Below are 120690 nucleotides of genomic sequence, written 5' to 3' on the forward strand. Positions count from 1 at the left end.
CAATTTACTTCTAGTTCATTGTAAAAACAAAACAAAAAAAAAACACGTATTACTGCTGTTGTTCTAGCTAATATTGAAAGAAAAAACTAACGTCCAAATAAACTTATTCCTGTTGGCAAAATATTTTCACTTATTTCTTTGGTGTTAAAAATAAAAAAAACATTATCTTTTTGGATCTAGCTTTCATATTAAATTGAAATGGATAAGAAAAAAGATTGAGGTCTTTTTTTTTAGTTGCCAAAAAACAATCCAAAAATTAAGGATAAGGTTCATAGATAAAATTTGGTCGGTTTAATATTTTCTTTTTTAATTGTTTATATCTAAAGTAATTATTGATTTTACTTTAAAGACATAAAAAAAAATATTAATTTCATAATAGTATCTACTTATTCAGCTACATAAACTACAATGTTGACTTTAAATAAATTGGTAACTTGCAAAAAGCAACATAGAAGCCTTATCTGTAAAAAAATACAAATAGTTTTTGCATTATCTTTGTTTTCTATAGTCATTTTTTGAAAATGTATGTATGCTTTGATTAAAGCTAAAAAAATTGTTCTGCCAAATAAGTTTAGTTATGAAGAGAAATCATAGGTTAAAATCTAAAATGGTACAGATTAAAATGCTGCATAAATGATCAACTTTTAATACCCAATGAGTCTGCTTCTGTACAACAGATGCTAACAGTGATGGTACTAAGGGAGTTGGGGCCTGTTTCAATAAGGAAGTTCAACCAACTCTGAGTTAAAACTTGAACTCTGAGTTGACTTATCCTGAGATTGGAAACTCTGAGTTTTGGGTTTCAGAACAGCTGAAATGAGTTAGTTCAATCAACTCTAAATTGACTGACTCTGAGTTAAGCGCGTGCGCCACAACTATAAAAAGCCATTATCAATGGAGCACAGATATTACGAGTCACCATGGCAACAGCGTCAGACAAAAAAAGGTGTGCATATTTCTCACCAGCAGAACTGGATGTGCTTATGCAAGCATATGCGGAATTTGAACATGTATTTAAAAAAAAAAGCAACACGGCTGCAGCGGCGAAGGAGAGAGAGTTAGCTTGGGTGAAAATAGCTGCTCGAGTCAATGCGTAAGTTTACATTTTAATTACTTTTATACAGTGTTGGGTGTAATGAATTAAGTTACTTAAGTCATATAAATACTGTAATTAAATTAAAGACTATAAAACAATAGTGGGTTTAATATAAAATTTTAAAAGGTATATTTTGATTTGAACTTTCTCCCTCTAGTTACACACTTTGGTCAATTTAAGATTAATTCATGCAATTGAATATTGTTTATTTGAAAGCATTAGAAGTGCAGTTTCTTGTCTCTCCTTGTATTGTTCAAGTGGTTGAGGTTGATTTGGGATTTAGAAAGTAATTAATAAGTAAGTACAACAAATTAGTAAGTAGACCAATACTTTCTAGAGACAGTAATTATTACATTAATCTAATTAGACTTGTTGAAGATAAAATTTGTAGTTAGTAATTAAGAACTATTTTAGAGTAACTTACCCAACTGTTATAATATCAGAGGTGAAACTGGAAGAACAGTATTTTATTAAACCTAATTTAGTTTTCATGGATAGGTGCAATCCTGCAGGCATAAAAAAAACATGGCAGCAGCTGAAAATGAAATATAAAAACATACTTCAAGCAGGTAAGCCTTGAGCACATCATGGGAGTAGAGTAGCTACCTGGCTTTACAAACAGGATCATCCATAAAAGGACATGCCATTTCATTCCCTTTGATGCGCTCTACGTGACTGAAATGTGTGCAATGAATACTGTATGTCCCCAAAGAATCAATGAGGTGTTTAAACACCACTTCCTCTTTAAAAAAGGGGAGGAGACCAAAATAAACTCTGGATTTTCTGAAGAAAACCTGCTCCCGACTATGTTAGGTTCACAGAGTAAATTGCCATGGTAACTGACTTTGAGTTTAAGTTACCTCTCTTTCAGAAACGGGCTTGACTTACTCTGCTTTCTCAGGTTTAACTTACCTCCCTTTCTGAAACAGAAAACCCAGAGTTTCCCTCATTTCAGGGTTAACAAACTCAGAGTTTTCCCTTAACCTCCTTTCTGAAACAGGCCCTTGGACAACACAAAGATCAATTACTTTTTGAAGTTAGTAATTCTATTAGTTCTAAATATTTATCCTGTGCTTCAGTCAATGAGACAGGAGGCCACTTGGACCTGTTTAAGAAGGATTTTGTTTGGGGTAATTTATGACATGTTTTGACATTATTTTAAAGCTTTGAACAACATGTGTAAGCTTTGCCATTTTTAAAGAAGTGCTGCTTTTTTCCTCTTTTGCACTTATTTTACGTTTAGGGAGCAAACCTTAAAATTGTCAGGGTTTGGTAGAGGTTTTGAGGACCCAAATGCAGAGACCAGGAAAAGAGGTGAGTTCTTGTAGCTTTAATAGATTTCTTACAGGCAACAGAGGCAGGAATCCAAAAATCCAACATAAAAATGCAAAACAAACCAGAACCAGGGAAACATCAGCGAAAACATGCATAAGTAGCCAGGGAAAGACAAGGAACCAGTATGGAGGAACTGCACAGGGAGAGTATTTATGAGAGACTGAACAAAGACAGAACTAATGAGCTGATTGGGAGCAGGTGTGAAGAGAGGCTTCTAGAAGGAGCTAGGAAAAAGGAGACAAACACGAGAGGGCAACAAATAAAAACCTAAGAACTTAAAAATATCCAGAAAACACCAATAACGCTAGAAAACAAAGAAAAATATGGATCAACGTGAAACTGAAAACTCACAGAAAACTTAACAGAACCAAGACTGTGACAAAAATTAGCACAGGTTTCAATTATTCTGTTGTTTTATATATAAAATGTAATTGTTTATATAATTGTTTTTTTAAACATTCTTATTCAGCCATTGGTTTGACTTTATTTGGATAATAAGGCCATTGTTACCTAATGGTAAAATGGAAGCTAGATCTTAATTTGAGTTACAGGTTGGTCTGTTGAGGTGTATTAGTATTGGTAATGGTATATTTCTGTAATGGTATATTTCTGTAATGGTATATTTCTGTATACCGAGAGCTTTGCCTTCTATCCAAGCAGTTATATTCAGTAGAAGGGTTCTAGATGCACTAAAGAATCTTTAAACTGAGTTTTTGGTCATTTTTATGTTAATGTGGTAAATATAGCCTACTGTGTTTTTTCAATGTTATACCAATCCTCTAGATACTGGTTGCCATTTTCTGGAGGGGCTTTAACATCTGCCCCAAACGACCTTTGCATGTATTCGGCTTCAGATGAACAGTTCAATTTGAAGCACAACTAAAGAAAGCAAAATATAATGAGTGAGGAATACTTCATTTGTTAATGTAATTTATTCAATTTATTTGCCTTGATTCGACCCTTTATTGTGAAACACTATGATTACCAGCGGAGTGCTTCAAATAAGTCAGTTCAAATAAACATTTTGATTAAATGCTAAACAAAAGATAATCAAATAGGAAATAAACAAATAGTCTTTAGTCATCGAATGATTATATCTAACCAGACTCAACCCTTACCGTGATTAACTCGACCAGTGGATTAGTTTAACAGACCAATGAGCTGCATGGCAACTCCTCAGCCTGATGGCTGGAGTGGGTGGTTGTCTGGTTCATTGCTGTTCTGGTGGAGGAACGCTGCTTCTTACTTAGATACAAACTATCACTTCTTGAAGAATCTTTGGCACAGATTGTTTCATGCCATAACTTAGACAGCCAGATTCAAGGAGCTAGTCTTATCTTCCAACAGTGTATAGCTAATTGACTATGCACATGAGGTTTTTCTCTCTTGATCAATGAAATGTATTGCTTTCTGGAAAAAAAATAAAAAATGTTCCACTTTCTGTTTTTTTGTTTTGAGTAAATGCAGTTTGGCATGGCATACTATATGCTTATATTAAAAATATTATAAAATGAAAGATTTTTCTTCACTAGGGTCCTAGGTTTCACTTCTGGTTTTGAATCTTTCTGTATGGAGTGTGTTTTTCCTTCACTATGCATGTGGAGGTATTCTGACTTAGTCTCAATCCAAAACAAAATAGCTGTTTGATCAATTTTGTTAGTCTATATTGACCTTACATATCAGTTAGTATGTGCATTGTCAGCTCTCCTTTGTGTTTCTGTGTTGTTCTGTAATGGACTGTGACATGTTCATAATCTGTCCCTCTTTCTGTCTGTTGACCGTTGGAAATGGGCACTAGGCCACTGCAGACCCCACATGGATAAGCAGATGATGGATAGAACAAAGGATTCCCTTTTTTACTTATTATTCAAGTCCAGTAGAGGGAGACAGAGAAGTTTTTATTACTTCACCATTTTAGCAAACACAGACAGATTCTTGCTTAAAAAAGGATAATCAGTATTTTCAATACTAGACTGAAGCAGTATTGGGTCATATGAAATGTATTGAAGATCTGTTTTTTTATGTTGTTATAGTAAGATAAACCGTTTGGTTTGAAAAGCTTTCAGCGCTTTGAAAAATTGTATAAAAACTTATTTATTATGACTAATTCCATTGCATAAAAGGTTCCAAGCACTCAGTCTGTGTCTGAAAGTATTTTTATGCGGTTTAATGTCTACAATAAAACCTTTTCCAATTCTAGCTGTACATGCAGCTTTTCTTGAGCAGAATGTAACGTAGAACAAAGTATTTTCTAAGTATCCAGTAATATTCTCTAAAATATTTCCTTTGCATATTCTTACAATACCATACGCTTGTTAAAGACTATTTCATGAAGAAAGAAAGCTGAAATCTAGGTGTCAAAGTAATCACTCAGTACAGTGTAGGATAATTTCAGCTCTTATTTTCCTAAACCCTGTTTGTGTACTTGGGTGCGTTCCATTTTACTATCACTCAGGATCTTCTTTTATGTCACCAGCTTGATCCTCTGGCTCTGCTTCTTGCTGTTAACAGGGAGGGCAAAGAATGAAAGATCCAGAGCAGCTGAGGGTATGGTACAGTTTGGATGCTTCGCGTGACGTTGATGTATTAGTGTCCTGGTGTGGTAAGCTTATACCTCTCAATCATGACTGAGGACATCACAGAAAAGGAGCAGTTCCAAAAAAGGGCCGTCTTTCTTTCTTTGAATAGATTTAAAAGGAACTCCTGCGTGCTTCTGTGTATTTTACAAGAAATTAACTCTTCATCTATTTTGATTCTTCAAAATCACAAAACTTTGGCAGGAACAAACTTTGGCAGAATTGGATTAATACTCTTTGTGCCATGTTTTTTTTTTTTTTTAATAAAAAAATCCCTGCAGGTGCAGAAATTGAGAACCTTCTTCTGAATTTATTTGAGCAGTTTGATCCCATAAGAAATTACCTTTCTATTTGAAGGCTGAAAATGCAAACTGCAATGGTCTTTATTAATTATTTATATACCTAGGATGTTTTTTTTTTTCTGTGATCTATAATTTGCTCTGTATATTGTCTTCCAGGGGAAGCTTAATCCTTTGTCTGGATAACGCATGTTGGGAAGGTTTAAGCAGAATAAAGAAAGATAAAAGCTGTTGTTACATCTCAGGAGATCTGCACTACATGTAGTGTCAGGGATCTTAAGTTTATAGTCTTGGATATTTCTTAATGGAGCACAACTTAATATTAATTGGTTACGCAAAAAATAAAGCTAGCAGCAAACGTGTGGAATTGAGGCACAGACTTGGAATTTAGTCAGACTCGAGTTAAAAACTGAGTTACTTGAAACTTGACTTAATAAAATCACAAAAGGTTCAGATCTTCATACAACAACATAGACTTTCACAATGACTCGTTCCTTTACTCAGACTTGAACCATTTAAATATTCTTGACAAAGCCAAGCCAATGCAGACGCATTAGAACAATAGCTAGAGAACAAACCAGTCCACTAAAAGTCTCTAGTAAACAAGAGTCTGTACTAAAATGCTTTTAATACAATTCTAAATACAGTCATGGGCAAACGTCTTAGAATTCAATTCTTATTTATTTACAAATATATTTAATCAGTTTTACAGTTTTACTCTTTCAGTAAAAATATGCTTTCATTAGGTTGAATTATTGCTTGCTGTGAGAAAATGCTGCAGTCCAGGCAGCAACTATAGACAATATTTGTTGCACCTTCATCCAGGAGAAGAAAATCTTGGAAAGTAAATGAGTGAATGCAATCAGCTGAGTTTCCTTAGATAGAAAATGTTTCACCCATCTGCCTATAGGATTTGATTTAATTGTCTATGTAAAGTGACTTGACATGACAGGTGTTTTTTATTTATTATTTTGGATATTTAAACTACCAGTGAAATAATGATTTAATGATCATTCATTTTTTTACATTAATTATCTTCCTTTAGTTTTTCTTATTGTGTATCACAGCATTTTTATTTTATACAAAAACAACTTTACATTTAGTTGAATTTTTTATTAAGAGAGCAAAGCTGAATTCGTGGTAATCGATCTGTCATCACCTCTTGCATAATACCCCCTGATGAGATATGAATTGGTTGAAATTAGAAACACACGCAGGCCCATCATCCCCAGTCCCCATGCTCTGCTTTACATTCAGAAATTCCTGCGGGGCTCCTACTAACCTCCTCTGAAACTGCAACATGTCTGGTATGTTCTGTTCAGTGTTTCTGCCGTGAGGCAATCAGAGCCTTAGTCAGTCACCTGCTCAGGCACGCAGGAACTTAAGAAGGACGGGGTACCCTTGACATGAGCTTGGGCTGAGTGCCAATCACAGTAAACACCTCCAACACTTGGCCTGTAAGGCAAAGCGAGGAATGGATTCACGAGCCGTCAGATGCTTTTTATTTTATCTCTCTTTGTATGATCTGAGATATGTGTTATGGCAAACTCTTGTCCAGGTGATGCAAAGCATAATTATAGTTACATACAGCACAGATAAATATTTATATATATACATATATAGTGGGAAACCATATTAAAGTGCCAGTTGTGCTATTTAGAGTTAACAATGCAGAGGAGTAAATGATCAAAGTAAAAACATTTGCTATATTTTTATAAATATCAAGCCACTTAAATTTCTTACAAACCCTTTTTTTTTTTTTTATAACATATACCAACGGAATAATCCAAAACATTCTCTAAATAATAATCACAATGTAAATAAACTGGAATGGTCTTGTATGCATGGAAATGTTTGTTTAAAGCGAGGTCTCTGATCTGGACTGTTTAAATGTATCTCTCCATTCAGGAGATAAAGAAGGGAGGAGCCTTTTTTGAAAAAAATATTGGATCCTTGGTTAAAAACCTTATATTAAGACAAAAGATTAAGACCTGACATGATCACACAAGCCTGTCATTTTTCTGCTGTCATGTGTTTTAAACATTGGGAAATAAAAAAAAAACATGTCCGACTTTTCTACCAGCTGGCATAGAAAACTCTCAAGTAGTGCTTTTAAATGACCTGTTAATTAGGACTCAAAGAAAGGAATGACTACAGAATTTAGTTTAACATTTTGGAATTAAAGTCAGAAAACTGTGATTTGCAATATCTTAAAATTACATGCATGTACTTATCTGTCTCAACTTCCCACAACTTATTAAGTGCATGCAGCCATATTAGATACCAAAGTTTGCATTTCTGTATGACCTTCAACATTCTCATAAAAAAAAAAAAAACAGACCAAAAAAAAAAAAACAATACTTTGGTAGTGTTTTGTACAGTATTTGTAACCCCAATAAGTTATCATGATTGCTTCTGAGTTTAAATAGGTATACTTCTTAAGCTCCCCTTGGACTTACTCATTTAAGAACATATTTGGTCTTTCAAATTATCATGGATTCTTCTTCAGTGGCCCATTGGTTAATATGCATGATCCACATACCAAGGCCTTAGTCTTCAACACAGCAGAGACGGATTTAAATCCGACCCGTGGTCCTTTGCTGCATGTCTCTCCCCGTCTCTCATACCCCCCTTCCTGTCAGTCTACTGTTGAAAAAACAAGTCACTAGTGCTGTAAAAAAAAAATAAAATAAATAAATACATATATATATATATATATATATATATATATATATATATATATATATATATATATATATATATATATATATATAAATATTTTGCTATAGCATTAATATTTTCATTTGAAGTTTAGCTAGGCTCACATGAAGTATTGTTTTTTTTAGAAAATGGCTTAATTTGGTTTTTCAGTTCACTACTATTAAACACCCAGCAGTTAAAGACGTTTTTGCTAAGTACATTTAAAGCACACATTTAATAAAATATACTTAGCCAAATTCGCAAAAATGACACAACAAATGAGTCTATTTCACCAAGTACTGATTGCTTAGTCAGCTGCTCAGTCAATCATTCCTCCCTGTTTTATGTCATGTACTCTCCCATATGCACTGACATAGCATCATCAATGTCCTCTGAACAACTGCTGAATATAATCCCTGCAGTATTCTAGCTGTCGTTCCCATCAATCCTTGTTTATTAGCAGAAAGCAATAACGCTACTATGCTTACTGGCTTACTGGTGTGTCCTCCTGCTAGACTGCCCCATCAAACTTTAGCAAATGTTTGGCTACTTTGTAACTAACCTTAGTTCTTATTCCTACATTTACGTTTTAAAAATGTATTTTTTTCTAAAGGTACATTGAGTGATACCAGGCTTTGAATCTTATGGTACACAGTGTTCTATTTATATTGATTAAGTTTAAGTGCCACTCACATTACCAAATACCTCCCAGTTGACACAACAGAGCAGTTGTGTCTGACTCCTCAGTATTTTAGTAAAAAATTGTACTACGAATAGGTAGGTTGGTTTGATAAGGAGGATAAAACTGAACACTTAGCCAAACACAAATATCAAGGATAAAGCAAGAGAGCAACCATAATAAATAGGCAAGAATTGACTTTCTCTATCCTTTTTGTGTTCTTTGCAAAAAAACCTGCCAATTCATCGCGGTAACATACAAGCACAACAATGGAAGAGGTTTTGTACATTTTCAAATGAAAATAATAATTTTTAAAATTTTAAGAAAAAGAGGCTTAAATGATTTCTATGTCTAATTAATATGTAATTTAGCTAAGTCTTACTTTCTAAAATAATTTTTTTTACTATATTAAATTTTGTTATGCCATTAGTTTGGTATGGCCTTACCTTGGAGCAAGGCCTGAGGTTTGGGTTCGTTGGCAAGCACCCTGTGGATAGGTTCTTCGTTGGGGAGTCCCTGATGGGATCAGAACCTGAGGGGGAAAAAAAATGAGAATTGGTGCACCACCCAGGGGGCATGGTGGATAGTGCCCCTCTCTATGATTCCATAATTTTTGAACTTTAATGTCCATGTGTGAAACGATGGTAACACCTGAATGGGGTCATCAGTAGAAACTGACCTCCAGCCCTGAACTTGAGAGGTGTTTCATTATTGGACTTATGTGCAAGTTAGGAATTGCTCATCATGAACACCATATTCAAGCATAAGGATGTCCATCGGTGCACTTGGCCCAGGACAACCTTGGCCAGAACTCAATGATTGACTTTGTAGTCCTATGTACTGACCAATGGCTGCACATTTTGGACACTCTAGTATAGAAAGGGACAGAGCTATGTACTGATCACCACCTGGTGGTGGGGAAATGCTGGAAGAGAAGAAAGCACAACAGACTAAGAAGGCCCAAATGAGTACTGACGGTCTGCTTGGAAAGTCTGGTGGAGCCATCTGTCAGCAACATATTTAACTCTTACCTCCAGGAGAGCTTCTCTCACATTCCAGTGGAAGGCTACGAGCATGGAGTCTGAGTGGACCATGTCCTCTCCCTCTACTGTAAATGCAGCCATATCTGTGGCTGTGCCTGTCATGGCTGCAACCCCCAAACTTGGTGGCAGACACCGCCAGTAAGGGAGGTCATCAACCTGAAGTAGTATTATCAAGCCTGGTTGGCTTTTGGGACTCCTAATGCAGCAACCAGGTACTGTGAGGCCATGCCTTGGACGGTTTCAGAGGCAAAAAGTTCTGTCTGTTAAAAATTTGGGGAGACCAAAAAATATATATATATATGTCTGCCTCAAAGCTATTCTGGTAAACCATACTGTGCCTCCACAAGGGAAAGAAATGCTTTGTTAACACCATTTTTAGTGGGTGTGGTGAGCTACTGACCTTGACTGAGGAGATTTTTGGATGGTGAAAGAACACAGCTGACACGCCTTCCAAAGCAGAAACAGGGACTAGGTGCTTGGGGTCTGACTTGTGCATTACCCTGGCTTAAGTCATAGACAAAAACTCCATGGTGGCAAGGCTCTGAGGTGGATGAGGTTCGCCCTGAGTACCTTAGATCTCTGGAGGTTGTTGGGCTGTTGGGGTTGACATGCCTGTTCATCATCCCATGGCATTGGTGGACAGTGCTTCTCAACTGCCTGACTGGGGTGATGATTTCCCACCATAAAATGGGGTGTGTATCAACCATTGGGAGATCACATTTTTTCGCCTCTGGTCACTGTACATGCAGAGCAGGAGATTGATCTGAATTGCCAGCATTGAGTCAGACCTGTTGCATGTTGGACTCTGGCAAGACTTCCCCTTGTCACTAGACCTGTTAATAAACTTTATAGACAGGGTGCAGCCAGGGACCAGAGGTGAACCTGGTTTTGGGACCAGTAGATTGTGTCCCTTCTTTTTGCGCATGATATGGTTCTGCTGGCTCCCTCCTGCAGACCTACAACAGGCACTGTGGAGGATGACATCTGAGTGCAAATTAGCTAGAATGAGGATCAGCTCCTCCAAGTCCGAGGCTATGGTTCTTGAGAAAGGTTGCTTTCCTCCTTCAGGTCGGAGGAGAATTCCTGCCTTAAAAGGAAAAGTTAAATTGTCTTTGGGTCCTATTCATGAGTGAGGGGAGAATGGGGTAAGACATCGACAGACGGATCAGTGCAGCTTCCACTATAATGTGGATACTATACCATTCTTATGACAAGAGAAAGTTGAGCCAAAAGGCAAAGCTTTCACTCTACCATTTGGTCTACCTTCATATCCTCACCTATGTTCAGGAAATCTGGATGATGGCCAAGAGGAAAAGATCGCAGATAGAGTGGATGAAATTAGTTCTCCCTCGGAGATAGAGTGAGGAGCTCGGCCATCAGGGAGAGGCTCTTAGTAGAGTTACATCTCCACCTCAGAGGCATCAGCTTACATAGCTAAGACATCTTTATCAGGTGCACCTTGTCACATCCCACCAGGACGAGACCCAGGAGATGGCCTTGAAGGAACTATCTTTCTAGTCTGGCCTGGGAACGTTTTAGGTTTCTCCCAGCGAAGTTGAAGAAGGTGTGTGGGAAGAGGGAAGTCTGGGCATGTCTGCTTAAACTCCGTGATAAGCAGATAAGTAGAAGACAACAAGTACAAGAATTAAATTTTAAGCTGTGCTTGCTGGTAACAGGTATACATATTATATACCAGGGGTCCGCAACCCAAACTGCTCAAAGAGCCATATTGGACCGAAAAAACAAAAACAAATCTGTCTGGAGCTGCAAAAATGTAAAGGCACGTATGGCAATACGGGCTCTAAGTGTATTAGCCCATTATAAAAAGGACTAAGATGGCTTAAATATTTAATAAGCATTCATGATTAAATGTTTATCCTTGAGCAAATGTCACATAGTAGCATGAGGTGAGGGAGGAGCAGTGAATGCCCTAAATGCATGGACTCTACCATTCGCCACTTCACTGCCCTTCACCACACGGTTTGAATGTATTAGTTTTTCTTGCATTGATGAAGTTATAGAAACATGATAAAGGAATGTTTCAGCTTTGGATATGTTTCTGTTGGGAGGAGTTGACTGAGTCATGAGAAATCAAGAAGGAACTGACATCCATCAGAGCAGAGCTCTCTATCCCCGAAATCCAAAATCCTCTGTCTCCAGCATTCCTTGGTGTTATTTTTACTATTTGGATAAACACATACCTACATGATAGTGCTACCTGTTCGATCTGCTGACAGTTTTCCATGCTTGCAACAAAACTAGCAGCAGTAGTGGAGTTTGGAGATGCAATCCACTTCCTAAATCGGTCTTTGCACTCCTGTAACTTATCCAGAAGTTCTCCACTCACGCTTTTTCTCTCACTCCCAACTACATTTTTATCCTGTCTTCCCTGGAAATGCCTTTCCAAATTACTCGGTTTACTTTTGACAACCTCTCATTACAAAGCAAAAATGCAGGATATACTTCCCCACTGAGATTAAAAGAAGATGATTCGGTCTAATCTTCTTCGAATCCTCTGTTTTCATCAGCGATCTTACTTTTTTTCCCTTTGGGATCAATGAAGCGAGACACACCTGCCGCTTTGTTTACCTTGCACCGCTCTGAAACGTGTGTTGCAGCCTATGGCCGCTGATCTCTTTGGCTATGGCGCTGATTTTCATTGAAAGGATTGTTTACATTTATTGTTTAAATTTATTATACACATTTTTACAGCATTGGAAAACATAATGAATGTTTGTTTGACCTACTAAACACCATATTGAAACAAAATTTTTTTATTATTTTCAAACATTTTTGAAAAAGCTCCAGGGAACCGCAAAGGGGGCATTAAAGAGCCGCGTGCGGCTCTGGAGCAGTGGGTTGCCGACCGCTGTTATTTACATATACATTTCAACACATAAAATGGTCGTACATTTTAAATGTCAAACTGAGGTTTGAAATTTATTTTGGCTTAAGTAAAATTTGCTTTTTTTTTTTTTTAATTTATATATAATACACCGCAGTATACAATGTCTATGTGATAGCAGATTTAGCTTAAGGTTTAAACCTTAAATCAAAACACTATCTGCTATATTTTATCACCATGTATGAGATTGTGAACAAAAATATATATTCACATCTTTTTTTTTTTTTTAAAAAAGGATTGATTCATATTTTAAAGTGTACATTTAATGTCACATGTTTAGTCACGTCTCACAGGTGACTAGCTTTTATAGTTTTCTAAACGTATGTCAATATAATATTACAATTAATTAAACTTCAAACCAAACATGCACTTTATAATACCCTTAATCACAAATAAATTTAAGTAATGAAGGATTTCTTTTTTACTTTAGTTAGTTAAAATGTTTAGAACTCACGTTGCTTCAAGTGTGACTCCAGGAATCCTCCTGTAAAAATATACATCATTGCGGTGACATAACAGAGCTTGCTTGAAAAAGTATCCATGTGTTTAGGAGTGTGTATAGACATGTAGTGTGTGTTTGAACAAACTGATGGCCCCAACCAACATCAATGCATCAATGTTGTCACTGTGCAATGTGACAAGGTCTTTGGCGGTACACAGTAGAGGGAAAGAGGCAGGGGTTACTTGGTAAAAAGGGTGTCTTATTGAAACTGAAGCCTCCATCTAACCATTTAAAGGTAAAAACTCCTTTAGTACACAGCTCTAATTACAAATCTCCACCCTTCCTTCTCCTATTGGTAAGATTAGGTATGCTTATGCCTATGTATTTATCAGCTTAACCTCAGCATTGTATTAGAGGTATATAGGGGCAGCAGTAAGCTGCTCTAAAGGCATCTCATCATCATCAGAGAAATAATTACATCTCAACCAAAGACAGGCTCCTGCAGAATCTTAAAGAAGTTTATCCTCTGTTTTAAGATGCCGACCACCAACAGAATTATCTCTGAAACCCGAAAGTCAGATAAAGGTGAGCTTTCTGTATATAAAAAAAGATACAAAAAACTATTTGTAGTATATTTCATTGCATCGTTTTACATAAATACTAAGCTAAGTTTTAGATAACTTTGCACCATTTAAATTAACTGCATCTATTACAGTATAATGTTTATTGGGGCAGTAGCATGTGTATTATGTCTGAAGCAGATCCTGAGTGAATGGGTCATTGGAGTTTATGTCTGCTTGGAAAGCATAGTAATTCAATTAGCGATTTCATGCCTGTCATTATGAGAGGGTGTTTAACAGTTTTATTGCCTGGCAGCAGTGGTCTACAAGTGGCAGCATCATCGCTATTAAAAAGATTTAACACCCTTTCTCTGTGATAATAATATTCTGTATAGAGTAGATTATGATGCAACTGTAAAAACAGTATAACAAAAGGATTAAACTGCGAGGCTTCAATAGAGGAGTCTTTGTGCTTATATTTTTTTTATTTATGTTCTATATACAATATCATTACAGTATGTAAATACACATGGGCCTTCCATTTTTTCTAAGATCGAACTGGGATTTAAATCACAACATCTCTTATTTAGCTTTATTTTCTAACAGTTTATTGTTGTTTTAATCTATTTAATTGTCATACTGACTTTAGATTTGGGAAAGTTTAGACTACTAGAGTGCCATGGAAAACACCTCTGCCTCATATTAGCACTTGTGGAAGCAGGGTATTGTAAAGTGGATTATAACATATTTCTTCATATACACAATCATGAGTGATTGTATCAGCTCTAGGAATAAAACACTCATAGATTAAAAAGTGCTACAAAAGTTGATACAGGGGCAACAATTAGTCTTAAGTATTTAGTTTGGTGTCAGTTTGTAATGAGGCCATGCAAAGCTGTTATTTTCATCACCTTTTGTTATATACAGGCAGGTGTCCTTTGATGGATAGATGTGACACACGCTGTGCCGTGTAATTAGACTCATCATGTGAACTTTTTTAGAAGTGTTGACAGGAAGAAATGTTTGCATGGACTGAATGAGTTTAATTCCACCTTGAGTTCACAATGATTTATTGTTGTGTGTTTAGTGTAAGCTTTTTTGCTCTCTTAATATTAATCCTAATATTTCATCTGGCTAGGATCCACTTAATATTCTGAGATTATTAAAGGTCATAATTTGTGATTTGGCTGATGAGAATAATTAATTACTTATTTAAGCCAGTTTTGACATCTTAATAGCAAGAGATTTGTGTGCTCTTTTAATATCTGTAAATTTCGAAGAAAATGCACGCGTAGAAGTACTAGTCCGAGATACTGATAATGACAGTAGCATCAGTATACTTTAATGGTAGTTAACTAAGGACCTACTTAAAGGAAAGATTTATTCTTTGCCTAGAATTACAACAGCTTCCACTTATTTAGGGTTTGAGGTTTTTGGAAAACCTCCAAGAGTTTCCAGCTGTCCTTTTTAAAATCACACACACACTCTATCAGGTTACCCAGCTTATCTGATTTGTACAAACAAATCATATCAGGCATCACTTCTGATAATCTGGGCTAAACATGGTGAGAATGAAATGACCCCCCCATTAAAACATGTGAGGTGTCTGAGAATTCTCTGCCACCTGACGCAAATCCACCCCCAGCTGAAGTGTTGATCCATAGGAAGCAGATAAGTTTTCTAAGTATACACTCTTTTAAATTACTCGCTGTAACATAGTATGTCTGACTCCTAATTTTGCATTTGAAGGATTGAAGAACTTGACCTCCGTTCAGGCTGACCCAAATGAATCAATCTTCTTGTTTGTACTTTTCAGTTTATGCAGGAAAGAAAAATAAAGCTGGAAACACGCTTGCAGGTGAGAACAACCATATACACAGCATTAGTGACAGCATTAAGTAAAAAAAAAAAATCTATTTCTATTTATCTCTGAATTTTTTTTTTTACTCTACAGTAAAAATCCCTGTCTATGAGCCAAATATTCCTGAACCAAAATGTCGGGCTGATCTCATCAAACGTAAGATAATCTTTTTATAAAATCTTAGTGAGCTATACACAAAGCAGTGAAATCTCCAAAACTATTAAGAAAGAGTGAAATGTACAGTTTGATATATTACTGTGCCAATTACATTTACAGATTAACATTTAATTCCAGTACAGCAGATAACTTGCTAAGATAAGAGAAACATATTTAGCCCATACTGCATCTTACAGGTTTTACTCCAAAATTTGAACCATGGTAAATTATGTATCCCTTTAACTGAATACATTTGATATAAAAGGATTCATTGAAAAATATGTTTTATATTCATACTTAAATATTAAATTGCACTTTACTGACAGAATAAAAAAAATACTCAGTTAACTACGACCATAAATTCAAATTGATAAAAAATATCTTTAGTTATATTAGACAACACTCATTAGATGATGGAATGGGTTTTACCATCTGTGAAACTTTAATCCAGCATAAAAGCACCTAATTTTTCCACTGATAATTTCTTGCACCAATATTTAAATATGGTTGCATTAGTTTATATGCATGAATCAAACAAGACACATTTTTGACAGATTAGTTTTTTTGCTTTAGCTAAACAACTAAATTAGAAACTCAAACTCAGGTTTACACATAATTAATTTTTGTTTTATTTTACAACACCACTTTTTAAGTTTTTGTTCAATCATGTTATTTCAGACTGGATTAATCTGTCTCTGGATGACAGAACATCCAATAAGGTGCTGTGGATCACAGAAGATGGGGCTAAAGTGACCCGTATGACTGATGACATCACTTGTCCTGTATTGGACAGACCAGAAAGATACGAGTACACACCACAGGTAAAATATATCATAAAACCTAATATTTAATTTATCATGAATTTAACTGGTAGGATAAAAGTATGATGGGTGCTGTTACTGGTTTGGTCTGTTAATGATATTTCCTGAAAAGTATCACCTATATCCTTGCTTGTTTTCTAACAGGTTCTTTGCAAAGAAGGCATCCTTGGTTTCCGAGGCTACTGGGAGGTACAATTCTCTGGATGGGTTGTGATCGGAGTAGCATTTGAAAGATCCGGAAGGAGAAACAGCGAGGGGCCCTGTGGTCTCGGAGAAAACGAGGAATCCTGGGGGCTGGAATGGAGCGGCTCCTGCTATCAAGTCTGGCACAATGGGCATGGAAAGGAGATAGGAGGGATTCCCCATTATACCACAATAGGTGTATATGCTGATCAGCCCGCTGGTTTACTCAGCTTCTATGCTGTTGAAGAGATAGAGGAGGGAGAGGGAGGTCCACTCAGAAAAGAGGTTAAACTTTTGCACCAGATCAGAAGCTCGTTTAAACAGAAACTGCTGCCTGGTTTCTGGGTGGGGACAAACTCTTACTGTTTAATCCTAAAAAAAGAGGAATAGAGAACCAGACTGACATCTGAACACCAGATCTTGCAGTGAATAAAACTAAATTCTGCAAATAAATGAGGGTTGCTGAAAGAATCCCTTTAAGATAAAACAAGTAGGTGGAGAGCTTTAAACAAATTTAACTGGAAAGACCAACAAAGGGATTTAATATGTTTGGTTCCCTTTTCACTTGTTGTCTACCTAGACTTCTGGTTCTAGATTAACACACCAGTAGCAAGCATAGCATATTATTTCCACTATATGTAAAGTAATTTTAAGGGACACTTCCAGTTAAAATCTTTTGCCATTCATCTTCTACATCAGCTTCTTCTGTAGAAATCAACGGCAACTGGTGCCATTTTCTAGTGGTCTATGGGTAAAAGTAGGATTCACTCTGGTCAAATTGGCGCTCCATCACAGGGCAACAGTACAAACAGCCATACACAAACTCAATTATACCTAAGATTAATTCAGAGACCTTGTTGACCTAACAGTCATCGTTATAGACTGTTGGAACAAACCCAGAGGAACCCTAAGAAGGGATTCAAACCAGGAACCTTCCTGCTGATAGGCACCAATGCAGCTAACTGTGCAAAATAAAACAGAGTAGCAATTTTGTGAAGAATTCTGGAGAAAAATGCATTGTTTTAACCAAGAATCTCTTAAGAAAGTTTTAAGGGGCAAAAAAATGGCTTTCTGTTGCTTGTATTGTGTCATCATGGAGCACACTCAGGAGCATTTATAACATGGCAGATATGTTGGTTGGATAAAGGGCTTTCAAACAAGACACCTGTGTCAGTAACTCAGAAACAGGCTAGACCTTTGCTTACTGGTTAAGTCTTTCTACTAAGTTACTTAAGGATCATGGGTACATCAGACAGCATAAAGAGAGCTGTACGATAACCAAGATAAGAGAATAAGAAATTTTCCAAATATATTTTTTACACAGCTCATGTTTTTACTCATATATTTGTGTTATAACAACTATGTGTTATTTTCCCCCAATCGTTTCAAAGAACGCCGTTGATTATGTTGAAAGTGTGGAACAGACAAGGGGTTGAATAAACTATATACCAGCAAAAAACTGTTCTATTTTATTTTTTGAGTTACTTATAACTTATTAATAGTCACAAGACAATATGCAGAGATCTACAAATAATAATACACATAAATACAATACATTAAAACACATTTAAAAGGTCTCATTTTGATTTTTGGTTAAATTATGAGATTTGCAATAAGTCTGCTAATTATCTAACAAAGATTTAAAAGTGTCTTATTTTTTCATAATACGACCAAAACATGTCAAAATTTGCAACACATTCCCACAATCAAATATACACAGTCAAATGCATTGATAGTTATTACTAGAAAAAGATATGCTAATGATCTGGAAATATCAAAGACAAAGGCTAAACTGGAGCACCTCAGGTACAAAAATTTTAAGAGCAAGTGTTTCCTCCGCCTTTCGTTTACTTTTCAACCTATGAAAATACCCAGTAAAGTTTACAAAAGTTAAAAACTGGTTAAGTGTTTAATTTGTTATAGCGAGGCCAACCCACGTTTTTTATTCAAAATATTCATACTTTCATTTAATTTGTCATTATTTTTTTTTCATGTTTCGATATTTAGCTGTATTATAAAAAAAAACATAAATACTGTACACCACATTCAGAGTTGCTTTACAAGTTAAAGTCCAATACTGGTTCACGCCACCAGAGAGAGATACCTTGTAGTAACGCATTTACCTAGCGTCTACCTACTCAGTTAACTGACTGTTCGGTCAGATGTTCACTATTTTTTGCTCCCCGCTGGTCATGTGACCCCGGCTTCCTGCACAGTGCCTGCGCCACCTTTGTTCTCTCTTGTTCCGAAAACAAATCCCATGATATTTTTTAAGGAGAGCTCTCGCAAAGAATTCTGGGATATATCTGCTCGTCTGGTGACCATGGTTGCATGCTACTTTTCAAGGTGCATTGTGGGAAATTTTGAGTCCAGTGCATAGGGGTAGGGTTTAGAGGCCAGTTTGGGATTGGGACAAAGATCCAAAGCACCGTGTTAGGTTCGTCTCTGACTGATTCAGTAGGGGAAGAAAAAAAAAACTTAAGAATTACAAAGTCATGGCGGGACTTATTATATGCCATCAACCTGCTGCTGTATTGACTGAAACATGCCATATACTGTGTTCTTGAAACCTCCCAATTTGTCTAAATTAAAACTATATTTAAAAGAAGATAGGATCAACACACAGTTGATTTAATCATGATTAATTGTAATGTATCTCAAGTCCTTAAAGGCTGTTACTGTAGTCAAATTCTGTGCCAACACTTAATTACTTTTATTTTTAGCTACTGTTTAGGGCCAAGCTAGTTTTGATGGCCTTTTTATTAAATAACTTAATCATCCGTTGTTAATTTTTTCAACAATTATTAAACTTTTCTTTGTCTGATATGAAATATGATAGATTATTGAATATTTAGCTGGAATAAAGCAAAAACAAAATAATCTGAAGGGGAGTTTATACTTTTTCATAAAACTTGAGGCACGTCACTGAGGTATTAGAGGTTAGTGAAACCAAAACTGCTTGTTTATGTTGTCATATCAATTTCCTGAAGTTTGTCTCTTTTCGTACCAAACCAGCCACAGATAAGAAAACTGATTAAACACATTTCTAAACCTTCCCTTCAGTTAAGTTATGAAATAACTCTTGTTCTTTCCAACAGACCTCTTACATTTCAGTGAGGTCAGACTTGAACATTAGTCTTCCTATGAATGTCAAGTGAGACACGTAACAACCCCTCTACCAGACGCCACCCATAGGCTCAGACCTCATTCCACTAACGTGACAGTTCTGTGAGACCCTCCTAAAGCCCCTACATCAGCTACTACGTGGATATAACTCAATCAGAAGACAATTTGTTCCATCTCTCTGGATGAACTAACTATTCTTGATGTGGATTATTGGCACATTAATTTTAAGATGCAGAGGAACCCTAAATCTACAACCAGCGTCCCAGAACACAGCAAATCAGGTATGTCCTTGTATCAATTACTCCAGTGCAAATGAGGATAGAATAGTCTATTTTGAGGTTTTAGTTGAAAGCTTTCATACTATCCTAGATAGTCAGGGAAAAGGTATTTAATATTGTTTATGTGACATATATTAGCTTTATTCTATGTAAATGTAAACATTTCACCTTGCAATCATATCTCTAGAACAGCTATAGTCTTCTTCAATTTTTCTGTTTGATGTTTGCAGGAAAATTAAGAAAATCAAAAAAGAATGAAAAAACAAATGCAGGTAAAACAGAGATGAATGCATTATCCTCATTGTGTTTTATGTATTAATAGTGTTATGTCAGCTTGTTCATTTTCTTTTTGTGCAGAGGGACCTCCTGTTTATTTGCCAGATATTCCAGAGCCTAAAAGTAGAGCTGAGCTGATGAAGTGTAAGAGCTTTTTAGATTCTGCATTGTTACAGTAGTTGCATATTTTTAAAAACTGATTTATAGCTTTATGTTCTTTCACTAGACTGGATAGATCTGACTTTGGATAAGAAAACAGCCAATAAGATGTTGTGGATTTCCGATGATTTTTCCAAGGTTAGTCGAAGAACAAAAGAGGTTTGTCCTGTGCTGGATGGACCCGACAGATATGAATATTCTCCACAGGTATGTTGAAAAAGTTTCAGAAGTGCACTTGAAACCTGACTTAAAAAGACACAGCTGTTTTAAATCCATTTTTTCCCTCATTTCCTTTAAGGTATTATGCAAAGAGAGCATTTGGAATCAAAGGGGTTACTGGGAAGTTGAGTACTCTGGTTGGGTAGCAGTTGGAGCCACCTTTGACGAAGCAGCAAGGAGAGCAAATTCTGAGCTGAGCGGTCTTGGAGAAAATGAACACTCCTGGGGTTTGTGCTGGTCGGGAAGTTGTTATCAGATATGGTTCAACTGCAACCATGAAGACATCACAGAAGTCCCGTTTTGCTCCACAATTGCCATGTACATCGACCAGCCAGCAGGGATCATAAACTTTTACATTGTACCTGGTGAGGGCACAGAGAAGGAGGTCAGGCTGTTGCATCAAGTCAAAACTGTGATTGACAAAAAGATTCTGCCTGGTTTCTGGTTAGGAGTTCAGTCCTCATGCACCTTACTGAAAAAAACAGATTAAGCCACATATATATTTATGATGACACAAAGATTTAATCTTCCACAAATCAAGTATGAATATTTGTGTGATTTATTTCAATATATGTGCTACACAATATCAAGGAAAACTGTGAGGTGTAGAAAAAGGAATCCATGGTTTTCCAGTGTTTTACGACTAAAAATGTGGAGGAATTTGGTCTAGATTTGCAGGAGGATGTCTGAAAATAAAAGGGAGTGGAACTGACAGCTGAGAATTGAGTTAATTTGTGTACAAGGGTTTTAATTCAATCTTAAAATAAACCCAGCTGTTCAGTGAAGGCCTCAGAAGCTTGCTAGAGAACTTCAGCGAACAATAATCCTTTAAAAACCAAATAACAAAGCAGACAAGTCAAGGAGAAAGTTGTAAAGATTTTGGAAATATATAGGGTTCTGAAATAATATCCCAAGCTTTGAAAATCTCCCAGAGCTTTGTTTAAACCATTGTCTGAACATGGAATGCTCCTGCAATCTATCAAGACTCAACTCTCTACCTAAACTGACAGATGGGTCAAAGAAAGCATTAACCTGAGACACAGCAAAGAGGCCCATGGTAACACATGAGGAGCTGCAGATATGCACAGCTCAGGTGGAAGAAATCAATGGCAGGAGAACTACTAGTTGTATAATCCACAAATATGTTTGTGTTAAAACAGTATGTATCTCTTCAAGACATGATCTATAGTCTAAAATGAAAATGTTGTTCCAACTTAAATGAATTGCTTCAATTGGGAAAAAGTAACTGAATCAAGTCGATCCAACTTTATTTATTTAAAGTCATAGTGGAGGGCTTTCGCGAATTTTTGAAAAGACCCGCCTTCTCCAGAAAATGCACGTGCACAACCCTGTACCCGCTCCCGAGAGGGAATGTCTATTAAACGTGTGCGAAAGCATGCATAAGCCCATTTCTCCTTGGGCACGCTCTGTTTAAAAGTTGCTGTTTGCATTGCTCATACAAGCTTACTTTCCAAAAGACGATTTGCACTTTTTTCACTCTGTCGGACTCAACACAGTGAAAATGAGGATGAGCACGTAGGAAAGGCAGTTGGAGCAGTATTTTCTTTATAGTGTGTAAACTATATACTGTCACCTTTTTCTCCATGCATGTTCTGTCTGTTCAATACAATGGAATTTGTTGGTGCAAATATAAATAATTAAATAGTTATATTGCTGTATTTAATAGTTTGAAACAAACTGGAAACATGCGTATTAAATCAATAAAGAAAATGTTTAAGTACTTGTATATTGCTAAGGTCTCTTTTTTATTTTACTTAATGTACTAAATTTAAGGGGCAATAAAGTTTAAATGTTTTTAAGATGACTTAAATGCAAGGCCATAAAGTGAAATTATTAAATAAACAATAAAAGTAACATTTAAAAATACATTTAAGATAGAGTTTGATTAATTAATTAGATTTGTGAATCTCAATTGCTATTTAAATTCTCTATGTAAAGATATTAATTTGAAAACTCACTGATTTATTAAATCAATAATTTGTGTGGTCTCTTTTGACTTTCCATACATACAGTATTCCACATTGATTCTATTTTATGTTAAAGAGATTTGAGGTCCAAAAATTGTGAGTCGAACCTTCCTTTAGGTCTTCTAGCAAAGATCTAGTATTCGCTTTTTAAATACTCTTTTAAAGGTATTTGCTGCAGTTACAATTGAATTTCCTGATAGTGGGACAATTATGATTTTTTTCTTTTCTATTCTATCATATTCTATTCTATTCAGCTGGCAGGTTATGTGAATAGATGTTGAGTGTGTTCCTCAGTGGTCAGTTGCAAAAAGTTTATTTAGAGGAGTGACTTAATTTGCATTTACAAATAGTTTTTTTTTTTTTTATCAAAATAGAGTTTTTTATTCTTCTTGCTCATAATTTGATTATTGGATGGCTTAGTTCTAACCCCACCTCCCCCTTCTTCTACCCACCCAGAACAATTTCCCCATTTCTCTGCATAAAAGGAGGGTCAATGTAAAGCTATCAGAAAAAGGATGATTAGTTTTCTTCAAGCGATGAAGGTGACAAAGAAAATATGGAAGAAAGTACTCTAGTAAGATAAGATCCAAATTAACTCTTTTAGCTAACAACCATAACAAAATGTGCAGAAGTAAACTAATAAACTATCATTGCCTATCATTCTTAACACACATTCACAAAGGTGAGGATAGTGTATGCAGCATTGCGATGTGGTGATACTTTCCTATATTAGGACCTCCTAAACATACAGCCAGAGCTACAATGGAGTGGTTTAGATCTGGGGTCTATAGCCTTGATCCTCGGCATCTAATGTCCTGCATTATGTTTTTCTCTGCCTCCACATACCTGACTTAAATAAACGAGTGATTACAGTAAAAGGCCTCTGCAGCCCTTGGTCGCTGTTAAAGAGGGATTTCAATATTTGATTTAGCTGTGTTGGAGAAGATACACATCTAAAACACTGGCAGTTTAAGACAACCTGGTTTGGATCCCATATTATTTTTGTCACAGAAGGGCCTAGTCAGAGTCCAAAACTTAGTGCAGCTGTGAAGCTGTGGAAAGAAGGAGAATAGAAGAGAGATACTTAAAATGCTTCCACTGTTATTTTTGCTAAAATACTGTCTGTGTTGCAGAAAAACAAACCAGAAACAAAACTTACAAATGAAATAGAAGGCAGGGAGGAACACAGAGCTGGAAAATGGTGCATGACAGAGAATCTCACAAGATACATTGTACAAAATTGGTGATGACACTTATACATGAGTTAATTAACCATAGGGACCTTCCAACTTTCCTATCCACTGCATGGGAGCTACACTGTTGTGCACAACCCCCACAGGAAATATAGGCACAGACTAGCTTGTGAATTTTAACAAATAAATACATAAACATGCAAATATATGTTTATGCATCTTCATATTTGGGTTTTATAATGAAGAACTTCAGCCATTCTATGTTTGCATTACTTTTATATTTTGAAAAGCATCATCTATGTGTCTTTTCATAGTGACATCTGTAAGGCTAAACCCCTGTCCAGATTCAGCACAGCAGTCAACTGCTACCCTGAGAAGTATTTTTATTGGTGACTCCATGAAAGTCAATGGGATAGCAGCTAGGAACAGGAGGCAGGGGTTACAATTTGAGGTATGAAGCAGCGAGGGAGAGAAGAGAAGAGAGAAAGCAGGTGAGACAATTAGAGACGTGAAAACAGCTGACGAAGATTAAAGTAATTAGCTGAGGAGGAAGGAGAACGCTGAGAAGAAAAGGGTTAACCAAAGGGGAAAGACACCTTACAAATAAAGATAAACATTTAACTACAGGTGCTGGTCATAAAATTAGAATATCATGAAAAAGTAGATTGATTTCAGTAATTCCATTTAAAAAGTGAAACTTGTATATTATATTCATACATTACATACAAACTCATATATTTCAGATGTTTATTTTGTTTAATTTTGATGATTACAAATGACAACAAATGAAAATCTCAAATTCATCATATCAGAAAATTAGAATATTGTGAAAAGGTTCAAAATTGATGGCCCCTGGTGCCACACTCTAATCAGCTAATTAACTCAAACCACCTGCAAAAGCCTTTAAATGGTCTTTCAGTCTAGTTCTATAGGCTACACAATCATGGGGAAGACTGCTGACTTGACAGTTGTCCAAAAGACGACCATCGACACCTTGCACAAGGAGGGCAAGACACAAAAGGTCATCGCTAAAGAGGCTGGCTGTTCACAGAGCTCAGTGTCCAAGCACATTAATAGAGAGGCGAAGGGAAGGAAAAGATGTGGTCGAAAAAAGTGTACAAGCAAGAGAGATAACCGCACCCTGGAGAGGATTGTGAAACAAAACCCATTCAAAAATGTGGGGGAGATTCACAAAGAGTGGACTGCAGCTGGAGTGAGTGCTTCAAGAACCACCACACACAGACGTATGAAAGACATGGGTTTCTGCTGTCGCATTCCTTGTGTCAAGCCACTCTTGAACCACAGACAGCGTCAGAAGCGTCTTGCCTGGGCTAAAGAGAAACAGGACTGGACTGCTGGTGAGTGGTCCAAAGTCATGTTCTCTGATGAAAGTAAATTTTGCATTTCCTTTGGAAATCAAGGTCCCAGAGTCTGGAGGAAAAGAAGAGAGGCACTTCATCCACGTTGCTTGAAGTCCAGTGTAAAGTTTCCACAGTCAGTGATGGTTTGGGGTGCCATGTCATCTGCTGGTGTTGGTCCATTGTGTTTTCTGAGGTCCAGGGTCAACGCAGCCACATACCAGGAAGTTTTAGAGCACTTCATGCTTCCTGCAGCTGACCAACTTTTTGGAGATGCAGATTTCATTTTCCAACAGGACTTGGCACCTGCACACAGTGCCAAAGCTACCAGTACCTGGTTGAAGGACCATGGTATCCCTGTTCTTAATTGGCCAGCAAACTCTCCTGACCTTAACCCCATAGAAAATCTATGGGGTATTGTGAAGAAGAAGATGCAATACACCAGACCCAACAATTCAGAAGAGCTAAAGGCCACTATTAGAGCAACCTGGGCTATCATAACACCTGAGCAGTGCCACAGACTGATCGACTCCATGCCACGCCGCATTGCTGCAGTAATACAGGCCAAAGGAGGCCCAACTAAATACTGAGTGCTGTACATGCTCATACTTTTCATGTTCATACTTTTCAGTTGGCCAACATTTCTATAAATCCTTTGTTTTTATTGGTCTTCAGTAATATTCTAATTTTCTGATATGATGAATTTGAGATTTTCATTTGTTGTCATTTGTAATCATCAAAATTAAACAAAATAAACATCTGAAATATATGAGTTTGTATGTAATGTATGAATATAATATACAAGTTTCACTTTTTAAATGGAATTACTGAAATCAATCTACTTTTTCATGATATTCTAATTTTATGACCAGCACCTGTAAATCTCAAACAAATGACGACTGATCACAACATGAGATTAAAAAAAAACATGATAAATCTTGAAATTACCACAAAAATCAAGTGCTTTGATATAGCAAACCTTAGAAATAAGAGAAAACAGCAACAACTAAAAGAATACGCTGGCAATAAAATAATGATTAACAGAAATACAAAAGGAGTGCATGACACCCCAAAAAGTATGATGAAATTCACAGAAACCGAGGCTTGAATAAATTTGCAAAGCACCATAACTATTCAGGATGGGACAGGATTTCTTAACTGTTTTAAATCTAAAGAACATTTTTCAAGCTGATTGTTTTTGTTGTTTTTCATGTTATAAACCAAAAGATTTCATAATAACGTCACATTTGGACAAAGAGACCCAGGGCAGAATTGCTTCCCTGAGGATGAAAAAGATCAATTTTTTGTAGGTACGCGAGTCTTGTCTTAGGATCAGTTTCTTTCTTAGAAAGGTAGATCTCATTGCTTGCCCCTTTCACACCTACTATAAACCAAGGAGTTACTGGGAATAAAGGTGGAGCACTGAGGGGGACTCAAACCATTAACACCCATACAGGCAGAGAACATCACGCAACCTCACTCAACAAGTATTGTGTAGATCCAAAGTAACAGAACACAAGTCATGCTAGTATGTCAAACACTTTAACTGCTGTCAGTTGTCTCTCAGCAGACTTTAAACAATGTAAAACATGTTTGGCAATGAAACATGTCCTGTCCTTTGATGTTTGAACAAGCGCTCAATTAATGTGTCAAAGCTGGGAAATAAGCAATAAACCAACCTTTTTATAATAAATACAATTCTTTATGTGTATATGTTTGTCTTTTCTTGATTCTACCCATATAAACAATATAAATACATTGCATTATTGGGTAAATGGCTGGACATAGTGTGAAGTGCTTTGGACTCCTCTTTAAGAGCTCTTTATAAGTACATGCCATAACAAACTTTATAATAAATAACACAAACTCTTTGATTTTTGTGTTTCTTTTTCAATGTAGACAATCTCTTACAAATCTATACATTTATTTAAAAAAAAACAGCACCAGGAGCAATGAACATGAAATATTGAAGCGAATTTGTTATTTCTAAAACTTAATCGAAAATTATATTAATTGTTTGAAAGCATGAGAGGAAACACTTGATGTGATTGGTCTTGATCTTTATGCCTGTAAACAGGACAAAAAATAAGGTTTGCTCTACTTTAACAAATTTACTCTCACAAGAAACTGATCAAAATAAATTTTATTGCAACACTATTATGTATAAATATGATCCATATACACAGGCTGATAAGGAAGGCTAGCTCTTTTATTGGATGCCATCTGGACTCAGTGCAGAAGGTGGAAAAAAGATTCCTAACTAAATTAACATATCTGTTAATTTTCAATCTGAAGCTGTTACTGAACTGGAAAGCTCCTTCAGTGACAGACTGCTGTATCCTAAATGCACAAGGGAGTGTTCTTACAGATCTTTCATCCCAGCAGCAGTAAGACTTCATAACTATCACTGTTTCCAACAATATCAATAAGTTTTCACATTCATGCTGATTTTTGCACAGTTTCTGTCTTAGTCAGTAAAAAAACATGCTGCTGTCCTTTTTTTTTGTACATCTCTTGTGTTGCTGCTATGTTTTACATATCCATTTGTAGAAATGTCCACAGCTCTTATTGATTGTATTTTTTCCCTCCAGATACAGTATTTTTATAGTAAAAACACTGTACAGTACAATACTTTATTTTTTTAAGTAGTTATGTGTTATTTTTATACACTTTTCTAAGGTCCAGATTGTGCGACCACTTCTACTATAACCTGTTCCTGCTGTAACACTACAATTTGGCCATTGTGGGACAGGGAAGGGATTTCCTGGGCTATCAATGGTGGATCCAATTTTAAGCAAGCTGATTAGGTTTGTTAAGATTTTGAAAATAAGCTGTTTTAAATGGAGCCTAAATATTTATATTAAAGACTTAATTCAGCCTCAGATCTCATCGAATTGTAGACTGATGCCCTCCTGTTGCAGGCCTATAAGTCCGGTGCCCCACCTCCGTGGTGGCCAATCATCATCCAGCATTCTGCCTTTAAAGCCTCTGCTTCTGTTTGCTTTCCATAAGCTTTAACCCCTCTCCGCTCAATCTTTACTATCATCCTTGGGGGCTCCTGCCATATTTCATCAGCACAAGCATTACATCATAATTCTCCATACCTATATTTTCCACCAGGGCCTCAGCACCAAAGTCTATATTTCTCATGCTAATAAACCTCCCTATTTCTTGCTTATCTTTTATGTGAGTCTCCCCAGGTTGAATTATCTGTCCATAACCCTTTGTTTTCAATGGTCAAAATAATGTGATACAGAGGGCCATTTCTAAAAGCTGTTGCTAAAAATGGGGAAAAAAAACAAGACAAAAAGCTATTTAAAGGAGCTAAATATGTCCTTGAAACAGGAAACAATGCAGATAACAACTCCTCTTTTATGTTTGTACTAATATAGTCAGAGCAATTTATTTTACCTAAAAGAAATGTCACTATGACAAACAAGCATAAATGTGGATTCATATTTTGCAGGCAGGCACACTGAGGATGATGGTAATGACCAGAAGATGAAGAGGGGATAAAGGTTGCTTCCATGGTAACCATTCATTTCAAGGCTTTTGAAACATCCTGTAATGGGCCAATAAATATCAAGGTACTGCAAATAAGTAAAGGTTAACTTTATTTACAGAAATGTAAGAGCTAAGTATATTTAGATGACAGTATGAATATGTGAACCCTGAAATGTACACCTGTGATTGAAGTCTTCTCTGTAATTTAGGATTTATAAAGCTGTTCCTGTGAGGAGTTCATCTACATTAAAGTTACTCCGACAGTTAAACTTGTGTAACTAAGAGCAGTCATTGATCATAACCAAGGGAAGCAAAACTGGAGACCGTGATCCAAGAATAATCCCTCCTCCCTCTGTGTGTTCAGTATGTGTGAGCTAATGCCAGGCATGTAAGTGATCTGTAATCTAAAGCTTGTAACTTAAAGAGTCACAAGCTACGCTTTTAGCTTGACATATAGGTTGCAGAGGAACGTGTCATGATACGGTGTTCATGTCATCCAGCTAATGCAGATTGAATTTGATGAATTAATATTTTAGCAACTTTTTTTTTATTTGCAGTAAACCGTTTTAGTGTTCCATTTATTCCAAAGAGGGAATTGCATATCAGTAGAATAAATTAAACTACATTGACGTAATCCTTGGTGTTTTTTTATTTGAAATAGCATTTCATTAAAGGTACAGTATGTAACAATTACAGGGATTTACTCACATAAATGTAATATATTATCTATATGTATGTTATTTATTATCACCTATGAACTTAAAGTCTCAATCTTTATGTTTGCCTTGCCTTAGATCAGGGGTCTCAAACTAGTTCCAGAAAGGGGCGTGTGGCTGCAGGTTTTCTTTCCAACCAAGCAATAGCACACCAGACTCCATTCATCTCATTAAGTCGTCATGTTAACACTGGACTCACTCGATCAGATGACATATAGGTTGGAGAGGAACGTGTCATACTACAATGTACATGTACAAGTCCTACAGGTCATGCAGAGGCAGACTGCAGCTGCCCAGAAGCTCATACATTGTCTGCTGCTGCCTACATGGTTATAGGCAGAGGTGCTGAGTTTTCAATAAGACTGAATGGCAGGAACAGGAAGAGTCACAAAACTTTCCGGGTCACATACAAGGTGATCGCTTAAGTTGAAACAAGCTGAACTTTCCTATGAAATTGTGACATGGCAACCAATCAACACTGGTTGTACAGTAGGCAAAGCTTTTTTCACTTAAAATTGAATACAGAGAAAATTATGTTAACAAAGGTAGAAATAAGGAATGCTATCAATAGGTTTTTCGGTGGCTTTAAAAAAGGGAAGTTTTAATTTGATTCTAGGACTGTTAGTCATCCTCACTTACCTCCAGCAGAGAGCCCGGTCTGTCACTGGCCACTGCCCAGCATTGGTACTTTCTGTGGGGGTAGATTTAGCAAAGCTGCATCTGGATGAACCAAAGTGGACTCTTTTGTTTAGCGCTTTTGGGGCTTTTCCAAAAAAATTATGGTCTCCCCAAGGCATTCAAAAGTTGTTCATTAGGAACAATTTAGCAATAGTCCATGATGTTAAGTTTTACCTGTGCTTTTTTTGTGAAATGCCGACAGACAGCGACACCTTGACAGGAAATGAAATAGGGTTGCCAGGGGTAACGCAGGCCAAAAGCAGCAGGTCTGGGTGGCTAGTGATTAACTAAATATTAAACAACCAGCCACTAAATAAGGTTAAAGTTCCCACTGTTATATTCATTACAGCACAGGAATCACATGTGATGTTATGCTATACCTTTGTATCAGGAATGAGCGCAGCACTACTGGGATGGCAACGTTATTGGCTGTAATTTAAAATATTTCTATGTTAAGTACCAAATCAGCACAAATCACAGTTTTACCTGCACAAACGAAGCAGCACTGAAAAAGTAGGCTAGATAATGTTGATTTTATCTGCGGGAATACCAGATTTGCCTATGTAAACTCTAAGTCATCTGAGTCATGGTATCCGCAAAACATCCTTAAATCGAAGGCAACTGGACTTTCACTCAGTCTTTTTTACAAAGTAGTTTTTTAACCTATCAAGTAGTCTTTGTCAATTTACACTTCAGCAATTGTCTTCATAGTTCCAGCTCTACACTTACACCCCAACAACAATGGACCTGCCTTTGATAACCTAAATATTCAGATCTTGTACGGAGAAGACGGATGGCTCGAAAGAGGGGTGAAGGAAGCCATCTTTGTCAAAAGGGAAAAGCCATCTCTGTGCAGAGGGGGAGAATTGAGATTTTAGCTTCCAAGATTTTACAATTTGGTCCTTGAACTCCTTCTAAAGAAGTTATATAAGCACACTCATCATGAGTCAAATGGAAAAAGCATATCTCATACACAACTAAAGTCTTAAGCAACCAGGAAGAATGACAAATAAGTCTTTGATTTGAATCTGACCTGGAGTGTGCTTTAGAGGATTACCTTGAATCTTGCTTAAAGCTACGGAGTGTAATTTTTAGCTACATCTAATGGGCTCCCACTACTGCTTCGCCACCTCCAACAATACAAAGGCCATCATGGTACAAACAGGTGTCGCCAATGTTTGCCTCACCAATCGTTGAAAGTGATGACAAGGTTTGTTTACATAGATAATTTTATAAATAGTATTTTTATAGTCTTTGTAGGATATAGATTCTATATAGGCCTACGGTAGCTTGAAGCAGTCACATTTGAGCATAATGGCTATCTCTAGTTTTTCAGCTGATTTCAAAAGTATAAGTTCAATTCAAATCAGTTTATTTGTATAGTACCAATTCACATTGCATGTCTTCCCAAAACACTTTACAGAGACAATACTGTCAGATTGGTTAGTAAAACCTGTTGATTGCATCGTCATTGACTTGCAAAACATGTTCCTCTTGGATGTGTTTGAGGTGATGATCTTTGCTTACATTTTGTTGTTGACTATTCAGCAAACCCTCACACCAAGCATGCTTGTAGTGACAGTGGAGAGGAAAACTACCTTTTAATAAGAGGAAACCTCCAGCAGAACCAGATTCATTATGAGCAGCCATCTGCCGAGGTCAACTTTAAGGAGGTAAAAGCAGACATACAAAAAGAAGCAGATATACAAAAGGTAACTGTTAACAAGCTCCACAGTTGGCCCCGTCCAGGAAAGACACAGCCAGGCAGATGAGCTCCAAACCAATTATTCTAGTCACAGTAAAAGAAACAGGACTAAACTGAAAACAGGCCAAGCTCCAACATCTATAAACAGAGATGTCAATAGAAGCAGCAAAGCTGATATTTCAACCAGGATGGAGTCACAGCCGAAGCTCCAGATGGAGCTCATGATGAGAAAAAGCAGAGAGAACATGAAATCATGAATGGAGTTCATGTAGTGGGAGAAAGTTTATTACAAAAACAAATGCAAATCTTAAATTTGTTTGTGTTATTGACTTACACTTACAAATTCAGATACTGTTGCATACATTTCATGTTGGGGAAAACGTTTATATTCTGTTGTTTTAACAAAATAGGACTGGATGACATATTGCATTACACATTTCTTCTCAGGTTGGATTCTGCTATAAATACTAGATGTTTTTATTTTGGTATTGTCACATAATTGGATTTATAGCTGGATTCTGTTGGATTAATAGCTGTTTGAATAAGATTTATTTTTTTAATCAGAATTAGGGCAGAGCATTTGTCATATCATTATCATTATCATAATAAAGTTCACATCATTATCGAAACTCCGATGCATTGTCTAATGGGAACATTTTAATTAATGATGATTGAATTGTCTTGGCAAATTGTTGAAATTTATTTCCACTTTCTTTTCTTTTTTCCCACTGGAACATTGACACATTAGAAGAATATGATTAAATGACATTACTGCTGGATGATTAGTTATATAAATCATCAAAACTATTTTATGTCACTGGTCTTTAGAAGAAGCCTATGTTAAATTAGTAATTTTTTTAAGAGCAGGTTTTCTATTGTGAGCCTATGATTGATCTGGCGTGTGGTTACAGCCATACTGTTACCTCAGAAAAACTGTAAAGAAGTAATGAAGAGTTTTTTTTTATTATTTGTACTTGTATTGTTATTGCAATAATTTCACAAAATATTGTAATAAGATTCTAAGTCTATACTGTCCAGCCCTAATAGGAAAACATCCATGATAGCCATGATCATCATGTAATATTTCTGTCAATGGCCTGTTGCATGTGAGTAGATATATTTTAAAACAGCAACACCTGGTGGATTCTGTCTGCCAACACAGTGCATAATACAGCACATGCAGCACACTACACTACATGCTGAAATGGATTGTACAAACACTAACTAATACGCTATTTCCTCTTCTTATGAACCTTGGACAAAACAATTACATCTTGTGCTGTAAAAACATAAAAAATGACTAAGCATATTTATTACTTGTAAGTATCAATCAGAACGGTTAACTATGAAATCCCATTTCATTCCCATTATTTACTCAGTTTACATTTCAGTAGTCTTCGACTAAGTGAATGTGAAGGTTTGATATAAACCAAAGAGAGTTTGATATAACGTGCTGCTCTTTAAACAGGGAGCTGTTTTGATTCTCATTATAATTTGGACTGATTATGCCTTTGTGGCTTAATTGATAAAGTATTGATTTTCTGAGATCCTGGTTCCTGAATTTTTTTGTTTGTTTCTTTTTTAATTCAGTTGACTTGATAATATTTATTTAACTTGAACTTTTTTGTTTTTAATTCAACTTTAATGTCATTAAATTGTCAAGTACAAAGCAAAGAAATTCACTATCCGCATTTAATCCACCTTCTTGCGGAGCAGTGGGCTGCTATTTGCAGCGCCGGGGGGGCTAGTGCAGGGTTAAGGGTCCTGCTCAGGAACCAAGAGGGCAGGCTGTGGAGATTGAAACGGGTACTTAGAGCACAAGCTCACATCTCTGGCCACAAAGCCAACACTCCCCCACAGCTCTATAACACTTATGTCTGTGTACAGGATAACTTAAAAGTTTTATGTATTTTTTATCAGACATCTCCCTCATGCCAAGGAACAATCTGTATAATTTTGGTGATGATCCACATCATAATCTGGATACAGGAATTATTTTTAAAAGATTATCAAACATTGTGAAATAGGGATATTTGGAAGAACAATCAGTTCCCCACTAAACCAGAGGGTGCAGCAGTGACTATTGACAGCCTCAGCATCAGACTCACAATCAGACAGAAACACAAGACAAGGGAACATTCTTGGTTTGTTAGCAAGATCAATTGAAAACTTATTAATAGAATTTATTGTCAGGGTCTTGGTCTGTTTGTTCCTGTTTTCCTTGGTTATCCATTTGTTGTCATCTGCTGCCCTCTTGTGTCCTCCCTTGCTCTGTTTCTCTGTCCTGCCAGCACCTGTTGTCAATTTCCTTGTCAGCTCTCTCTTTGTCTCTGTCCCCTTTAAAAGCCCTCCCTCTTCAGTTCCTGTTGGCTGGATCCTCGTCTTACTTCCCGTCTATCATCTGCCTGCCTTGTCTCGTCTCTCCCTGGCTTCTGGTTTAGGTTAATCCCTGATGTCTCCTTGGTTCTGGTACGTTTGTTATTTTCAGTTGGACTCTGATTCCTGCTTCTGGATCTGTGTACCAGAATAAACAGGCTTTAATTCACCTCTGCCTACTGGTCTCTGCGTTTGGGTCCTCCATACCATCACCGCTTCATGACATTTATAGAATTTTCTTTACAAGAGGCGTGCCTCAAACCAAGGAACAATTCATTAAAATCTAGTAATGATCCAGTTCACATGCAAGTTTTAGCTATACACTGTAGATCGCAATTTGGGGCAAATTTTGCTGCTCGGCAGAGGTCTTCACTATCTGAGTGCTAAGTCTTCTAGTGATGCTCATGTTATAGCCAGCTATCTATCAGCAGGAAAATGTATATCTCCTCAGCAACGTGATGGATTACTTTGCTACCATGCATATTTCTGTGACCACTCTGCTTATTGCAGTATATCTAATGGGAGGGTGGGGATAAATATCTGCACACTGAGTAATCCTCTAGAAGAGTTAGATATACTGTCCATCTGAGGTTAGAAACCAAATGGTTTAGACAAGTGATGTGCTAATTATAAGATGGTATGATTTCCATGTGAGCAATGTTTGGAGTTTTCCCTGCTGCTTTCTTAGAATTAGCAACAATTGCATCAGCTAATTTTATCATGCATTTAACATTGAGCTATCCACTAGGCTCCTATTCTCAAGGTAATTTTTAAACTGATATTTTCCCTGTGCTTCCTTGTTATTATCATCCCATTCCTTTAAATGTTGAATTTCTTCCTTTTGTAGTGTAAGGAAGCCTTTTCAGGCATCTATGTGTGGCCTGCTGAATATCAGCTTTCACCCTTCATCTGAAAAGCAATAAGGTTTATTAGAAGAACCAAAACCTAAAATGTTAGTAAGACATTAATATCTTTGTTCTTGCATCTGGAATAGCTGTGTAATTATTTTTGCTGTGTACTACAGGTATATTTAGCACACTCTATTAGTAGAATGTTAAGAATGCATAATGCTGACTCAGTGCAGCAGAAGAGCCAAATATAAAGTGCCCACTGGGAAAATGTTGTTTACTTAGGTCTAGACAAGCTAATTAGGATTCAGGGGGATGTCTGATATCCTGCCACAGCATAATGTGTCTTCCTAGTCTTTTATTTTATTTATATAATTTAAGATGAATGCCGTGGGTCTTTTTCCAGTTAGCATATCTATTTTAAATACTAAAAGGGTAAAACTCGCTTTTCAGCAGAAATTACATCAAAACCAATCTATCTATCCATCCATCCATCTGAATAGGAGGTGGTACCCTATCTTCAGCTGTCTCAGGGTGAAAAGCAAGGTAGACCCTGGACAGCGTGCCCTCTTATCACGGGGAACACAGATGTTCACACCAATTTAGAGATACAAATCAATCTAAAAGTCATGTTCCTGGACAGTGCGAGGAAACAAGAGTACCCAGAGAAAACATGCAAACACCATGCAGAAGGAACTCAAGTCTGTTTTCATAGAACAATATTTGTTTTCTTACCATATTTATCTTGTTTTATTAACCTTTTTTTTTTTTTGATTTAGCTTTTTTTATTTTTCCTCAACCGAGTTGATAACAAGACACAATGGTCTTGTTATCATCTTGCCCTAACCTTGTGCAACTTACCCTAAAGTCACAGGACACGATTAGAGGTGAATGATTAGGTGATTGAATGCAGGTGATGTTCGGTCGTCAGTTTGAATTTGCATCCAATCTTCATGTTGGTCTAGCTCTAATTGTACAGTAGCAGGAGGCTCACCATTCAATAAGTAGAAAATGTTTCTCCCTTTACAAAAATAGAAATAGGGATCAGCAAGGTACTTTTGAATTAATGTAAGATGGACCTTGGTGTTTCCTTCTGATGATGTTCATGCTTTGGAGGTCATTGTTTCCCAGTCTCGTACTAGTTGCATCATGGTCTCTGACTTTAACTGAGGCAAGTGAGGCATGTAGAAATTTACAAATGTAATTTATTTCTGAATTCTAAGATGAGCAGACAAAGTGCTCTTGGAGTAGGTTTGGTTGGCTGATCACTACTGGGCAGTTCAGTCTATGTTCCATATTTTCTTTGCTGTTAATAATAGTTCTTACTGTTGTTCACTGGAGTCCCAAAGTCTAAGAAATTGCTTTATAAAGCTTTGCAGATATATGACTGTGAATTCCTTCTGTATACATATGTTCCTGAATTTCTTAGATTAGGGCATTATGTGTTACATTATAAAATATTCAAACATGCTTCATGTTGTCAGACAGGTCCTACAGGGTGTTTTCATGATTGTACATGTTGACTAAACACCAGGCCTATGTGCAGCCTGCAAAACTAAGCAGATCTAATCAATTCAATTCAGTTCAATTAAATTAAATTTAATTTAGACAGGATCTTCTGACTACTGTTGTCCATAATGTTCTTGACTTTATGAAGAATTCCATACATCCATTTTCTGTCACCCCTTTCGGGGTCGCAAGGGGAGCTGGTGCCTACCTCCAGCTGTCAATGGGCGAGAGGCGGGGTACACCCTGAACAGTTCTTATGAAAAATTCTTCTTTGTGATATCATCTCCAGAGGTTCAAGAAGAGTTCCAAGAACAGAGCCGACCTTCTTTATCAGCTTAGTGAGCTTTTCTAAGTCATTTGCTCTGATGTTGTTACCTCAGCAGATGATGGAGGAAGAGATCACAATCTCCAGAACAGAAATAAATGAAATGCAGCATCTTGCAGCAAACACTGAAGGACCTATGCTTCCCTGTAGAGTCTGCTCTGTCCCTTCTTATAGAAAGCTTCACAGTTACATTTTTAATCAAGTCTGTCATACAGGTGAAGACTGAGGTATTTGTAATCCTCCACCAACTCCACTTGTACTGCAAGTCGGAGTTCCACAAAGTCAAAAGGAATAATGAGAGTACCATCCCATTTTGTTCCTATGACACTGACTGATTAATTACACTGTTGACTCTTCAGTCTCATAAACTATATTCTGTTTGCCAGGTAGTCTTTCTTCCAGGTGATGATAATATTAGTGTCTTAACCTGATTTTCCAGAGTTTATAACAAAATAAATAATTTTAAATTGGATTAAATCCACTGGAGAAATCAAAGAACATCCTCACAATGCTGTTTGCCCTATCAGTTTGTTTCAGCAAGTGTATGAAAACGATTCCACGACAATAAGCAAACTGCTTGTTTTCTTGCCCAGCTGAACTAACAGGAGTCTCTCTAGGACCTTCATGATGTGCAATATCATGCCAAAAGGTCTATAGCCTTTGAGGACTGTTGGCTAAGGTGGTGGTCAAACATAGTTATGCACAGTCCATTCAAGACTTACCAATAAGGAAAATATATAAATATATATTTTACCTAGGGGAAGGTTGACTTGAAAGGCTCTTGTTACTTTTATAAAAAAAAAAAAAAAAACAGATTAAAAAAAACAAAAACAAGAGTTTTTTTTTCCCTACTGAAGTTATCTTTCTCTAATATAAATGTGTTTAATGAAGTATGGCAATAAAGCAAAAACCAAAGAAATACATTTTCCCCATTGCTGTATGTCACCTATGATAGTTCTTCAATTGGAACGGTAAGTATTTTACTTTTGGAGGAATTTTATATTAGTTCAACAGACACAATAACTACATGACTACTGTTAATTTATAACAGATCATTTGGAATTTATTGAACACAAAATAAACTTAACATATGACTGAAGATTTCTTCTGAAATTTCAAGATACTTTTATAAAAATGAAATGGTAAATGTCAACCTCTTTCATAGTTGTAAAGTTCAGATGTTTGGTAAATAATTTACTAAGACAGAGAGAACAACCATTTCTTTGTAAATTCCTGAGTCACAAACCCACACTCGGCAAGAGACAGAGAGGCGGTCAATGTCATGGAGAGAGTAAGAGAGACTGAGGAAGAAGAGAAGGGGGAGGACGAAAGAAAGCGCTCACAAAGAGTTCACTGTTTCAATACAGTGGAGCGCACCAGCGTAGGTAGAGCATTTTAAACTAAGTCAAAATAAAGTGAAACATCTAGCAACAGAGACGATGCATCAGATGATGAAGAAAGCTAGATTTTATAGCAGACTGTAGAGGTAATGGGAGACAGCGGCCAAGCCTGAGGGGATGCTGTGAGGAAGAATTCCAAGTGATGGAGATTAAAGAAGGAGGCAGGCGATCACAGCTGATCAGGTAAGACAGTTATTGAGATACATATTTTTTCTTTCTCCAATGTAACTCCGCCAAACAGTCATTATAATCACCACAGATTTGAAGTATTCCAAAAAAAAATTTTTATTTTTAAAACCCTTTTTAAATCTTTTACAGTTAATATTACATTAAAATTAGACGCTTTAAGTTACACCATGCAGTTCATTGGATTAACTGAGCCTGCTATCAATCTTGTGTACTTGAGCAAGACACTTCACCCGTATCCTAATGGTGGTCAGAGGGCCCGCTGTCTCTGTGTACAGCAGCAATACTACAATGAAGGTTTCCAACATCAGTGTCTGTGTGTGTGTGAATTGGTGAATGACTGAATGAAGTGTACAGTGCTTTGGTCAAGTTTCTTGACTTGAAAAAGTGCTATATAAGTACAGGTTATTAACATTTTATCTGTGGCTGAGCATTTCTGGTCAGAGACATTATTCACATACACCATTTTTCTTTCTGATGATTTTAATGTTATCCATTATCTATCTATTATCTATTTTGGAAATAGGCTGCAAATTCCGTGTCCTTATCTTTGTCACTCACATCACTACTGGGGTTAACCCTGATTTTCCAGCTTTACTATCAAAGGTTAAATTTATTTTGTTTAGTTTTGACATTTGAAGCCTGAGAATAATGGAGAAATGCCAAAGTTTTGTCAAGAGAGAAAGCTTTATTTTCCAACAAAATATATTCAGCACACTTTCTTTGATGCTTCACATGATTCTCTTAAGTGTTTGGGGATCACAAAGCCCACTCTGTTTCATACACAGACTTCCCTTTCTCCTCCCATCCTTCCCTATTTAGCATTTTGTCCTCTCCTCTACATGTTAGAGACCTTGCCTGATTAAGGAGGAGATTTTCTGAATATTTCACAACTCCCACAACCCCTCACCCCCAATGGCTACAGTGAAAGTTATCTTCTTCTTGTATGTCTTACAAAGAGATGATTGTCCGGGCTCATTTCTCTGGTAGGGGACTGTGTTTTGTGGATTGTGGATGCTTCAAACCTTGTTGGAACCTTGTGGTCGCCCATGATAACTTGTAGAAGTTCATTGTTTGATGTTTCTCGTGATGCTTTTATCTTTAAGTTCATCTGTAAAGTTGTTCAATAAACAGAAAGGTCTAAATTAAGAAAGATTTTAACCATTTATTTGACAAACCAGCTTCAAGAAGTTATTTAGATCTAATTAAAATACCTGAGTATTGTTGCTCTAATGTCCTAATTACAAGGAAAAACAGCATACAGTTAATAATTCAGATTTAATGCAAAGGAACTACTTTATATAACATTGGTAGTGGAACCTGAGGCATTTTTTATTGGCATATGCAATCTAATAATAATGTACCTTTGGAAAGCATGTAAATAATCCAAAATAAATATAATTTCATCACACAGAAATATCTAATCTTTCATTTTTGCACAAATAAATACTGCAGAAAAGCCCTCCCCGTTTTGGATCTATACACACATATTATTTATATATATATCTATATATATATATATCTATATATATAGATATATATATAGATCTATATATATCTATATATATAGATCTATATATATAACATTTTCTGTGAGAGCAACTCAAACTTATTTCAAATAATAAAAAAAAGGTGTAGACTTAATTATGTCTGCTGACCTCTGCTGGTTTAACATAATTAGATATGCTAAGTTAAGCTTTATGACCACATATCTGTTAAAGAATATATCTGTAATATGTAAGACTTTAAATATTTTTCTTAACCGACTCACAGATGCACATCTTCATCTTTGGTGTTCAGCTCTTTTCCATTTCAAGGTGAGGTCCTTTAGTTTTGGGCACACTTTAGACTTCCCTTTTAATGCCACCCCCCTGCAGCCAGATTGGTTTTCACACGCTCCCAGCCCCTCCCTGTTACCACAGCGACGCAGCTGTCACCTGTCAGTTTCATGGCAGGGATGCACACTGGCCTGCTTATGGCCCAGAATAGAATTGTGGGAGCTTTTTGCTAGAAGTGGGAGAGCACAACACTGAACGCCTGAAAGAATGAACAGTTGACGGGAATATGGGAATGTGGCCTATGTGTGTCTGAAAGTCTTTGGTGGGGTGTTCATGGGTGTGACGGACTGCTGGTGCAGGCACACTGATTAAATATTAGTGGTAAGCCCGCAGGACATATGTCTATATGTTCCTACTGCTTCTTGTGATGCTATATTTTGATGATGAGCTGTTTCATTTTTTAGTAGCTTTATTTTGGCTTTAAATGTTTTGTTTAAGACTGTTATTTTATTTTATGCATTTCTCCAAATGTTTTTTTTTTTCTGTTCTTTATCAGAATGGACGACCAAGACAGAGTGAGCCAAGCGTCCAGTGTGGCTACAATTTCTTACTTTCCTGTCATGATGGTTTGTTTCCCTAATTATATTGCTCTTTGCATGCGTGGAAGAGAGTTAAGAGATCAATAAATATCTCTCTCTCCACTTTAAATAGGAAAGTGATGGAAAGGTGCAGACATTTGGGAAAAGGTGTCAGGCTGCTAAAAGAGACCCTAACTGCCCAGTGGTCATCAGGGGATGGCTCAACAAAAAAGTAAGTTTAATTATTTTGATGCAGAAATTACAGTTCAAGGTAACTATATTGATTATATGTTACCTTAGACCCTGACTTTATTGTATTTTGTTGAATTTAAATGTGATAAGTGATGTAAAAGTAATGGAAAATTGCAAAGGGTAAGGGACAGCATTGTGATTTTGAAAGTTTAACGAGCATCAGGAATTTTTATGAAGGATCTGGAATAATAAGTCCATAGTTCTGGTTAAAGGATATATCAACAAAACTACTTTTCATCATGCATTAAGTCATCTGTCCTTAATGAAGGATGAAAGTGGGGAGTGAGGGCCTAGTGGTTAGAGCAGTGTGCTTTTACTCTGAGAAGGTTCCAAGTACCTGGTTTGATCCTCATAGCCTCCACTCTGGGTCCATTAGCCCTAAATAAAAATTTACAAAATAATGTTAATGTTAAAAAAAAAAGCAAACATGTTAAAGAAGATGCTCTGATTACAGTAACCAAACTCAAACTGTTGGCCATCAAGCCAAAAGCTACTGTAGAAACACACCAATCCCAACATGAAACAGATTTGTGGCAGCATCATGTTGTGGGGATGCCTTTCTTCAGCAGAGATGGAGAAGCTGCTAATTTGATGGTTAAATGGATGGAAGTGAATACAGGACATTCCTGGAAGAAACTCTTTTAAATTGCTATAGGCTGGGCTAAAGGTTTAGCAAAAGCTGTTATAAAGTGATTTAAATCAAAGCATATTGATATTTCTGAGCAGTCTAGTCAAAGTTCTGGCCTAAATCCAATTCTAAATCTGTAGGAAAACTTGAAGGTGTGCTCTCAGTCTAATATGCCCAAGTTTGAGAATTTTGCAAAGAAAAATAAGCAAACAAAGTACAGTATCTACCAAATGGGCTGCATCCAAATCCGTCGCTGTGTAGTTTTTCCATTCTCAGCTTTTAAAAACATAAATACAAGGGTTCTGGTTATATAACATGACAAAATCTGAAGTGATTTAGTCGGTCTGAATGTTGAATCTGTTTTTGCATTGTATCTACAGGACAGCTCTGGTCTAAAGCTCTGGAAGAGAAGATGGTTTGTCCTCTCCAACTATTGTCTGTATTACTACAAAGGTAGGAATAATAACACCTGCTGATGAGTTCAGTTTTTCTGAGAGTTCTAAAGTTCTTCTTTATATAATATATTTTCTGTCCCTAGACAGTAGAGAAGAAACGGTACTGGGAAGCATCCCACTCCCCAGTTACAAAATCCTCTTCTGTACACCAAGAGAATGCAAAAACAGGAAGTTCACCTTCAAGGTAGTAAAGGTTTCTGTTTATAGTGGATGGTTTTGAATTGATCAAGTTGAAGTAATTAGAATTTCAGAATAACACTGAAACAATTCTTACTTTAACTATTGATAAAGTATATACTAACCTTGCTTATAAATGATTTAAATTATCTGACCGGTTTTCAGTTTGTCAAGCAGATTCAACAAAATATGACTGCGTTCAGATTCCTGATAAATTGTATATTATAGAGTCACTAATTATTACTGTATACACATTTATTTTCTCACATATGGTCACACTTATCTTTTTGACTTTTAACAGAGATATTTAAAAATATTTTTTGATAATATGGGTAAGCCCAACATTATTAGAACCTCTATCAGATTAAGGCCTGAAGGTATTATTTATATCATATATATTTTTATAAAAACATATTTCTTCCAACAGGAAGTAATGTTAGTATTTAGTGGCCCAGCCAGGCTCTCAACTTCAAACTGGTTAAAAATCTGGAGCAAAAGATCAGGCTGAGTAAAAATAGCTCTTTCAACCCTCAGGGACTTGAAAATCATCATTTGTTAAACTTTTCAGGGATACATGCAAAATATTATCAGAAATTATAAGAAGGAGTCATTATTGTAATATAAGTCAAGATTTTTTTACTACTAAATTGTAGATAAAGGCTAAAAATATATTTCCAAAATCTACAAACATTTCAAAATGATAACACTAGTGCCAATATCCATCGGTAGGATGACCAATAAAAAAGGCAGCACATTTGTCGTTATGTAGCCATACATTGAAGATTATATGACAGATAACATTAAGATCCCAATGCACTGTTTAAAAAATTCTAATTTTATGTACAATGCCTGTAAATCCAGGTGGTGCATCAGGGAATGCGACCATATTTCTTCAGCGCTGATACTCAAGAAGATATGCTGGGTTGGGTTCGAGCCCTGAGCCAATCAGCTACAATGGAGCCAGAAAATGGCATGAACAGGTATGACAGTCTTCAAGATTGCCATAAGGTTTTAGATGATGAGGTGAATGTACACAAAAAGCTTCTTGAATACCCACTCTGACCCATCTACTGCAGGCGCTGTTCCAGTTACCAAGATTTTACACAGATTGGTGGCAGTACTGAGTCTGTGGATTTCTCCAAATCACCCACGGAGGGGGAGAGTCCAGTTCAAAAACACAAGCATGTCAGCAGGACCATGAGTGAACCCAGTCAGCTCCTCAGCGGGAGGGCAGGCAGGTCACAGTCAGAGCCAAGGGGGAGACGGAGTATGCATCACAGAAACAGGAGGTTGATAATTCAGTTTGGTGTCGAAATCTTTTTTGTTTATCTAAGAAACCCCAAATTTGTTATTCTGTTCTTTTTTTGTGATATTTTCAAAGCCCTTCAAACAGAACACCAAGCCCTGCTGATTCAAGCAGAAGAAGAGTTACTCTATACAGGGAGGAGGACTCCAATGAAGAACATTTTCAGCAGGGAGCAATTGTGGGGTCAGGCTCTTTGGGTTCAAAGGGACAGCTGGGCTCTAGACCTCATACGCCGGTGGGAAGGGTCGACATTCGACCCTATGATGACCCTGTCACGGTGTATTATACACCTGGCTCCCCTAAACTAGAGTTCAAGTCTGCACCCACCACTCCAGTCACAGAAAGGTGGCAAAGCCTCAGCAAGGTGAGGATGTTTTTTGTTCATTTTCATGGTTATAAAAAGTTAAATTAATTGTAAAAGGAAACCTAAAACATCTGTTTCTGTTGCACCAAAAGCAGAAGAATCTTAAGTGATGAATTATCTCACACTGCCATAATTTTAAAATAATTAGTTATCAAGTAATACTCTGGTTTTTAATGAGGAGTAAATGTTTTACTTTTTGGAACAGAATGAAATACGCTTGATTTAATTTTCCCACATCCTTTTTGTTTTGTTTTTTGCTAAATTTTTGTACGCTTTTATTTATTTCATCTTTGCCCAGTCTTCCTCTGTTGATTTTGCTCTGATTGTGATCATTAACAGCATTTGCTTAAAAATAACCACAGGTTTCAGTTTAAAAAGAAGCCATACTTCTAACGTAGAAGAAATATATGCAGAATTTGTCTCTCTGTACTAACTATACACAGTTATTAACAGTAATTAAAAGTACCACTGTCTGCTTTGCTATTGGTGTCGTGTTTAAACGGCTCACCATCATGTTGAAATCTGGCTTGTGGTGTGATCAGACACTTCAGTATCAGGTGAGTTTAAGATGAATTTTTTGCACCATTACATATGCAAAGAGAAGTTCTAATCATCTAATAATTGCATAGGGGGCCTATCGGGTGTCAGTGATGGGACCCCTAAGAGGTTGTTTTTATGCCATTGCAAAGAAAGATAGGAAAATGTAAAAAAAAAAAAAGTTTTGTTTTCTTTTCAAATAAACAAGATAGACTACCTATTAGTCTGGGGGTACAAGTTGAAAGCTGAATGTTTTGATTTGTTTGTAAAAAAAAAAAAAAAAGAAAAAAAAAAAGAAGTGAAAGCCTGTAAGGAGACTCTTACTTATTTTATTCAACCATTAGCATCACATGCTGAAGCTTTTTGCAAGTAATCAGCAATCTCAAGTAGGCCTTACTGTATTTATGAAATGACTGCAAGCATTAATACAGCATTTCTTTTTTTTTATTTTGGAGCCTCTTGCTTCATACCCAGGATTTTAAGATTATATAAAGGAAAGCTCCAATTCCATATGGGTGGCACCAGGAACACAAGTCAGAATTAAGTTCGTTATACATCCATCCATCCATCCATCCATTTTCCATCACGTTTATCCCAAGCGGGGTCGCGAGGGCTGCTGGTGCCTATCTCCAGCTGTCTATGGGCGAGAGGCGGGGTACCCGCTATACAGGTCGCCAGTCCATCGCAGGGCGTTCCTTATGCACATATCAAATTAAATTCTTCCACATACCATAATGAAAGCCTCATTTAATTTTTTGTTCCAGCCTGCAGCCTTATATGGCTCTGTCCATCACACACCAAGTGGACGAAGACCCTTAGCAAAGGTGACCTTATATATTGTGTAAAATCTGTTTCGATATAAAGTAATATTTTGCAAATGTGTGTCTGTGTACGTGTGTGTTTAATGCATAGTTCCTGGGATAATAGAATGAATAAGAAAAAATATATTCTTTGTTTATTTTAAAGCCTCCCATTAAAACCAAAAGTTTAAATGCAAAATATAAGGTTTGTGTCTTATATGCTTGTTGTGTTTTCCTTCAGAGCCAGTCAACAAGGGCAGATTTATTGCCCCCTTTACCCCATTCATCAAGAGCAGCGCATGCCTCCAACCCCTCAAAACAGCAGCGCCAGCTTCACTGCAGCCATGTGCCTGTTTCTGTGCTTCCGCCAGCTATGGTACAGCTATGTCCGCCAGATAGCGCCATGCTTTTCTCTGCTTTGTTTATAGTGTTGTGTTGTTTTCTTAATGTGTTTTTATATCTCATACATAAAAAGATTTACACAGGAAATTGAATTTACATGATGATTCTACAGCAATTGCACTATCTATAATAAAGTATGCGCAAGTATGACAAAAAATACAAATCTAAAGAAAGAAATTAAGCAGATTTTATAATGGGCAACTAGCAAAATTAAACTCAATTGAACATACAGAAATTGAGGAAGATAATTCAAACAAAAAATAATAAAATAACAATGAAAAAGAAATTATTTAAAATAAAAATATAAAATACATCAAAATACAAGAAGATTTTCAGATACTTTTTGCAAATTTTTACAGTTAATTGATTTTAGCCCAAATTGTGCTGCTTTGATGTTTTAATAGAAGAAAAAGAAACTCTTGAAGCAGCATTAAGCAATCAGGAGCCTGATTTGGAGTTAATTTTTGAGCAAAATTTTAGGGCTTCCTCAGGAAATAATATCATTTAATTTTTTAAAGGTTTCTTTACAATTTGAAATAAAAAATCTTAAATTATGTTACATTTTCTAAAGCAATGCATATCTAATGTTGTTTGACAAGAAAAGAAAAAAAAATAGCATTAGCTCAACAAAAAAAGATCTCATTTCTTAAACCTATAATGAGAATAAGGAAGTCCCTCTTACAACCATTACCTAAAAAGGGAGTTTATGTTTTTCTGTGATTTAATTTCTCAGGCTCTACTTACACTTCCTCAAAATCTCAGATCTTTCTTTGCCAGCATCAACCATTAATTTAGACAGAAAAACTAATTTGACATATAGAGCCAGTAATATCAGACATCACTAAAGCAATTCCATCTAAATGCATCCAGCATATTTGTTTTATGTACAATCTGTAATAATAAACAGGTGCTTGCTTAATTATAGAAAGCAAAGCTCCTGTTGTCCAGGTTGTCTCTTTTATCATTTACTTTAGTTTTGAAAATAAAGAAGTAACAGTAAAAACACAAAATGAAGTATTGGTGTTAACATACTTGCTTTTAAAGAATGACATGAAAGCCATGACTTCAACTCTTCTCAGGCTTCTAAATCTGATCAGAGGGATCTGCAGACGATACGACCTCTTGAAAGTGATGCAGATGTGAGTTTTCCCATTTAAGCTGCTTTTAAAGATATTTAACCTTTTTCTTGGTAGACGAAAGGTTAACCGTTTTCTGTTTTAGGCTGTGTTAACGCGCCTCTGTGGGTGTGACAAGCTGCTGCAATCCCTGTCAGTGGAGCTCACTCAGCTCCAGATGGATAAGGTTAATAATCAATGTTTTTTTGTCTCTTGATGATATTCTATTGCAAATTAATATATATTCATCAATACATATTCATTAAGTAATATCAAATGTTAAAGACAGTTAAATCGTAAAAATTACATAGGAATTAGTTTAGGTTTATTTTCCTTTTTGGGGGAAAATGAAGAACAATTAATAGTAAAAAGCTTGATATTGTTGTGTACCTGTTGCAGGATAGCGTCCAGTGTGCACTGGAGGTATCCAGGCTCCAGGTGGAGGAATGGAGAAACCAGGGGCCACGGGCCCTTGAAGAAGCACTGACGCAGAAGGCTCTGTTACAAGATGAGCTGGTCACAATCCGGGCCAGAGTCTGTGATGTATCATTGGTGTGTAACAAAAGATATAAACTGTCATGTCAGTGACAGAGAGAAGACGTTTGCATGTGTCTATAGAAAGCCAATTATCTTATACTTGTTTTTCTACATAAAGGAAATGGAGCATGTGTGGAGTCAATATGAGAGGATGGAGAGCGAACTCTCTGTTATTCGTTCACACCTTCATCATATCTGTAACTTTGGAATTCCACAGGTACGTTTGAACTGATGTATTATCTTCTGTTAAAATGTGCATCTAGATCTTGAAGGATTGACATAATTTAAAATACAAAAAATATGCTTTTTGAGAGGCAAGTGGCAACATTATGAAGTCATAAAATTAAACACCACGTTTAAGTTTCCTGTGTGCCATGATGTATCATAAGGTTTAATTTTCTGATCAGGAGCAGTGTCAGGCTCAGAGAGAGCTGTGGATGATGGAGGACATCCTTGATGGGCTGAAGGTCAATAGGGATTATTTCTGCTTCCTGCTGGGACTACAGACACATCACAGTAAGGATTAGCTGCTGATCAAGAACACGTCTGCTATCTCTGTATGAAAACTCAGGGGCTTTTCTTGGAGCAGCTTATTAGCAGCATGAAAAACCTTCAGTATTTCCGTGTTTTGTTAAGTTCATGTGAAGAAATTCTAGGTTTAGTTTTATATTCACAAAAAGTGAGTACAGGAAGGGAATTGCAAAGTAAAATAATGATATTTGTTGATGATCTTCTGTCAAACTTTTACTCTCTCATTGGCCAGTATGTTGAAGCCACATTGAAATGAAGCCACCTTAAGCTTGGGGGAGTGCAAGCTGGGCAAAAGAAAAAACTCTAAAAAAAAAAAGTTCAACTTGAATCTGCAGCTGTGTGCATAAAAAAAAGTCAAATACCATCCAGGAAAAGTGCCAAGAAGCATTTTTCGAGGAATCATACTGGGGCTTTGAAACTTTCTAACACGCCATTGTCTGTCAAACAGTGTGATTTTACCACAGAGGTGAGAGTTTTGTTAGGTTTTCAGTGATTTTGGTCCAAGTGAATTGAATAATTAAAGGATGATTGCCTCCATTTTGTTTAATCAGTGTTGAATTTGGAGACAATGCAACAGAAATATGAACCCAATTGGAAAACACACATGTTAAATAAAGACATTTGAGATGTTAGAATGGCCTTTTAAAAGTCCCCACCTCATCCTAACCAAATTTAGATCAACTCTATCACTACTGCTGAGAGGCGTGGTAACTATGCAAAAAGCAATTTGTCACAAGCCTGTTGGATAAAAGTGGTTAAGATTTAAGATTTAGACTAAATGTAGATGTGTATTCATATAAATATAATTGAGGCAGAATGAGAGAGGCCAACAAAATAGAAGTAAACAAAAGCGTCCAACTTGTGCATTTAACTAACAGTAACCATAACCCTCCTAGAATGAGCCCAGAAAACTTACAAAATATTAATTTTCAGGATGGGTCCCTGCCAAGTCCAGACCACATCTGCTTTAAATGAATCTTAACATTAACTTAAACAGTTTAAATTAGAACTGCCATTAATTTAATTTAGACTGAGTGACATTCTCATTTTTTTCCTGAATTATGATGTTAAGCAATAGCAAGACTGGAGTTTGTTTCATTGCAGAGATTTGTTTTTTTTTTTATATAACATCAGAGATGCCACTATCTGTTCAATGCAGCTACTTAAGACTTGCAACATTAGTTTAGGTATGGATTCTATCATGCACCTGAAAACATAAACAAACCAAACTTGTTAAGGAAGACACTTTTTCTGTCTCCAGTGTTCCAGCTTTTGCCAACTGGATCCTCTGCTTCTCCCACAGAAGGGCTCCACATTGGACTGCCAATGGTAATGCTCCATAGTAACCTCTCTCCAACAGTAACCATTGATGTTTATGATGTTTTCTAAGCCCTTAACTCAAATTATGTATACAGTGTTCTAACAACAAAGGGCGATGTTAGTTTTATTATAACAACAGAATAATTGCGATAATTTGGTGGTTGATCTTCGCTTTTCTGAAGCTACGACCTGCTAATCAAGAATTGTTTGCATTCAGGTCTGATTTCAGTATAAGGGACTGGACATAAGATAGAAGTAATCAAGTACTAATAAAGTTTTTTTTATAGCCTTCCCGCCATAAAAAGTAAACAATTCTTTATATTCCAAGAAAAAGCTATATTTACCATGTTGACATGCTAAATGATTATCAAGTTATTTTGCTGTTACTGTCTTTTGTGGGAAAAAAAAATAAATTTTGTTTGGTCACCATTACTAAAATAGCTGTTTTTTTGTGAATATTTCTCAGAATATACGTAGTTTATAAAACAACTCATATCTAGCATTATCTAACGGATCTTAGAAGCTAAAACTTTTTCTCAGTTTTGTTCTTTGTTCAACCTTCCTGTTATCTTTTAAAAAACTTCCTCTCTCTAGTTTAGCATGTGTTTTCCCTTAATTATTGTCATACATCTCTTTGTATCTCTCTAATACATCTCTAATACATCTCTCTATGTATTAAAAATGCTCAAGTTCCTTCAACAACATCCGCAACAACATCCAGAACAATAAAACATGCAGAAAGTGGCATTCATGTTCCGTACTCATGTGTTTATACTGTGACTGTTACATCATACTTTGCCTCATTGAAACATAATGAATGTTTGCAGGAATTGGGACAAGAGCCACCAGTCCGCCCACCGTTACCCCTGGAGCTGCAAGAGAGCCACCAAAGTCAGGACATGAGCTATGTTTGGTCAGAGTCACCATATGAGGTGGAAGTGTTTTTACATTATTCAGTAAAATAGTTGCATAGCCAAATGTACCAGTGCCTTTAATGTTTTTTTTTTTTTTATGTTTTAGGGGATCTATGAGCATTCTGCTGATCCTGTTGACAGAAGAGGGAACTGTCAGCCTGACCTCCTCAATGTGAAAGGGCAGAGAGATGCAACTGGTTGGAACAAACACAGTCTGTGCTAACAGAGAACATGACACTTTTTAAAATGTGCTGCGTACTGATGTCTTTGATGTGTTTTTCATTGCAAAACCCTAAACTGTTCATTGTAGGGGTGGGGGTGCTCTGCTATCTATCCACATATTTTCAGTTTAGTTTTCTTGAGGCATCATACCCACCTTTTCATACTGTCCAATGTTTACTATTTCCAATTTATCCTCAGAATCACCATCTGGTTCAAAGTGGATATCATCAGACACGGTCAACCAACCAACAAAGGTTTGATTTTTCTTAATTTCTGCCATGCTACACTGTGAAGTGGTCTGTCACTGTGAAGTCTAAATATAGAAGCAGTAAAAGCAGTTTTTTTTTTTGTATTGCAATCACAGCCAAATTTCAATTCTTTGGTTCTCCCATATTTACTGCAATTAGGGCATGTTGCAATGTCTACTCTCAACAAAAGAGGGCAGCAGAGGCTCATGTCTCATTGCGATGTTGTTACAGTTCCGTTCCCCAGCACCCCACCCTTTACATATAGAAGGAATACACATTTCTTGCAGTCATACATTTTTTAAAGCGAGCAAGTAGCATTTCAATTTAAACATGTTTCTAATGGCATTTATAGATTCTGATCTCAAACAGCAATTGCATATTTCTGTTGTAAAGGGATTATAAATTACTTGCATTTTAAACATCTTCTGTTCTATATGCTAGAGGATGAAAATGAAGATGAGCGAGGCAGAGCAGATTGAAAGGATGAAGAGAAATCAAGAGAGACTGCCTAGTAAAAAGAAACCTCAGCTGGCTGCACAAGAACCTCAGAATCAAAGTTCAGAGATAAAAGAGGAGGTTAGACCCAAAATATGTGTTTTTACAATACTAAAGCTACATTGTATTTAATTTTATGTGGTATACATTTCTTTCTTTCTTTTTTTTTTTTTTTTTTATGTGGTATACATTTCATGATTCAGCTTTAATTTGTCAGGCCCCCTTTCCCTTGAGGGTGACCAGAGTTGTAACAGCTGTGCTGCCCTCCTCGCTTGTGGCCAGAAGAGTTTCTGTTGAGGATCCTCCTGCTGAGCTCAACACTCCACTGCCTGAACAAATTCAGCAAGAAACGCAGCAACAACCAGCTGAACCAGGCAAGAAATTACTCGGCAAACCTGCCAGGCGGCTGCTTATGGATATGACTGAATCAAACCAAACGATCACTGAGCAGCATCAGGGTCAATCTGGAAAAGGAATGAGCAGACAACATCAAGCAGCATCCAGGGGCCCAAAAATGGAGACACTTTTAGAAGTGAGCAATAGTGAAGGAACAGAGGCCTCAAGAGATGAGGTTCGGGAATCAACAGATTCAGGAAGTGGACATGAAGGCTCAAGTTATAGGGTAAGAAGAGGTGTAACTTTTTTTTGAAATTTGCCTAATTTTCACAGGATTCCAGGGGGCTAGTACCTATCTCAAGCTGTTTGTGGGCAAGACCCTTGAACATGGAAATCTACAGACACACAGGAGATGCATACACCTTAATGCAAAGGACCACATTTTAGCCCATTTAAAAATTTGTAACATTAAATAGCATCAAAGGTTACGGGTCTTTTTAAATTTAGGTGACCGAATCTTGCATTTTGTCAACATTTTGTACACTTGTGGTGTAAAAAGGTAAAACAACCCTTATATATCTTTAGGCCCTACCAGATAAAACTGAAGAATAACATTAGCAATTATCACATGAGGAAGGCTTACATAAAATAAGATAATAAGAATAAGAAATGAAACAATCTCCCAGAGGGGCATTTCAACTCTTCCTTAATAACATACATTTGGATAAATTACATTTTTTTTTAGAAATCAGTTATAATCCCCTTTCTCCAACAATTACAGCTTTATTGTACAGTAAATTGGAGTGCAAAATTATTTCTAAACATTAAAGTATCTGTGAGTCTTTTTGAAACTTGCTTGTTTCAGTATTTAAACAGAGGGTGCACAAGGAGAAATTGACTTGTGCATGCTCTTGCGCGTGCTTCATAGACGTTCCCTCCAGGGAGTGGGTACAGGAGTGTGCATGTGTTTGTGTTTTTAAAGTCGAGAGAGCAGGTCTTTTCAAAAATTCGTGAAAATCCTCCACTATACCTTTAACTCAAAAGCAAAGATTATTTTGCAATTTTTTTTTATGTAGATATAACTACTATTATATATTTCAAAAACTTTCCAAACAGGCTGTTGAAGAGTCTTCAGCCCCTGATGTGAATCCTAGTCAGAGCTCTGAGCAGCGAGAGGCTAAACTACGACGAGTGGAACGAATAAGAGAAAGAGTGCTGAGAAGGTGGGTTTGTTTCTCTGAGATAAAATTAGATATTTATAAACAGATCCTACAGAGAATCAACTGTCCACAAATTCTTTGTTGTTCATCTCTTAGCGCAGCCAGAGAAAGTGCTACAATCAACAACCAGCGTCCAGTCAAGGAAGAGAAGAAGAAAGTTCCCCAGGGTCACTGTGACACAGCTAAAGAACAAAGATTGAAACTAGGTACCTGCGCATATATAAGAAAAAAACTAAACAAGTAGAAAAACACTGGGTCACCAGCTAATTCTTCCCTCTTTCAAATCTCCAGGAAATGATGGCGGTCTGGATGACTTAAATAGATCAGCAGACCTTCACAATGCAATATCTCAGGGTTGCGATGAAGCATATGTTAACATATCAAAAAGTCAGGTCCAGGTGGAGAACAGATCATTGCACAGTGGGAGAGCAGGGGTTGCCAACATTAAAAACAAGAGATCACTTTCTCCATATCATATTTCATCCATGACAGTCTACCAACAAGATGGAGGAAAAGCATCTTTGGATTGCCACAATGAAGAGCAGGACAAGCCTGAAGATTGCACTGCGGAAGATAAAGATAAGAAATATAAACCCTCCTATTTGAGGAGTAAGTGGTTCCTGTCCACAAACCAGTGTCAAGGATTCATACCTTTACAGATCCCTGCATTAGAGCCTTTATCTATTGAGGAAAATGAGGATACTGCCAACCAGCCAGGTTGCACTGAGGACACTACTGACCTTAATGGGATGTCATCAACAGTGAGTAAAAGCTTGCAGAAAATGAAAGAGAACCATTCGCTCTTCTATAAGATTGCATGTGATATCAGCATTTCAGACTCAGACATAAAGAGTGATGACCAAACATTATCAAGGCAAGAAGAGGAAGAAGCATTGGTAATTGAAGAAGCAGTGCAACCTGGTAATGGTGTGACATCATCTAATCAAGAAAGCAAAGATCCCTGTAAGCATTTGATTTTGGACAAACGTGGTACAGTGGTTGAGAACAAATCCCTGGAGGTAATAAATAAAACGCAAGGCAAGGCAGTGGATAAAGCATGTTGTCTAAAAGAACAAGGCCAATCAGACAAGTCAGGGCAAGAAGGTGAAGTAAAGGCCTTAGAAACTGTGGCTGGAGTTTGTGTTCAGGAGAGGGATTTTGATCAGACAGTTCATGGCCAAAACAAGACAAAAGAGAAACACTGCGATATGAAAGCAAATCCAGAGAGATCTGAAGAAATAAAGGAATGTTTTGGTGGAAGTAAAGAGAACGAGACAGATGAGGAAGATCGAGCGAACAGACATGCCATCAGTGTTTCATGCACTATGTCTGAAGGTGGAAGAGTAACTCGGAGTGCATCCTTTGGAAAGCCGAGAGTGACAGTAATAAGGACAAGTTTGTAGATCAAAGAAAAAATGCAGTAAACTGGGTTTCAGAGGGACATGTGCTTGAGCTTTTTCTCATATTGCCCTAATCCAACCACACCCTTTGTTGTGTTTAAGTCAGATTTCATGTAAATGACCAATATAAAAGAGACCATAAATACAATTTTATTTAAACTCTGTAAGATATTACACCAATTTGTATTCAATCCCTTCCCTCTAATACCCCTGTTGAACCAACAACCTTGGCAGCTTGCTCCACATGTATGGGTCAGCCTTAGTGTAGAGAGAACGAACAAACAGCTTCATAAATACCAAGAAACAGTGCAGATAGGTCAGAGATGTAGTGTAAAACAATTGTAAAACAACATTGGATTTCTTTTGTTGGGGTTGATGTATGGAATAAATTAGATCAGGAGCTAAAAGATTGTACAACATTAACATTAAGGTCGAAAAACATATTTAAGAATAATGCAATAAAAATATGAAACATGTGAATGCAATTAAGAGCAGTAATATATTGGGTTTGTTAGGGAAAAAAAGTTATTATTGTAGAATAATAATAATCGAATAATAATTTTTCCCAAAATCATACATTGGTATGTATTATAAACGGTAGCCTTCTATTTCTATTTCTTTTTTTCTTTGCTTTCAAGTCCAATGTAAATTGGCTTTGGAGGGTGGGCATTTTAAGCTTCTTGCTTCTGCCAATACACCCTTTTTCAGACTGTTTTAATTTATGTTATATGGACATATACTGTCTTTATTATATACTTTTATGTCTGAAATAAACAAGCTTGAACCTGAGATAAGGTTCTGGGGGTTTTGAAGTAAAATATCAATGGTTTGAATTTTAAGTGTAAGAAATATCTTACCTCTAGGACACCTGAAGAGATCCACAGCTAAGACATAAAAATCTGTTTTGGTGGACAACTTCACAAACATCCAATCTATTTATTTATTTATTTTTTTAGTTTTATATGATAGGGTGTTGAAAATCGAGGCATTATTAAAAGATGCACATACAGTAAACAGTTTTACTTCCTCTTCATCACAAGCATTGAAGGCAGCAAATATGACAAGAATACGTTATGATCAAACTAAAAACTTCTTTGCCACTGCAAAACACTACGTGGCAGAACACCAACAATGTGCAAAACCCTGAACAGACCATCTACATGGAAAAATGTTGGTGGCAATATCATGCTGTGGGAATGCTTTAGTGGGGATGTAGAAATCCATTACAGGATTTGAAAGACTGGGATGGAGGCAAAGGAAAACTATGCTAAGTATGATGTCTTAGAATATTACAGTCAATTCCCCAAAGATATTTGGTAAAACATAAGAATTGTTCTTAGCTGATGCTTCTTATCCAGTCTGACAGGGTTTAAGCTATTTTGCTAAACTGGAAAAGGACACAAATTTCTCTGATAATCTGAAAACCATGCATCCCTTTCCTCTTTCACAGTGGTGGATCACTTTGTTTTGGTTTCCATCTAAAATAAGAATAAAACACTGTAGCTTGAAGTTGAGGGGCAAATAACAAGGAAAAGTTCAAGAGATGTGAGAATGTTTGCAAGGCACTGCAAATGTGCATTGGGCAATACCAGAGGAGTGTTTTTTTGACTGCAGCAGTTGGGCCTAACTGGTCAAGTGGGAACACATTGTATAACAGCAGAAGAATTTTAAGAAATAAAGTTGAATCTTTTCAATATAAAGAATATATAGCAGGACATTTGGTTTAAATCATTATTTATTCAAATGAAATTTTGTTCGTGCAACTATACAGATGCTGTCAAGTATTTAAGTGCTAACGCTTCCATTCCTAGTATCCCTCTAATATACATATATAAATATACATACAGTATGATATATATAATGTCTGCTTTTGTTGGCAACATAATCCTGTTTTTATCACTGTGAAATCATGTTCTGTTTTTGTATCTCAGATTTCCTGATCTAATAATAAAGAAGCTGTGTGTAAAATCATGCTCAAACATCTTTAAAGGTATACACAAACAAGTGCTGAATTTCTGTTTCAACCCCCCAACCTAGCAATGAGAAAGGGTCCCACATGTGCTCTAGGGTGCAGCTCTCTGAGGAGATCCGACACAGAATTACATGGAGCTTCTGAAAAAAAAAAGCCTTTGTCACTTTAAATCCTCACTGTGTCTCAGTCGATGACATCATTGTCTGAGAACACATTACATCACCCCTTCCCAGGCTCCATCTCTCCTCTCTCTCCCTCTCTCTCTTAAAGACCGCACCACCTTATGTTTACTGAACCACACACACAGACATGCAGACACACACACCCAGCAAGACCTACTGATCTAGGTGCAAATGTGATATCTATATCAGCATACATATTTATGACAGTATGAATAGACTTAATGTATGGGTTGGTGAATTCATTATGGTTGAAGTAAGGCTTTGCATTTTAAATATGGCTGTAACCACCCACATTTACATTCAGTAACATTCTTGCAACAATTGAATGTTTCTGGGATATATTCAGTATTAGAAAGTCATGCAACCCTGAGCAGAGTGTATATAAGCATTCATATCATGCAATAGAATGTGGGCAAGACCGAAGTAGTAGCTTTTGGTATAGGTCATATGGCTTATTGCCCAGGAGGGGTTTTAAAACACAACACAAAAGGGGTTTGATTCACAGCTTTCAATGTGACGCAAAACTGAAGGTCTGGATTAGTCTTTTATATTCCATTTTTAATAAACCTTAAGCGCATTTCGTCATATTCCTCAAAATAACATTTGGCAGATTAATGCATGGCATAGCTGTAGCACACATGCAAATGAGATTCTTTTTCTGCCACATGTTGTCATAAACACTGCAAATGTATCTGCTAATAGTTGAGGGTTTGTTTAATATTTCAAGGCATCAATATGAAATTTGCAAAAGCTGATTCTTTCAGACTTTTTTGTAAAAAAAAAAAAAATTATTAAAACAAATGGTAAAGTTGCATGCCATCTTTTTCTCATACTCTGGTTATGTATTATTATTTTTTAATCTTTTTATCTTTACAAAGATAAAAACAAAGTCATCATGGTCCAGATCAGACAATAGTAGTCGGCTGGATGCTCTGTCACAGAATATTGCAGCAATAAAATGTATTTAATCAAACAAAAGTATAAATGTTGATCATATCAAAATAGTTTTAGTTTTTGTAAATTTATCTTTTCTTTTTTTTTTTTATGATTAAGGACTTGTACAGTTGTGGAGCCATCCACTGCTAATATATACTGCGAGAGGGCTTCCACTGGAGTGGATTGGCCCTATTGCTGTTAATGTTGGAGTCCCCTTATGTTGTAGCTTGCATTTGTTTCCTGAAATTTATTGTTGGCTTATTCTTATTATAAAATTGAAAAGAAACATTTGGAGTTGTATTTTTTTATAGAAATAAAAAGAAACTACACACTCTGGAAATTAGAGCATAAAACAAAATTGTCAAGTCAATTGCATCATGGGTCAAGTGATAAATGTGCATCATCTACAATTAGCCAAGTGTTCAACAGGCCAATGAGTGAAGTAGTGTCAGTAGGTTTACAGGTCATTAATCACTGAGATGCAGAACATGTAAAATGAGCAGAGCATTTTCACACTGAGACATGGTGAAGGTAGTAGCCTGATGGGGCTGTGTGTTTATCTTTAGCAGAAACAAGCATATTAGATTTCATTAGAAGGTGAATTTACCAGAATATAGAGCAATTCTGAAAGGAAAATGTGCTGAAATTTTACCAAAGCCACAATTTTAAAGGGGTTCCCTTTTAGGTATATAACTTAATGTAATTAATATGATCCACATGTTAGAGTGGCAGTGGCCTAGTCAAAGTCCAGACAGTCTAGATCTCCATCCAAATGATAATTTGTGACAGGACCGTTTCGGAAAATCCCAACGGAACTTTGTCCAGACTAATACAGCATTCATTAAATAATAAGAAATAACGTCGGTTGATACTTTAATGTTTTGCTAATTAAAATATACTGTAGATCTTATTACATATTTTTACTTAATTTACCAAATTTTATCAAATGTCCTTAGTTTTTTTCCTTAAGTGCAGATTGAAAACAATTTATGCTATATCAGTTAATGAGAAATATACCCGCTGTATATTTAATCAGCTGGTTGATTGGCCAATGATCGCGCGCGAGCGGGGCGAGAGCGTGTCGCGCGCGCGTAAATCACAGAGATGCGGAGAATGCTGAGAGAATGTTTCTTTAAGACCCATTACCTTCCAATCCAGCTGAGGGGGAGTCTATGTGGTAAGGTGGCGGATCGTCTCTCCCTGCCTGCGCCCTCCACCCCCTCTTCCCTCCCTCTTTACATGTGGGGGGAAAGCAACATAAAGGGTACTTTCGGAAAGGGGGGCTAAAACCTAAATGGACGTATAAGGGATTTTTTTTATTCCAACAAACATGGACCGTCCAGGCTCCCCGCGATGACTGTGGTAAGGATGCAACTTCACACCGCCCCATCGCAACCCAGTTTCCGTTGACAGGGAAGAGAAGGGGGGGTGGGAGAAGCGAGGATACGCAGAAAAGGCGCAGAAGATAAATGTGCACGTACGGATGGATGCATGTGAGACTCCATGATATTTTTCTACCGCGGAAAGCCTTTAAATGTATGTATGTGTGTCTACTGGAGGGAGTCTAGGCTCACGTTAGACTAACTGAAAGGCTTAAAGCTTTTGTCCGCGATCGGGATTGACAGGTGTGTTGCCAACAAATAGACAACACGATTTATTTGGGCCACGCGCCCGTTTCCATACAGCTGATGAGGTGATGGGTTTTATTATAGGGAGGGTGGAGGGGGCTTCATCAGATCATCATAAGATGCCTCCATATAATGGCCTAGTAGAATGTGTTGCTTGTAATTAATCATGGCTGCAACTAAGCTCTTTGCCACTGGGAGCTTGGCAATTAGGCTACACCACCCAGTTTGTTTTGTCACTGCCTCTATGGGGGTTGTTGATAGCCTATTTGTGTCTTATGCAGGTTGACTAGTCAATGTCAACCAGTCAATCAGAATTCACGTTGAAATGAAACCATAATGCTCGTGTCGTTAAATTAACAAAAGGGTGGGCAGAAGATGCCTCAGTTATACATCCAACAAGATTCCCATAGGGATGTAGTGTTGCGCGTGCGCGCACGTGCGCTCCTCACCGAATGGTCTTTCCTCCTCACATCCAGACATGAAGCTGCAGCCACTGATCGGCCGACATGTCAGCTGCTGAGCGTCATACAGTTTTAATATTTGCAGGATCCGGGTGCTGATTAGTCCATCTTTCTTGTTTCCAGTGATGCTTTCCCCCCCGGGGGGTACAGCGTTTAATGGCAAGAGAGGAATGGGGGGATTATTAGTTCCTTTGCTTCTTGTAATTCATTTCAGTCGCATGCACTTTTTGATTTGTGATTTAACGTTACAGAGAGACCCACTCAGTTTGCTGCTTCCAGCTCTCTCCCCCGCCCCAGTAATTGGTGGAGAAGCGTGTTTTTCTCTCTCCCATTCTCTCACCCATCGACAAACACATGCACACACAGCAAACATCACAGGCACAGCGCGTGCTTTCCTTAGCCCCCCTTTTTCTGATTAACAAAGAGGAATTATAACATTTATTGCTCCTCTTGATTGCAGCATATGTGCTATAAAGCTCAACTGTCAACTTCTAGATAAGATACCCAATTGTATGGGATGATGGCGATGATGATGATGATGATGATGTGGGCAGTTGTGCACTCCAACAGTCGCAGAATGAATGCAATTTAGTTTCAGCGTGGAAACAGCTTTAAATAGACCCAAAAAGTATTCACACCCTTCAAACTTTCTGACTTTATGTCAGATTATTACCAGAAATTGATTTGTGAAAGACCAATAATGATCAGAGCACGTTTTTAGTTGGACTGGAAAGGAGAAGAAGAAATTTATTTCATTGTTTGTTTAAATAAAAATCTCCAGAATGTTGTGCAAATTTGTATGCAGTTGCTTTACTTAAATACCCTTAAATTCAAAAGGTGCAAAAATGCTTAAGGTGGTATAATCAAATTTATAATCACAGTGTGGTTAGCAGTAGGGCTGAAATTTGATTAATCATGGTTAATTGATTATTGAAATAATCATCATCTAATTTAGTAAAACATTAATTGTTAACTGGAGTATAGAGACTGTAAAATATGCCTTTAGCTGACAGAGCAACCCACTCAGAGTAGTAATTATACCTAGATTTAAAAAAAATAATGTTTGCATGTAAGATCAAAAAAACCTTTGTGTTTGTCACGATGTTCTATCCAGCCTCCTCAAGTTTAAAAGTTTTAGTTTAATCTGATTTGATTTTATAAAAAGTCTGCTTTAAGGAACCGTTTGCTATCTGGTTATTAATCGATTAATCAAAAAAAAATAATTGACAGATTATTCGATTTGCAAAATTATCTTTAATTGCAGTCTTAGTGAGCAGATAACAAGGTACAACATGCACAGAGTTTGCCAACTTTCTATAAAGTCAATAAACCTTGAAACTTTATGTGGACTTCAGATTAACTTCCGAACAGTGATGGAGATCTCCATGTAACTAAGATTCATTGCAGAGGAACTCCAACCAAGCCTTATACCACTAAATGCAAATTATTAGATACATCAGAGGTGTAACAGAAGCTGCCATTGAACTAGAATAATAAAGGTGTTGTCTCTTGGATAAGGAATCATGCTTCTCTGTCTGGTCCTCAAATAAATGAGCTTAGGTTTAGCATTTCCCAGGGGAATTGCATGTGCCTGACCAAACTGTCAAGCATATTGTTTGTTGCTGGGGGGATTAAAGTTTGGGGCTGTTCTTCAGGATTTCGGCTCAAACCCTTAGTTTCGGTGAAAGGAACTCCTTCCCAGAAAACAGAAACAATTTGAAAGATCTAAAACCCTTTGTAGGAGCACTTTATGATGACCCCTTCCTTTCATCAATCCACAAAGATGTGGGTCATTGAGTTTACCGTGTGAGAGCTTGTCTGGTCTATACAGTGTCCTTATCTTAACCCTTATGAAACCCCTTTGGGAGGAATTAAGAGTAGAGGAGCTAGGAGATATGAGCTAGGTCCTCTTGTCCAATATCAGTGTCTGGTTTCCCAAATGCACTTCTAATAGATTGGGCAGAAATGACCATTAGCACACTCATTAGACTTGCAAAAAATCTCAGAAATCAGTATTATAAAGCATTTACATTTAAATAATAATGTCACTTAAGGTTATGTCTGTGTCTAATAGCAAGTGACCAAATACTTTTGGAACCATGTTGTAAATACAACTGTTATCTGAACCCGTTTTGGATGTAATCATCCATTAAATTGCCATTAATAGTGGGTAGCGGTCCCGTACAATGGCTTCAGATTGTGCCTCATCTACCTTATAGTAGGTTTCTTCTAGCTGATAATGTGCAGCGTATCATTGATCTGATCTGGTGAACTGCAAAGTGCGTTGAGATGACATGTGTTGTGAATTGGCACTATATAAATACATTGAATTGAATTGAACTTGGTTTATTGCATTTTTCTTGGACTTTAAAATTAAGATGTATAAAATCACGTACGTTTAAAAAAATATATGAATGTTTCTTTCAAAAGCATAAAGTTTTATTTGAACACTTCCACTGCTTGAAAACTATTTAAAAACTAAACACTGAATCATGTTACTTTTTATCTTTAAAAAGTAACATTTTTTATTTATACTTTTTTATTTACATTACAATGTACCTACTTTTTTTTACCTTGGTTTTAAAGCTGTACTTTTAATAAATTTTAAATGTTTCAGTGATATGGATTTAATATGATGTTTAAAAACAACTCAATTGGCATGAAATTTCATTATTTTTTGTTTGTTTGTTTGAAATGAGTGACATGTGGATCAATTTATATAGAATAGAAGAAGAACTACTATAAATATAGCCAGATAACACAAATACACCAATTAATTATGCGGGCAAAAAGGAATTACCTTAGGTTAGTTTTCATTTGGTGAAAACAACCTACTGAGAATACTGGGGGGTAGGAGGCACAATCTGAAGCCATTCTATGGAACTGATAACCGATAAAGGCCATTAAATAAGCTGATAACACCCAAAAGCGGCTATATTTGCATGAGGAGATAGAGAGCAAGCAGCATCAATAAGATGGTCAGGAAGAATGTTTGGAGAAGTTTAAAGCAAAGTTAGGTTCTGAAACTATATCCCAAGTATTGAACATCTCTGGGAGTTCTGATCAATCCATCTTCTGAAGCTAGAAAGAGTATAATATGATTGCAAACCTACCAAGACATGCAGCTCCACCTAAACTGGTTGGAAGGGTAAGAAGGGCAATTAACCTTAGAAAACACCAATAGACCCAAATACACATTAAAAAAAGCAGCATCAAGCTATCAGTATCTTTCCTTAGCAAGGAGCAGAGATACCAATGGAGCTAAATACAAGGCAATCTGGATAGAAAGGCAGTGGAAGAAGCTGCTCTGGACAGATGAGAACTAACTTGAAAAAAACATGAATACTTTTGCATGGTACTCAGAGGTTTCTTGTTGCATCTGCTACTTTAAAGAAAGTAGTAGTAGAAAAATGTAGCGGTACATTGCTGTAGATTGTTGTTTCTAGTTTACAGTTTTCTCAATACCTCCAAAAATGTCTTCATCATTTGGGACACCAAGTAAAGAATCTATCTTAAAACTCACAGCTTCAGCTAATGCTTAATGAGGACACTATATATTACTGTTCTGCTTTCAGCTATCTTTCTTTCATTACACATCCATAAACAAGCAGGTCATTAAGTGACCTTACAGCTGACGCTTCACACAAAACTGCAGCATGCTCAGTAATGTTGTCTGTCCTGATTCAGCTTTGTTTTACCCAGAGAGGACTGATCACACTGAACAGTAAAACACTGACAAGTGTTGGTCTGAATGGAATGCCTTTTTTTAAAACTTCTCTTATTTGTTCTCTTGTTTTCTGCTTGTGTTTAAAGAAGTGCTAAATTAGTAAACCAAGTTTTTTGAAAAAATTATATAAGAAAAAAATGATATAAGCTCTCTTACATCTTATTCTTATGTCATATTGTCACCAGCGGCTCTTAACTGAAACAAAATATATATTTGAAGGAGAAAAATTGGCAACTAAAGACTCTTGTCCACTGTGAGCATTCATATCCACACCAAAAACCACTCTCTGAGATTAAACTCTTTCTACAGTTTATGCAAATCAGCACATAGCTACAGCCACTTGATATTTGCATTCTTAGGCTTGAATGTGAGCTTATAGCATGAGGATTGGAATGGCACTTCCCAGTAAAAAGGAAGAAGTTGGGAAAAATGTCATCTGAAAGGCTTGGAGGTCTTAAAAAAACAGCTTCCTACCCAAAGATAAAAAAAAAAAAAAAAAACTCTGTGGTGATCACAGTTTATAATACAATCAAATTGTGCAGTATAACCACAAGTGCAATTTAAATTCTACTGTCGTAACTGGCCTCATCACTGACTTGAAGCAGCTAAAAACCTCACTTTCTTACTACGCATAATCATTTCACATTTTATTCTTTAACTGATTTAACTGAACTTTTATCAGAGTCTTGTCACCCCACTCAAACGCAGTCAGTTCCTACACAGTTAGTTTTGGACAACTTGGCCTAGAAAATCACTTAAGGCTGAATAGTTGAATAATGAGTTGAATAATCAGATCACTAACAGGACTTTGTTGAACTTGACTAAGGAGGTAATTTAGCCATTTGATTTAGGTGTGGAAGCACAGACACACTAAAGAGGTGCAGGACACTAGACCTTAAGGAGTGGAATTAAAGACCTCAGGTGTAAATGTACTGTATAGTGTTTTTGATCCAGCTGTCCAAAGGTTCCTAAATCTTAAATTTGCCAAGAGCTCCAGTCAGCTCAACTGAAAGAAAAGTTTATTAAGAGGTGTAACAGACCTCTATTCTACATTAGATCTTGGCTTTATTGTGGTCCCTGAAATAGCAAATAAAAACTGTCAAACTTGGAATTCCTACAGTCAAAGATTGCTACATGCACTGCTGGAAGCCATGTAAACAAAAGTTGTGTCAGCAAGTGTGATGACAATAAAAAATAATAAAAAACAATACAAACTCAAGATATCATGTTCTCTTTGAAGGAACTGGTTATGCTTTTTACAGTGGTAGAGGGTTTTATTTACCCTGAGATCAATCCTAATATTGAAATGATAAGAACAGAGATCCATAAAAGGTAAAGCATCTTCATTTTTTTAAGGTGATTTAAAAAAAAAAGAATAATCCTAGATTAATTCTGACATTTTTAGCATTGAAATTGGCCAAATATGTAAAAAGAAAACAGAATACAAAATTACATAAATCAATGTAATCTTGCATTCTGTCTTTAGTAGGTTTAGAGGTTGTCTGGCAACCAGAATGTTTTGGGTTAAAATCCAGCTTCCCCCTGTCACATGTTGATGTACCCTACTCCTGTATTAATGTATTAATATGTGCAGGTTAGTGACTGAATTGGTTAAATGTGACTGAAGTGTAACATGCTTTGATAGGACAGTGTGACTAGAAAAATAGTAAATTACCTTTCCATTAAGTTTCAATAGATTTTTTCTTTGTTGAATATCAATAAATCTAGTTCACCTCCTTCAACTTTTTAAAATGTTTGGATATGTAAGATTATTATGATGACCAGTTTTTCATCAGGTCGATTTTTCTCCTACTTTTCTATATCTTGGGTTTTCTAATATACCCAGCAACAGCAGCACTGGCTGCTTCTCAAATCAGCGCAAAGCTTAATAAAAATCTCTTTTAGTTAGGAACAAAGATATTATAACAGCATACATTGCCAACTTACAACTTTTACAGATCAAAAACCCCATATACATGTATTTCCCTTAAATACCTTGTTAATAATTAATTAGGTCATATTATAGAGTTTTAAATAATAGTATTTAATTTAGAAAAAACAAAGGAAATCAAAACAAATGGATGATTGCTTTGAACAAATGATAATAATTTATCAATAATTAAAAGCCTAACTGTTAAGAGCCTATACAACATATTGTTTTTACTGTTACCTACAAGCACCTAAATCAGTTTTTTTTTTGTTTAGGATACTTAACACAGAGTTTAGAATAACCCTGAAAATAATTATTTTCTCTGATTTCTCCTAATAACTCACAAGATTCAAAACCATGAAGTGAGGTAGACAGACAATTTAAAGTACTCTCCATGAAAAACAAAAAACACTGAAAAGTAAATTGCAGTGACATACAGATAAAAAGATCATTAATGAATGTCAATGATTGAAGAGAACAAAAGTAAATAACAAAAATGTAAGAGTTTTGAGTCATTTTGGTCCAAACCTGTTTGCTTTAGATTTTTTTTTATGCAGCTGAAAAAATAACTGTAGATCCATGAACTGATTATTTCTATGCATTTACGGAGCACTTTAGCCAGGTTTGTAGTCACCTGGTGACATTATGTACAGCTATGTGTTGTCTACATAGTTGTGTTCAATAATATTGTTAAATACTAAAATGCAAACTATATTGAAAAAAAGTTTATTTTCTGCCATATTTTACATTAAAGATTCTATTATTTTTTTATATCAGATTGATTTGTTCTTTTGAGCAATTTTGACAAAAGTTTGTCAAAAATGTTGAAAAAGTTTTCTTTGCTCTCCCTAAGACTTTGCTAAAGTTTTGAGGCTCACGGTTGAGACTAAAAATCAAATCAACATGCAGTGTTAATTTTTCTAAAACTTTAGAAACTTTTCCAAATGTATCTTCACTAATTTTTCTGTTCTTTATGATTATTTTAGAATCAAAGTAAAACGCAAAACTCCCTAAGAAATAGGGAAGGAAGGAAGGAAGGAAGGAAGGAAGGAAGGAAGGAAGGAAGGAAGGAAGGAAGGAAGGAAGGAAGGAAGGAAGGAAGGAAGGAAGGAAGGAAGGAAGGAAGGAAGGAAGGAAGGAAGGATATAATGTGATGTTTTCTGCTTAAGTCAAGCCAAGACTATTGACTACCCATTTTAAAAACAATTTTAATACATAAATGTTGTCTTAATAAAAATCCTTTAAATACCTCTTTTTAAAAGGAAATTCTCAAGAGGTAAATTTACACCTCACACCTGTGCTTGGCCAGCACATGCTTGTGGAAAAGAAACAATCAAAATGCATTTCTTTCCTCATAAAATTAAAATTAGATAAATAAACCAGTGGGATTTTTATGAAATATAAATATATCATTGCACACAATAATATGAATACCTGGATAATTCTAAATCAAATAGAATTAATGTCTTTGAATTGTTAATCTACCGGTTCTTTTTAATGAAAATGCCCAGTAAAAGCATTATCTTATAATCATCATCTCTTCTCTTTTCTGTGCTCATATGCTTTTCTGTGTTGATCCAAATTCATCAAATCAGGAAGGTCTCTTAAGCCAAAGTGGAAGTGTGTCAACAGTCGCCATGATAAGGGATATCCGAATAGTTCTGGCAGTAAGAGAGGATGTAAGAAAAGGAGGCAGTATGCTTCCTATCATGGTGAATTTAGCATAGGGACCCCCTCTCTTTCCTATTTGCCACTTACTGTAAGGGCTGTACAGAATCCCAGGATCCTCTGTGAAAGGACTTCAGATGTTTTAGTTTGTATAATGGAGAGATTCAGTTGTTCGTCTTATTTATGACATGTTTTTGTAGATGTTTTTCAGAAGGCCTTAGTCCCAGTTTAACAAACATCATCCATGTGTGTTTCCATTGCATAATGATGTCTGAAAGGCTATAAAGACCGTCTGAATTCAGCACAGCAGTACCTTTCCTACCCATAATAGAGTTCTTACTGTTGACCCTACAAACAGTAAGGAAGCAGGAGCTAGGGGCTGGAATTTACTGTATTCATATTGACCTTTGTCATTCTATCAAACTTTACACTTCTTTTCTTATTTTGTAGAGAAGTAACTATTTTTTTAACCAGGCTATTAGAGCTAACTCAAACCTTGCTCTGTTTTCCAGCTCTCCGCTTGGCGCTGCAAGGAGCTCTGCGGTGTGGACACAACTTAAAGCTATCAGCCCACCTTTATCCCTTCCTTTTCCATTCCCTTTCCCCTTTCCTGTCCCTTGCCAATCCTTGCTACCCTACGGAAATGCATCCCTGCATTTGCCTTTCCACATGAACAGTCAGATCATTTCTCATGTAGGTCAGGACTTTGTGATGAAAGACTAGTATGCAAAAAAAAAAAACAAACACAAAGGCAATAACCTAACCACGATTTTGATGTAGACATGACCAAAGGGATGATATTTTTGGAAAATGCAAAGATATATATTTTATACATCTAATGTTTAGTACAAGCCCATAAAAGAACAAAGTCACCACAGATATTTTGCATGTACAATCCTCTGTGAAGTTTCTTTATTAACTCCACTTACACGCCACGGTCTCATGATGATGTGCGAGGTAATGCCCACCATATCTGAGGATGGGCGGAGCGGCACAGGCGGGGGCCCCACCTCACCTCCGGGAGCCGGGGTCGGAGGGGGTCCCACCGGAGCAATGGGGGGAGGAGGATTCAGCAACAGGGAGCCCAGAGGAGACGAAGGAGGCAGCACGGGAAACCTGGAGTCTCTGATGGTAAACATGCTGACGGAGAGGGAGAGGCTGCTGGAGAACCTGAGGGAGACGCAGGAAAGCCTGGGCACAGCACAACTTCGCCTCCGGGAGCTCGGCCATGAGAAAGAGTCACTTCAGAGGCAGCTGTCAATAGCTTTGCCACAGGTAAGGCTCAGAAGGTGTACAACAGATGGGTGAGAAAATGTGTTGAATTTGTAGAATTTTTATCTGTTTTGTTTTTTTGAGAATAATTCCAGGCGCAGTACTAATTAAACATTTGCAAGACCGAAAAATGATTCATGAGTTTGGAAGACGGTTTAGATTTGATTAAGTAAAGTTTGTCACTTGTTTTTCTCCAGTGGGTGACTGGGCTTGCAGTGGCCACCGGTACCATGGCTTAAAATGTAAACAGAAAGCTGAAAGTTCTTTAGTTCAATGGACAAATAAAGGGATTTCTTTGGCTTCATGAGGCATAAAAGACATGCCCACCTGGGTGCTGTTGTTACACACTGCTGGTCAGCAGGCTGAAATAATGTTATTCCAATTTTTCCTAACTTGCAAGAGAAAAACCTAATTGTTTAGAGATGCTTCCTGTTGCCAAAAACATGGAAATTTTTTGTAAACTAAGGGGCTTTCACACTTCGCTGTTAAGGTCTGCTTCAAACAAACCCGAGATTGTTCCTTTGACATCTGCTTCATTTGGACAGGTATGGAACCATATTCTAACCATCATACAGCCCAAACGAGCAATCTCTTATTTCAGTTTGCTTGCAAATGAAACCTGGTGTTGTTTACGTATTGTGGTAATGCAAATACACTAATCAGAAAACCAAAGTGGGGGTGCAAACCAGAGAGGGAATTTGTGTTTCTCTGATTAACATATTTTAACATAACATAATTGAGAGAAAAAAAGGGTTCAAAACTTTGTTCAATGTCTGTCTATGTCTAAATTTCTCCAATACGAGATCAATAAAGTTTAGTTATTATTATGCCCAGGGGGACATCAAACCAATGTTCTGTTCATAGAAAACATTAGATCACAAGAACTGAAGTACAAATCTTTAAAGAAGTCGTCATGATTCTCCCCTACTGCAGTATTAGTGCATATAGCTGTCAGACAACCCACACGGAAAGTGTTCTGCTTGGAGATGTGTCAGGATCAAGCTGCACATTTTCAAATCAGGGCTGCATTTACAGAATAAACATTTTTCTGTTCTGTTCTGTTCTTGGAGATTTGGCACAGACCGTTTAGCTGATGCAGGATAGATTTTTGCTTTGCCCACTCCTCATTCTGGGAAATTTCCTGGGATTTGGTCTCCAAGCGTGCATCTTTTGTAACTCTATTTTATACTGTATGGGCCGGATTTATCAAGATCCAATTTTGTGTGCAGTAATTTGCGCTCGCAAACTGGAATTTTGAGCGAGGGGCTGAACCATGGTTTGCGGGCGATTTAACAAGAGTGATTGCGCAACTGGTGGCAGGTGCAAAACTGTTGGAGACGCCCTATTTAAATGATGGTTTTGCGCGTTTTGTGGTTTGCGGCAAAGTAGTTTGTAGTTTGTACAATCCCTAAGGTGGTATGGGGCTGAATTTCTACTTCACTGCAGTAAAAAAACAAAACAAAAACAACAGGTGTTTTGTATTGGCCTGTAGAAAAATGCATATACCAAATGGCTCACAAGAAGTGACTGTGGATGAGATTACTGCGCGAACGCATCCCCGCAGCATTGGCACGTTGCTCCACAGGCGCAGGGGGAGAACCCCGACCCCGTCGGACAGCACTTCTGAAAAACGAGATTGGGAGATCCCAGCTCTCGCTGCAACCGTTAGCTGGAATGACCCAGATGCAAAAAAGTGCAACGTTGCAAGGAGTTTTGTGATATCTGGTATTGCGTGGGTCCTCCTTGTGGCTGGCTCCAAATCCATTCGGAGTTCCCCCAACAGCTCCAAAATGGCAATGCTGGATAAACGATATGTTTTGATGATCGTTTCCTCCTTCATTGCAAAAATATTCACACGGAGTGAAAAAATGCGTTCTCTGCGTCTCCTTGCTTCATTTCGATGTCTCCTTCTTGCGACAATAACCGCTGCCATGTGTGCGCAATTACGCATACAGACCATTTGCACCTTCTTTTGAAACGTGTTACCGGTAAATATAGAGTCAGATACCGTTAGCAAAATTGCTTTCAGGTTTAATAAATCACTTTGTGAGTGCTAAATTAATATATTTACATGTTCTCCTCCCACAAGACGCACTTTTGCGTGTAAACGCCCCATATTGCATATTCATTGCAGAAAAAGTACTAAATGGATAAGAGGCGCTATTTAGCACGTTTTAAAGACCAAATCCTTTTAGCACGCTGTTGATAGATCAGTTTGTAAATTTTTTAGCGTGCGCAGTGAAATAGCTCACGTTTTAATACACGCAAACCTTTGATAGATCCGGCCCTATGTTGTCTGTGGAGTTTTAAATGATTTCAAAAGGGCAGGGAGAAATGTAATCAAGCCAAAGAAGGTGGGATTTCTTGTCATTCCCCATTCTATCTAACTGAATCCCTCAGAATATCCTGGTGTTTAAAGACCCCTTATGTAATTTAATAAGCTACAAACAGAATGTCTGTTGGACAGCAAGTTCTGCTCAAAGCACCAGCCAAATTAAAATTCCAATATATTAGGCCTTCATATTTTTTTATAACGAATATTTCATTTTTTATTTCCACCAGAGTGCAGAAAAGATCTGCAAATGGAAATATGTGTTATAAAATTTGAAAGAATAGAAATATCTCTAAAAAAAAAAAAACATGCCCCCTTTGTTAAGCATTGAAATTACTTTTGGTTGTATCAGTTGACTTAAATCAGAAGAAGTATATTTTGAGTTCATTTCAGCCACACAGAAATTAAATTTTTTTTTTTCATGGTTTGGTATGTTGGAGCTGCAGCTTTCTGCAGCTGAGAATAAGCTCAGTAGGAAGGTCAGCTCTGTCTTATGATGAGTAGTGTCCTACTCAATTCTATTTAATTCTATTTTAATCAATTCTATTCTATTCTATTTAGTGTATGCTCAAATCCGGTACCTACCTACTGCTCTTACCTCTGTGTCTCCACTGTATTTCTTCACTGTCACCTCTGACAGAACCTGACAAGTTGTCTCCATCCATATAGCTTATTATTAACTCTGATATTAACTGCCTTGTTATATCTTGTAATTTGATGCATAAATCAGCCTAATGCATAAGCATGAAATACTATATTAATATGCATTGTGGAGCAGCACATCAAATGTTTTGAAATGAATATAAAAATATGCAAAGACAAATTAAGATCAGATATAAAGGAAAAGACAAGGAGACAAATGAGAGGCTGACCCCTTTCCAAACAAGAAACAATCGCATAAGGCCAGTAGCCAATGAACCCACTGTGTTACCATCTGTATGTATCTCTCATACTCTGTTACGCGCTTTTAAGCACGAATGGGTTAGATTTATCTGCTCTGTTTTCAACCATAAATCAGATTGTAGTTCACACCTGAAACAGAAGACACCTCATTATGAGCAGCCTCTGCCCCTAAGCTGCAACCTTAGACGTGTTTTACAGAGACCTACTGTAAAATAATAAAGGACCACAGATGGTACGGGGGATTCAAAGATCATGCAGGACAGGCCTTCCTGTTGCATTCAGGAGATGCAGATGTATTCCCTGTGGTGTTATAAATGCAGTTTGATGCTTTGCTTTGGGGGTCTCTTTTGAGCATTTCGCTGCAGACCCATTGTGTAACAGTGTGATGTAATCTGTCCATGAATAAGAGTTCACAGGGGAGGATAAGCAAGAGAGAAAGCAGTGGCAGAATCTGTGTCAGTGATTCACCTGATTGTTATGTAGGTTTACATCATGTACATCCTCCTACATCTTTAGTCTCTGGTGTTTCACAAAGCGTGTTTCTAAAATTCTTTGCTTATGTATATTTTTAGATTTCTTTGTGCAGTTGCTGTGCGTGGATCCTTGAAGCAGCCAATTATGTTTGCTTTGCAGAAATCCATATCTTTTTATACCTTGCTATGTATTTTTTATAGTCTAATTGTAGCCTAGTCACTTTGAGAGTATTACAAACATACATCCAGACTGTTTGTTTTTGTGCTTCTGAGAGCCGTCTGTGTGTGTGTGTATCTGTGTGTGTGTTTCACAGGAGTTTGCCGTGTTGACTAAGGAGCTGAACGTTTGCCGGGAGCAGCTTCTTGAAAGGGAGGAGGAAATTGCTGAGCTCAAGGCGGAGAGAAACAACACACGTGTAAGATGTTTAGCGGCCATTTTGCCCATTAGCACTGTAGCAGCCTCTGACTTCTCCCTTTCACTCCATGGTGGTTGTGTGGACGTTTTCATTTGCTTCTGTTTTCTAATTATCTTTTCCTTAGTCCATTCACAACCTCTGAGTCTGTAATGTTTTATTTTTGTTTCTTCATAGCCCATAAACTGTTCACATTTTCTGACATTACAACCACAAATGTGAATGTATTCCATTGGGATTATATGCAATAGACCAACACAAGCTAAAACCAGATGGCCAACCAACACAAAAAAAGAATTAGGCCAGAGAACTAGACTAGACTAGAAAACAACTAAAAGAAAGATGAACGAACCAAAACTGATACGGGCAAATTCTCCAAATGGCCGAATAACAGAATGTGGCAATACCCAACTTAGAAAAGTAAAATCAGGCTTCAGGAAAAACCAAAAAAACTAAATGTTTTAAGTGAAAAGAATAACAACGAACATACAAAAGCAAATCAAAAAATTGTATTTCACATTGGTTAGTTAACTGTTAGAAGATAAATCTCTGCATTGATATGAACTGATCAACTATATTTTCCTCTCAGTTTGGGGATTTGCAAAATGTCCGAATACTTTAGCTTTAATCCTCTCTGACCTGAACACTTTATCCACATATTTTCTGGCCTATAAATGGAATATGTCAAACTTCAACCAGAACTTTGTTGTGCACAACTTTTAATTTGCTTTTCAATGCTGTAGTTTTTCCACATAATAGGAGGATCTCTTGGCTTCTCCCTTTGCCTTGAGTTTTATTTTAGATGGACAATCATGTCTTTGTGGGTTTACATTGGTGCCAAACTCTTATTTTAAAGTAAATGGCACCAAGTTTATTTCCCTCCAGTCAATAAGTTGTGTGCTTCTCTTCATTTTAACCATTTGGAACTTTGTATTAGATATTTTATTAGATATTCATTTTTCGAACCTTTTGAAATGTATAAAAGGTTTTTTTTCCCCGGTACAATTAATAGTTTTATTCAGCACCACTGTAGACATTTTGCAGACACATTGCTTTTGAAAAAGTAGTAGTTTTGATTAAAAATTTGTAGCTATGACCTTTAATATGATGGATTTAACAGAGCTTTGTGAGATGTTCAAAGCTTAGAAAATAGTTTTTAATCCAAACCATGCTCTAAAGCTCTCTACAAATTTCTTACTGATGTGTCTGCTAGGTTTCTTGGTCTTCTGATTTTGTTTTTGTTCTCAAGTGTCCATAAGCAAACATCTGAGGTCAGAAACAGATCAGTAATATTTTAACTGAGAATAGATCTATGCACAAGTGGTCAGAATGTACCTAACACAACCTGGATTTTATTTAGGAGTATCATATTAAGGGGGCTAAACAGAATTAAGGCATGGCAAAAAAGTATTGGGTAAAAACCTTTGTAAGACATACTATCTAATCACAGAATCACACAAATGTAAACTACTAAAAAATACTGTTGTAATATGTTAATTTGGTTTTTAGAATAAACACTTTTGCAAAGCACTATACCTCCTGATATTCTTGCAACATTTCCTGGTTGTCACTTTTCATCTTTCCTCCTTTGCTATATGCTCCTCCCTGCAGCTATTGCTTGAGCACCTGGAGTGTCTGGTGTCCCGCCACGAGCGCAGTCTGAGGATGACAGTGGTGAAGAGGCAAGCCCAGTCCCCTGCAGGGGTGTCCAGTGAGGTGGAAGTCCTCAAGGCTTTAAAATCCCTGTTTGAGCACCACAAAGCCTTGGACGAGAAGGTGGGTCAACGCAGCACTGAAATGTATTTGATATTATACCAACTTCCAGCAAATCATCCAGGCTTACCCTACTTTCCTTCCTGCTCTCATTAAAGTTAGTGTGGAAAATGCACCAAAGGACCGTGTGCTGCCTGACCTAAAATAAAGCATCATCTAATAGTCTGTAACAAGTTAGCAAAAGTTGGAAAGAATATAGCCAAAGACCAAAGCATGAATGTGAAACAAAACGAAAAAATATAGAAATATGTTTAATTTAAAGAAACGTGAAAACAAATAGTACTTTCCCCTTAGTTCTTATATCCTCTTTCTTTCATCTACTTTTCCATCTCGAGCCCATAGTATTCGATTTTACTTCCTAAATCATTTTCAATAAAGTTTCATACATAACTATCAAGAGGAACCTTATGGCGATAGTCATAATGGTTTTCTTGTGAAAGCAAAGCTACTAGACTATGATCTATCTCAGGGACATCTATTACATGAGCCAGTTGGCAAAACAGAGCACACAAAAAAAAGTTGGACTTTTTTAAGAGAGGCCACCTGTTTAGATAAATGTTTGAAAAACAAATTCTGCTTTCATTTCTATGTTGATCTGAAAGTTAAAGCTACAGTGTGTAACTTTTAGCGACATCTAGCGGTCAGACTGCAGACTGCAGCAACATGAACATCTCCCCCGCACCGCTTCTCCCCCCCAACAGTACGGCGAGCGTTACGGGACAAAATGTCTTCCACGACATCCGCATGACCTACCTTCTCAAGTGATGAGGTTTGTTTACATAGATAATTTTACAGATAGTATTTCATTAGTCTGTGTAGGGTATAGATTTCATGTAGACTTAAGATAATAAATATACCCGTTATTTTTTCTACATCGTTGTGACATTTTGGCGATCTCGCAATCTCTAGTTTGTTGGCTCTGCGCTGCCGTAGCGCAAAGATGTCTGCCTCCATGGCTGCGAGACCAGCTCCAATGTAATTATAAATAACGAATTCTAAGGCAACGCAAATATTAAGGTTAAGAGGCTGAGCTCATAGATGATGATAAAATAACATAGTTATGTATAATATATTACATTTCTGACTGTATATCCCTATAATTATTACACACTGTAGCTTTAAGGAACTTTAAATAGGTGTTTGATGATTTTCTGTGTACCTGTAATATAAATGATATGTCAGAGACATACAGTATATTACCCCTCGCTCTCTTCAAAACAAGACCGTCAAAAGAACATGGTCGTTAAAAAGCATATTTTACTTCCACACTGAAAATTTTTGCTAAGATAAGAGTAGATATGTTGCCATGGGTAAGATAGATGTTAATAAATATTTCTTAAAATGCTTTCTTTGGCCAATAGAGAGAAATTGTTTACAATATAATGATTGTAAACAGTTCAAACCATGAGATTAGATTATATGGTATGAAAACCACATTATCACACTCTGCGTTTATTGTAAGAAACATTATATATATGAATAGTGTGCAGATGAGCGTCCCTCCCAAGGGTGAACAAATTAGTTGTTCATTCAAAGCCTATCTTAATCTACCGGTTATAGAGGCTCTATAATCAAATATCTGTATTAGTATTGTTATTTGTTCATTATAGAATAGGAAATACTATAAATAGTCAATATTTTGCATCTGGTAAGACTTGTATTTTCCTGTTTCTGTTCAGGCAACTTAAAAAAGTCACTTTAATAGCTTGAATCTACCTTAATTGTTCTCAAGTTCCGGGAAATCTAGAAACCCTTTGGCATAAATGTGTGTTTTGTTATTTTCTTATATTCTCCACATTTCTTGAAAGTTCCTTCTCCACCCAAAGCATGAAAGTGCTTTATTTCAAGGATATATTTTAGTTTATTGTGTAGTTTAACCAGTTTTAACCATAGTCATGCCCTCTCTGCTGACCATTGATCTGTTTTGGCACATTTAATACCAAAGTGGTTGTCTTACCTCAATCATCGTTTGCTTTTACTCATCAGGTTCGAGAGCGGCTCCGTGTGGCCCTCGAGAGGGTGTCCATGTTAGAAGATCAACTCTCAGCATCTTCTCAAGAGGCATGCTCAAAATTAAAATAATCCTTGCATCCAAACATTTTTAACTGCTCTAGCATGATGAAGATATTGGCATGAACCATGTGTTTGGACTTTTTGTCTCCTTCTTTTAGGTAATCTCTTTAAGAGACCAAATTAAAAGGCGTCAACAAGGGGTGGACGGCGGTAAAGATGTAAGGGAGGGTTTTCTGCTTGTTGGTTCAAGTTGTTTTTGTGTATGTGTTAGTTAAGTAGATCTTGGGTACCACCGTGTTTCAGTGTGATTCTCCACCCCTAAGAAATTTAAAGAAGGATCATGATTAATTGTTTTCTATTATTAATTATTGCTCTTGTTTTATGCCGTATCATCCTCTCTATTTAGCGGCTCCCCAACGGTCCCTCGTCTGGGCTGGAGGATGGGGAGCTTGAAAGGCAGAGAGAAGGAGAGATAGAGCGTCAAAAAGCTGAACTGTCCCAGCTGAGGGAGAGGCTGGCCCTCATGTGTCGGCAGGTGACTGATCCTTTGCATATATCATGGTGGCCCTCAGATTTTCTTTCAAACAAAGATGGATTTTCATCTATGTTGTAAGAGGTCACATGGTTTTAACTGAAAATCAAGTGAAATCTGCCCTAGGTTCCACTCCGTTCAAAGCAAAGGCGTTTTAAATATAAACAAAAAATAGGGAAATGCTATTAAGAAGTAATCTTTGGGGTAAGCTGAATTCAGACTTTCTAGTCACACCTTCCTGATTGCTGTCTGCCCAGTTGATTCAGGAAATCCCTCTAATAGAACTTATCTGACAACTTGAAGTAGGCTAAAAGATCATAAAAAGCAACACTTCATGTCATCCAAAGAAATTTAAGAACATAAATCAAGAAGCAAATTCTCTAACATCTGTCTGGAGAGGACTTAAAAGTAGCTTCTAAGACTTTTGGACTCCAGCAGGTCATTCAAATTTAGCACTCAAACAGAGTTGTGTTTCATGATGCCATGGACAGCAGCACTGGTTAAAGTTTATGAGCAGAAAATGGTTTATGTAACACAGTACAGAATCAGATTAGATTAACAGAAATGATTACTAATCTTATAACTGCATCCAAATGTTGAAATGTCTACATATATCAGCCTCGTCAGTTATTAAAGATGTATAAAAACAATTCTGATTAGGTTTTTTATTGCAGTAACATGATCTCTCAATAATTAATACGGTGCACTACAGTAACAGTAAGATATGGACTTTTTTCCTCCATCACAATATTCCTCTCTGTTTTGGTAAGGTAAACTTGGGTCTTTTTCTAACTTTGTGGAAAACTTTTCAAGTAGAAAATACAGATTTTCCCAAAACAGAAAACATACCCTCCCTCTAGTGGCAAATTACACTATTGCAACTACATCAAAGAGCACCAACATTATTGAAAAACAGCCAAAGAAGCATTTTAACCTGATCAATGACAATCTTTGTTTAGCAACAAATTCTGATTGATATGCTGTAACTAGTGTAGTACAAAAAATAAACCTTTTCATGAGGTAAAGAAAGGGACTCATGCATTATTCCTTCAGTTTGAAAAACTAATACTGGGACAGAAATAAGTGTAGTCTGCAGGTTTAATTTGTGTGTTTTTTTTTTTTTTGTCTCTCTGTTTCACATTAGGTTGGAGAAATAGAGGAACAGCTTGCAGCCGCCAGGAGGGAGGTGACGAAGACTGAGGAGGCCAATCAGAAACTCCAAAGGGAAGTGAAAGAGGTTTGTTGGACCAATCTGTCTCTTCCTTGCCAAGACCCTAAGCTATCTCAGTACCTGGGGTTTTGGGGGGTAGATTCAAACTCTGTGGGGATAAGTGCTAATAATAAAATATGTTAGTCTGGGGTTGGATGAGTAGAAAATAAAGAGCTGTTTCAAAAATGACATCTTCTTTTAGATTGCTGCTATTTTAGGGCTCTAATAAATGCAAAGGCAAGAAGGAATGGTGACACTGCAGCATTTAAAAAGGCTGCCTTCGCAGATCAAAATGCATACTTTTTTCTTTTTTTATAAATTATATTTTTTTTTACTGCAAAATAACACATGTGGTTTCTTAAAATAACTGGAACTGTTGCCTTTTATAGGCTCTTTGCCAAAGAGAAGACATGGAAGAGAGAATAACAACACTAGAGCGAAGGTAATCTTTGATCTTTTTTGATCTGTTGTAAGAAATCATCTGGACCATTTAATTTTATGAAGCAGACATCTATATACATTGCATTTCAAAAGTAAAAAATGCAAATTCAAAAGGCCACTCCTCTGATGTAGGTCTTAACCCATGCTTGTCATAAACTGGACAGATTGACCCAGTTTTCAAGGTGAGACAGTCACTGGGAAAGTTCAAAACGTTTATTAACACAAAAACATAACTGAAGCAGAAGCGCAGAGCTGTGGATCTGCGTACCGCAGCGGCTGCAGGGGGGGCAGGACGCGGCCCAATCACTGACACTCTGTTTAAAAGTGCAGTCCATCCTCTCTGAGGAAGGCAGGATCCAGCAGATCGACTGCCAAACGAGCTGCTGTGCAGAGTGTCCCCGAAGCACCAACCTCAGTGAGCAGGCATCAAACCGATCTAGGTCAGGGAAACAGATCAGACAGGAACAGTTCCTGAATCCAGGAGTCCGCAGCCCAGTCAGGGCTCAGTCAGGGAATCCATACAGCGTTCAGGCAGGTTCCATGCACCGATCAACGACCTCAGACAGAAACGCACAGATGCAGACAGGCAGGCTCAGTGGTTGAGGGACAGAGACAAGACATTGTTCCAGGATAACAGTAGAAACTTTAAACTGGTCTCCACCTAGAAACCTGGCTTAGGGACCTAAACGTTTACTCCACCAAGGAGCCAGGACACGATCAGGAGACAAGACAAAAACTAAAAACGTCTTAACCCACTGGCCTCCGGGGATGGAGACATGAACCTTGAAATTACTAAAACCAAAGAAAACAAACAAACAACAAACAATGATCTGGCCCTGATAGCTGGACTGAGTCGAATATTAATGAAAAGACACAGGTGAATAAGATGAAGAATGATTAGGAACCAGGCAGAGTTAGGCAGGTGAATGAAGTTAACAATTAAGGTTTTAAGGGCAGATCTTGACAATCCTAGGCTATTTTAAGATCTTAATATTCTTCTCGGTGAAACTGTACTTTTGTTGATCTAGATATAAATTTTACTAACTGAATTATGTAATAAATACAAGTAAATGGAACAATCCCTGTAAATTATAGGCTCTCTATCAGAAACAAAGGTTGTTAAGTAAAATAGGCATATTCAAATTTCATAACAGTATCATCTGTTTTTACTTTAAAAAACATTTTAATCTAAAAAAAAAAAAAAAAATCACTGAGGATGGCATCATTTTTCTTCACAAGAAGACAGTTTTGTCATAAAACCCTAATTACCACTTTGGACCCATGAGGAACCAACACTTATCAGAAATACCTGCTGCTCCTTCAGGCTTATTGATAGTTTCTCAATAGCCTCAGATTAATTGCCAACTTTTGGAGAAATGTGCAGTTTATTTCACATAAGCATCTTATTTAATGTAAAAAAAGTGCAAATTACTATTATTATTATTTATTATTTTTGATTTTTTTGTTTTTTTGTATTTGAGCTCCTTAAGAAGAGTGAATCAAAAATTGTTCCAGCATAGTAGAGTGTGCACACTTTTGCAGTTCTTGCTCCATATTTGATCATATTTAAACAGTATGGGGAGTTATAATAACACTAGTATGTCCTTTATATTAGCATTGCTCCAGTTTGTTGTAGTGCTTGAATATAGCTGATAATGTCTGCATTAGAGCTGAGTTTATAATATATTTGAGAAGACTTTATTATTCATAATTTAATTTTCTATATGAGGTCACATTACAGAACGTGAAAACATCTACTGTGCTAACTAGACATACTTTATAGTATTTGTACCTTAAATAATAAAAAAAAAACACTCCCGTTCCCGTACCTTTCAGTTGCTTTTGGTTGTAAATGTATTTTTTAGCAGACTTATTGTAGTTTATGCGTTAAAATATGTTATAAACTGAACATCCCAGCTTCTCCTCCTCCAGTACACATTTGTTTGTGTTGCCTGCAGGTATCTTAGTGCCCAGAGGGAGGCGACCTCTCTCCATGACATCAAAGACAAGCTGGAGAATGAGCTGGCCAGCAAGGACTCCCTTTACAGACAAGTAAATTTTTCTCTAATACCCTGACATAGAAAAGTGGTAAAAAAAATATATATATATATCTCATTGGGACTTTGTTTTATAACTGATGTTAAAATTGATCTCTATGGGTATTTTCCTGGTGAAGAGCTCATAAGTTTGAGTTTTCTTTTCTGGGGCTAGAGTGAAGAGAAGAACAGGCAGCTGCAGGAGCGTCTGGATGAGGCCAAGCAGAAGCTCCAGCAGACCCTGCAGAGGGCAGAAACACTGCCTGAAATCGAGGCACAGCTTGCTCAGAGAGTTGCAGCTCTCAATAAGGTAATCTATGCATGTGGGGCCATTTTTTTACCACAAACTGCAGCCGTTTAAAATCTCACCAAACTCTCTTCAACCCATCATCTACACATGGAAGTTTTTGTGATTTTTTGGCGGCTCTTTACTGTACAGAACAAAGGGAGACATGAATAAATCTTTAATCTCCATCATCATGCACTCCTCTTCTGTAAAGTTTGACCTTTACTGAAGTGTGGCAAGAAGAAATCTTTTGGCGTCAGAAAGACATTAAAGTCTCTGATTGCAGTTTTTCCAAAAGTAACACAGAAAATATATGGAAGAAGGTGCCCAGGTTAGATAAGAGAGAAAGATAACGTCTCAGACTTTATGCAAAAGACTATGTGCAGCATAAAACTGACACCATACCATCAGCACAGTGAATCTTGGTGGTGGGACTATCATGCTGTGCTGATATCTTTATTTCAGTGGCCACAAGAAAGTGGGTTGAAGAGGAAAGGAAGACAGATTATCTTCTTTCCAGGGCAACCTGGGAAGAAAACCAATCAGAAGAAGCAAACGACTAGAGATCGGGATGAAAGTTTACCTGCAAGCAGGACAACACAATACTAGAGCGAGAGTCACAATTGAACGCTTGTACTATTGTTGTGTCGGAATGGCTCAAAGTCCAGAACTAGATTCAAATTAAAATTTAATCAGTATTTGAAAAGTCGTTACATAATCATAGCAAACTCAAGCTCAAATCTACTGTAATTCTCTCACTGTTATTCCTCAGGGACAATTATTTTTTTTTTATTTAATACAAAGGTACAAGATACTTAAACCAAAATTTAAGGGTCTGATGATGGATACTATAAAGGTATTTGTTTCTGTCTGCTCGCAATATAATACTGCAATACTTTAGAAATATGACTTGTTTTCAGGCAGAAGAGCGGCATGGAAACTTTGAGGAGAGACTACGGCAAATGGAGGCCCAACTTGAGGAGAAAAATCAAGAATTACAAAGGGTGACATAGTTTGTCTTTTTTCTTCTGTCTCATCTATTTAAAAATTTTTTTCTTGTAATGACAACTTCTCTTATAACTTGATTTTAGGCGAGACAACGGGAGAAGATGAACGACGAACACAACAAGCGCCTCTCAGATACGGTGGATAAGCTTTTGTCCGAGTCCAATGAGAGGCTTCAGCTCCACCTCAAAGAAAGAATGGCTGCACTGGAAGAGAAGGTGAGAGGAAATCTGTTGAGGTACAAATTATTTTAATAAATGGAACAATTAGAAGAACAATTCTGTCCTTGCTTGTACCTTCAGAATGCTCTTTCTGAGGAACTGGCCAACATGAAAAAAATTCAAGATGATCTTCTTGCTAACAAGGTGCGCTAACGAGATCCTCTATTTTTTTTTTGGCACATACAGTATGCAAACTGTAAAATGCATGTAAAAAAAAGTTCATTATTATCCCACATTCTTTCCCTTAGGATCAACTCCTTGCTGAGCTTGAACGAGTTCAACTGGAGCTGGATCAGCTAAGAGGCAGACCTGGTTCCTCTTATTCCAGGTTAGCCACCATGGACATTTAACTGAAGGTTTTTTTGAGAGTAACTGACTAAAATAATACATTTGATGAGAAATATATCACCCCCAACCATAATATCTGCTACCTTTCTTCACTAAGACTTTAGTGCTTTCATGAAAATAACTTTAAACTCTCCTGGTACTAAATCGTGCTGTATAAATAAACTTTCAGTTCTTTAATAATATCTTTCATGCTGTACCTAGAAAAGCACTGATCTGGCGAGATATTCCGCAATTAAAAATACTTTATTTAGAGGTTTAGGTTTCTTTGGTTAGATAATTATAGGCACGTATCATTAACATAAATTTCATATTAACTCTATGCTTGTTTTCCAACAATTCTTTGTTCAAGTTGGAATGGTTCTAAAAATTATGATTCACTTATATTTAGTAACATTTAAATTTTGCAAGTAATAAAGAAATGACGGGCTTTCTGTTGACAAGCGAACCCTTGGATGCTTGACCACACATCATTTAAAATAGTTGGTTTTCAGATACATTCTGTGCTGTCTGTAAATTGACATTAGGAGTGAGGTCTGGGCCATTCAAGAAGTGTAACGCTAGTCTCTGTAATCTATTCCAACCTATTTGGGATTATTTCTACTATCTGTTGAATGGTTAAAACTTCTCTAAAACTCCCAAACTCTTAGCTTCTCTGTCCCTATTTCTCTTCAAGCACCATGTTGGTCTGTAGTCTTCTTAGTTTTCAAAGTATTGCTAGAACTTTCCCATAATTACTTTTTGTCCTCGAGGCCAAACAGCTCGATCTTAGGGTTGTCCAACCTTAAAGCCCTTTGCCAGGAGGTACTTGTTTGAGAAAGTATAAATTTAAGAGTAGGAGCTTTTTTCTTTCTCGACACCATCGGAGTCCAGGTTCCTAAAAAAAACAGCTTCACTTTGACCAAAAACACTAGATGAACTGTAGTTTCGAGGATATGAACAAACTCAATCCGTAATGCTACAAGGTTTTGTTCTTAAACATTTTTTTATTAAGGCTGATCTATTTTCTTAGATGGTTAAATAACTGATCGCTGTAATACAGCTAGGAACTAGGATTTGCAGGAAACCAATCATTTTAATAAAAATGTTCTGCCTCCATCAAGACTAGTGGTCAAATATCCAACCAAACCCTGATCCGAAGCTTACTCATGGCTACAAAAAGGGCCAAAGTTTGGTGCAGCTTGCTGAGAATCTTGAATTAAACATTGGTTTTGATGCAAAGACGAGTTGAAATATCTGAATCTGTAAAATCAGAAAAATGAAACTGAAAAATGAAATTAAACCAAGCCAAGCTTTACCAGGTTACCCTACACAGAAAGCCAACAATATTTTCTGAGTTTGAGGTGTAACACTTTTTCTCCTCTGCCATTCAAAAACTTTTGCAATAGGTAGTTTTAGTCTTTTGCCAAAAAAAATCCATCTGTATTATTTTTATTTCCATGATGACTGGATGTAAACCGATGGACTGTATATTACGTTGCATTCACTTTATGTAATCTTCCTGTAAATCAAAGTCATGTTGTCATTTCAATAAGTGTTGCATAACAAATGAATTCTGGATCTCATCATAGGGCGGGCAGCGTGAGCTCACTTCCCTCCACCCTTTTTCGAAGATCTCTTCCAGGGAGTGCCTCGGAGCTGCGGTACCCTCAGGGTGGGGGCTCACTCCCTTCCGGCTACAGCAGCTCCTCCAGCGGTGTGGTGGTCAGGCGGGCCCATCGCGGCCGCTGGGGGCCTGCCAGGGACGATGGTGGCAAGGTGATCATCTCATGCTCATACAGTGGAGCTTTTTATAAAGACATAGTCACAATTTGTTATGAGAAAAACTCTTTTTGTTTGTTATTAGTATGGAGAGTGGGACAGTGGCAACATGTTGCCTCCCGGGTTTGAGGGTGGTGTTGAAGGTGCCTGCTCTGATGATGAAGAGGACAGAGAGACTTTGTTTGGATCTGAGCTGCTCTCTCCTAGCGGACAGACGGATGTCCAGACTTTGGCCATAATGCTACAGGAGCAGCTGGAGGCCATAAATAAGGAGATCAAGTAAGCATCTGACTTGCAAAATACTAGCAAGACCTTTCTGTAAAATCACTAAAATAAACTGCATAGAGTTAATATTTTAGAAAACAGTATATTATATATATTTTTTCTATTTTAAAGTAAATTATTGTTTAATCAGGATATAATATATTCTGCCTAAAACAAGCTTACATGTTTAAATAAATATTGTGACATCAGTAATGGTAATTAGGTTGGTTTATTTTTTTATGTTTTTAATAAGATTCCTTGCTTTGATGCATTCTTAAGTGATCTTTTTAATGCCGTGTTGGTACTGAAACCTTAAGGGCTGGTTCATGTTTTTAACTCAGATTTTTAGGTTTGTAGGATGTTTTTTTTTTTTTTTTTTCAGCAAAACGAATGCCTAACCACTAATATTGGGAAAAAATATATAAACACATGAGACCAAAACCCTTGGAACTCAATTTCTATTCATTGCTTGAGAATTTGAGTCGAAATCTGTAAAAAGTCAGGCTGGATTCAAGCTTTATTCCTGTGCCTCCTGTAATTTTAATCAGGGTGAAATTAGATGTTTTTTTTCTCTACTGTTAAATAATGTATATTTTATGATTTCCTTAAGTGGAAAATCATTGTCTGTGTTTATATAGTCAGTTTACTTTTGTTTAAAAAAAAGTACATTATACTGTCTATAAAGGGACTTTCGTGAAACCCAGAATGTATTTGGAGCCCCAAACACTCAGTGTTTCAGGAGTTTGTCACTTCTTTTGTCCAAGGCTTATTCAGGAGGAGAAGGAAAGCACGGAGCTGAGGGCAGAGGAGATTGAGAGTCGGGTCAGCAGCGTGGCTCTTGATGCCTCACCGCTTCCTCCATCCTCACTGGGAGGAAGGGACAGCATGGGAAGAGGATATATGACCCCCTCACTGACATCCTCAACGTTGGCATCTCCTTCACCTCCCAGTTCTGGTCATTCCACCCCCCGCCTCCCTCACTCCCCTGCCAGAGAGACTGAAAGACAGGTACTGACTTCCAGCTAAAGCAGAGGCTGAACTCTGGTATCAAACTGAGGGAATCTATGTAAGTCTAAAAGATATCTTAATATGCAGAATAGCAAAGAGGGTGAAGAATGCAGAGCACTTGCCCTCATCGACTCGACCCCTCCGCCCGTCCCTCGAGCCCTGCGATTGGACAGAATGACTCACACTCACCCTGGAGCAGGCCTCGACGACCACCGCGAATTCCGCAGGTGCAAAAAATGAGACCATGTGGGCAAGACTCTCCGGCATTTATTATCATTAATTTAACCTCTCTTTTGTTCTTTTCATTTTGTTCAGTCTTTCCGCAGATGGTGCCACCACTGCAAGCCAGGATTCCCTTCACAAAACCAGCAAAAAGAAAAGCATTAAGTCCTCCATTGGGCGCCTGTTTGGCAAAAAGGAAAAGGGAAGAATTGGCACACCTGGGCGAGAATCTGCATCATTGGGTCTGTGGACAATAGAAAAGCTTCTCAAACACCCAACTGTCTTTTTAACCGCTGTTATAGATATACTGAAAAAGTGAAAGTTATACAAAACAAAAATATAACTGAAAAGTATCCAGGTGGAGACAAGCTCCTCTTTATCTTCAAAATGTTTTCAGTGACATTTACTTAATACTAATTAGACACATTTTTGTGACTAATATATTTTTTTGGATTTGTTTTTAAGTGTAACTAGCCCCCATAAACCCGCCTAACGACACATTTTGATAAATGCCACGAGAGTGGTCAGTCAAAGCGTGGAGAGTGAGCAGAGGGACCCTGGTTTTAAAGCTACTAACAGGTCTTTTTAGGTGAAGGAGTTTTCCTCCCCCTCAATGTCAGAGGTTGATGGAAGCATTGTGGAGCCCAGTGGGTCACAAGCTTTTCAGCTTAAGCTGTTTGCTTCAAGGTGCTGACCTAATGATACCCTTAGCGGGTGCAGTATGGGCTAGACACAGGGGAAATGATAGACAACAATGACAGATGGATTATGTCATAAAAACCAAAACACAGAGACGGCAGTGATTGCAAATCACACTCTCGCGTCCCTTATCTAAAAAAAATATTGTGAATCATTAAATAAAAGGGCCTACCACACAAGACAAAATAGTTAAAAAAATTTTAAACATTTGTTGTTGCAAGACATTATCCAGTTAGAAAGGGTTTCACTAACTTATCATTAATTAATGTAGAGTTTGTTACATACTGTTTCCTGCAACCACTTTCAACGCATAGGAAAACATCTTCTTTGCTGTATCTGACTTTCCTTTATTATGTGATTTCAGTCAATGACAGTAAAAGTTTCAGACTCTTCATCCTTGCTGGTCTGTCTGTCACAAACTGCTGCGCAAATGTCAAAATCCCTCCTATCTGAAAACTAATGAATGAAAATCTGCACCGATATTGATATTAACATTGCCATTATGGCATATAACCAATATCTACTGATATCATATATAATATATACATATCTCTAAAACCATGAAAACCATGACCCAAAACAGCAGCTCTATAAAAATAAACATTTCTTCAGGCCAGTTTTACTTATCGGACTGAAACAAATATGCTTAAAAATTAAAAACGATGGCCGACACCGATATGATTGCGATATATCGTACATGCCTACTAGTCATATTTCTTGGCAAGCGACCAAAGAGTGATTTGGAACTACTGCTGTTACCATAATGTCCTGAGTGACTTTCACCTAAGACAGAAAGACTATGGCTTGTGCTGAGTAAGTTGTGTTTACACCCAAATGTATGGACTGCAGTAGTCAGTATTCAACCATTTTGATGGTTTTTGTAGCAATACTGCAGAATAATAAAAAAAAACCCTCACACTTAAATGTAAAGATATAGCAGTCATTGGGACCCTGTTCGTACAGAGTATCTGCAAATAAAAGTTGAATATGTGGTGAGCTACTCTTTAAATAGTAGACATAACTAGATAGAGGATTATGTTGAAGATATGTACCCTAAAGCTCTTAATATAGAGCTTTTTGAGGTTAGACTTTAAATAATCTTTATTGCCTTTCAGATTTGCATCAACATATATATATATTGGTTGAGATTTTGTTGCAATGCCTCAGACAAAGCTCAGCAAGAAAACAATAGTATATTTTATCAGTAATGTTTTGTCTATGATGAATAATATACAAAAATAAGGATTGTAAACTCTGAAGTTTATTATCAGACACTGTCAACAAAATACCATGATGGATCAAGTGTGAACCCCTCTCCAATATCTCCTGGGGAGGTTGCTCTATGGAAATCAAAGTAGACTGCACCATATTTGTTATTTAATTTAAAAGTTTTTCAATTGCAGAATCAGCATTTTGGTTCCAGGTTTGAAATGTTCACTTTCTAAAATCCTGGTGGTGCTTGAAACTGTAACCTTTGATTACTGTAGGAATATATACAGTACAGTGGACTTGAACAGTTATTTCCTCTATAGCGTCCACTCCTTCTGATGACCTTGGCTCAGCTGATCCTTTGGGCCTGGCAAAACTCGGGACGGGAACAGTAGAGAAAGATCGTCGCAGCAAAAAGAAGTGAGACCAACCATCTTTCCACACTCTTCTCATTTGTACCGCATACTAATCATTCAAGTGTGACCAAGCAGGCTTGTGGTATCACTGATTCTATAAAGGAAATGTCCTTGTAGTGGTGTGAACATCTCATGTTTAATGTTATTTATAAATAGAGACATGTGTAAGGTGAGATATGAAGAAATTAATCTCTGTTAAACCTCTGTTTTCCACTTTCTTTGCCAGGCATGACTTATTAGAAGAAGCTTGTCGTCAGGGTCTTCCTTTTGCCTCATGGGATGGCCCTACTGTTGTCACATGGCTTGAAGTAGGTATCACTCCCTGATCTGCCGAGCTACTGTACTGACATACTTTACTTTAAATGTCCTCCGATTTAATGTAATTCATTCTTCCAGAACTTTACTTGTTTGGGAAATGAGCTAACTGGCATCTCAGCGATAGTAAATCTCAAGATAAATCTGCTAATTTAAGGCAAAACCAATAAAGTCTTTTCGTTCTCAGGACCATTTTTTGTAGATTTCCATTTTCCTTAGTATTAGCTTGGAGTATTGGCTTTAAAAATATCAGAAGTGTTTTTAAAATAAAAAAATATAAATCATCTCAGGAGCAGACTCAAAATAATAAAAAAAAGTTTTTACTAAATTACAAAACTGACTTAAAGCGCAGGCAGCCTTCGCTGAGTGTTTCTCTTCTGACACCTATCCAAGAGTCTTTGTCAGCTAATGCTAGAGTTCTAGTCCCGTTACCTCAGATTTAAGCCTGCTTCATCTTTGCCAAGACCCAGATGACAATGAACTTACACAGGCATGTTTTACTATATGACGAAGGTTATAATTATAGATATTAGCATTTTTATATTAGGGATTTGCAGTGTTAATGTGACTAGGATTACTAAAGTTGGAGTCTCTCTGTGTTTAGACTGTAGATCCTTCGCTTAACTGTAATTTCTAACAGACTTGAAACTGTTTTACATCAAGCATGTTTGTGGTAAAAATTTGTGGCAACAAAACAAAGCATTTTTGCTGTGCTCACTCAGCTTTCCTGTTATCTGCTAAAAGTGATGTTCTGCTCACTCACAGCCTAAATGGATCTCAGTTGTGTCTCAACATGTTTTAGAAAAAAACATTTTCTTGAGAGTAGAACTTTTACTCTTAACGTCCATGCTTAAGAGAGATATTACTAAAACAATTTTGCAGCTCTTAGATATGGTGTGTTCACTGATTGAATGAGATAAAACATTTTTAGCTATTTCCTTTCCAAATCTTGTTGTTCTGATCACCAGCTAATATTTTCACTAATCTATATGTTTTCTGTAATAAGCATTGGAAATATTGGGCAACATAAATCTGTTTAATCAGCGTCAATGAATCCTGCAGGAACTAAGATTCCAGTTGCCCCAATGCATTAATGAAGATTATCCCAACAACTTTCAAGCATCCTGCATAATATAGCTAATGGCTCAAAGTTAGCCACTACAGTTGAATATACTGAACATTTGAATCTTTAAAAAATCGATTTCAATTAAGGAGGTTGTAACCGGAGGGTTGTCGGTTCAAGCCCCAACTCTGGCTTTTAGTCATTATGTCCGGGGGCAGTTGTGGCTACAATCTAGCTGGCCACCATCAGTGTGCTTGAATGTGTGCATGCTTGAATGACTGAATGTAGTGTAAAGCACTTTAGTCAAGTCATGTGACTTGAAAAAAAGCGCAATTTAAGTACAGGCCATTTACGTTGCTACCAAACCTTTATGTGTAAAAATTAAAAAAAGATTGCATTCTTCAAGCATCTGAACCACACGAAAAGGCAAACACTGAAAAATGTAACACATACATATTTTTTAATTCATATTTATTTATTCATTTTTTGCCTAAAGAAAAATAATGGTTTCCTACTTGTATATATTTGGGGTTTATATGTTTTTTTTTTTTTCTTTTAGAACTAATAAAAGCTTAAAGAGTTTAAACATCCACCCTTTGTTTTCCAAGCTGTGGGTCGGGATGCCTGCGTGGTACGTGGCAGCCTGCCGTGCCAACGTGAAGAGTGGTGCCATCATGGCTAACCTGTCAGATACGGAGATTCAGAGGGAAATCGGGATCAGCAACCCTCTGCACAGGCTCAAGCTTCGTCTGGCCATCCAGGAAATGGTTTCCCTCACGAGTCCCTCAGCACCTGCCAGCACTCGTTCTGTAAGCCTTAGTGAAAAAATCTGTGCTCTGATGTAAGCAAAGGAGACTGAGTTTAACTTCTGTTTTTGCAGTCGACCAGTAATATTTGGATGACACATGCAGAGATGGAGTCACTCGCTGCTGCTACCAAACCAGTAAGGCTTGAATCTGATGATATCTAATCAGGATTTATGATTTGTATTCATTTATGTTAACAGTTTTTGTTTCAAGGTGCTTATATAGAAGCACCTTTGTTAACAAACCAGTTTATTGCAAAGTGAGCAATTTGAATAAAGCTTTTTTTTTCTTTTTTTTTTGTCTCTGATTAGGAATGTTTGGCTTCAACTTTTCCCTGCTGTTCCCTAGAAATCTGTTTTAATGCTGTGTTTTTTCCCACTAATTCTCACTCACTAACAAAGCTTTTCCTTCTTCTGCTTTCCCTCTCCATTCCATTCTGTCTTGGCACTGATTCACTGTAACAAACATAAACACACACATGCAAAAAACATCATACTTCTACCTGGTGATCTTTCCTTTTCTTTCCAACTCTCTTTCCCTTTATTCTTTACATTCTTTTTAAACCAAAAAGGAGCAGAAGGAGTTCAGCTGGGATCAGGTGAGAAAAGATTGATTTTATTTTAACAAGGCTTAAACTAACATGTTATTCCAAGGTGTCCTGTGTGTCACAGCCTTTAGTGAATGACAATTACAGTATTAATTACGGTAAAAGTAAATTAGCTTGAAGGCTTTGACAAAATGGGGATTCGCTCAGTAAAAGCATTTCATTCCCAAAATATAACACAGAAAATGAAACTTTAATGCTTTTTTTCTTTCTTTCTTGTTTTCTTTGTTTTTTTCTGCTTGAAATGCTGTTATTCAGGACATTTTTCTAGCAATACCGTGCCAGTTGAAATGGAATATCTCATCATCTGTAAAACAATTTCTAATATTTGTGAAATTAACATTAGACTGAACCTTTTTTGAGTTGGATATATTACAATGTACCATAGAAGTCAAATGGAAATAAACAAGAAAGTGACAGAGACGAGGGTGATTTCACCAACATTTCCCCCTCTCCTTCTGATCCTGGATAGGAATAAAACATTAAAAACAATAAAAGGGGTAATAGCCATGTCCCACAGTATTATGTGCTTAATTGTTTAATAGTAAATAAATATATATATATATATATATCTTTGAAATATAAAAATAGTAATAGGAGTAATAAAATACAAGCCAATAAAGTCACAAACTCATTAGTAAAAATGTTACATTCCTTAATAATTAAAATGTATTTTTCTCTATGAGCAGTCATGCGCCTCCTGTTGGCCATTTGGAAGAATTCTAATTATTATTCCCCATGCATCTTCATGAAGTCATAAACAAACTATTTTGATCAATAGTTTGGGCTAACAGTTTTGAAAATAATAATAATTAGTAACTTTTATTTAAAGAAAAACTGTTATGTTTTGTGAGAAAAAATATTTCTTTGGAAAATGCAAGCAGAAGCATCTGCAACTGGCAGCATCTAGGACGAAGACAAATACTGTTAACCATTTTTTTTGTGTAATATAAAGTCAATGTAATGAATGCAGGTGTCCAACATCTGCCCTGGGGTGATACTCTTGATAGATGGTAGAGGTCTAAAAAATGACAAATAGAACTAAAGGAATATCGTCTTATGTTTTTGATGGCTGCTTTTGACAAAAATTGGATGTCAGATCTGTTTAACTAGCAAGTATTACATTTTGTTCTTTGTGAGATACTTTGAAAAGCTGAAGAATAGTGAAATTTATAAATCAATCCTCTGGTCTTCCAGATTCTGGCCCATGGGGACATGAACCATGAGTGGGTTGGAAATGAATGGCTTCCCAGTCTTGGTCTACCCCAGTATCGCTCTTACTTCATGGAGTCGCTGGTCGATGCCCGTATGCTTGATCACCTCACCAAGAAGGAACTGAGAGGACAGCTGAAGATGGTGGACAGTTTCCATAGGTGAGACACAGAAGTTGATTATCTGTTTCTTGTCTTTACTTTTCCAGCACTTCCGAATTGTGTTTTGTTGTAGTTGTGAAAAAACAGGATAAAATGTGTTATTTTCTGCATTTAGGGTGAGTCTTCACTATGGGATCATGTGCTTGAAGCGTCTCAACTATGACAGGAAAGAGTTAGAGAGGAGGAGGGAAGAAAGTCAGCATCAGAACACGGGTGAGTCTTATTTACGCAAATAGCTGCTAAATGATTTGATTTTATTACTTTTTATGTTGAAGATATGACAGAAAAGTCCAAAAATAAGTACATATTTTATTGCAGAAACAAGATCTCACACTAAATGCTTAAAAAAAAAACAATTAACACGCTATTAATTTTATTGAATTAGTGGAAGTTAGTTAAATTGTTTTGGGTTTTTTTTACCAACATTGTAAATTTTCTCCTCTCTTAACAACTTTTTAATCATTTGCAGAGTTTCATAACTATGAATTGTCACAAGATTCTAAAGTTTGGTTTGGAGGTGAATTATTAATATCACAGAATCTCCCTGCAAAACAATGATGTTCATATGGAACCTTTAAACTTTCAAACTTTACAACCATTAGTCTATAGAAGGTTAAACAAATTTTTATTACTGGTTGATAATTCTGCCAATAAATGTGGTGCACTTTATCAATCTCCTTATTGATGTTGCCTAACTTCTGCCCTTTTTCTATGTGCCTCTCCAGATGTGATGGTTTGGTCCAATGAGCGAGTGATGTGTTGGATGCAGTCCATCGGTCTGAAAGAGTTTGCAGACAACCTTTTAGAAAGTGGGGTGCATGGGTCCCTCTTGGCTCTCGATGACACGTTTGACTACACAGACTTGGCACTTCTTCTTCAGATACCAAATCAGAACACACAGGTACTGTGCTCTACACATAAACTACAACATTTATTGCTTATTATAAATATTTGTGCAACACCTGCCTGGCTTATTTCAAGCTCAATCCCATTTTCATCTCACAAACTAGCCAAAACTCAGCTGATGTCTGAGTCTGATTTGTGTTTTTGCAGGCGAGGCAGCTCCTAGAGAAGGAGTACAATGCTCTGATCTCCATGGGAACAGAAAGGAGGCCTGATGAGGTATGACAAAGGCAACAGTCAGTGGAAAATCACTCCACATCATTGTTGCCAGTTTGAACTTTAATGTAACCCGTCTGATTAGGACTATATAGTAGAGCCGTTGTTGCACACTTGTCAAATTCTTCTGAATGACAAACGTATCAGGTGAAATGTGCCCCATAGCTCTTATTTATAGGGGAAGCCAAGTTTTCGTTGTGCATATGCCACCGCCTGCACATCTTTGGCACGCAAAAGTGTTTCAGCTGTGTTTACATGGACGCTAATTGCTTAGTTACAGCATTTAAGGCTTAGCTGTCAAAAAGAGAGTGCTTTGTCAAATGCTAGTTCATTAGGAGGGTCTAATAGATGTTCTCTGCTGTGCATCCTGTGGGGTTTTTGAATCAGTACCGTTATTTTCTTTATCTACAGGATGGCACAAAAACATTTACCCGCTCACCATCTTGGAGAAAGATGTTCCGGGAGAAGGACCTCCGTGGGGTCACCTCTGATTCCTCGGAAACATTACCTGCCAACTTTCGTGCCTCTGCTATTTCGACCCCCTCTGTCACACTGAGGAAGGTCCAGAGTGAAGGTGAGAAGCTGCAGCACAGCATGGTTCAGTCGTTAAGCAATGAGTTTCATTATGTACGGACACAGTTATAGCCAAGTTGTTTGTTGCAAATTGTTTAGGTATTTAATATAATGTAGGTAGAAAAACAAAAAATCCCAAAAAATACATCTCATTAGAACAAGGGTTAGGTAGAAGGGTTGCAATGCATGTTCGAAAAGTACAGAATTTGAGAATTTTCCTGATGTGGAAAATGACTTTAAAATTATTATACTTATGGAATTCTTCCTGCAGTCTTTTATAAAAAAGTTCCATCTATCTGTACGTCTATCCATCGAATTGAATGTTAACTACAGTATAGAGCTCTGTTAGCTAATTTCCTTCTTCTCTTTATCAGCTAACCCCGGCCCCAGAGGAGAGTCGGGTTCTGTGAGAACATACTCTTGCTAAATATAAGCACACCAGGTGAGAATTCTACCCAAAAGCAGCATGACCTGAAATCACAAATAATTCCGATAATTCTTTTACTCTAATTATTTTATTTCTGTCTTTTAGAACCCACTTGTACTTCAGTCTAAAGAAAAACAAATTTTTCAAGAAAAATAATATATTGAAGAGCAAAAATGGACACATTAGAAGACGGCCAACAGCATTGGAGCCATCTGTCCTCAAATATTCAAAGACAGTGTGTGAATGATTTCTTAAAACAAAATAACGAGTGAATGTCCATTTTCCATCAGTTTCTCTCTCTCTCTCTATTTCTCTCCCTGTGCGTCTCTTTCTCACCATAGTTGTGGCATGATGATCATGTTTGAATCTGTAGAAAGTGACCATGGCCTATCGTAAATTCATTTTCTTCTTCTGAGACGGCAATATTGACAATGAATTTACAGTTTTTTATGAAATTGAAAAAAGCATTACTGTTAAAGAGAAATGGCAGATTTATTATCAACTGATAGGAGAAAATACTCCTGATAACCTTCAGCTACATGAAAATGTGCTGAAGTGGAGGCTAATGTGGAATACCAATGTGCTGTGAAGCCATTGTGAAGATGAGATGCACAAATGGGAATAGGACCAATGATTAGAGTTGGGAAAGTGATTATTGAGAAACTCCTGATCCAACCAGGAAAAAAAAAAGTTTAGATTGGAAGCATTTGTGTTAATATGCATGCCAAAATCTGTCGTTTCAGAGTGAACTTCATAATATCAGTCATCTAGAGAAGTGAAAGCTTGGGTCAGGACTTTGTAAAACGTGTGTATTTTATTTGTATCATTTTTATGATAACTGCTATTGTATGTATGTATGTACAGTACGTATGTGTGTGTATTAAACCGTTTGTTCATTTCATACTAAGTTTTGAGACTGACTGTAATTTCATTTTCCAGTTGATAAAAGGAAATATGTTTTAAACTATGGACATTTAAGATATGCTACTTGTATGTGTACATTTTGGCAAAAAAGAAAACACATTGTGTAATGATTTAAATTCATATAACTGGAGAGTAGTGACATTAATTGAACATAGTATGATGACAATAATGAACATGATTGTAAAAGCTGTAATTAAAAAAACATACCTGTAACTTTGCTGATTTTGTAGTTTTTGCCGTACAATGACTAATGAAGCAGTGCAAATTTCCTTCCTAACTATCTTGTGCTAAAAGATGAACGGCTATTGGAGGAAGCAGGGCATAACACAATGCTAATTTTACCATAGGGAGTCTGATTTAACATAATGTTAGATTTAACATCTGACCTGATGCTAGTTCAAACTGATTTTCACTTTGAAAGACAGTTAGATCTTTATTTTACATAGCAGTACAGGTGGATTTACATTCTATTTATGATAAACACATATGTAATGTGAATTTTGAGATGTTTGTTAAGGCAAAATCCACTTTTATAGCTTTTAACTTAATTATTTATCAAAATAATGATTGAGCGTTGTCAATTCTGCTTCCGGAGCAAGTGACACTCCCTGTCCTGGAAAGAAAAGGGGCAATGACATAACATAGGGCTTTCATAGCCCCCTCACCGCAAGGAAGAACATACCTGAATCTACCGGCCCAGTAAACAGCAAATCAACTTTCTCCAATCTGCAGGAATGACGTAAATTAAACCATGATTATTTCTTCGCAAAGTTGGAAGGAAATGGACCCTTAGTAGCTAATCTGCACGGTGACAGCAACTGTTTTTTTTTTTTTTGCTAAGTTGTGAAATGTGTTTTTTACTCGGGAGAGTTCTCAGTCTTGTTCTGCAGTCCTACAGAGGAGCCTAATTGCTAGAAGGGGCGATTTCATGAAACGTGCGACAGAGCCAATAAAAAGAGATACCATTGCAGTTTCCTGGTTTGAAAACTAAAATATTTAATATTTAAATACTCCATAATATAAATGCCTTTAGTAGACTTTAGAAGGCAAAAACAATAATACATAAGACCTTTAATAGAAAAGAACTCTGCATTTAACCCATCCCCTTAGGGAGCAGTGGGCTGTCATTGTGTGGGGCCCAGGGAGCAGTGTGGGGGTTAAGGATTTTTCTTAGGGACCCAGGGTGACAGTCCGTGGGAGTGGGGCTTGAATTCAGAACTTCTGGATTCCATGTGCAATGCCCTAATCACTAGGCCACACTTGGATTTGTGCTTAAACTGGCTTTCCTATCGTTTAATACATAATGATGAGAAATTTGCAGTCCAAAGTTTATTTTAATGATTATCTGACCAATTTTCATGGTTCTATTGGTTTGCATGGTTCAAATCACTCTTTGGTCTATCAAAGATCGGTCAGTGATGTTAAAAAAACAGACCATTTATTTGGCATAACACAGAATAAATTACTGCTTTATTTTGCCTAGACAGCCCTGACTCCTACAAGGTAGAATGTATTTGCATTAACAAGCAACACAAACAAGTAAAACTATAAAAAAAGAGGGAGATTAATGAGAAAAAATCACAGGCTTCATGCTGGATTTTATAACTTTGTTATACTTATATTAAATCTTGAATACAATTCTTAAGTTTAAAGTATTATTTGGTGAAGAGTCTTAGTTTTTTTCTAAAATATGGATGGGTTGGTTTTCTTGGAGATATCAGGAGGACTTGCACTGTATTCAGATTGGGCAATGAAGAACTGCATTTTTGTTAAGAACAGCACCCAGCTTGAGAGGTAAACTGGTCAGCCTTAAGATTGAGTGATAAAAGAAAATATAAATACTGCGCTGCTGAAATTACAGATTAAATAAAGCATATTTCTAATTACTCCTTATTTACTCCTTATTTATATTTATAGTTTTCTTGTTTTTTTTTTCTGGTATTTTTATTTCCGATCCTGCTTTATCACAGATACATGTGATACTATCTTAGTTTAAAAAGTTGAAAAAAAAAGAAAAAAAAATGTTTTGTATATATATATATATATATATATATATATATAAATATATGTTAGGTCATCCTCCATTATTTTTGGCCCCCAACGTTCTTACTGTGTGTTGTGATAAAATAAATTCAGATTCTCATTTCCCTCTTTTAATTAATGTTCTACTCGTTTTAAACCTTTGATCACAATCAGTACTTTATATTCAACCTGTTACCAAAATCACAAAAAAATGTGTAGAAAATGGTAAAAACTGAGCCACATAGGGCAAACACAACAATATTAAAGTATATCCCTTAAACTTAACTGACACTTCATGTGTACTCATCTAGTGAAGAAAAATCAGGAGGTATGCTGTTTGAAATGTAGATCCCTGGCACACTGCAGTGGGATCTAAAAGCACAACTTCTTTTTTTTGTATTGCCAAAGCTGGCTGTAATTTCCCACAGTGGCAGATGACCTCTATTTAAAAAAAAAGCCCACAAATTTGGGAAAGATTCGATAAGACATGCACGTGCACATGCACAAAATGCTGCAGTCAGAGGTCTGAAGAAAATTAATAAGAGAGATCATATCTTTCCTATCCTTGCTTCTCCTCATTGGCTTCCTGTTAGATCCAGAGTAGAATTTAAAACCCTCCTTCTCACATATAAAGCTTTAAATGGCCAAGATTCATCTTACATCAGAGATATGATGTTCCTTATGTTCCTAAAAGAGCACTTCGCTCTCAATCTGCAGGTTTACTAGTGGTTCCTAGAATTTCTCGAAGCAGAACGGGAGGCAGATCTTTTAGTTATCAGGCTCCTCTCCTGTGGAACCAACTACCAGTTTTAGTGCATGAGGCAGACACCCTGTCTACTTTTAAGGGTAGGCTTAAAACTTTCCATTTTGATTAAGCTTATAGTTAGAGGGGCTCAGGTTGCAGCGCTATCTCTATAGTTATGCTGTTATAGGCTTAGACTGCTGAAGGACTTAAGGACCAGTGTTGGGCACGTTACTTTGAAAAAGTAATTAGTTATAGTTACTAGTTACTTCTCCCAAAAAGTAACTGAGTTACTAACTGAGTTACTCCACAATAAAAGTAACTAGTTACTAGTAAAAGTAACTATTGCGTTACTTTTGCGTTTCTCGCCCCCGTAAACCTCACCACCCGGCCCCCACCTTCTCGCCGTGTGTTTTCAAAGCCAGCTGAATAGAGCGGACGACAAAGACAAGAACCTGCAGACAGTTTAGCATTTATTGCAACTCAACGTAAATGACATCAGGGGGGAACGCGATGTGAAGTTTTATAACAGGACATTCAGATCCGGTGAGTATATGAAATTAATAACTGGGGATGTCTAATTCTGAAATCCTGTGTGTTTGGGTTGTTATAGATACTGCAACATCCATCTATCCATCTATCTATCTAGATGTATACTCTGTGTGTGACATAAAATATGGATCTCCATCCCTGCCACAAAGGCCATCAAATAATGTTTAAAATAAAAAAAACAGTAGGTTGAGAAGGCAGAGTATCCATCCATCCATCCATCCATCCATCCATCCATCCATCCATCCATCCATCCATCCATCCAGATTTCTCCCTTTCTCCATATAGGCTATCATTTCTGGCTGTTGTCAGGTTCATTTGATCGTTCACGCTCTCCATAGTTCTCCTGTGGCGCGAGCACAGGGTTGCGCGCCTTTAGCGAGCATGCGCGTTTCCTGTCGCTTGCGCGGTGACTCTTGCCGCCTGCGCTGTGTGGAGAAGCAGAGGAAACCGTTATGTGATGGTGAAACGCAGCTCGACGTAACACCGGTATTTCCATGTGGAAAACGCTGTTTTGCTGCTGGAGTCATCCTCACTCTCCATTTCTCTGTGTGTGCTGTACGTTAACACCCACCAGCAGAAACACCCACCTATTCAACTGACAGACGGAATCTCATCCTCCCCTCTCTCATGACAAGGCGCGCACCTCTGGATGACCTAAAATAAATCTTTAATATCTCTTAAACAAAAGTAGCACAAACAATATTTTTTTCTGCACAAATCTGCACTAACGTTGCACTAACCATTCAGTCTATTTGCAGAGTTTTTTGACGTGGGTGGGGTGTCAGCTTCACGCAGCTGCGCACGAGTCCTATCATGAAAAAAGGTTCATTGTGCGACCTGAGTAACGCGCAGTAACGGGGTGCCTGCAATGGTAACTGCGTTATAGTTACAGTCAAAGTAATTAGTTAGATTACTCGTTACTAAAACAAGGTAACGGCGTTAGTAACGCCGTTACTTTCAACGCCGTTAGTCCCATCACTGTTAAGGACTCCTTTTTCATCATTCTGCTTCATTTTATCTCTAATCTCCCACTCTGCAGAATTTGTTAGTTCAATCTCTAACTTTATGCTCTCTTCTCTATGGTTTTTCTCATAGTAGCTTCTTCTGGTCTGTTCCTGTTTGACTGTGACACCATCCTGGAGAGAAATATCAGCTGTGCTGCTGCCATCAACACCTTCGTTTATAGATGTTCAAGCTTGGTCTGTCCTAAGTGTTGTCCTGTTTATCTGACTGTGACTGGCTGGATGTGCTCTCTTTGTTCTCTGACATGGGGGCTGGCTCTGAGCTCGTTCGACTGGCTGTGGAGCTGGTTTACAGTTGCCTTTGTATCTCTGCTTCTTTTGCCATCTCTGCCCCTTTCTCCCGAACCTCCGTCAGCCTCGACAGATGGCTGCTCACACTGAGCCTGGTTCTGTTGGAGGTTTCTTTCTGTTAAAAGGGTGTTTTTCCTCTCCACTGTTCCTACAAACATGCTTGGTGTGAGAAATTGCCTTCGAGTCAATGAGTCGAGGCAATCTGCTGGTTTTCGGTACATAGAAAACTCTAAATCAATTTGACTGTATGATCTGGTTAAATTGTAAAGTGCCTTGAGATGATATGTGTTGTGATTTGCCACTATAAATAAACTGAAGTGAAATGAATTTAGCTCAGACACAATGAATAAAACTATCTGCTGAATCCTCTTGCTGCGGCTAAACAGGAGGAAGTATACTGAAGAATTGGTCAATGATTAAGAGCTGTCCCCAAACATTAGCAGATAGGTGGTACTGATAATCATTATAAAAGAAATCTTTTCGTATACAGGTTAACTTTATTCTCACAAACAACACCAACGGTCACCTCGCCAGTCAAACGTTTACTTCCTACTTCAGCTTTCCGTCACATCTGTGTTGTGTCCTTATGCATAAACTTTACATTGTCTCTGTCCTTAACACCTAGAGCCCAGTTGCCTGTGTAAATTTTCAGTCAAACAGGCTCAAATTGGAAGGCAACCAGACTTTCGCTCAGTTGGCTCACGAGCCAACAGAATTGACAGACTCTTGGTGTTGAAACGTCTTCAAAAAAACTTTTTTGCGGTGAAGAGCCCAGTTTCTTTCAGAACCCTATGACAAAAACTGTTTTTATAGGATTGAAGTATTTTTTATGGATGAAGAAAAGTTTTTCATCCCCCCCCCCCCCCTTTTCTTCCACAGAGGTCATCAATGTTTTTTGCTTCGACGATAATGTGCAGAGCATGTTCATTTTTGTTAGTACCAATATATCTGCAGTATTACTGTAAGAGGTTGTTTTGAGGCTTTTTTTTTTTTTTAAGAAGAAAACAGTCGGTTTGGGGATTACCATGGAATATTTCCTATTGACAAACACTACACCATCACCCATATATGGCAGTGTCTTCCTGTTTTAGTGTGTATGACGGTGCAGGATTTTTAAGATGCTTATGTGCTCTGAAAATGGAAGGCAACGGAAAGACTGACTGTGATTTGTTTCTCATATATATTTGTATCCTTACTTTCTCTTTTACATAATGAAATATTTTGCATTGCAAAAATAGCAAAACATTGGAAGCATCAGTGATTTAAGCACACTATCATAAAACAAGTAATGATGCAATGTGAAGTGTTATTTTCGATGGATGCCAGGCAGCGTTTCTTAACCATTAAGTTTACAGTCTGACGTGCGTCCTCTCTCTGCTGTCTCCACAGCTGCAGTCCTGTAAACACTATGAAATTTGTTTCAACCCACTCCTTCCTTCTCTTTCTCTCTAAAACACCAATACATCAAACAGAATAAACACCATAAAGTCCAAAACATAGCCTTCGTCACTTCTTCTAATATTCATTTGCCACCTTTTGATCCAGCCCATGACGCAGAGGGATGTGCTAGCGTGATATCTTCTTTTTTGGTTTTGAAATGTGTTTATTTTTCAAGTGCACGACAGCAGGGAAAGGCACGTAGGTTACGGTAAATGTGTGAATGTGACAAAAGGATTTACCTCACTGATGTGAGTTAGTTTGAGGTTTGTGGAGTCACATAGCTGTGTGTTGAGGTAACATGTAGAACATTTCATATAAACAGTGACGCGGGAATTTTCAGAATGTATTGCATATGTTAAAGCATTTCACTTTAGGATATTTGGAAATTTTAAAACAAGATTAATAAATTTGATATTTTTATAAATTGAAATAGACATGATTTTTCAAAGTTGTTAAACAATATCATTGAACATGTGTTCCACTCTGCTCTGGATCCAAGTTTAATAGGCATATGTAAAAAGGTGTGACTCATACATTCTCTTATGAAGTTGGACCTCCTTCTCCTAACTGCTTTATAAGAGCACCAAACTTCCTTGACTTTAGAAGTTCATCACACAGACTCAAGAATTTCATATTTATTATTTATTATTAATTTATTTTGTTTTTATTTTCAAGCTATTTATGATCAGTTTTCTTCAACATTTCCTTTATTCCTAATTCAAAATGTTTTTGTTTCTTTATAACCTGTTTTTCTACCCGTTTCCCATCCTTGTTCTTATCCTGACATTTCCAATTTCCTGGTCATTTTATCTCCCTGAATCCAATCCAATCTTTGCATTCAGTAATCCGCACAGAGAGGTCCATCTCTATACAGGTATGTAAAGTATTTGCTTCTCCATTTTAGTTGTATTCAATGCTTAATATAGAAATCAAAGTAATGAGAAGATTTTTTATGAATATATACTAAATACGTGTATTCCTTTCCTTCCTTTATTTTGTTTCAGAAAATCACAGGCATGGGCTGTATTTGCAGATAAACCTGGATGGGAGAGTGACTGGAAGTGATGCTCAGACCCCATATAGTGAGTAACTAAATGATTAAAACACTATATTTGTAAAAACAGGATTCTTTTTTTTTTTTTTGCACCACTTGGAATTATGTGAAAAAGCCTATGGAAAGAAATACTCCAATCTCAAATAAGAAAAAATAATTAAAAAAAGTTTAAATACATTTATCAATAGAAAACGATCAATTATTCTCACAGTATAAGTTTAACTGAAGCAATTGTTAAAAGATTATATGTTTCAAATTTATCAGACTGGCTGGGAACTTTGAATAAAAAAAATCAAGAATTTCTTTTTTTATATATATAAATATCTGTTTAAGTACAGGAATTTGAGCTTGTCATCACACTCAGAAATAAGGAAAAAAATCTCCAATATATGAAACTGAGCAAATTTCTCTTTTCCAGGTGTGTTGCAGTTAAAATCAGTTAAACAGGGCCATGTTGTCATAAAGGGACATTCATCATCCATGTTTCTCTGCATGGATAGCATGGGAAATCTAAGGGGGCAGGTAAGATAAAAGAGAATTCAAACATGATCAATTTTTGACTCTTTTCCAGTCCTCTTTCTTTGACTTATTCAACTCAATACCATTTCATTTCAGAGAGTATATGAGGAAGCGGACTGCTCCTTCAGAGAACTCCTGCTGGCTGATGGCTACACCCGTTTCCTTAACTCACACAATGGGATCCCTTTATCCTTGGCCGCTAGAAATTCTCCTGATCGACACTCAGTTCCTTTCACAAGATTCCTACCTCTAAGGAATACTTTACCAATGGAGAATGTTTCTGAGGAATCAACAAAAGCTCATAGGAACTTCAACATAGACTCTGAAGACCTTTTTGGGATAGGACAGGACACAATGGTCAGTCCTCAGCAATTTATGGATAAGTAAAATTTTACTGCAAAAAGAAAAATTAGGGCTGTTTGGGATTTTAACTTTGACACATGAGTTGACATTATTTATTTTTCTTGTTGCTGTTATTATTATTTGTTTTTCAGAATGTTTCAGTGAAATTTATTTCGACTTAAGTTATTTATTTATTTAGTTTATTTTTTATTTAAATATTGTTGAAATTCTAATTTATTCTGAGAATATTTTATGTCTTTAAGTATTTTTTTTAAATATTAATTATATGATTTTTTTTTTTTCTTCCCAATTTCCTACTCTGGGAAATTGTTTGCACAGTTCAAGCTTTTTCCTTCTCCCTCAGCCTGCAAGTACATTTTCAGTGCAAATTAATATAATCCAGAAGATCATTGTGATGTCTGTTTTACCAATATACAGCTAAAATCATAACTTCTGAGCTGATGTTCACTCCTTCCCTGCACAGTAGAGGAAAAAATGTCCGATGTGAAAGCAGGACTGCCCTCTAGTGGATGAAATTATAAAGGAACGCAAAGCAGCTCAAAGTTTTATTTTTGAGTTTCAAGCCAATCTGCATGATTGCTTTGCTTACATAGGGAAAAAACATATGATAGCTTCCTAGTTTACATACAGAGTAGCAGCTGCATATGTCTGAGAAGTTCAATGTGTCCCATCCCACGCTTGAAGCTGTTGCAGAACTTTAGCAGTACTTTAGTGACAGCCTGCTTCATCACAGGTTCACAGAAGAGTAATATACCAGACTCTTCCTCCCAGCAGCTGTTAGACTTTATAGTCATCACTTATCCTAACAAAATCAGTTAATGTTTACAACCTTGTTGTTAATTGCACTGTTTTCTCCAATTTGTAAATAGTCTGAAGTTGTTTTTATTTAAATTGTTAATGCACACTTTGTACAGTTTTTGAATTATTCTACTTTTGAATTTGAGTATTTTATCTTTAGAAGCTGGACAGCATTTTTTTTTCTACGGTTCCCACACTGTTTAGTCTCGCTTTTTATTTAACTTTTTCTTTTTTTCTTTTTTTCCCTTTTGTGTGAATGTCTCCTTTCACTTTCCTGAGGCTTAACTTGAATTTCCATATAAAGGGAAAATAAGGTGCATTTATATTATGTTTTATTCTTGAAACTCCTTTTAGTGCCCTGAACCAGGAAGAGAAAGAAAAATCTTTAATGCAAAATTGTAAAACTGAGAAAATTGTAAAACAAACTCAGCTTTACATTTAAGGTTAAAAATAAATGAAAATACTCTGTTCCGTAACCTCTGGATATCATGGTTTCTATTCTTTTTTGCCCCTTGGCTTTATTTTTAAAAGAACACTAAATATACAGACTTCCTTTACCTCAAAACAACCAAAGCAATGATTATAGAGAGATTTGGCTTTTTTAGTCATTTACCAGAAAAAAATGGTTAACCTTTTGTTTATTTGTTTGTTTGGAACAATACAAAACAAAATGTAGGTTACCCCATCAGCTTCAGCTTCATCCATACTTAGTCTTATATTTTAAAGCCTAGAGAAAGTCAAATGTTGTTGCAGACTGAAAACCCCACAATAAAATAATTAGTATTATCCAAGGGTAATGATCATAACTAGTTAATTTTTTATGTTGCTCGGGATATAAAAGTACTCTTACACAGAAGCCTTTTTCTTTAGGCTACTGACAGTGAGGCTCTATGAGATAAACTGTTTAGTCTTGCACAAAATAAAATGACAAAAACAGTAAAATAAACAAAAAGCAAATCTGGTGTGAACAGCAAAAATATATGCATTTATTTAGAAGAGTATTAGGACCTAGCATTTTTATTCCTGCAATCTAATTTTGATGATTGACAAACTAGGCTTGTTCTAAAACAACTGAAGAATATCAGAAAATGTCTGATATCACGGTCTGTTTTCATCAACCAGAAAAAAGACCATAGAGGAATGGTGACCCTTTTGGAAATAACTCTTATCCACCATATTGGCTAAATCAACACACCTGTTTTTGCCAGACACAAATCATTCCTTCCCATGTCCTTTGCAGCCCCCAGTTCTTTACATAAAACTATGCGACCCCTTTTGACCAATTGAAGATTCACAGAACTTTCACAGCAGACTTACCAGCAACAATAGCGCTTATGATTTTGTTAAATGCAATAATTACTCATTAAGTGTACCCAAAAGAACTACAGACCTACTCAAATAAAAAAATTTATTCCTGTCTGTTTTTGTGTGTTGTGTCTTGCAAAAAAAGTTATGGCTTATAGTTATAAGGCTTATTACATAGATATTAGTGGTGCAAAGAGGGACACTTCTCACTATACATGAGAGATAGTAGTCACTCTGCTGCTATGAGAAAAGAAATGTCTAAATTATCTGTTAAAAAACTAAATCCGTATAATGAAAATCATCCTGCTTTTCCTTCTTAACTCATCTCCTACTGCAAGCAAGAATCTGGACTTTAAACTAATTTCATCTGTGCAGCCTTTAATGGCTGCTACACAAACAATTTACAGCTAGTTACTAAAGTGGTTTATGTACGCAGCATTACAATAGTCTGGATACCCTTTGTTGGTCCTTCTCTGATGTAATGGAAATTGTGATGAGTTGAATTGAAACAGAAAGGAACAGTGTTAAAACTTATTTGGCAACACCACCATACAGCAAAAGATCAGACACAACTGCCTGTAAATATTTATATATTTTTCTTTTATAATGAAATAGAAAAGTACAATTTTCAGTTGGCTAATGGTATATTTGCCAACAATAGCATACATTAATAGCATAAATCTTTCATCATATATTTTTAAGTTAACCACCCAAAGGAGACAACAGCTTTCAAGAAAATTGATAGAATAGTAATCTTGAATAAAAACATTGAGCAAATAAAGCATAAATTAAATATATTAATTCCATTGCATAGCAAACCTACATATACAAAAATCCTGTAATTAAAATAACAGACAAACTAGGTCTTTCTATACTTTTACAAAAGAGTGCTGAGAATGTGGATTTGGATCAGGACAGATCCCAGTCTTTCTTCTGAGGCAGCTTAACAACTGATTGGCTGAGTTCTGATATGGTGTAACAATCAAATATCTTGCTTGTACTTCAACCCTTAAAGTAAAAATAAATAAGACGTCATAGTTTCAAGGCACATACTTTCTCAGTCTTTGTCTTATAAATGTTAGCGTGAGTTATTTTGATACCGTTACCCTGAGAATAAAAAGTTGCTAGTATGCTAGTCTGAGCTGTTTTATGAATATATATATATATATATATATATATATATATATATATATATATATATATATATATATATATATATATATATATATATATATATATATATATATATATATATATATATATATATATATATATATATATATATATATATATATATATAATCTCCAGATATATTTAGCTGGGTTTAGGGGATAAAATTGCAGTTAAGGAAAAAATATAACCAATACAACATTTTCGGAGGTAATATAACTGCCCACTGTCCTTCTTAAGGTATTTAATGGAGTTTAAAAGAAGTCCCACCAGTCCTTTCACTTGTTATAAATAGCTTTTATATAACACTTCGGTGCTGTTTTTGTCTAAGGATACAAAGCCCCACTCTACCTAAACCTGTGTTACTAGTGGTTCCCTCAGATACATGTTCCCTCCTGTGTGCCCTGCCATCTGGCCAGCACATAGTCTGCCAAGTAAAGTCCCATTCAGAGGGTTGCAGATGCCTTCACTGGCATAAAATTCCTGATCTTGATCCCTATCCCCTTCCTCGTTCTCCTCTTCTTCAGGCGCCTCATCCTCCCACAGGGAAGTTTGAACATGAATGTACTCAGTTCGATCTTCACATTCCGTCTCTCGGTGGTAGAAGTAGCTGAAGTTGGAAACAATGACAGGCACAGGCAGGGAGATAGTAAGAACACCGGCAATGGCGCACATAGAGCCAACCATTTTACCCCACACTGTTGCTGGGTACATATCACCGTACCCCACAGTGGTCATTGTGACTACTGCCCACCAAAAGCCGTGTGGTATACTGACAAAATCTGTTGTATGGTGGTCAGCTTCTGCGAAATAGACAGCACTAGAGAAAATTATGACTCCAATAAACAGGAAGAAGATAAGTAGGCCGAGCTCACGCATGCTGGCCTTTAGTGTCTGACCAAGGATCTGGAGCCCCTTGGAATGCCTAGACAGTTTGAAGATCCTGAAGACCCTCACCAACCTGATGACTCTGATGATGGCCAAGGATGTGGTTGGAGATGCGTCATCGTCTTTAGCGAGCTCAGTTCCAAGGGTGACAAAGTATGGCAGGATGGCGCTAAAGTCAATGATGTTCATGACATCCTTGAAGAAGGTGATCTTGCTTGGAGCGCAAGAAAAGCGCATGATGAGCTCAAAGGAAAACCAGCAAATACACATGGTTTCCACCATGAAGAAGGGATCGGTGAAAACACTTGGAGTGGGAGGCATGTTCTCAGAAGAATTCTTAACCTGGGGGTGATAATCCTAAAGAGGAACAGACAGGAGATACAGCAACAGCCTGAAACATTTTCCTGTGTCCAATGAAGAACCAACTAGATTGACAAATAAAATAATAACACATACCAATACAATACCAATTAAATGACAATTATTGGCTTTAAAATCATAAATAAATCACCATAAATGGCAAAAAGTAAAAAGAGCTTAGAAAGACTTGTTTCTTAAGCAATGGATTGATTCCATGTAATGCCATTAAATTGTATGTGGCCATGTTGGTGTATGGCAAACACTAATAAATGCTAGTAAGTGCAAATATGTGCTGCAACTTGCTATACTAAGGCCAACAAGTAAAGTAAAAGTGCTAACCTTTAGCAGAGGAAATTGCTTTAATAATAAACCAGCTACATTTTTATAAGCCATCGACAATTTCTTGAAAATCAAGAAGAGGGGTGCCGTGAGCTGTTGAAGCTAATGAAAAGGAGGTACCTTTAGTAAGGTACATTAAATCCTCCAGGCGAAGGACGAAAAGTTGTGGGGCAAGCACTTAACAGTTTTACTTTTTTAACCCTTTTTTACATTTCTCTCTCTTTGTAGTTCGTCTGATCCTGCAATCTGACTTTTTTCCATGAAAATTTGTTTTAAAATAGTCCATACAACAAAACTAGTCAGTCTAAAACTGCTTTACTAATCACCTAGAGTGTTTCACACATGACCACCACTTCTGAAATTTGATGACATCACTGAAAACAATCTGTTAGCAATGTTCATGCTAAGCTATGTCAACTAGTAAGATGTTTTCTGGTTCTGTACAAACTTCTCATGACCTACATGGGCTACCATGTAAATACACATTTATTACTAAAATATATCCAGTTCATTTACAATTTCCCAAGAAGCTCTACTTATATTTTGTATGTTACTGATGATTAGATTTGGTTCATTTAACATGAAACTATGTTTTACATTTGTCAAACTCTCAGGAACTCTTTTTCCTCAGGTCACATGTTGTTCTATCTGTCAGATTATTTATCTCCATATTTCGGCACAAGATAATATGATACTTGAAACCTCTCTTAATCACCATCAAGTCAAAAGTATGGTGATATTTAAAGCAAATTTGGAGCAATATATCTGGCAAGTTTTATATCTTCATATATAAAGATTTAAAAAATCCTAAACAAATCAGGATTATTGATGGTGACTTTCAGTAGCAGGTTAGGGACAGTGTTTATTACTAACGCTGGATATCTACAGTATGTGTTGATCCACTCCATGTGCCTCCCAAGTCTAAATATAGCTCCTTAAAGCTCTCTACAGAGAAACATGAGTGTCTTCCTCCACTGCGCCTCATCCATCTACACCTTTATCGGTATTCCCATCTCCCTGTGTAACACTGCCAGTGCAGTCGAGTGGGCGTACTGTCCGGACAGACAGGAGTAGGTTACAGTAGTTTCCTGGCAGAAACCGCGGCTTGGCACAGCACAGCACTCCTGGAGGAATGTGATAACATGACCCAGTGTATCGTGCTCATCCTGGGAGACCTTTCTCTCATTGGTTCAAAGCCATCAGCAAGCTTTGGCTAACCCTTGCTCATGTGTACGGTCATTTGTGACCTTTCATTAACACACTTAACTGTCCCTTCACTCGGCCTGTATTCTAGTTCCCAAGTGACACTTGCTGTACCCTTCCTGAATCCATATCAGATTTAACAGCCGGCTAAAATACTCACACCCTGAGCTTCCTGCAGACTTTCTCTGGTCCTCTTCCAGAACTATTGGCCAAAAGCTTTTCGTGTCAGTATTTTTCCTTCGAACACACCGTGGCGAATCTCCAGCAGAGAGTGTACCTGAACACCTGTTTCACATGGATTCAAGTTTCCTTTGACCTAAATAGTCAAACATATTCCATTTAAAACACTATACCCCAATGGTTTGATATGGAGGCAATTAACCGAGCAACATTTGGCTGTTAGAGTTTCTTCGGCTCAGACACCATTGCTATGAATGTTAGATCGTGAATACAATAATGAATAGGTCAGTTAGGTGTTTAGCCAGTGAGCCTTTCTTAGAAAAGGCTCACTATGTGATTAGTACATATCTACCAAGTTTGACTCGAGGTGTTAAAAAGGATTACTTAAATGTGATTCAACTAAATAAAAACAGAAAACAAAAGATCATATTTGTTTTGACATCCGTTACTATCAATTACTCAGTTTGGTTTGGATAGTGTTATGGTAAAATACATCTATTTCTAAAGTTTTGTGAAAAAAGTGACAATTTTTCTGTTTGCTATTTGAAATTCAGAAAGGAATGTAGAATTTAAGTAATATGTGACATTTGAGCTTGGCAAGACTAATTATCCTGATAATTATTTGAAACTACACAGGTTTGTTTTAGTGGCATCCTTAATTTGTATTTCATTCTTATGATATTTTATATCTCCTGCTTCCATTTCTTACTGGTTTACAAACAATTTTTCACTTTTGTTTTTCTATTAAAATGTTTCTGATTATTAAATATTTTCAGAAATTAGAGCTATAGACTGACATAAACAATTTCTCATTTAGTTTAAGCAGACTATACCAATGATTGTTTTTACTGTTAAACCTTATGTAACGTTTTCTTTTAATCCATGTTTATTAGGATTCTTAATCAGAGCAAAATAATATATATATATATATATATATATATATATATATTATATCACATAATTATATTTTCCTTCAGTAGACTAAATAGAAAATGGCTTGTAATTGTAACCTTGCACAAGCAGGGACATTATTTGTTACAATAAAAATCAGCTGAAATTACAAAGGAAGTAAAAATTTGAGGAGGAAATCTCCAGAACTTTATATTATGTAGGTACTATATGACTTGTTTGACAATAATACTAAATGGGTGTTATAATGGGCAAATTGATCTAAAACCTAGAAATAAGAACAAAGTATAAAAAGGATGTTAAACACATGTGAAGAGATCTAAACACAGTTTTAGAGAATCTTCACTTCAGTGTATTACTACACATTTAAACTTGAAGGATAACACTATATTTTAGGATTCATCATGAGGCTTTCTAATTTTCACTTGCTTATCTTTGGCTCACTATGAAACAGTCTATATGAAAACTTAACCTAAGTTTTTTGGTTTCTTACTCTTTCCTGTCCTGCAGGTGTAACCAAAGATAAATCCATCTTTTAAATAAGAAATGCTTAGAATTTATTATTTCTAGGCTACCTAAGTGTAAAAATAAACCAAACTCATACTTTAAACTATTCTTTTCCAAACATGTGGTAGAGAACATTTTGTTCCCAACCTCTTTCTTGAAGTCGGGCAGCGTTTCCAGGCAGAAGATGAGAATGGACAATACTATCACCATCACACTTATGATGGCAATGATACGGGCCCCCGATGAGGACTCAGGGTGCTCAAACAACATCCACAGTTTTCTCTGGACCTCATTGGTTGGCAGGGGCCTCTCTTCCTCCTTAGGAAAGCCCTCGTCTTCCTTGAAGCGGTTCAAAATATCTTCTCCCAGCTCGTAAAACATCAGCTCATCCATGAAGATGTCCAGGGGTATGTTTGCAGGCCTGCGGAGCCTCCCCCCTGATTGGTAGAAGTATAGGATGGCATCAAAGCAGGCTCGGTTACGGTCCAAGAAGAGCTCATTTCGAAGCGGGTCAAAGTAGCGGGATCTCCGCCTGGGATCCCCGAGCATGGAGTTTGGAAACTGGGCCAAGGTGCGAAGCTGGGTTTCATAGCGCATTCCTGAAACATTGATGGCCAATCTTTCACTCAGAGCCCATCCGTTCCTACACAGAGGCCCTGAACGTCGCCGCTCTTTCCTCTTCTCACTCTCATTGCTCTCCTTCTCTCCCTTGTCCTCAGTGTTGAGCTGGTTCTTCAGGTGTTTGTCTTTTTCTGTGTTCCCTTCGTTCCCTCTGACCTCTTCTTCATATCGCTCCGGGTCCCCACTTTCCATCCCTGCCTACTCAGAGAACTTAGCCAACCCCTTTCCCGAGACTTCGTAGACTAGCTGCACTTCAAAGTGGACTCGGTCTAAAACCAGATGAATAGAAGAACCATGAATTGGATTTCTTATGACAGAAGTTACAGATAGTAACAACACGTTTAGATACAGTTTCTTCAGATTTTATTTAAGAGGGAAAAATACAATAAGCAAAGTTAGGAGAGAGTTAGTGTGAAAAGAGAGTCTACTCACTATTAGGAAAAAGAGCTTCTGAAAGGCACTAATGAGAGGATGAAGAATCACATTTTACGTCTCCTGCTGCTCATCAAGTAATCTGTCTTTTTCCCTGTCATCATGTATGTCACATAAATAAAATCCTTGCTTTGGCTCTGCTTTTAGCCGAGTCGGTGGTCCTCTTTGTCCAGCGAGAGTCACGGATCAGACTGGTCACAACCTCTGCCACCAGTTGTTTGCTCAAGGAACATCCAGGATCATGCCCTGTCCCTCCGTGCACGAAATGTTTTAGGAATGCTGCCGTGTTGAAATTAGATCCTTCACAGACCCCTCCACCACCTCCCTGTCCTGTCCCTTCATTTCAGCCATGAAGGATGACAGCCTTCCACCTCCTGATCAAATGACACCAAGCCTATCACAGTGGGGTGCTTTCAATTCATTTGAGGTATAACCATATCAAAGCCAAGTTTTTGATTATAAACTCAAGTAGTTTTTTTTTTACAAACCAGTTAGATTTTTAAATGTTTTTCATTTCAATTTAGAAAGAAAACGTATGTCACTTTAACATCAGCACAGATGTCATGATGATTTGACAGAAATCATCAGATTTTCTAACGATTTGTCAGAAAACGTGCCAGGTTCTCTTGGCAAACTCAAAAATCTTTTGAAACTATTTAAACATCTTAAAGTCATCATTGCTCCGGTTAATGCAGTGCTGACTTGGTGCTGCCTCAGCTTAATTCAGTAGTTTAATCAAAATGTAAACTTCCATTCACATTCATTTCCACTCCTTTGCTAAGAATGATTAAAATCTTAATTAATCTCTTATAGGAGCTTTATAATCTCCTTCTAAAAAAATAAGTGAAAAGCAACCTTTGTTTACACTAAATAAATCACCTTCCATTAATCTTAACCTCTTACACCCTCAGGGGGTATAAATAAATTTCTGCCTGACAAAAACACACAAAAGTAAATCACTTATAGCCTCACAGCTATTAGATTTAAGAAGAAACTTTTGGTACCTCTGTAAAGGTAAGATGTCATAGAATAGTTTTCTGGTGTCAGCACCATTGTAGCTTTGACCCTGCCTGAAATATTAGGGACAAAATACAAAATATTTTGCATTTTTTTGAACCTCGCCAAAATTTTCTTTGAAATAAACATTGCAAAACACTACCAAAATATTATTTATAGCACAAAAAAGTAGTACAGACTTTTAAATCTAAATGTTGTGTAAAAATATACCAAATTTGGACTCAATCAGATGAATCATATTTATTTTAGAATGGTATTAGTGAGAAATTTCTTAGGCGGAGAGGCCATTTTGGCACATTTATCCATAAATGTCACCAAACTGTGCCAAAGGTGTTTTTTACATCAATACTGGGGGTTTGTTAAAATTACGAGGTCACGTAGCAGCGGGACCCACCGGTGGGTCCGTAGGGTTCTAGGGGTTAATAAAATATTCAAACACAGATTATAAATAATGACTTTTCTTTTAATTAAATCAGACAGAGAATCAAGGGATTTGTGTTTTGTAATGAAATACCTTGTTTCCCTTTGGTATTGCTATGATCCAACACACTGACTCATCTCCTTTTAACACCGGTCCCCAAGTTTATATCTTGCCGACAAACACAGTGTGCAGAAGTCAAAAGAGTCTTACAGTGGAAGCCCCCTGTTAGAGAGTGGGACTAAATATTTACATGTTAGGCTACTTAAGCCTGCAAAAAAAATATTATGAGTTTTCCACTTACCCTGTATCTCTGGAGAGATGCCATAGAAAGGCTTTCTGTTCAATCAAGGATGTGAAAAAGCAAAGTTTGCTGAACTGCATTGTGATGTTAACTGGAACCATATGTCTGAGTCATGCAAGAAGAGCTTTTTCCTTCATTTTTTCCTGTTTGGTTTTATTTACTGCCATTGTCTATGCAATATGGTCCGAACTCAGAATTGAATGTCTGTATTTGGAAACATACATCTTTCACGCTAACAAAACATTTTTCCAAAACATAGTTGTGCTTGATGCTGTGCAAGAGACTTTCTAGACAACAATCGTTTAGACAGTGAGACAGCTAAAATCTGACAAATTTCAACTGCAGCTCATCTGCACTGTCAGCTATGGCGCAGGCTCCCGGGGAAAATACATTGAGTGAAATACTACAAAATTCAGTGGTTTTAATGTCTTCAAATACAGATGGTACATTCCACTGCTTGTTGTCGGCACCAGAGATCACTTATATAAGTTGCTATGCCTTCAAATTTGGGTGCCAGCATCTCTTTCTTCTTGTTTGAGTGTAAATATGTCCACGCGTATGGGGTTCTGAGATCCTGAAGAAATTTGTAAATGTCCGATGCATTATGTGTTTAAGACATTAAACACATAATTTTAAGTAAAAAATAGTTGCATGCTAGGTGCTTGAATTTACTATGCACGTACCAATGAAGTTTATTCGAAAACATTCTATATTCCAACCGTAATTTGATGGGTGAGCATACTTTTGGTTCTATTATTGTTCAGAAGCAGGATGTTTGGGAACTCAGCAGCTTCTTTGAAAAACAGCATTTTCCATAAAAGTCTCTGGCTGCAAGTACAAAAAATGAGCGATAGAATAGACGTTGTTGATCTAATATAATAGGTTATGCATATTGTAAAACTTTGACCATATTGATTTAAATTATAAGTATTGAAAAAATAATAAAATAAATAATCATTTAAAAATATATACTCCAACCACAAATTTTTCTGTGTGATATAAACATAGTGAAATCACTGACCATAAATTTTTTTTTTTTATGCTGTTACTGTAAACATAAATCTTACTCAGATTTAATGCTAAATGGAATGTGTTAAAATTGTAAGAAAAAAGGTAAATAGGAAAAACTAAACTACTAACCTGAAAAACTAAATAAAAATTATAGTTAAGCCCAAATTTTGATTATTGAATTTAGGTTTTTTATGACATTTTTTACTTTTAATTGTCAAAACATGTTTAGTCATATCCAGTCTCAAAGTAATGGTTGATGGAGAAATTTGCTTAGAGAGAGCTGAAAGATTGAAATTATGGTAAAACACCTTTAAACCTTTTAAACCTGGACTATTTTTTGACTTCTGCTAAATAAATCACTATTTGAATAATTTGCCATAATGTTTGTTATACTTATGAGAAACTTAAACATTTGGGCTGTTTATCGTGTATAATTTGCTAGTTTAATTGCTGAACTTCCTTTATAGCGAAAGGAGCAACCTCATACACTATTTCCTTATGTTTTAAAAATATTTAAACTTAGAAGATCAAAACGTATTACTGTTTCAACTAAATATTTTTTAAAATGTAAAACTAAACTCAAAAATCCAAATTTACCATCTTTTCCACCAGAGAGGAGATATGCTTTGCAACAGTTGGAGCTAAAAAGCCAAGAGGCTATGGCGACATTTCTATAGCTGGCTTCATTCATAGAAAATATACACTTCGCTTGTTGATAGACTTATGCGTCTGCTCCAAACAACCGTGGTTGATTGAATAGTAATACAAAGACTTGTAATTGGAGGCCCTAAGATATCCAAATGGGATATTTCAAATTTCTTGTAGCACGAACATCAATCAAACTAAATCTAATGAGAATCTTTGTATTAAAGTCTTCAAGTCCTCTGGATGCGTCTTACCCAGTGACAGATTGGAACCATTTGTGAATGTCAAAAGATAAAAAAAATTCTAAAGGGAAACTGTTAGATAACTGAACGCAGCGTATTTGTAGTGACAGGTGTATCAAGAAATGTTATACTTCAAATGGTTCAGTAGTATAAATACCTTTATAGAGCACGTATCTCTGTAAACATTATGTGTTTGTGCCAATAGGTGGGCCTTTAAACGCAAATTTATGAATGTTAGCTATTTTACAAAGGAAAAGTGCATAGATCATCATTTCCCAATCTCTAAAAAGTTACAAATTATTTAAGATCACCTTATGCTTAACTTCAAGGAGATTTACAGCCCTTAGAAATGCTCTAAGACGTGAACTATCTTGCATTTGAAATCTGACAATATTTTCTGCCACCTCATTTCAAGCTGGTTATATCACTCATGCCAGGGTCTCCTACTGCTGTCGATTGCAAAAAAGTTAACTGTAATAGTGCTTCACAATGTCACAGCCTTCCAGTAGTACATGACAGCTTATTATTTTGTTTGAAATAAGTCAAGTACTTCAACAAACTGTCGACACAATGAGATTACTTTTTCATGTTAATTTTAGGTCGATCTCGTTATTTTTAAGCAATTTCATTGGTCTGAAAAGCATCTCATGACTTTGACAGGAAGTGACTGGCATTAATGTTTGCAGATAACTTTCAGTGATCCACCAGCAAAACAAAAACATCTCCTACTCATTTTTGAACATGGTGGAGGAGCTGTATAATCATGTGGTTGTGACCCCACCAGTATGGGGTCTTGAGATCCTCGAAAGAAATTAAACTGAATAAAAATGATAAAAGCCGATGCACATTTATGTGTTTAAGGACATTAAAACATAACATTTAAAAAAATAGTTGATGATGCTGTTTTATTACTATGATACCAATAGTTTATTTCGAAAAAACATTTATATTCCAACCTGTAGTTTGAATCATGACACTATTTTGGTTCTATTTTATTGTTCAGAAGCAGGAATGTTTGGGAACCTCAGCAGCTTTCTTTGAAATAACAGCATTTTCCATAAAAGTCTGGTGGCCTGTGCAAGTACAAAAACATGCAGCGATAGATAGACGTTGTTGATCTAATAATAATAGGTTATGCAATTATTTGTTAAAACTCATTCTGACCATATTTGATTTAAATTGTCATCAAGTTATTGAAAAAATAATAAATAAAATAATAATTAAAAAATATATATCCAAACCCACCAAATTTTTTGTGTGTGAGAACACTCAGTGAAATCACTGCTTCATACAATTTTTTTTTTTTTTGCTGTTACCTGTACATAAATCTTACCTTCAGATATAACTGCTAATATGGAATGATGTATAAAATATGTAAGAAAAAAGGTAAATAGGAAAAACTAAAACTAACCCTAACCTGAAAAACTAAAATAAAAAATTATAGTTAAGCCCCAAACTTTTGATACTATTGAAATATTAAGGTTTTTATATGACTAAGTTTTTTACTTTTAATTTTGTCAACACATGGTTTAGTCACTATCCAGTCTCAAAGTTAAATGGTTGATGGAGAATTTGCAGAGAGAGCTGAAAGATTGAAATTATGGTAAAATCACCTTTAAACCTTTTAAAACCTGGACTATTTTCTTGACTTCTGCTAAATAAAATCAACTATTATGAATAATTCTGGCCATAATGTTTGTTATCTTATGAGAAACTTAACAATTTGGCTGTCTTATCGTGTCATATTTTGCTAGTTTAATTGCTGAACCTTCCTTGTATAGCGAAAGGAGCAACCTCAACACTATTTCCCTTTGTTTTTAAAAATATTTTAAACTTAGAAAGATCAAACGTTTTACCTGTTTCAACTAAATATATTTTTAAAAATGTAAAACTAAACTCACAAAATCCAACATTACCATCATTTTCCACCAGAGGGAGATGATGCTTTGCAACAGTTGAGCTAAAAAGCCAAGAGGCTATGGGCGACATTTCCTAATAGCTGGCTTCATTCATAGAAAATATACACTTCTGCTTGTTGATAGACTTAATGCAGTCTGTCTCCAAACAACCTGCTGGGGTTTGATTGAATATGCTTAATACAAAGACTTGTAATTGGAGGCAACAAAGAAATCCAAAATGGATATTTCAAAGTTCTTGTAGCCACAGACATCAATCAAGACCTAAATCTAATAGAGAATCTCTTGTATTAAAGTCTTCAAAGTCCTTTGATGCTCTTTACCCAGTTTGACAGATTGGAACCATTTTGTGAATGTAAAAAAATAAAATAAAACTCTCAAAGAGGAAAGCTGTTAGACCTAAAACTGCAGCTGTATTTGTAGTGACAGGTTGTAGTATAAACATGATATACTACAAAATGGTTCAGTAGTATAAATACCTTTATAGAGCACAGTATCTCTGTAAACTATTATGTGTTTGTGCCAATAGGTGGAGCCTTTTAAAAGCAAATCTTATGGACAGTTTAGCTTTTTTTACAAAAGAGAAAAGGTGCATTAGATCATCATCTTACCCCAAATTCTCCTAAAGAAGTTACAAATTAATTTCAAGATCTACCTTATGCTAAACTCCAAGGAGATTTAACAGCCTCTTAGAAATGACCTCAAACGTGTCACTCTCTTGCATCTTGAAAGACTGAATATTTTTTGCCACCTCATTTCAAGCCTGGTTATATCACTCAGTGCTCAGTTGTCTCCCTACTGCTGTCAGATTGCTAAACAAAGTTAACTGTAATAGTCGCTTCACAATGTCACAGCCTTCCCAGTCAGTATCCATGACAGCATACTTATTTTGTTTGGAATAAGTCAACTTCAACAAACTGACACACAACTGAGATTACTTTTTCATTTATTTTAGGTCGATCTCAGTTATTTTTAAGCAATTTCATTGTCTCTGAAAAAGCATCTCATGACTTATTCATTCAAGCTGCAATGCAGGTTGGTTCACATTAGATCGCATTGACATTCATACATTTTAAGTCTCAATAGTAGAAATATGTTCAATTATGACACTTTATTGATATGTTTCTATTTTTTTTTACTCTTCAAAATATAAAAAGATAGATCATGAACATTCCATTGAAATATACTTTTTACAGTTCTTGATGAGTTGTTCTTCATGCCCCAACATTTCAAAAATGAAATCCGGCATAAGTTATAACCTGGCGTTCCAGTGACCACCTCTTGTCCCCATTACGCTCCGTTCAAGACCACAGTACAATGGACCAGTACCTAAGTCTGTTTTACACAATAATAGTATGTAAAATGAATCTTTGGGATGCTTATGTGGGTGTACGATGCGTTAAATTATACGTCTTTAAGAGGTTTGGCTGTTGTCATATTTTCTAATTAAAATAACATTTAATATATCAAAAAACTATATATAATGTGATATAATTTGCTCTAAGATAACTCTTTTCTTATCAATTTTAAAATATTTTTTTTTTAGATATATGTGATTGCTATGTTAAACTATGGAAAGCCACAGCGCCACTCCATAGGTATCTGAAAACATCTAGACTGATGACAGTACATCTGTGTCTCAGGGAGCATACAGTAAGTGTCAATCAGTGGCATTCATGGTGTGGATTGCATACAGTGTCCTCAAACAAAAATAGACATGGTGAAAACATTTCAGAAGAGAGAAAAAAAATGTAAGTAAACTAAACAGGATGCCATAAAGGATATGTTGTGCAAAGACCATGTGACATCCTCTAAATATCTGCAGAGGATATATCTGGCTAACACACAAACACAAAGTAGCCTTGAAATATTGTGTAAAGCATTTCTGTTCTTTTGACAAGGACCTTTTTTTGTATTTTCTAACAGAAAGAACCTTTAAAAATAAAACAGACTTAGCACAATCAACATTGTAATCCATTCTATTCACTGAGTTTAAATTAAATGGCAGTATTATGCATTTGGAAAAAAAAAAGACATCTTTTTTCAGGGTACCACTGGCAGACATATTCCCAATGTGGAAAACAAAGATATGGCAAACCTAACTAACACTGGAGAGCAGTGGCATAAAATTAAAACACCACCTGGTCGGAAAAAATAACAAAATTTTTTTCACAAACAGTTGGGTGAAGCACAAAGTTTTTTTTGCCGGTTTGCACGCCGCCTCTGAAAAACCTCTGTGGTCATCCAAGCTATGAGAACCTTCCCAAAGGGAAACTGAACATGTTTTAAAAGGGATGTACTCTGAAACATTTTTTTTTTTTTGTAAATAGACAAAAGCTCTTGACCCTGTAAAACCTGCGCAGACTCATCAGAACTGTTGAACGCTCTCTGTAGTCTACATCACAACATGTTCTGGTGGGTTTCCAACTGAACTGTTCAAGAAATGGGCCGAGGACCATTCAGCTGCCTGAGCTAAACCCCGGACCAGCGGGGCCTGAAACTCACTTGGAAATCAAAACGAAAGGAGAGGTTCTCAAAGACCCCTCAACACTCAGATCCCCCGTCTTCCTTCAACTTCATTATTTTTATTGTCATCAGCCTCCCCCAGGTGGACACAGCTAACTCTTACCCTTTCTGTCTCCCCTTCTGACATCATTTTGGAAGCTCTGGGTCTTTTTGATTGGTGCTTGCATGACTGCGTTGTGCGATGCGATGAGCTAGCCAGTGAGATGACAAGTACTCCACCATACGGTAACGACAGATGCTATGACCTGATCTTTAAAAAATAAATAAATGAAGACAAGCTACCTATACACACTCATGCTGACACTGTGAGTGTGAGTAGTTTTCAGTTGCCTCTCAGAGGAAGACTTTGCTGTTCTACAACACGGCACAGTGTTTATAAAGTTATCAGGACTGGAATCATGACAGGAACCATGACAAAAGGCTGAGGGGAAATGGCAAGACTCTGTTCCCCCTTGAGAGATTATCAAGTCATAATGCATGCTTTTTTTGTTTGTTTTTTCTTGTTTTTGTTTATCTTTAACACATCACTGTGAGGTGTTCACATTATGTTTCTATATAGTAGAATTTATTATGTTAGAAAGAAAATAGCAAAAGACCTACATCCACACACACTATCAGCCCACTCTCTAACCTTGGAAAATCAGTTAGTTCCATGCAAACTTAAAATCTCTGACTCCTTGCCGTATTGCATCTTTTATCGTCTTATTGGTCTTCCTGTTCTTCTGCAGAGGGCCAGACAGCTATCTCTGCAAATGAGGCATCCAAGGCTCTCAAGAATCTCTTTAACTCCAAAGCTATGAAGGTATGTCAAAGGACTCCATTTTGATCTGCTACAGTCGTGACAACTCTTGCCTTATTGCCAAAGAAAACAAACAAACTATGATTGCTAATCAAGCTTTCACAACTGTGACATGGATAACTACTGTTTCTGGACGGGTGCTGCTTTTGCTACGGAGGATGTGCAAATAAGTGGAGGAGGAAACATGGAATTTGTGACTGACAACAACTAGCACACTTTGCTCAGATGCTACGGGCAAAGTAGGCCGATCGACTGCTTAGAAAGTATGCTGCTAAACGCACTTCAAAATAAAAACTATGGCAGCGGTCATAAACACTGGAATGAAGAGTGTAGGGCAGTAGTAGCAGAGAGATTTCATCAAACAAAACATACTTCAGGGTGTACTTTGCAAACATACATGTTTCAATATTCACATTTTTTTTTACTTTTCAAAAGAAA

The 120690-nt window shown here is 36.7% G+C and overlaps 6 protein-coding genes and 1 long non-coding RNA gene across 8 annotated transcripts; 5 read left to right on the forward strand and 2 right to left on the reverse strand.

Moving 5' to 3' along the window:
- Window positions 1-5980: 5980 nt before the first annotated feature.
- On the reverse strand, window positions 5981-13271 carry LOC119793743. The gene is made up of 4 exons (XR_005282131.1): window positions 13088-13271; window positions 9132-9217; window positions 6589-6761; window positions 5981-6482 (listed from the first exon to the last, which is right to left on the reverse strand). It is a non-coding gene; the product is annotated as an uncharacterized LOC119793743 (long non-coding RNA).
- A 203-nt stretch (window positions 13272-13474) lies between these two features.
- LOC119793741 (stonustoxin subunit beta) lies at window positions 13475-18115 on the forward strand. Its single transcript, XM_038300979.1, has 5 exons — window positions 13475-13660; window positions 15452-15493; window positions 15590-15652; window positions 16331-16473; window positions 16618-18115. The coding sequence occupies exons 1-5, from the start codon at window positions 13612-13614 to the stop codon at window positions 17044-17046; spliced, it is 726 nt and encodes a 241-aa protein (XP_038156907.1). The 5' UTR covers window positions 13475-13611; the 3' UTR covers window positions 17047-18115.
- Window positions 18116-19829: 1714 nt separating this feature from the next.
- LOC119793742 (tripartite motif-containing protein 16-like protein) lies at window positions 19830-22461 on the forward strand. Its single transcript, XM_038300980.1, has 5 exons — window positions 19830-20063; window positions 20291-20332; window positions 20418-20480; window positions 20563-20702; window positions 20794-22461. Exons 1-5 carry the CDS (start codon window positions 20012-20014, stop codon window positions 21202-21204), a joined length of 708 nt encoding a protein of 235 aa, XP_038156908.1. The 5' UTR covers window positions 19830-20011; the 3' UTR covers window positions 21205-22461.
- Window positions 22462-38225: 15764 nt separating this feature from the next.
- Window positions 38226-56083, forward strand: si:ch211-234p6.5. The gene is made up of 25 exons (XM_038301091.1): window positions 38226-38497; window positions 40835-40904; window positions 40990-41088; window positions 42117-42189; window positions 42275-42375; window positions 43230-43348; window positions 43445-43657; window positions 43750-44038; window positions 45340-45399; window positions 45617-45751; window positions 46857-46916; window positions 46999-47079; window positions 47292-47444; window positions 47548-47646; window positions 47837-47945; window positions 49222-49289; window positions 50108-50212; window positions 50301-50391; window positions 50615-50670; window positions 51106-51240; window positions 51377-51781; window positions 52424-52443; window positions 52572-52718; window positions 52812-52921; window positions 53007-56083. The coding sequence occupies exons 1-25, from the start codon at window positions 38457-38459 to the stop codon at window positions 54116-54118; spliced, it is 3951 nt and encodes a 1316-aa protein (XP_038157019.1). The 5' UTR covers window positions 38226-38456; the 3' UTR covers window positions 54119-56083.
- A 2223-nt stretch (window positions 56084-58306) lies between these two features.
- LOC119793759 (liprin-alpha-3-like) lies at window positions 58307-94870 on the forward strand. Of its 2 annotated transcripts, none has more exons than XM_038301013.1 (32): window positions 58307-58567; window positions 67132-67894; window positions 71914-72015; window positions 73624-73788; window positions 75772-75846; window positions 75957-76016; window positions 76205-76333; window positions 77475-77567; window positions 77930-77982; window positions 79940-80033; window positions 80193-80327; window positions 81224-81307; window positions 81395-81526; window positions 81611-81673; window positions 81778-81857; window positions 83488-83632; window positions 83721-83914; window positions 84664-84907; window positions 84995-85134; window positions 85223-85371; window positions 87361-87457; window positions 87680-87761; window positions 89440-89640; window positions 89712-89774; window positions 90209-90235; window positions 91439-91614; window positions 91730-91827; window positions 92340-92515; window positions 92668-92736; window positions 93145-93307; window positions 93681-93748; window positions 93839-94870. In XM_038301013.1, the coding sequence occupies exons 2-31, from the start codon at window positions 67562-67564 to the stop codon at window positions 93731-93733; spliced, it is 3675 nt and encodes a 1224-aa protein (XP_038156941.1). In that variant the 5' UTR covers window positions 58307-58567; window positions 67132-67561; the 3' UTR covers window positions 93734-93748; window positions 93839-94870. The 2 variants fall into 2 exon arrangements, with proteins under 2 accessions (XP_038156941.1, XP_038156940.1); XM_038301012.1 differs by having other exon boundaries at window positions 58308-58567; window positions 83446-83632.
- Window positions 94871-100294: 5424 nt separating this feature from the next.
- On the forward strand, window positions 100295-102875 carry fgf21 (fibroblast growth factor 21). Its single transcript, XM_038301081.1, has 4 exons — window positions 100295-101600; window positions 101731-101808; window positions 102199-102302; window positions 102396-102875. The coding sequence occupies exons 1-4, from the start codon at window positions 101450-101452 to the stop codon at window positions 102684-102686; spliced, it is 624 nt and encodes a 207-aa protein (XP_038157009.1). The 5' UTR covers window positions 100295-101449; the 3' UTR covers window positions 102687-102875.
- Window positions 102876-106065: 3190 nt separating this feature from the next.
- Window positions 106066-111632, reverse strand: LOC119793794 (potassium voltage-gated channel subfamily A member 1-like). The gene is made up of 3 exons (XM_038301060.1): window positions 111375-111632; window positions 110469-111211; window positions 106066-107180 (listed from the first exon to the last, which is right to left on the reverse strand). Exons 2-3 carry the CDS (start codon window positions 111132-111134, stop codon window positions 106287-106289), a joined length of 1560 nt encoding a protein of 519 aa, XP_038156988.1. The 5' UTR covers window positions 111135-111211; window positions 111375-111632; the 3' UTR covers window positions 106066-106286.
- Window positions 111633-120690: the final 9058 nt, after the last annotated feature.

The sequence above is a fragment of the Cyprinodon tularosa genome, unplaced genomic scaffold (genome assembly GCF_016077235.1).
Source record: "Cyprinodon tularosa strain WSP-4 unplaced genomic scaffold, ASM1607723v1 ctg46, whole genome shotgun sequence".
Taxonomy (NCBI): domain Eukaryota; kingdom Metazoa; phylum Chordata; class Actinopteri; order Cyprinodontiformes; family Cyprinodontidae; genus Cyprinodon; species Cyprinodon tularosa.

Excerpts from the sequence above, each read along its gene's own strand:
- si:ch211-234p6.5 (XM_038301091.1), top strand. The coding sequence starts at position 38,457 with ATGGAGATTAAAGAAGGAGGCAGGCGATCACAGCTGATCAG. Across the intron at positions 38,498-40,834 it reads AGGCGATCACAGCTGATCAG|AATGGACGACCAAGACAGAG; the intron begins GTAAGACAGTTA and ends GTTCTTTATCAG. Across the intron at positions 43,349-43,444 it reads CCAGAAAATGGCATGAACAG|GCGCTGTTCCAGTTACCAAG; the intron begins GTATGACAGTCT and ends CATCTACTGCAG.
- fgf21 (XM_038301081.1), top strand. The coding sequence starts at position 101,450 with ATGTTTTTGTTTCTTTATAACCTGTTTTTCTACCCGTTTCCCATCCTT. Across the intron at positions 101,601-101,730 it reads AGAGGTCCATCTCTATACAG|AAAATCACAGGCATGGGCTG; the intron begins GTATGTAAAGTA and ends ATTTTGTTTCAG. Across the intron at positions 101,809-102,198 it reads TGATGCTCAGACCCCATATA|GTGTGTTGCAGTTAAAATCA; the intron begins GTGAGTAACTAA and ends TCTCTTTTCCAG.
- LOC119793742 (XM_038300980.1), top strand. The coding sequence starts at position 20,012 with ATGCAGAGGAACCCTAAATCTACAACCAGCGTCCCAGAACACAGCAAA. Across the intron at positions 20,481-20,562 it reads TAGAGCTGAGCTGATGAAGT|ACTGGATAGATCTGACTTTG; the intron begins GTAAGAGCTTTT and ends TTCTTTCACTAG. Across the intron at positions 20,703-20,793 it reads GATATGAATATTCTCCACAG|GTATTATGCAAAGAGAGCAT; the intron begins GTATGTTGAAAA and ends ATTTCCTTTAAG.
- LOC119793741 (XM_038300979.1), top strand. The coding sequence starts at position 13,612 with ATGCCGACCACCAACAGAATTATCTCTGAAACCCGAAAGTCAGATAAA. Across the intron at positions 15,494-15,589 it reads AGCTGGAAACACGCTTGCAG|TAAAAATCCCTGTCTATGAG; the intron begins GTGAGAACAACC and ends TTTACTCTACAG. Across the intron at positions 16,474-16,617 it reads GATACGAGTACACACCACAG|GTTCTTTGCAAAGAAGGCAT; the intron begins GTAAAATATATC and ends GTTTTCTAACAG.
- LOC119793759 (XM_038301012.1), top strand. The coding sequence starts at position 67,562 with ATGATGATGTGCGAGGTAATGCCCACCATATCTGAGGATGGGCGGAGC. Across the intron at positions 77,983-79,939 it reads ATAACAACACTAGAGCGAAG|GTATCTTAGTGCCCAGAGGG; the intron begins GTAATCTTTGAT and ends TGTTGCCTGCAG. Across the intron at positions 80,328-81,223 it reads GAGTTGCAGCTCTCAATAAG|GCAGAAGAGCGGCATGGAAA; the intron begins GTAATCTATGCA and ends ACTTGTTTTCAG.
- LOC119793794 (XM_038301060.1), bottom strand. The coding sequence starts at position 111,134 with ATGGAAAGTGGGGACCCGGAGCGATATGAAGAAGAGGTCAGAGGGAAC. Across the intron at positions 107,181-110,468 it reads TGCCCGACTTCAAGAAAGAG|GATTATCACCCCCAGGTTAA; the intron begins GTTGGGAACAAA and ends GTTCCTCTTTAG.